A 144,179-nucleotide genomic window follows, 5' to 3' on the forward strand; every position below is an offset into this window, starting at 1 on the left:
AACAGAGAAGCTTAGTCTTACGACGCCTGGGACGAATAGCGCATCGCCAAAAAGTATAGCGCCATGCGTTCTAATCGGCAACGTCAGTTGGCTTAGCAACATTTGCGGTCTCAGTCATCCAAATTCTGGACGCCAGTAGCACCACTGTTGCGCCAGAAGCCATACGTTTGAGTGGGGTGAGTATGCAGAAGCAGCTTGATGAGAAGGTAGGAAAGCAGCCAAAGCGGCCGAAGGTCTCACTAAGTTCGAACAAGAGTAGGAGAGAGAGCCTGATGGACTCAAACGGGCACTTGGATGACACTGGCCCCGTCTGTGAGCGGTCTTAAAACATGCCGTAAGCCTTTCCTCCATCCTATGTATATTGTGTACTTACACCTGTATTCTCTCAGCGAATGTGAATGTTTCCCCCTAGTTTTCGATGTTCACGGCGTGTTGTCTAAATCTGGGGTCCTGCTGTGTGCATGCTGCTTATCGTATTCTTTGAATCGAATAACATTGCCAGTAATCTCGTGCCGTATTATTCGCGGAATGCAAGGCAAATGATGTAACTGTCGCAACTAGGTTAGGTAGAAAACATGGACCTACGAGATAAAGACACTGCACCAAATGCACATCATAAAAGAAATATAAGTTTGCAGTGTCATGTGCATTCTTGGTTTCTTCTTCTTACTCGCCAAATACGTATTTTCAAGAATCAACTGGCCAACACGAAAGCATGAATTGCACACAAAGACTGCGCGCCCCACAGGAACCGATCCCAAGTCGAAGTGTTAAAGGAGCCTAATAAAGAAGCCTAATACATCCAAGACCTAGACATTGGTCTCTATTTACTTCCATAGTGAGTCTACCCGACACACGTGCACTACTTAGGTTTTCCTTGAGAATACCCCTATCACTGTGCGGTGTCTAAAATTGAGTAGACATTATAGGCCGACTTGATTAAGTGCTCTGAAAGTGATACGCCTAAATAACCCCCAACCTATGACGTTATTGCCACGGGAAGTCGTCGTGTTAACAATCTCACCCATTTCCTGAAGCTCCGCAAACAGAAACCACTTGAACTAGTTCAGGTGGGAAACCGCGCTAATGTGTTTCCTTTCTTGTACTCTGAACGAAAAGGGGGCGCCCCTGCCTTATTACTCTCATTCGGGGGAAAAGCATTAATGGCCTACAGGAAGCGGTCCTCAGGACAAACATACATGAAGGTGAACTCGCCAATTACAATCGGGTTTAATTTACTTGTTGACATGTATCCTCAGTACCTCTTAAAGGTTCCAGGCCTATTTCCCTATGCGACCAGACCGGTGACCATCGCCGACTCCTACTTTAGGCCTAATGTAGCATCATCCATGGTGCTTCCGAGTTTTTGGACACTGAGAAGGATCTTAATTTTTCACTTTCCGAAGCGTCCATTGTGCGTTTCGCCATTTTAGTGCGATCAGGTTGCTAATGATAGCGGACAACGAGCAACACGAGAGCCTGTCACGAGGAGCTCTTAAGCAAGATGCGTAATGCTGCGCTGATGCTCACGTTGTATTGCGGAAGATTCACGACTTCGACACAACACTGCGAAGCTACCTTCTACGGCCCATTACGTTAAGAAATCCGACGGCGCCTCTCAGCCGTACAAAAACAGAGAGGAGCGGTGAAAACGAGGCTCGTTTTGTTTACGCTGGGACGTCCTTGAGCTTCGCAACCCCGCTATGTGCATCCGATGGAATGTGCCTAAGCCGTGTTGTCGTCGCAGAGCGCAAACGGTCGAATTAAGCTCCTTTCCGCTGCCGAGTTCCCATCGCAAGGCACAGAGGCTGGCGCTAAATATTCATTCACAGATCCTGCTCACCCTTACGCACTAACAGGGCTCACTTTTCTCTGTACATTAAGACATTAAGAGAGACGTATGGGAGAGAGGGATGGCGGGAGGGAAGGAGGCGGCGGGGAGAGAATTAGCTGCGGATATACTAAGCAGGGATGGTAGGTACAAGATCGGCAGCGGATGTACGACCACGGTGGCAGAGGGAGGGGATGCCAGGTATGAGGAGAGTGCAACTCCTCTTCCCCAGGGTGAGGAGGGTCGTTCGGGGGGCGAAGGAGAGCGCTCCTGTCCTGTGCCAAATCGAGGCCAGGCGGTGGGGCCTCCCCCCAATGGACTCGGAGCTAAGCGTTGCAGGCCGCAGTAACAGTAGGAGCGAAGGCAGGCAATGAAGCCAGCGATGTTGGAGGGTGAGGGCTGCGTTTGAAAAATTGGCGCCCAAGCAACGTCGTCACCGCGTGGACTTCCTTTGACGAAGACAAGTGTGCGTTCGCGTGTGGTGTGACTGCTCCTGGGGACATTGACAGTATCTTCCAAACTTGGCTGAAACGGCAATTGTGTTCCGCCCGACGGTACCGTGGAGATGCCTGCGAGCAGTGGGATGAGCTGGAAGAGTACGTGGGGAAAGTGGCATTTCTGTGTAATTGTAGGTGAGTACAGGTGCGACGCGCTGGCGAGGGCGGCTGTGCACTCAGCACTGTGAGGCTCCACGCGTTGCAAAAGCTAACGACTGGCAATACCAATTTCTGCTCGAAAGATCCTCACGGTATTAGCCGAGGCACTCTTGCAAAATTCTCTTCGCAAGACAGTTAAAGCGCCAGCTAATATATAGGAAGAATACATGCCGTAAGATCACTGGCTACAGAAGCGTACTTGCTAATCTAAACAACCCCCATTTCAACCTGTGTTCCGCTACATCTGCAGGCGATAAAGTGATGTTTAATTTTGCTTTTGCTTCATTTTATGTTGCACCACACATCTTAATTGCGCAGCACTCTATGTATGCAGAAATATGGAATGGAAAATGAAGTGGATCGTTACAAAATGCCACACGATATTTAATTATGATCTCTAATCCGTACAGTTTAAACCGAAAAGAAAGAACGTTATCACCATCCTTCTTCACATGGGCACATGGCACAAAAATGAGCGACTGCGATATGGTTGCTATTCGCAGTAAAACATAAAATACGGATAAGGTGTTCTCTCTCACTGCTTGGCCTCGTGCAATCGCCCCAGAACTGAAACGGAATACACGAGGGCAACAAACGAAAGGAGGCACATGTGCACAGCTGAAGCGCATATGGTACATCCGGAGGACCAGCCCCATTTTCGAAGTTAGCCTCGTTCATCAGCTGACCAGAAGTACCACCTCTGTTTCTACATAGATCTGTGCTGTGCTAACTCTTCTGGGTCACGTGTACGTCTATGCGCATGTGTATATTCGACGAAGTGTGTTGTGCGTAACGCTCTGCATGTCCTTGGGTGTATGCAGTGTTTGTAGTTGCAGTTTCCTGGGAGAACCTGGCGATGTCCGGAAATGTTGTTTAGTATAGACCGCGGATAAATATGCTTTGTCCTCACTCAAGCTCACAGTATACGTGTGCTGCACGCCCTACTTCGCTTGAAGTGCGGCAGAAAGCTCGGGAAGATAAGTTAGGGGAAATCTATCCCATGCTACTGGCCCAGTCAAAGTTACTGGCACATTGAAACTAGTCGTAATGACGGATTCCTGCAGTGTTTCCCCTACAGGTATAGACATGTCATTGAGGGATGCGGAAAGTAAAGGAAGCCTGCCCACACTGGTGTTGTCATGCGGACAGCTAATGAAAGCCTAGGCATTGCGTTCGTCACACTTCAGTTATCGTTTGCAGCATTGGGCGCGATTCTGGCCGCTTACGCGCGGTTCTTGCCCCAAAACACCGCTTTAAAGAAGCCGGCCTTACTCACATGCAGTCTTTTTATAAACTATAGCGTTAAAAAGTCTGCCCACTAGAAACCACGGTGTCAGCGTTGTCGGCGTTGGCGTTGCGAGCACAAAATCACTGTAGCTGGCAGCTGACATGGCCGAGCACTAACTGGACGTAGGGTTGTCTGACATTATATTTACCAGCAGCTGCCAACTTTGGTATCTCCTTTCATATGGGAGGGTGATACCTTTTTTTTTGTAGTTTTGTAGTACTTGCCCGTGGTACTATTTTTCCCTAGTATCTTTCTGTAGTCTGCAGTTCAGTAGTACTTTTCAGTTGTGACTGTAGGAAACTGCGTTGTTACTATAGAAATTTCTATGCTCACGACAACTAACTCTCAAAAACCACGCTGAATTCTGTCGGGACAACCGAAAACTTTCTGCAGATTATTTTTTTCAACTGGCTTGTGCGTGTTTTTATTTCTCAGGAAAAACGAAAGACGCTAATTTGTTGCTGAAAATTGTCCCTACCATTTTCCGCCTTTTAGTTCAAAATATTAATCACGTATACACTAGAAGAAGACTCCGTGATTCCCATCTTGAACTGAATGGAGACGTAGTCTATAGCCTCACAGATCCACTGTAAAGGTTGCAGAGGACTTCAATAGTTAACTCGCTTCTCGCTATTTCTTCTAGTGTCGCCAACAGCTGTACCTCATTTTCACCTTTTTTCCGGTTTGTAACGGCTTTGTTTTTATTTTATTTTTTTCTGTGAAAGTTATGACTCCGCCGTTAAAGTGTGGTCACCAGCCGGCACAGGAGGCCTAGTTCGATTTGTGCCCAGTGCTCCTAGCTTTCATAACGTCGGTTTCAGGGCCGCACAGCAACCGGTCTGCTCCCAGAAGCAACATGGCTTTTCCACACCAACCAGCTTACTCGACGCAAGTGTTCAACCGTGTGCTCCAATCAGTATTCCTCGCAATCTTGTGCTTGGACCACGCCTCCTCATCTTCGCGGCCAACGGTAAGTCCCGTGAACGGGCGTACTACGTGTCTCTTTCTCAGAGCGGTCACTTTGCGCGCACGAGGATGAACTTAGTTTCGAAAATACCTGTTTGTTTAACGTTGAATAATATTAATAATAATTGGTTCAGAGGAAGGAAAAGGCGCAGTATTTGTCACACTTGCTCTGTGGACACCTGAACCGCGCCGTGAGGGAAGGGAGGAAAGTGGGGGTAGAAGATAGTGTTGCAAGTTCCTACGGCGTCGGCAAAAAAAAAAAAAAAAAAAAAGCTAAAAGTGAAAATACCTAGAAGGGTGCTGTAGAAAAAGCCGTGCAGTAAGGTCTTAGTAGCTTACGCGGAAGACGATTGCGGAGAGGCGAAGGTGTTGCTTCGCCTCTGTTTCAGGAGGACGGCTCACTCAATGGGGCACAGAAGCAAACCTCTGAGCCTCTGTACTTCTGAAAAAGGCCGCTAGTCACATGACAATTTATTTTCATAAGTCACATATCTATATACACATCATTCTAACCACCTTCCATGTTTTTTTTTGTTTGTTTTTTTTTTGCTGGCAAGCGCTTTTTGTTTCGTTATTTGCAACCTTGCGCTTGGTACAATCATTGTCCATTAAGTCCCCAATCGCTTTCTTGGTAACGCAAGCCTAGATCCAGTGCTTTGTAACACCCGCCGGCAGCAGTTTCTTTGCTTTCAGTGCATATTGTGAGCCATACTCAAAGTCTAAAAGAATGAAAATTCAGCAATTGACACAGTCGTCCGCGTCTTTAGCAGTGATCGAAGCACCGTGGGTGGTCTCCGCCTGTGACGAGAAGGTGCCTCGGTCACGTGGTCTGTGACGCAGGGATAACTTTGACTTCATACGCGGAACGAGGAAAAGCTTGGAAGTTTCCTGTATCTGCTTTATTTTTTGTTTTTTGCTGTACCTGGTGCCCATAGGTCACTCCACCTTCACCATATAGGCAAACAACTTGTCTAGGGTTTAGGCAACAAGTTAGGAAAGAGCATAGCAAAGAAACTGCGATCCGCAACGATGCGACCGTTTACTGCTTTTAAAGCCTGGAATTGAATATAAATGCAGCGACTGGAAAAGTAATATAAGTGTCTAGTTACTAGCCACCCATGACAGAAGTTGTGGCATTAGTCGAGTGACTGGATTGAATAAATCCAAAGCATCATTGCGCTTCTGAGTACTTGATCTCGTTAGATGTCTTAGAAAACGCTGAATGTAAGTGACTTTCGATTAATTTCTCGATAAATTATTAGTTTGCATAGAATGTTTCATTTAGAACATAGCAGGACTTAAATGTACGCTTTTTGAATAGTAGACAGCTTCCTTCGGCACAGAGCTGTCAGCTGTAGTGTGCATTGGAATGCACCTTGAACATGTTAACTAACAAGATGATTGGTATTAAATTGTTGACTCTGAGCACGATACACTTAAATGGTCATTTATTGAGATATTTCTTGTCAAACGTAACTAGCATCCAAGTCAATTTTTAGATTTCCAGAAATGCCACTTCCGTCGAAGTCCAGCGCTCCAGCGAAATCGAAACTATAGAGTTTTAGCTACGCTTACTTGTTCACGTCATAATGTGGCACGCCTGTCGCGTTACTCGCCTGAGCGCTGCGCGAAATGCACGTGACACCACTGCCCCAGTACGAAGCGCGCTTACAAGCGTGGACATTGCTCTTTCCGGCCAGGCATTTAGGATTAGGTACATGGGTGGCCATAAAATTTCCAGCGCTGCATATGAGAAGACATTGACATTCTCGAAAATCTAGAAGTTGGTAAGGGTTTTATTGACAGCGGCCTCAAGACTTTTCACTAAATGAAAGGACTAAAAGCAAAAGCTAAAGTTTAATTATTTATCCATAATTTCACCTGAGCTGTATGGTGGGCTGCACAGCCTTGCTGGCAACACCGTCAGGAATAAAGCGCCCTAATAAGTAAAAAAAAAAAAAATTCAATCTTTAAAAATTTTAGCAGAGGTTGGTTAAACAGTCTCTTTTGTGGCTGAATGAAAGTAGCCGGAATTGAGTTCATTTGGTTTTAGTGAAATGGGCAGGGATTTTGTTGAGTTATTTTTGTCTAAATTTAAAAGCTAGCAGCACGCTAACACTAACGTATTAAAGTTTTTAATACAGTAAGGATTTGGCGAAAGTCAACACTTCAGCTTTCTCCTCGTATATTCCTCTGTTCAATATTAAAAACAACAAGGCACTATGTGCGTTCAATTAGTAATTACTGCATATGTATATACGAAAAGCACGCCCGTTTTCTAAACTGTTCTCCTCACGGTGCATAACATTGTGAATTAATTTTCTGCTTTTTATGAGAAATACAAAATAAAATGCTCTTTTAATGCACACACTGGTCGTTCCCTTCGATTTCGACAAGGGGACCAGCTGAGCGTCTTCAACGGAGAGAAAGAGTCCAGCGAACGTGTAGGTCAGTGAAGCAAGGCATGTCCCGCACGCCCTGCATCGTCCCGCATGCCTGGCTCATAAGCGTGCTTCGCAACCGTCGCAGTCCAGGCGGCCCGCATGCCGAGCGGACGAAAAGGGCAAGCCGGCAACGAGCACGGAGGGACACGACGCGGAGAGCGTTGAACCTGCGCTGCAGGCACACTATCGGCAGAGCCATCGACACGCGTGCCTCCTTCACCCGGCGGGGACCAAGGACAACATCGTCGTAGTCGCCCCGCGCTTTGCCGGGCGTCGTGTTTGCCGTGTTCGCGCGCCACCGCTCGTCATTCAGAGCCCGACCGATGACTCTTGCTCTTCTTCACTTTCGACTTCGTTACAGCCGGTCTGGTTTCTCGGGGAAGTGAAGGGGGGTGAGGAGTTTCGTGAGTGTGGACTAGTCGACGCGGTCGGAGGGTGGTGAAGGGGTTGCTCCGCAGATCGAACGAATAGGTTGCTCGACCACTGCCACTTCCGTGATGACTCTATGCATCTGCAAAAGGGCTGGCTTCATACGGGTGGCACGAACAGCAGGACGTCGTGCACGAGTACCACCCGGGACTCTTCGCAGGGTGCACTCTATCTAGCCTTTTTGTCTGTGCCCGCCGAACCGAGATGTCGACGACCCGCGGATCTTGCCGCCCGGTTGTGCGTGCGTGCTCGGGCTTTGCGGTGCCCGCTAGAGGGAGAGGCTCGGAGAGGAACGCTAATGAGATTCGTCGCCCGTCATCTTGAACGCGTCGTGCCGTCAACCGCGTCGACGGGCTTACGGTGGGTGACATGTTGCCACCGCGCGACGGGAAAGTGATAGAGCGTCGGGCAGCGGGGACACGCAGCAGCCGCCGCCACCGCTGCTGCCGTTCGCAGAGGCGAGAACAGATGCGTGACGGATGGCGTCTAGCGACGCTTTGTCCACAGAAAATTCGTACCTGTCTCCTCTGTGCCTAGAATGAAATGTGAGACCGAGTGCTTAATGTAGGAAATCAATTTTGGGGACCTCTAAGGCATGAAAGTGAAGTGGTGTGAAGCAAAGATAGCGGTTTTTTCCTTAGTGAATATAAGGTCGTATCAAAGCACCTCAGTCTGACGAGATTTAGGAACAACGTTCCATTCCAACACCTGCCTAAATGAAATATGAATGCCTCCAACCCCCTTCTGCCCCCGAAGAAAAAATAAAGAAAAGGACGTCGCGGGATCACGTGCCATGGCCGAAATGGCAAGCGCTGCCAAATCAGGCTTCGCCTTTGAGATGCATGGCCGACATCTGAATCCAGCAGTTTAGGAAAGACCCTTCGCTCATGACTTAGACACGCTGTCCCTAGGCCACGCAGACATGTTCGTGCGGCTTCGTTAAAGCGGGAATTTACATCTAGGTCGAGTGGTCTATCACGTTATGGGATTTCTTAAGACCGCATGCTAGTAAGTATGCGTGAAAAATAGAGGCGCCAATAAGAAAACCGATCAAGCGAATTGCAAAATGAATGGATCTTCAATGGGAATCAGCACACGGGAGCCATTAACGCTTTCGTGTCACAGCCTTAATGGCGGATGTTATGTGTCTTCCCATTACTCAATTCGCATCAATCGCATATCTTCTCATCAATTACGTTTTCCAAATTTGAAACCTTCGTTATTGGAATTAAGCCGGCGGTGCTATGTTTTTACACAGTTTAGCAATATATAACCTGTACTTGATACCACCGCTTAATCCATCTCGTAGTTCCAGCAAATGAATTTTGTATGCAGAATTATTTCAAACCAAGCTCGAAATTACGGCGAAAAAAGCAATGTTGTCAACTGCTTCTTATATTAGGTTGCTCAATTGGCTGTATTAGGGTGAAGAAATAGACGCTTGCAATTTATGATAAAACCTCGAAAGCGCGTGTAAGACTGCGATGGCGTGTTTGTGTCCCACTCTTGTAGAAAGCTGAGGGAAAAGAAGAAAGACGCGTCAGACTTCAGGGTCTCATTTCAAAATGACACCGCGCACTTTTTTCAGATACACAAGGAACTAAGTCCTGCGGAGCTAGTCGACCTCTTCTCCGTCCACTCCCACACAGACGGTGAGTCGCTACTGACGCAGTATTGCGGACAGCACGTCTTCAGAGTAGCTGTATGGCTTCGTACAACGGCTACGCTGGTTTCGGGCACTTTGTATTGCTTCGTTTATTTATTTAAGTTTGATTTGTGCTGTGAGAGACGCGTTACAGTGAATTAGAATTAAGATATGGTCCAGATATCTCTGTTGAATGAAACCACTTTTATTTTCCGAATTATATTGCTCCGGAGTGATTCGGTGATATCTAGATCTTCGTTGTGATATGCTGAGTTAGCTTCATCAGTTAGATTTTATCTAAAAAAGTAACTGTCAATTCATATTTCTTTTATATGCCACATGAATAAGAAGAGTTGACCTTAGGGACCCAGAACAAAAATCGAGGTTAGTCCTTATCGGAATATTACGACGTTGTAAAAAGTAAGAAAAGAAAAAAATACAGTCCAATTTGACGGTAATTAAAGTGCTTATAAGGTACAAAACTTGAAAAAATAAAATCCAAATAATGTCTTTACTTATCGAATGCTCGGCTGAAACTGCTGTGCAGCGACAAAAATTTTTTGGGTGTGGGATTTCGCAGGCAAGGTGACACAACTATCCACTTAAATATGCGAGCCACTGAGTCCTTTACCGGTGTAGACGTCATGGGCATGTGGTTATAGAATAAACCAGTCTAACACCACGGCCAAGAGTTTGAATCGAGTGGAGGGAAATTTATTTACTGAATTCAATTTTCTAAGCAGTAAATTCGCCTTTTGTTGCCGTATGAACGTAGACTTCTCCATAAAATTGTTTATAGTCAATATTTAACAAATCGATAAAGAAGTATGGAGTTGTGCTCAGTGTCCGATTTCAATCCATGCGTGGCTGATGTCCTACACGTAAGAAAGCGCATTGTATGTACCAGCGCTTTATTGTGAAAACGTTCGCGACCGCTGGCCAAATTTAAAACGCTCTAAACATGTTCTGTGCAAGTTTATATGGGTTCAGATGTGCGCCTTGTCCACGTACGGAATGAGCCACCTGTCTTCTCTCGAAGCAGTCAAAACGTTTGGCGCCGATGACTGCATTGTAATTTCCAGAGAAAATAAAACTTTCGTACCGTCATGATAAAATAAACCCACGTTTTGAGAAACGTCATCTTAACGTCGATGTGAAACGTTTGAAGGTTTACCACACGTGATAGATAGCCCATTTTTTAGTATCCTAACTTGTCGAGATGTACAAATGAAAAAACAAATTCCATGAGCACTGTGGAATCTGCACTGTAGAAATGCCAAGGCCTGGGTGTTGTTGGCGCACACGGTGCATCACGTTTGCTGTCATTATGATTAGCAACTAAATGCACCGTCAGTATCATGGCTAATGGCTTCATTGTCATCCCTAACTGCAGCATCACTGTCATCGCTACTATCATCCTCATTGTAGACGAGGAGAATTATGATGTGTACTTCATGATCCTGGGCGTGGCCCAGTTGGTTAAAACACTCAGCTGGGGATCCGAGGGATGGATGTTCGATTTCCGGCGGCGACAGGATTTACTTAACTATCATCCTCACAGTACACACGGAGAATTATGAGGTGCACTTCACGATCCCAGGTGTGGCGCAGTTGGTTAAAGTGCTCGGCTCAGGATCCAAGGGGATGGAGGTGCGATTTCTGGTGATCTGATGACGTTAGTTTCGGTTTAGGGTGATGACGTCATTTGATTCACAGCTATAGTGTGCTCGAACGAACGCTGACAGTATGAGCCATTAAATGCTTTCGCCTTAAAAGTCGGTCCTGAGAAAATCATTTCGAGCAAAAAAGGATATAATAAAGTACTTGCAAATACCTGAAGCTTGACAATATATGGGGTTAATACCACTTATTTCTTCAGTTCCAGATTACCAGGTGGTCAAGGTTCGCCTCAAAAGATACGTTGAGCCATTGAATCCGCGAGCGTCCTTGTCTCGCCCCAGGAGGCGGGAGCCCGAGAGGCTCCTCTACTACGCCCAGATTCTGGGACAGAACCTGGAGATGAACTTGAAGAAGAACAAGGCCCTTGTTGCCCGAAACCTGAATGTGAATACTTGCTATTCATCATTCTATAGTCATGTTTTGTGAGAATGGGCTTATAGTTGGTTACAAGTCAAGAACGCAGGGGAAAATACTGGCAAGAGAGTATCCCAATGGCGACATTTCTCGAGGCTAGTCTCCCTACAAAGGGAGGAACACCAACATTTGTCCACGTCTCCCTGGGCTGAGCAGTTAATTCTTTTGTGCTTGAGTCGTACATACAATGCCCTTTCTCACCCACTATCATGATAGGTGAAATATTTGTTCGTGCCTCAATTGAAAGGAGGGTCTTTTCTGCCGATGCTATTGGCTCGAAAACTTACTCTTAGGTGAATTTGCCGCGGCATCGTTGACTTTTAACTCACTATAGATGACCTCATTTCAAGGACTAGATTATCACCGCAAATCGGTTCCCTGATGGGGATATCACGTCGTTTAAAGCATTATGCGAGATTGCGAACGGGACGAGTGTTTGTATAGAACCAACAAAGCCGGATCACACTAGAGTGACCAATCAATGGATCTATTGGTTGGTTCATGCACCGAAGAAAAAGACTTCCGAACCGTCAGCTGCAAACAGCGTTTCTCTCAATTTCTGCACCAATTTATACTTTCTAGTTGAAATTAGAAAAATATCAAATGGCAGATTATTTTGCGCTGAATTAAAAATGCAAATGATTTGCATAGTATTACTAGCGCTAAGCTATGGGATATGCATACAACGGTAGCATTTCTTCCTTCTTTTTTTTTTTTTTTTTTTTTTTTTGCAACTGGAGGAAAACAACTTACAGGCCGTTCTCCCTCAAAAATGCTCTCAGAGTCAAATAAAACGTGGGCAAGACAGTTGACATTGGAACAGCAAATGCGAATACATAAACTGAAAGGGAGAGAGAATCCTCGCGCATATTAGTTTTAATTCAGTGTTGTGAATATATTGCTTGAAAGTGTTTCAATTCATTATGGCTTCATCCTCTCTCCGCCAGCTAATATTGTGTCCATGTTTTAGGTTTCATTTTATGGCAATGCTAATATGTTCCACTATATATGATAAGGACAGCTCGGCCTCCTTCTGTGCAAATAGGATTGCTTGCTTCTCGATTTCAGGTCATACGCAAACAGCGCGATGGCAGGGAAGTTCCCGTTTCGTGGAGGCGTGCCAACTGCCACTACATCGGTGTGAACGGAAGTGTTGTGGCCGCCTTCAGTGAATGCGACTTCAACGGAGGAATCGTGAGTAGCTGTCAGCGTTTTTTTCTTTGACGAGTCTTTAAATGTTCTTTACGCAACCGACACTTTTCCTAGAGCTTTCTGGGTGAACACAACTGGGCATATAACACAGTAAAACACGTTGTTGGGCTAGTTGGTGCCTTGCATGAAGAAGGACTAACCAGCAAATAAGACGCACACAGGAAAAAATAGAGACGCAGAAAGATAGTGGCTGGACACCAGCCCCTGTCTTTCTGCGTCTCTCTTTTTTTCCCCCTCTGTCGGTCTTCTTGGCTGGTTAGTCTTTATTCATGCATATAACACAGATGAAACAAACCGAACCGAGAGGGTTCGCCCCCGCAAAATTTTCGGTACCTGTTTGACTCCTCCTGGCAGCTACAAAACAAGTCTCAAGTGCAAACGCCTTAAAAACACCTTAAAAATCTCTTATGGTCACGGTGTGTCACTGAGTTTAACCAGAGCAAACGAATTTGTTTTTACGAAGAAATGAAAAAGCCGCGCATCAGCATCCCTGCGGAATAAAGTTGGACAGCTCCTCGCTGCCGGTAACGTCACAGTCACGTGATATCACATCACCCCGCGTTACCGTTGGCATTCCTGGTCGCAATCACACGGTGTACTGCGTCAACGTCGACGACCTACAAGTCGTCCATTAACAGCTGACTGTACAACATATGCACGCATTACGGGAAGCTAATTCAAGAAAATCTAACTTAAAGAGAAAGTAGAAAGCGTTACAATAAGAAGGTGCAAACAAAAAGGACAGTTGAAGCCTGAAGCCCACACACTGGACTATGAGGCAAACATGCCATTATTAAGGCAAGGATAGATTTAGCACGGTAAGCGCATACACACAATCACAGAGAGAAACAGGAAGTCACAAGAAAATATCCACAATTGCCCTGCAAGGAATTTTGAAGCCTCACGGAGTGCGCATTTTAAATAAGAAAGTGCTCGTGTGCGGATGCACGTTTGTGCATATAAGCATTTCGCTTCTCCGCCAGGATCCTAAGAGCTGCAAATATGCAGTTAGTGCGGGATTCGGCAGTTGTATCGCAACTAAGTGACAGCAGTCTAGAAGTGAGCGTGGCCTTGGCATGCGCAGGAAAACCCCTCAAAACGACTCTCCATATTAGTCATTACAAAGAATTTCCTTCTTTTTCTTGTGCGCATGATTTAGGTGCTCATAAGCCAGATCTCTATGAACATCCAGTACCAAACATAGGCATTTTGGACTAGCCTGTTTACCCACCGCATCAGTGCACTCGTCGCTATAAGCTCCACTGCTGTTCGGGGTCTCATGTGAACGTCAGCAATCACCAAGGCTGTCGCCTTTAGAGCTCTTAGCTTTGACTCCAAGTCGGCTTCTTCCCTCCCTCTGATGTTTATGAGCTCGTGTGGGTCCCCCCTCCAACTTTCGTTGCCCCGTGTTGACTCAGTGGTTAGCGTGCACGGAGTGTTCACGTTCTAACCAGGCCGCGGTGGCTGCGTTTTGATGAGGGCAGAAAGCAACAGTCAACAGTGAACAGTGGGCTGTGCGGTGTCAGATCCCCAGGCTGGCTGAAATTATTCTGTAGCCGGCATTCGATAATGTGACCCAGTGCAGAGGCAGAGCTTCTTGTTCACCGCCCCTCCTGAGCTTCAGTCTCGTAATGTTGGCATCAGAAATTAGCTTTGTGCGAAGGGTAATGTTTCGTAAATCGACCGGAGGAGTACTGAAAGAAATAGTTGTGTAGCTTTCATGGTGATAGTTTCTAAAAGAAGGAAGAGCCAGTTTATGGTGGCACAATCGGTCGCGTAATTATGTGTTTTTTTTTTTTTTTTTTTGCTCTGCCGACGTATTCGTTGTAATTGTTAAATTTGAGCACACAATACAGATTCATTCATGTTAGGGGCCTGTGCTTTTCGTATTTAGTTCGTATTTAGTAATAAACGCCGAAGCATCACTCTAGAAGCGAATTTCTCTAAGTCCATGGAAACCGATACAACTCAAATTTGAGTTGCCCTCGAAAAAAAAACCTGACTTCACGTTAAGAAATCATCTGACCTACTTCTTTATTACTTTCGTTAACCAAAAACACAGCAGCACTGAACTTTCTTTGGAATTGCTTCTTTCTAAGGAGGCGGCATTCACTGTTTTCTTCTTCTCATATTTTTCCCAGCAGCGGGCTTTTAAATCAACTTTATTCAGCATTTTTGTCCTGAGGAACAGAAAAGAAATGCTAGGGTAGGAGCAAAAAGCTACAAACGCAGTAGTTTGACGAGGCTCCCACCCCTGATTGACAAGGTCAACAGACTGTTACAGTTCATTGCAATTCACAATTCAACGCACAGAAAACAAAAGAAACATGTCTAACAGGAAAATAAAATAATCGCGCCAGCAGCTCCAAAGGGCAAGATACAAGCAGGATACTTAAAGAGGTGCTTATACGAAGTATGACGAGCCTCCTAGCTATATTTCAGAGATCGTCTCAAATTCGCCATCCTATATTCAGTAAATGACTGTCGAACTAAATGCCTCAAGCTTTTTTCGCTGTGTGCATAGGAGAAGTTTGACAACATTTTATGGTTGTTTTGACGGATTATTTAAGGGTTTCATAAAGACATATGTCATTTGTGTACCAGAAATGTTTAAAATAGAGATGTTCACGCTACCTGCAAGTGTCTCGGGATGCCAGTTTACCCACTTTCCACTGTTGTTCCCAGGTCAGCAAAACGGGAAGTTGGGCTAGTTGAAAGCTGTTCATTATGGATAAGAGGGCGCAGACGTGGATTTGTTAACTGGCTGTATCTTTTGTCGATTGGATACTTGTTCATATTTAAGAGTTCGTATTTTTTCCCAATAAACCAATTGTGAAAACGGCGCTTGTCTTGTTGTATTCTTCTCTGTGTCCATGTTCCGTCTGCGCTCTCTTATCCATCTTGTTCCCAGGTACTGGTACTCCTTTTGTGAAGCGTTTGCTTACGCTTATTGGAGAGCACCCTAACAGCTCGAGGACGGGGGCCGAAATGTGAAAAGCTAGAAATAATTCAGGCAACAATCGATTACCTTGAAGACAGAACAGTACGTTTTGCAGTGTTTGCGAGATGTAGTTACATGTCTGAAGACAAGCAAATTTACATAACGGTATAATCCATAGAAACTGGAGAAATACTCGTTTTCAACGTAATATTTAAATATGGTTTGTCTAGAGGTCGCCTTCTGTACTCAATGCCTTACTGAACGGCGAGGGTTTGCTATGAAGATTGACAATTTTAGGCATGATTGGCTCTGACGGCCGATTTTGAAATGTATGGGCAGCTTTCTCGATCACTCGTTCGAGATGCAAAATGGAACGCTATTGTGAACAGGAATATTCCAAACACTTTTCGTTTCTCGGGAAAAACTTCTGGCACCAAGTGCTGATGGCCTCAGTGAGAAAGCATCAATAAATATAGCAAAGAGAGATTTCAATTCTTGTCTCTTCTCGAGCACTTCGCCGACCTGTCATCTTTCAAAAAGTAACTCTTGAAATTTTCATCGTATAAAATTTTATCTGCTGAATTTTGCCTTGACAGCTTCTTGAGAGCGCATCGCGAAAATGGCTAGCGTTGTCAAAGATTCCCTTCATTTTCTTCCCATGCCTGTGCGAAGCGAAAACTTAGAATGTGTTTTTCAGGCTTGCGTTTTCTGAGCAGTAAGGAGCGGGCTCTAACGAATGACTAGTTCATCACAATACACATATTCATTTTTATTCAATACAAGACATCGCGTTTCCGTAATGTTCTCTATTTGGAGCATTATTCTAGCAGGATGTTCCGTATGTGTTCTCTAGGGTCATGTAATGTCACGTGTGTAATTTTTTACAGTAGACATACAACCGCGTTACAATAGAAGGGCAGATAAACATTTATTTACTTCCAGAATAGAAATTAGGCGCCGAAAAATAGTTTCAACGGAAAGTAATAAATACCTATGAATAGCGACAGAATTTGATGAAACGTATTTACCAAAACTTCAGAACCATAACTATAGCTAGCAGCGATCATGTACGAACTTCGCTGTAAGCTTTATCAATCTGCAGTGGTTTGTGGCCTTGTTTCCAGTCGGGCGTGATCCTGCTTCCCGAAGAAGCCCTCCAGGTTAAGCCTGTCCCCGGTAGGCTGCGCCACCTTGTGCCTGATGGCGGAATTGGCAGCGATGGAACCCGAAGTGCAGAGCGGCAGGCGCTGATTGAGACCGAAGAAGTGCCCCACATCCTCTACTCGGCACCGTCAGCGCAGCAACAAGAAACGCAAAAGTCGGCGAAGATTGTGGACAACCGGTTGTCTGCAGGTAAGTCATTCTATACGGGACCAGGCGCCTCGGTTCAGCCCAAAAAGGACACCACCACAAGGGGCGAGGACGAATATACATGTCCTTTTTTGTGGACAGGAGCCGCCTCTCGCCGATATAATATTCCAGCGGATCACATAACTTCTGGGCACGTGAGAAAAGAGGATAAAGGATATGCAATATCTTTAGGGTGTCGAAAATTTGTTTCAGGTATACACACGGCTAATTTTGGTCAACGCCATACCTTTCGCGGCCTATGAACTCAGACATAAAGGCAACACCGCCGTCCTCGCATGCTTCACGCTGCTCATGCTGTGAAAATTTCTTGCGCAGGTATTTCTTGGGAAAAGTAATAATGCAAATGCGTTTCGAAATACAGGGACCTGCCAATTATTCATTAGCATTCCCGCAAGCACAGCCACAAAGCTACAAAGGAAACTGAAAAAACGACTCTTTCTTCGCAACGAGTACGTAGTTTGAGCATCAAAAACAATTGGTCGATTATTGCAATGCCTGGTAACAGGAAATTGAAGGACAGCTGTTGAGGTATCTGAACTATCGACATTTGCATACGCAGCACGCAGTGCCCATTGGCGGCGGCGAGCCTTTGCTCGGTCGGAGAGTTTAGAAGACTTTGCCGCTCTTGATCTATGTTCATTCATTTTCCTTATTGCTCTTTTCTTTTTTCGCTGTCTTGCATATCGCGTGATTGCATCCTCCGTGGCCCTCAGCACTCGCTCTCCTTCATCCTCCACTGTGCTCCTCGCTCCCTCCGCCGATTACGCCACCGAGGCCGATGTCGCTCACACACGAAAGGGCTTAGAACTGCGTTCTAAAAACGTCTGCCCAACCTTCAACCTTCGGCTGATCCCCTCGACTTTGAACTAACATAACAAAAGAAGAGTCTCGGGTACAGCAGAGTATTTAAGAGGTAAAAAGAAGAGTCTCGGGTACAGCAGAGTATTTAAGAGGTAATGCGCCTGTACGTAAACAACAAAAAGAAACAGACAACATAAATGACTACATTCGAAAAAAAAAATTATGTGTCCTCACCAGATACTTTTAAGCGTTGCTGAATATTTAGTGTTTGTATGCTCGTACTCTGTCTTTTTGTTTTTATATGAACTGAATGGCGTTATCGTCTTGTTTTGTGTTCTGGTCTAACCATTTTGTAGCTATATTTGATTTCCTGTTCAGCCAGCACCTCTCGCCCTCTATGTAATGCCCTCCCGGAGTTTCAGGGTATCAAATAATATAGATACACTACCATAGAACTTGTTTGTAGTACTTATAGAGACCACTAACAGCTGGTACTGAAACGAGAATACGCGTACAAACGGTGTTTAATATGTTGTCTTCGCAATGAAAATGTTTAGACTCTCACTCCGTTAACATCGAATATCGGTGATCAGAAGTGATGCTCCTCCTGTGTCAGGTCAGGGGGGGACGCCATTGTGGGACTCTTCTGATAATTAACCACCTCGGTTTCTTTACCATGCACTGACATTGCACACTAGAAGAGCGCCTTCCGTTTCGCTACATTGGAACGAAGCCTTTGCAGCCGGGATCGAACACGGGTCCTCCGGCACAGTAGTTGAGCCCCCGAACCACTAGGCTGCATCGGCAGTAAAGTTAAAGCTTTCTTCGAGAGCCTGATGTTGTTTACTAAATGATATATGGGTGTGTCCCACCATTTGCCGCTGAAACTTCCGTCCAGAGCCGGATGTCGCTCCGTTTTCTCTCCCTTCTTCGTTGACCAAGTTCCGTGCGCGTTAGAGGACTAAGTTAAAGAACAACAGAGGGGGCTAAATGATGCCGAGGACCTCCATTACAGCGTCACTCGGATTTCATGCTCCGCTTCAGGGCGCTAAACACCGCGGCTTTATTTTTCTTTGCCGTCTTTATCCTACTTATTCTTCTCGAATTCTCTTCTGTTTCCTTCTTTCTCTTTTCAGGTTCCCTTGCGTTGTCTCCTGTGTTCTTCAAGGTTTAAAAAAAAAAAAAAAAAAAACAGCTCACAAAAGAATAGGTATCAGAAGAAAGACAGACACAGGACGACGACACACGTAAAAGACTGGTCCGATAGTCTTTTGTGCCCCCTTTTTTTTTCAACCATGAACTTATGCCATCTAGCCCTTGTCAACAATCTATTCTATCTTATTTCTTCTTTCACTTCTTCTTTCACGTCACTTCTCTTTTCATTTTCTTTACTGTCTTGGCTTTGCATGCTGATATCTGGGACAATTACATTAGGCTTCACTTGCAAGACTTAGCTTGCGGAGTTCTACAGCTATATACAACAGGCCTGAATTACACGGCCTCCTGGGCGGGGTCCCAGTAACGCTATCGCCGTAAAGGCCATGCCTATATATATTGTGGCCAAATGAATCGCCGCATATCTACTGGGGTATATCGCACAGCGGGATTATGGATGGACCGAAACATCAGCAGCGGCGTGACTACACCATTGCATGGTAGAGGCCCTTCCTATATCCTTTAATTTACCCGTTCCGCTCCCACGGCGGTGAACACTTCGCTCGATATTATGTATTCGTAGAAGAGCGTTAACGGAAACAGATAGCACGAACATAAATATTTAACCCCCAACCGCCGACATATGCCACAGGTCTTCAGCCATGTGACCCCAATGGCTAATGCCCTTCCGCAAGCCTGACATTATAACCCACCTGATGACCCCTCATGATGGTAGTCACACCGTTCTATATGCGATTGGCGAAGTGCATTTCGTGTAACGTATCGTTCGCTCTTTCCCTGTACTCCCGAATACAAATCACACGCATTTAATAGCGACATGAGTTCAGCTAAAAAAAACGCATGACATCATTGTCAGTCTCATTGCATGCTACCGTTCTCAAGCATGCAGGTCGACCTAAGGGGAATCATTTTATCGTGCTTCCCTCGGAAACCTTCCTACGGCACGAAAACTTCCTAGCGCCCTTCGGGCCTTTGGAAGTGGGTGAGCCGCACTGTATGCGCGATGCTGGGGGGAGGGGATGCGAATTACATCAGCGGCCTATTGGCCCCGACCGGGGGAGCCATGACGGCTGCTTTCTCCCTCGGGCCCAGTGACGCGTGGCTACGGGACTCACGCCCCGTTGCGCTTTGAGGTCTCCGCGGGACGTAGTGTGGTTACACGCTCGTTGCACCCCGCGTGCACTTGCCTTTTTTCTCGTTGTTTAGCGCACATAACGGCGTCCGGCTGCGTGTCGCTCACATCGTTAGCCATGTTTCCTCTGGCCGCCTATCTACGTACGCTGGTTCCTGCTTTCTCGATGCCATTTTGTTTTCTTCCGTGACGCCGCAGTATCGTCCTTCGCAACGGTGCCACCACTTCCGATGTGATGTAACGGTGTATGATCGGAGCATGACTTGGAAGTAACTTTCGATCCCAGCTTTCTGACGGGGGTTCGTTGGAGCGAGGGAAGAGGTTTGTGGTTAAACAAGAAAAACAGCATGAATGGTGCCGTTTTTAGACGTATTTAGGGGTTGTAGGTACCGTCTTTGCCAAAAGTAACCGGGCAGCATAGTTTGCTGCTTGCTTATATTCTAAAGCCAACATGGATTTCCAGAGGATCACAGCTTGCTAAGAAGTGAGGACAGGAGCTCGCCTTTGTTTTGCACTGATGTACAGCTTCAGAAGTGGCATGAACTCTCTTCTATCTGACTGAGAAGCGGAACACGCAGCCTGGTTACTTTTGGCAAAGACGGTACATTCTCCCCATTCGCCCAAGTTTCCGCTTTATTAGGTACATTCTATTTCAGTATGAGTGGCAGAACAGGACGAATGGGAACATTATGTTCATTTCGCGCCTATTACCCCATGACCACCACCAGTTGATTGTTAGTGGATTAACAGCGGGAGTGCTTGAAGAAGCAACTACGGCGGGCACTGCGGTGGTACTTCCGGTAATCCCAAGCGGCGGAAAGTGGAAGCACCTGTGCCTTGCATGAGGCATCTTCAGTACCCCGCGATAACTGTACACAAATACCCAGACTAGACCAAGCTGGATGCAATGAACCGATTTGTACTTGTTGGCTTAGGTTACACTGCCATTGATTCTAGTGAGTTCAGCAACGTATGTTGCCTGATAAAACCACAATGTCTTGAATAGAATCCTAAAGTGTCGGAAGAATGTGCGAAGTCGCACAAATCTTCGTTGCTTGCGCCTGTATCTGAAGCCGTTCGTGTGACTATGCGCTGTAGTTGTAACTTAATGACAGCATGAAATTCCTCAGAAGCCCAGAATACAGAGATCAAGTGAAGCTCAACGATCTCATTTATTGCAACAGACTTGGTGTAAGGTATTAAGAGAATAGAGGAGCTGCAGGAAGTTTTATGTATGAAGTTAACAGAGTTGTCTATGATAGCTACCGCAACGGGATTTGGAAATTTCACCTAGCTCGATCGTAACGCGTTTTTTCTTTTGTTGTTGTTGTAGTTGTCAGTCCAAAGTTGCTGTGGTCGCTGGGATATTTTTGCATTTCTATACAACGGCAGTAATTTATATACATACCGCGTGAGTATGGCACCACAGGCAAAAACGTTGTCTTCTACTCAGTTTACTGCCTTGCGCTTTTGGCGTGCTTTGTTTAAAACGTTGCCCTTACTGATTGTACCTGCGGCTGCATGAAAAAGACAGACGTAGAGTGGGCTTCGGAGCCAACTTTGCTGCTCGAAAAATAAGACACGCAAGTGCTGCCAGGACAAAGGCCTCCATGAATCAGCGCCGTGCCCGCACGAAGGGGACCAGCGACTACAGGACGACGGCGGCGGGCTCGCGTGGTCACTGAAGCGGCTGAATCAGGCTCGATGGGCCTGCGGTTGTTGCGTGCCGGCGACGCACTGCGGTGTTTGATGCCAGTCCTCGAAAAGGCCGACGCAGTGCGACGTCGATGGCCACATGCCAGCGAGGCGTGCCCGCGGCGCATTCCCCGAACTGTGGGAGCTCTGACATTGGCCTTGCTGGGTGCGTAGAGTATGCGCCTTCTGACAGCCCGTCCTTGACTACGGTTCCGTGCAGTGGGTTTGGTGTCAGATGTAGTACGATTTTTGCAGCGTGAACTGCATCCCTGGGGCTTTCAGGGGGCTCTCCTTGTCAAGCCAGTCAAAGGCGTTTTTTGCAGCTAAAGCTACACTATGCTAGTCAGCGGCGCATTTCGGGTAAGCGTGGCTAGTCGCAACTGCGCATGCGTCATAACCATTTCAACTAGTTGCTCCAAGCTAGAGAAGAAGGAAGGAAGAAGAAGGGAAGAGACAAGAGAAGGGTCAAGTGGAGAAAGAAGATTCGGAAGACGCCAATAAGACAGATGAAGGAAAGAGAGGGGAGAAGAAGCCAGTGAAATAGAGCAGTCGAAAAGTTACTTTTTTGGCTGTCCTAATCGAAATAAGTAACCATCGCTACAGCTCGCACACAGCGCGGCATGCCATCCCTACGACAAGTAATACAATGCAGCCGGAGTGCCTGTCGGGTAGGCTTCACGATGCTGCATGGTTGCTTGGCGGCGAAAGAAATGGAACGCGGAACTCTGCAAAACACTACCAGATTTAACCAAGTTCAGCCGCCATCACGTTGTTTTTTTTTTTTTTTTTTGCACACTGTGACATGGGCTGCCCTGTTGAAAGGCGCATTGCTGTCACTATAGAGACTGCTTTGTAGGCGTCGGTTCCACCAAAAGCGGCGCTAGCGGTAATTTATCACCAAGGCGGCCCACGTGACGACTGCTATAGTTTCACCGAAGTAAATTAGGCTCTCGTCTCCTTCGACCCGCATTGCTGGGCCAGTTTGATCAACTCCATTCAGACTGCAAGAAAACAGTCGGATTCTTTAGATGCATCCGTTTGAGGACCGGAGTGAGTCGGCGTAGTTTCGAAGCAAAAGCGATATGCACAAAGTCAACATCAGGTCAAACTGCCAGGTCGCAGTTAGTGGCACGTGCCGACGCATTTCGTTTTTAATTCTGTCTAGCGTAGCCTCAATATACCATTCCTTTAGACAGTTTAGTAGAGGACCACCTCTTAAACCGTGTCAGTACGCTCCTTTCCCTTTGTGGTAGTCCGGCTGGATGAGATGTTATACTTTTGCTTCCGATAGCATGTACGCATATTTGTGCATCTGTGTATCTATGAAATATGAAAGAAACAATTTCCCGTGTAACTCTAGGTTCCGATTCTAATTCGCAGGCAGAGTGCCCTGCAGTTCGAGATGGGTGAACGATATGTAGACGTCACCTCTGGAGAAAGAAAATAAATCGAACAATTTTAATGCAATCATTATACTTCCAGCATATGTAGCGTTTTGCCGTCGCATGTTGTAATGCACCGATATCTTTATTTTCGTCTATCTAAGGTTCGTTTGCTTCAGGTGTCCACGTGAAGTGATGTACGCTATTGATTACAAGCGGCAAGCGTCCTTGGGCCTCCTTAATTGAGCTTCGCAGGAATACCATTCACCGGCACCCAGTCCCTTCAGAATGTCCGAAACGCCAATTAAGCTGTCATGTCGGCAGTAGAGAGCCTGCTGACTCAAGCGAGAGTGTCCGCACCGCTTCGTTTGCAGCGTGCAGCCAAGGCGCGCCCTCAGGCTGCTAACCGGGCCGCGAAACTGGCCAAGCATATCGACCTCTTGAAAGTGCGCTTACTGTTGCTTTTCTTACTATAGAAAACAGTAGCTGTATCAGGACGGCGTTCTAGACTTCTGTGGTGCAGTCGTCGCTGTTATGTGTACGAACCAAAAATAAATTGGGAGCAGGAAGGGGAGGGGGGTGTCACTTAGACTTCACTTCTAAGGTTATAATAGGATAGCGTTAAGGACTTCCATCTGAGACCACCGCCCTCTTGAGGACCCGCGTTCGCGCACACGAACTTTGCTGCTGGCTTAATCATGGCGGCCATGTCAAGATCTCGTGGCGTCACGCAAACCGGTGACCAATGAGTGCCCGGTTATGTCATCTGCCAATCATACATCATGCCAGAGGTATATATGCTGTTGGTTACTGATTCGCGACGCTGACTGCAACACCGACGCCGATTTTCCGGATCAGTGATCGAGAGCCTTAACCTTGTCGCTCTGAAAAACTCCGCGATGTCATCACTGCCGGATCACGCGAGCGCCAAACGGGCAGTGTGAGGCATGTCTGTGGCCCGTGTGAATACGCGACTTGTGGCCGCGCGTAGAGCGATAATGACCCATCTGTGGTTAGGAGACTTCCAGCAGTGTCTCTAGCCACGTCCGAGCTGGCAAGAGGCCGAGGCTAGTTACGTATACGTAGATAGCTATCAGGGGTAATAATGCGAACCTGCTTTGGTGAAGAATATCTTGTATATCGCGGCTGTCCGGGGCCTTGTCCGGGTATCTGTACGCGCAGACTATGCCAGTTGCCACTAAACCTGCGTACTTTCAGTTGGCTAGTTTTATATATAATTATATTTGCGAGAAGACGCACACGATATCCCTTTTTATCTATGCAAGGGAGCGCGAAATGACAGCAACAAATTTAGGAAAACGAAAGAAAGGACTGTTTGTTTCTTTTGGGGTGGTTATTGTGGCGCTTCCTTTCGAAGAGGAACAACATCCAACTGACCGAGCTCTATAAATAGCTTCATGCCTTTCGCTCATAGGAATCTCTTAAAGCGAACACTCGTCCCATGCCGAGAAAGAGAATTGTCGTCAACGATCTTGCGGCTCAGCCTAGTTGCTTAGCAACAATGACGCCCATGCTTATAGCCTTAGCGGAAATTATTATGGCGTCATGCCTGACTAGTGTAATTTCACAGCACTGATCTTTGAATTTGGGTCTTTGATATCGAATTTTGTGTGTGTGTGTGGGTTATAAATCTGTCCCGTACGTCACACTGTTACCATCTATAAGGACAGATAATGACGTCAGTGGTGCATTATCTGGTAGCTATACATGAGCGGCGATAGCGCCACGTTTCGCCTCAATACAGCCAGGGTGAAGCCCGTGACGGGTCCATCGGGGTTAGCAAATGCTGGAGCCAAAGAGCGCCTTCACATCGTTAAATCCGGAACACGTTGAACCAGGGCTAACATTATTGGCTCAGAACGTTGAAGCCGAAACTTTCACTTCGCCGTCTAAAGCTATGGTCACCGTACCGGACGCAGGCCGCAACTGCGCATGCGTCTCGACTTTTTTTTTCCCCTTCTGCCGTCTTCTAAATCATCTTGCTTCCTGTCTTCTATTTCCCTGCTGTTCTCTTCTAATTCTTGTGGTCTTCCGAATCTCCTTGCTTTCCGTCTTCTTCGTTCCTTCTTCTGTATTCTTCTTGCTGACGTCTTCCGGACCTTCTTGCTCAATTTGGCCGGCTTCTTCCTCTGTAAATAAAGACCTTTACCACGTGTAGCCATTAGTAATGAAGCGTTCGCTTACACGCTGCGTTTTGCTCAAGCTAAAACATCGTTTAAATTGCACAAAATACGTCAAAATTGTGCAGAAAACGTGAAAAAACGTTGCAAAGGTATAATGCCTGACTCCGTCACTGCGTTACAGTGTCAAAAACAGCGAGTAAAGGGTAAAAGTGCAAAGAAGTAGTACAAGAGGAAAAAGAGGAAAAGAAACCAAAAGAGAAAAAAAAATATAAGTGAAGAAATAGAAAAAAAAGAGAGAAGATAGAAAAAGGAGCAAAAAAACAACAAAAAAGAAACAAATTAGGGAAAAAGCTGTAGTTGAGTAAATTGTCGCCGGTAAGGCTTTCGCCTTACCGTACTTAAGAGAGATCAAAATGCCTTCAAAGAATTTTATATCTGATTCGCTCCTGGCAACTTGAGCAGCGTATATATTGGTCCTCCTTACGAGTATGCCTCTGGTAGGGCGCATTTGACAGGTGATATGACAGGGCCCTGATTGGTATGAAGTTTCTGTGACTGCACCCGTGTTAAGGTGGGTTTGTCAGCAGGGGCATAAGTGTCACTTGAATTAACCACATAAACTCGCATGATAAGCCGGGTGAATTGAGTCTATTTTGAACTTAACAGCGAGCGGGGTCCTTCTCGGTAGTTGTCGGAAGGTAAAGTATTCCTCATTTTCCATACGTTCGCTCGCTGATCTCCCACGTTTCGGGCGTACATTGTCACACGAAGTGCTTATCAGCTGGTGCCACTAGCTTTTGACTAATGCCTGATGCCTCGAATAGAAATATATCATTCCTAAAATGTTAACAAACAGACAAGCAAGCGCACATATGTCTGATTTCTCATTTGATTTACTTTGTATCTCTTTTCGTCACAGAAAAGACGCTTGATACATGGCTGAGGGACGAGCGGACACACTCGTCATCCAGTCCCAAGGGACGCTCGCCAAGACCAGCTGCTCGCACCAGAAGTCGCAGCCTGCGGCCCACAGTGTGGCCTCAAAGATACCCACACCCGGACAGGTGCGTAGAAAGAAACGACTACTCATCGAAGGAGGGTCTTCTGTGAAGCTTCATATGACTGTAGAACATTTCGACTCGTTTGTCGCATTATATTCCTCGGATCTCCCTATCTCGATTCCGATTAAAAGTATTTTAGGATTGTCAAGCAAATAATTATAAGATATCGACAACCAGGAAGTTGATACCGAGGCGTAATTTAGACTAGAGTATGACATTACACATACAGCCACTGAATCTCTCCATCTCGCGTCGAATGGCTAAATTAGGAACAGTAATGAACAGTTTCGGTGAATAATTGTTTATCAGAGAAGGCCGATAAAATGCTCTAAATCTTCCCCTTCAACAAATTCAGAGCGGACGTCGACGGAAACGTACTTCGTCATTATACACAAGCAATACTGGACGCAGAAGTCTCCCTGACTGATGCCACTACACGAAAGATTTATTAATTTGAAATTCTTGAAACATAACAACGGCCGGATGCGAGATTTGGGAGCTTTTATTTGGATGTTTAAAGTGAAGGTTTCAGTAAAATGCGTGGAAGACGAGATTTCGAGACCTTTTAATTGTCACAGGGAGCATTTGTTTCCAAACAAAGGGGGGGGGGGGATATAAAAGTGACGGTTATTTCCTTTGAAACGATAATGGAAACACGGCTAGCTTGAAGCAAAGCATATTGGACAGATTAGTGTGTATTTCACTAGGATAATTCATGGTTGTCACCACGGCGAAAAGGAAAAGGCCAAATCTCGTTATCAGGACTCTCTCGTGAAGAGTGCGATCACGTGGGCTATTGGGTGATGTAGCCACCTGGTTCCGTTGGTAGTTATGCATTCTTGAAACAAAATTCTGCGAGAAAGGCGTTTTCAAAGAAATAATACTTGAGTTCCGTCATAAATGACTTCAGCAATTAAATTCTAGCGAAAGCTAGCCAGCTCTGCCGGCGAAACGAAGACTCCCCTCCCCCTACCCTCTCACACGCCTTAGGTTTTTAAAGGTTTTGTAAATGACGACGTAGAGGACGAAATAGCTAAAATTTTCAGTGGGTGCACGTCTGATTGAAGAGGTAGGGGTATTGAATTTCGCTTTTAATTTGCTGCATTATTGTCATTGGCTGATTGAGCGTGTGTAGATTTATTGATTCAGGCGTGAAGAAGTGTCAGCAATTAGACCATGTTAATTATATAGCCATTACCTTTTTTTAATTTTTCCTAAATTTTCTGTACGCACAAAATTTCATAACGCAGGGAACAGAAACGAGGTGGGAAAATAGGGGGTATATTAAGCGACAAGTTATACAGCTCTTTCGGTCGAAAACCCCTCGGCGTAGTAGTAGTCGGCACCACGTGTCAAAAATAATTGGAGGCTGCGTAAAAAAATGGTATCATGCGAATTAGTGGTTTCAGTGATTGATGATTGATTAATGTATGATAGGCGAAGACGAGTCAATGAAAAGAGTAATAATTTGATGAATTAGAAAAATTAAAAAATGGTAAAAATAGGTTTTGAAAGTTGTCAAAATGATCGGAATTAAACACCAATGCTTGATGATGCTAAGTAAAAAACATTGTGTCTATAATTGATCAATTAAATAAGTCAAACAATTGAAGAAAGTGCAGATGGGTAAAAGAGAGAGCCAAAGATGTCAAAATGTTCAGAATCAAAAGCCACTGCTCGATGACGCTAATTAAGAAAGTTAACTATGAATTTATTTATTTATCTAAATCAAATTGAAAATGCATTTAAAGGTGTCAAAGCACTCAGAATGTAAATTCAATATTTGCTGAAGCTGAGAATCGTTGTATAAGAAATTAAAAATTAAATGATAAGCAAGGGAAAGAATAAATTTAAGAATTAGGAAAGTAAAAAACATCGCACGTCTGTCTGTGAAACGCTATTGCATCAAAAACATTTAACCGCAGAGCTTAAGTGCCCTCCTAATTTTTATCAGACAATTAATTCACTGGGCGCTGCAGAATCTGAAAAATAATTAATGATTAAATAAAAATGATTACACCCTACATCTCTTTTCAGGCGGAAACAAAGCAATAACAGTAACCGAAGGCGAACAACAACGTCCGCTTCTCGCAAAACCAACGCTGGTTCAGGCTCCGGCCTTGGCTCAAGCTTCGGCAGGCGGCCCACAAAGCCGTACGGCGATCGCGAGCTGCCGGCCGGCGCGCACGGCACAAGGGGCGGCGAACGAAGAGCGAAGTTCCTCGAGCTGGCCGTGTTCCTTGACGAGAAGGCCTACCTCAGCTTCCTGCACTTCCTGGGAAGCGAGCAGCGACTCATGGACTTCGTCCTGGGCTACCTGAACCAGGTGCGTGTTTCTCGCGGCTTTCCACAGGAAGCCATAAGAGGTCGGTGTCGTTATGATCCTTGGGGACAGTGCTAACACTCTAACACGGAAATTTTTATAAAGCCCCCACTAAAGTAAAAGAACAGCTATACGTAACTAACGTCCGTCCAATACTCGAGTATGCTTGTGCGGCATGGGACCCTCAAAGCTCTTACCTTGTGGAAAAACTTGAACGCATTCAAAACCGCGCTGCCAGGTTTGTTTCCGGCAACTATAACTTCCGTAGTAGCATCACATTAATTAAAGAAAACCTTAGATGAAAAACATTGGCTCACCGGAGACTAACCGCAAAATTAGAACTTTTTTACCAAATATACTCTGATCTTACGGGAATAAACAAGAGCTTGTACATTCTACCTCCACATTTTATCTCTGAACGCCGCGACCATAAGCTGAAAGTTCTTGTAACGCGATGTCGAACTGATGTGTTCCGTAATTGCTTTTTTCCTCACACTTCTTCACTTTGGAATAGTCTTCCTAAGAGCATAGAACAATGTAAAACAGGTAAACATTTTCTGTCTTTCCTGGCGTCCAATTTGTCGTAGTAGCTTTCCACACTTTTAAACCTGTTTCTCGCACTCACATTTTTAGTGTTGTTCTTTTTATTGTTAAACAAATGTGCTTTACTGTATACTTTCAGTATTGTAACATGCTCATTTTAGGTATTTTTTTACCGTTATTGCCCCCCCTGCTATAATGCCCCTGGGCGCTGCAGGTACCTGTATAAAAAAAAATAAATAAAATAAAAACAAGAATGCTTAAGGGAGCGAAATTATCTTAAGAGCTGGGGATTGCTCTGGTCAAGCCCGTGAAAAAGAATTCAACAGTGAAACAATGTCCTGAAGAGACTACGTAAAGCTATAGTATATCGAAAACTAAAGAAAAATTGCAGTCTTAATGAAGTACTGTCGTAAATTGCAAATAATAATCTTCGTAACACCCCTTTTAGAGGAATGGAAACTTTAGACATCAAAGAAGTTTCGTAGGTTATTTTAATGCCGTCTCCACATTGGACACATAAACTTGGCACAATGTTTTTCTATAAATGTCATCTATTCGAAAAATGCTGATAGGAATTCACTCTGCTGAACAAATTTGAAGCGCACACAAAAATATTTTTCACCTAATTTTACAGTGAACTCATTCCTTTCCGTACAGTATTAACCTAGGTGAAAGAGGACTTGCTGATTTGTCATGTGTTAAGCGAAGTGTATACAGCTCGTTCGGTCAAAAAGCTGTCCGAGTCGTAGCAGTAGTACTAGTCGTCGGCACCGGTGTGTCGGCAATATTCGTGCGGAAAAATCCTGATTGGTCGACCACCCCGTGCGGAAATTTCAGACACCCCACATTCAAAATAGAGCTATCAAATATTTTCAATTAAATAAATTCGTCACCATTGGGGTTCGAACCAACGTCCTTTGTATGCCAGGTGGACACGCAACCTCATAGGCCACGAAGGTATTTTGTTTTTGTTGTTCTTGCCAACTTCAAAACCTCATTTTACCCAGACAAACTTTTACGCGGCAAGCAGAGCATAGGCCATGAAGGGTAGTTGGTACCAAGCATGTCAGAGGGGCACTATAGTGAACACGTTGTGTTGCGTATGACAAACTAATGTCTGCATGGGATCTGTACTGATGTCACACTAATAAAAATTCTCGATATTTAAATGAGTTAAACAAAAAAAGGTCTAAGAAAGTTCGCTCAATGAAAAGGTAGTGTTAAAGACGATTCGCGCCTATTCCTAAGGCAAAATTTAAGCGTCCCATTATTGTTTCCATTTTCATTTTCTGAACGAAGAAATTGTCCTAAACAAACTGAAAAATAAGTGGACTGTACTCCACTAAACACAAGATAATAGCCTTGTGTTTGGTGCACAGTAAAATGAGCTCCTTACATGTCATTAAATTGAACACAATGCAACACGACGCAACACCATCCTGTCACAAAAGCACACAGGTATACTTCTTATGGTCAAGATGAGGCTGGAGACCCCTTTTCTAAAAAAACTTTTTATCTCAAGTAATTCGTACAATGGACCAGCAAGATTCTTGTACCTATTGGAGTGGCTGGGCGTGCGGCTGCGGCGAAAGCGAGGAAAAAATCGCGAACTTTTCGCGCACCAGGCGAGTGGTTGCAGTGGTTGGCACGCATTTCAAAGCATGAGGGTGAAGCTTACTCACTCGCACTTGTGTTTTTCGCCATGATCTCGGAACACCGTCGGGAGACGATTTCGTAATTTGCTATTTCGCGAAAATGCAAACAATGGCGCGCTCACTACAACTGCTTCAGGTTTCGTCGAAATTTTGCCGTATTTGGTAGCCAAAACAGCATTGCGCATGAGTATAGCAATTAGCTCTTCTTCCTCTCTGCAATAGTGATACATATCAATCTCACAAAAGAGCCCGAACTGATCTGCCTCAAGTGCAGTAGGAGTCGAGACGAGCCGATAAGGTTCCAAAGTCTGCTCTTCCTTCAAACCTTGTTCAGAGCAGGAGATGTCGTGAAGCGAGTCTCCGCACGTCGGTGGGGACACTTGAATTCGCTCGGTGCGATTGACTTGAAGAACGACGTTTTGAACTAGTTGGTATCATCATCATCATCATCATCAGCCCGACTATACCCACTGCAGGGCGAAGGCCTCTCCCATATTTCTCCACTTAACCCGGTTCTGTGCTAGCTGCATCCACTTGACACCTGCGAACTGCTTAACCTCATCCGCCCACCTAACTTTCTGCCGCCCCCTGCTACGCTTTCCTTCCCTTGGAATCCAGTTTGTTACCCTCAGCGACCATCGGTTATCCTCTCTTCGCACTACATGTCCTGCCCATGTCCATTTCTTCTTCTTAATTTCCACTAGAATGTCGGGAACTTGAGTTATTTCTCTGACCCACTCTGCACGCTTTCTATCTCTTAATTTTACCCCTACCATTTTTCGTTCCATAGCCCTCTGGGTTGTCCTCAACTTAAGTAGAACTCTCTTGGTTAGCCTCCACGTTTCAGCCCCATAGGTGAGTACAGGCAAGACGCAACTGTTGTATACTTTCCTCTTGAGCGATACCGGTAAGCTGCTAGTCATAATCTGCGAGTGCTTGCCAAATGCGCTCCATCCCAATCTTATTCTTCTTGTTATTTCCTTTTCATGGTCCGGATCTGCGGTTACTACCTGTCCTAAGCAGACATATTCGCCTACTACTTCCAGTATTTCGCTACCTAAAGTAAACTGCTGTTCCTTCCCGAGGCTGTTGAACATTACCTTAGTCTTCTGCATATTGATTTTCAAGCCTACCTTTCTACTTTTTCTGTCTAGGTCATCAATCATTATTTGCAGTTCATCCCCCGAGTTGCTTAGCAAGGCAATGTCATCAGCAAATCGCAGATTACTGAGGTATTCTCCATCTACCCTTATCCCTAACTGCTCCCATTCCAAGTCTCTGAATACTTCCTCTAAACAAGCTGTGAATAGTACTGGGGAGATTGTGTCTCCTTGCCGAAAACCTTTCTTTATGGGAATTTTGTTACTTTCTTTATGCAGAACTATGGTTGCTGTGCAGCCACTATATATATCTTCCAGCACTTTCACGTACGGCTCGTCTACCCCCTGATTTCGCAATGCCTGCATCACCGCCGAGGTTTCAACTGAGTCAAATGCTTTTTCGTAATCAATGAATGCTATGTATAAGGGCTGGTTATATTCCGAGCATTTTTCTATCACCTGATTGATGGTATGGATATGATCGATAGTAGAGTACCGTTTCCGAAACCCTGCTTGATCCTTTGCTTGATTGCAGTCTAAGGTTGTCCTGATTCTATTAGCGATTACCTTAGTAAATACCTTATACGTAACAGACAGTAAGCTGATTGGTCTGTAATTTTTAAGGTCCTTAGAGTCCCCTTTTTTGTGAATGAGGATAATGTTTGCATTCTTCCATGGTTCCGGTACCATCGATGACACCAGGCACTGCGTATACAGGGTGGCCAGTTTTTCTAGCAGTTGGTATAGCACATTGGAAAAAAAATGAAGTGGACACTGTACAAAAAGAAGAAAGACTTTGTCTAGTGTTCGCTGTTTTTCCGAAAAGACTCTACATGCTTCTTCACGGTATATATAACTTTGAAAGAATACAGCGGACCCTCCTTTCCGTTACTGTTCCATCCAGCCCAAGTAGCTTATCAACCCTCCAGAAATGACGTGGACTTGCTTGGATCATTGTTCTGGGGCCCTCTCGGCCTGACCAAATAAAACCTGCTGAGCCGCAGTTCTTCTCGCCTTTCCGTTGCAGGTGCAGGCCATATACGTGCAGCCGTCACTGAGGGAGAAGGTCTACATATCGTTGGTCCATCTCGAACTGCAGGAGACGCAGCCGGTAAGTTTGAAATTGGGCAGAGAACATATATCGCAGCGCCGCTGATGTCAGCAAAGCTTTTCTGCACGCCAAGCTTGGATACGCATAAATTTGGGGGCGCATGAACCAGATAGAAAGATGCCACGGAATATACTTGGTGACTTTTTGACAGTTCGCATATTTTTATCTTGAAAACAGCAAGATAAACGTCGATATGATCTGTGCAATCGAACTTTATAGCCAAGCCAACGTTGTGTGCGGGATTTCTCTCAATAAATATATGTTGATGTAACGGAAATGGGTAATCAATTTTACCTTTTTTTTTATTTTAGAAAAAGAGCGACTGCATTTAGACATTAAAGGCCACCAACGTCGAAGGGGAGAAAAAAGATCTTTTGAAAGCTTGTTGTGTTGTTGCTTTAATGTTCTTTTCTTTCTTGCACTGCATGCATGCAAAAAGATGCCCCTGTGCGTAATATCGTCGTTCTCGATCATCAGATACAAAAACAACGTCTCATGGGCGCATGAGAAATACAGCGACATTTTATAAATATTAAACACCGTTTAACCAACTCAACGTGCTTTCAGATAAATATTGAGAAGTTCGATATTTGGGAGCACATTTCCTATCATAAAGAAACTTTACAGAGTGGACTCACTTTTGATGCTGACTTGCTTCAGTTTGCTATATAACGCATCCCCCAAAGTATAATATAGAAAGCTCAGAAAGTTGCATGTTTAATTTTAGCTAATTATTCAGTCAATTACTGAGTTCTATAGCGTAGGGCATGTCCGCCGTGTCTAGAATCCTGCGCACACCGCACCTACGTTTGTCTCACAAGTTTGAAAATAAAAAATTTTTAACGTTAAAAAAAAATTATCATGCGTTCTAAATACGTTTCTTGTAACGAAAAACTGAAACGAAAATTTCAGCGCGCAAACTGACTGTTTCTCAGTAACACTACAAGGAGGAGTGATAAGCAGAAGTGGTAGCATTCGTCACAGAGCTGAATGCACCAGAAATAGTTTGTAATAATACACGCGTATTTTTTTCTACCTGAAACTCAACCTTCCAACGCTACTCTGACGTCAGAGTACGCGTTATCATGTGTCCGTGTGTGTCTTGTCCATACGCGTACGTAAATTTAGTCATGCACTCGTGTCCTTCATGCGCCGTCTGCCCATTGCGGAACCCCTGGACTTCGCTGAAAGTTAATGTCCTCCTCTCGATTTACCCCTTGTTTTAATTCTCCATGCCCCTTATCTCTACTTTCGGATCTTCGGATCTCGTGTTCTCCTCACCAGAGGGAGCTATAGAATCGCGCTTTTCTCTTTTAGATGCAAGCAATGACGGTGAACATTTATTTGCAGGCCGACCTACCTCACTACAACGGCAACCGGGACCTCTTGCTGTCTTCCTTCTGCAAGTACCAAGCCAACAGGAACCTGGCGGATGAGTCGCGCTGGGATGCCGCTCTCTACCTGTCTGGGTAATCTACAATACCAATGTAGCAGCTGTGTGGCTCACTTTGCCCGCGAAAGTTGCCGTGGCCGTCAGCGTCGAAGTGAGTCAAGATAAAATATTGCCAAATAGTGATATAATAAACTTAAGTATTTATCAAGAACATTTAAGGCATCTGCAAAGTGGAAACAAAATTAATGGGGGTATAACTCTTCTAAACTTAGATACAGAGCAAGAACTATGCTTGGCTTGGTTTAAAGCTTCCATGTCAAAAGGCAGAGATCAAGGTCATTGGGGAATTCGTCAACGTTATGTTAAATGACTTAACTTTAAACAAAACTGAAAGTTCCTGGCTTCAAGGTCAAATTGTCCCTCCCGATGTCCTTGGCGAAACCTGGCATAGTAGAGCTTTCGCTCCAAAAAACAATTTCATACATCAAAAACAGGCAGCCGACACATTGGTTCAAATGTTTGAAATTTCTCTAGGGTTTTCATTTACAGCGTGCTCGAAATCAAAAATAACGCGACCAGACAACCAACCTTCATGCCAGAATGACTGATTCCCTTCGTATCTGCAGACATTTAGTCTCTTTTGCCAGGAAGCGTTCGTGATTTATTTATTTGCAAAAAGATATCGGCGTTCTCTCCCGGTGCTGTATCGTGTTACGAGATACCAATCTTAGCGAAAAAGTTATTCCCCAACATGTTCTTTCATTTCAGGCTGAACTTCTTCGCCATTGAGGACGGGCGACGAAATGTCGTAACGATGGGTACGTGCTTCTTACTTCGTATTGCAAACTGCTACAAGCGTCATCGAAGCCACAGGCATCATCGGAAACTAATTTAAATCATGCACGCGATATATGCAACATGCTCAAAAAAGTATGGAACATTATTTTACGATGGCGTGAATCCACTCAATCAGCCCCCGGCTTTCAGAAAGCGCCTATGTTTGTTAGATTTTTGTTTCTACTGGAGGAAACCGCGCTGCTATAGTGAGTGCCTAGGAACTGGGATTAGGGAAATGGCCTACAACGAACAGTTTGGATCAGTTTTCTTGTTTGTCTAGAGCTACATAGCGCACGTCGAAAAAATCTATTCGGATAAAATCGAACACACTGCACCAAGTCAGGCACACTAGCCACGTTTCTACCCAGGACTCTAGTTACCAACTTTTTCTGACCAGCACGCCGAGTACGGGACGTATTAGGAACGTTGGTAATGTCTGTCGATGTTTCGTTGGTTTAACACGTCGGATTTTCAAGGTGGTAACTGTTCAGGTTTTAGAGAACACGGTTTGAGGCTTGTGTACGCGGGCATCTTTGCGAGCATTAGGGATTCTTTGCGAACTCAACTCGCTATTGTGCACCACGACAGGGTTAGCCCCTGTGGGCGGAGTGTGCCACCGGGATCACAACTGCGTGATCACCGAGATCGGCACCACGAGCGAGACGGGCAAGCCGTACGCCTCGGCCGGTTGGACATCAGCCTACGTGGCGGCACACGAGATCGGACACAAGTGAGTGGCACCTACGGCCTCCTTCCTTGCTGAGAAACTTTTTGTTAGAATCAGACAGCGTCTTGCAAGATTTTCGGACGCATCCATCGTCTGCGGCAGAGGGAGGTTAAAGAAGTTGCCGTTTTTAAGGCGAATGCCTTTTTAGACTCATGGTGAATATCTCGCATATGCGAGATGTGTCCGCGAGATATGTCAGCGAGACGTCGCAATAGGGTCTGATGAACATAATTGCCCCGGTAAGGACGTTGTAATAGGTACTGACGACGAAGCCAAATAAATAAAGTAATGAAAGTATAACGAGTACATAAACACGCAAGATAAAGGAAGAGGAGAAGAGTTAAACAGAATAGGAAGAAAAGAAGAATGAGGAAATGCCTTCGCCATTAAGCTCTTAATTGAAGCTAAGCGCAATTCTGTATTTTTTCTTCGGATTTATGTATAGGTTTTTTGACTGCCTACAGTTGGCTCTACGGTTCATTAACATTCTTGGCGTTTAATGAATCGCCATGTTGGGGTGTAAAGCGTGAGAACATTTCATGATATTAATGATTAAATAGCTCTAACAAGAAATTCATTTTCATTGCCCAGTTGCAATAATTCATGCATAGTTCAACTTGAGCGAAGCTTCCCGAGAGCACGTCAGTAATGTCCTTTATAAAAGTCTGCCATGAACTGGAAGCTATCAAAAGATACCTCGCGAGATTAGCTGTGTACGCTAGATGAATTCTGCTCTGCGTGGGGAAGCCACTTCCTTTTTTTGCAGAAAATTCCACGCAGAGAGCGATCACATTATCTCGAGGATACAGATGGTCGTGACGTTAGAACATAATTTTGTTTTCTGCGTTCAGCCTGGGCATGCTGCACGACGGCTGGCCCCACAACGACTGCCCTTCCAACGGCTTCATCATGTCGCCTAGCCGAGGCACTAAGGGAGAGACCACTTGGTCCCCCTGCAGCGCCCTGGTCATCCACAAGATGGGGTTCGTATACTGCTCCTGACTTGTAATGCACCTGGAAGCCAAAATTGGTTCGCTGTTGGTATATGGAACACTCTGATTACATCACCTTCTGCAGAGCAATCTGCATGTATTAGAGGGTTTTAGTTTACCGCGATCTGCTACCGTGATCCACCACCGCGCATTTCACTGCGCACGCCCAGATCCTCTTGACGCCGATAGATGTCGGCACATAGACCTGTCGCGTCGAGAACAATCAGCTTGTGCGCCCTGACCACACGCGGTAGAGGGCCACGGTGGCGGATCGCGGATCAAGGTAAACTAAATCTCTGTATTGTCTGGTCTGTTCACAGTTGTCTTGTAGCAGGATGCTGAGTTCATTGAGTGCATCTCTGTGCAGTAAATATTTGTAGCCTGAACCCGGCTTATGCGTGAGATAAGCAGCCTTTATGTCTTCTTGTCGGCCACCATAGAATTATACTCAAGGGGCGAACTGATTGAAACGACGACTTTCGAAGCACAGCGAGAGAGGCGTTCTGGAGTATACCTAGCACGGATGATTTTGGTGGCCTGCTTCGCTAAACAGTATAAAGTATTCAGTATTTATATTTATGGATATCTACCCCAGGGCAGGAGCAGCATACCGTACCCCTATGGTAGTGAAATGAGAGCCCTTACAGAGTGTAGTTCCTGTTCAGACTATGATTTGATTTCGTAATGTTCCTTAATTGCTAACAAGCCGACAGCAGTTATTAGCTTCACGCTGACTGCGTTGCACCAAACACGCAAGTGAAAGATACCTAGAACAAAGAGTACGTCGACTGCCGCTCTTTCTATCTAATTCCGTCGTGTTTCACGCCTCTAAGACAGTTTGACAATAGACCAACGCGGCTAGAACGAGACTTAAATGTGACCTTAACTGTGGCAATGCCAAGACCTCAAGCCATCGTATTCTTTTCTTGGGAACATGTCCTGTCCTCGCTGTCATTGTTCCTGTTCAATTCGTGATTGTGCCATCGTGGTTTTAGCCCATTGCGTTAAAGACACCCGAATAGTAGTACTATTGTTCGTTGAGTTGACCTCAACGTCGCACGGGCTCAATATTCATGGCTGCTCACTTGAGCTGGCCGAAGGCTGATTTTGCAGTGCGCGTCGATTTAATGCTGAATTCAATTCCGTTTCTTGCTTGGTAGCGACCGGACCTGCCTGTCCAACAGGCCGGATGGAGTGACCGGTCTTCCGGACTTGGAAGACCCTGAGACTCTCCCGGGTCAGGAATGGGACGCCCACGACCAATGCAAGATATTTCTGCGTGACCACGATGCGGAGCTGTACAACACTAGCCTCATTACCGTAAGTTGCCGAGCGAAAGCAATGCTTCGAGTTATACCCGCGAGCATGTTCACTGGAATACACTTCACGGGAAAATTAAGGGCCGACTGATCTAAAAACACGAAAGAAATGTCTGTTGTCTTATCGCACGGACATAAATACTATTGTCATGATTACCCTTCTCTACAACACCCGAAACTATCCCATAATCAATACAGAACTGGCTCTGCCACGGCTATACACATTTCACCTTACAGCAGCCGTAAACAGCAGGATATCTTGTGACACATTCCTGAATGCTAAAAAAAAAAAAAAAAAAAAATATTGCCTACGCTGAGAACACAAACTTATGGTCACATTTTTACGTTGCGTGGGTCAGTGTCAAAATCATTAATTTTAAGGCGAAAGCCTTTAATGGGCTCATGCTGTCGTAGACAAATGTGTCCCGCTTTTGGCCTGATTGGCCGAGGCGGGATGACGTCAAAGATATCTCGACCAATCACAGAGCCCCACCACAGTATGCGCAAATGCGTGCCTTATATGTCCGTCTAAGTCCCATTGCTAATTACTGACTGATTAATTTATTTAATAATTAATAATTGATGCCTAATTAGTAATTCATTATGTCTAAATAATGACTAATTTTAATATTTTCTATCTAATAACTAGTTAACTCATGTCTGATTAGTTAACTAATTAAGTAGCGTAGCAGTACGCGGCACTTAGGCTTTCACCTTTCACTAAATTAGTTCCTAAAGTCCCTCGTAATTTTATTAATCAGTGTTTTCCCTTCCAGCATGTCTGCGAGCAAGTGATATGCAAGACACGCAACCGCCAGGGATACTACAAGGCGGGGCCGGCCCTGGACGGAACTTTCTGCGGCGACCACAACGTGTGTGAGCTTCAGCAGAAATGCTGTTCAATAGTGTGACACACTTTACACTAGACGTTCATATCTCATATACACACTCCGCAGTCGGTTGCGTGGCGTCACATCCTCTACGTCCCATTATTTCAGTTCTTGTTTACCCCTTTTAGTATTTGGTACTTTCAAATTGAGCGCCAATTCCTTCCCATGCCCTTTTTCGGCTCTACTTCCGGTTGCGTGACGTCACATTCTTGATGTCACGTCCACTACCCAGCACGCCTTTCTCTCTTTTTGCTTTGACTCCCACCTCCCTCTCTTTCCTTACGGCGCGGTTCAGGTGTCCACAAAACAAGTGTGACAGATACTACGCCTTTCCTTTCCTCTGAACCAATTATTCCAGTTATCATTTCGACGCATAAGCCTCAGCGTGTTTATCAACGCGCATATAAGGTAAATTGCTGCAAGGTGCTTCTACTGTCGGGTCAAGAGTACCGACGAGCATGCCTTACAGAGCCAGAGATACAGTTATTGATTCCTCAGTTTATTTCGTCTCATGCAGCACAGACCAATATAGCCCAATATTTGAAGCGTGTTGGACATCTACCGGCCCGTGTCGGTCCGGACATCGCCAAGCTAGTACCAATATTATGCGCATGATCCGTGTTGTCTTGGGTATGGCTTCAATTGAAGTTTGATGCGCGGTCAACGATAGCATGCTATTAAATGCCGCGCGAACGTTATACGAACGGTCGAAAACAGCCGCTGCTTGTGTTGCCCCCAGTGGTGCCTCCACGGCCAGTGCACGCAAGCCCGGCCCGGTTCCCTGAAGAAGGTGGTGGGCGGATGGGGTCCCTGGCGTCGGGACTCGTGCCATTCCGGGTGCCTGGACAACGCTCGGGGATTCAGCCGAGATCGGCGGCGCTGCGACCGGCCCAAGCCGCGCAACACAGCAGCCACATGCTCGGGAGACGCGCTCAGGACGAGGCTCTGTGACGACTCCAAGGCGAGTACCTATAAATTGCTGGGGTTCCGTTCTGTGTGGCGGATGAAAGGCACGCTGCGAATTCGACGCCTGCCTGCTTTGCTGCTTCCAGCAGGAAATTATTCACGCTATAAGGAACCTAAGGCCACACATTCGATGTACGCGTGTTAAGTGCCGAAAATCACTACCATGGCAATGAATACGCACTTGCTGGCGTGCTAGATGCCGTTTCTGGCGCACATTAAAGCTCTCTTTTATGCGATAGCGTAATGGCCCCGTGTCGCAGAGAAGCCGGTGTCGTCGCTGTTGTCCGTTATAACGCGAAAGTGCGCAATGAATGAAAGAAAAAAAGTCAAAAACGTACCCTCCATGTATGTGAAACGCTATCGCGCTTTTAACGCATGACAACTTCACAACATCTCCCAGAACGCCTACAACGAGTCGATTCTCCTTGTTCATTCAACTCCACATGCAGTCTACATTTAACAGAAAAAAAAAATAATATTGCTGTCACGCACAAATGCCCGTGCGCTGCTAGTGTGTCGTACAGATATGCAATTGTTATTATTGTTACAGTAAGGAGAAGAAAAAAAACTTACTGCAGAAATTGCATTTGGGAGCGTGCGAAAGCACACGTCACTAATTATCTTAGTGGTAATTAGCTCATCACTAATGATTTTTATCACTATATATCTCTAATTATCTTTTTCATTAATTGTTACGCTAGTAATATATAACTTTACCGTGATATTTTATTATCATTAATAACTACATTTATTGACCAATGACTCGATATGGAATCACCAGGTTATGACGTCACATCCGGAGAGACAGTTTGATGACAGGTTTTGCAGACACAATTTCGCCTAGTAATGCATTCGCCTTAACAACACGGGTTAAAGTCGGCTTGAACCGATTGAGTCGTCAGAATACACTGTTCTGCATGGTTTTTCTTGGCGGTTTAGCAACGAGAGACTGGCACAGGGTTTGGCGAAGTGGTAAACGTCTTTTGTTGGCTTGGCTTTTCAGCAAAAAGACAATAGCGGTATCTACATGCAGGCGGAGGTATACATGTTGTCGGTTCGGATCCCTCCACAGACCGGCCTCCAAACTGACTAGAAGTTGGATGTTATAAATGGGAAGCGAAATGGTATTACGTCATCTTAAACGGTCCACAAGTATTTATTGCGTCACATTTGTGATAAAAACTGGCGTTATATTTTTAGTTAGCACTTCCTGTCCTCGCCTACTCACGCCACTCGCGAGGCAATTTCGCCTTAAAAAACAGGTGAAGGGTGATTATGAAAGCAGTTCCATTCAATTGAAAGTATATGACTGTTGGCTTGTTGGCCGTTGACCTGAGTCTCGGGCTTGGTGGTATTACTGCGACCCCAATTCAATGGCGTCCAATCTCGAAAACGCCGGCGCATTCAAATTTTGAATGCGAATTTAACAATCCCAGTTGCTCTAAATAATTGCGGAGTCACCTCCGAGCCCATTAATGTTTCTCTGCACGCATCCAAATCTGTCGAATAATTATCTCCGTGAAACCGCTGTAAATGATCGTGAAACAAATGTCTTTGTCGCCCACACAGCCTCGAATGGCTTTCAAAAAGCACCTTCCTTCCAGTACCTACAGCAGCTTCATATTTGCTATCCTAACCGCTCTCCCAGTCTTGGCAAACACAAAAGGCGCTCGTTGCATTGATGTATAGCTATACCGAACAGGGACCCAGTGCCGCGAAAAGTGTCTGTGTGGGCGAATAACAGCCTCAGTTTCCGGAAAGCACACGTGTCCGCAGCTTTCCGCACCAATCAGGCACTCTCTTTGAGTCTGCCACACGCTCTGCATGAGGTGCCACTCACTGAGCGACAGCCGTTCGTTACTAAAGGTGTTCTTAATAAGATGAGGCGAGGAAACAAGACTTCGACAGATACTCGGTCCCTGCGGCCCCGCGTTGAATATAGACAAAGAGCAAAGAGACTAAGGTATTGTCCAAAGGGACAGAACAAGGAATCTGCTGCCGAGATTTCCGATGTAGGTACAGTGTACGGACAACGGAGGGGTTAAGGCCCTGGAGGACAAAATAAAATTTTTATTGATTAATCTATTAATTTATCAAAAACGTTTGCTACAGTGATTTCCCATGCACAGGGGTGCGAACTGTGAGATGATAATGTCTTCCCCAGAATCATAGGAGAGGAAATCCGCTAGCGTGATCACTAATGGATATGCGTATCGACAAAACATGCAAGGTCTAATGTCTCGTGCAAAAGAAATGTGACAGGAAACTTACGAGTGTTATTTCTAGTGTACAATTTGCGGTTTATAAAAGTTAAATCTTAAAATAAATTTTACGCCAAACCATGAATAGTATTTCCTGAGGGTAGAACAGCACTTTCCATAGCGTATCCGCGTAATACTGCTGAACCTACGCATGGCCATGTCTATGTGCTGCTGGGTATTTTGTCCCAAAGTGAAGCAGATAGTGAACCTATACTAAGCATTTTGACATTTGGCCATTTTGGTGCTGTAGCTGCACGGCACCAGAGTCAAGACTCGTTTTGAATCTGGAACGCGATGGGAATATCTTTTCGCCAACTACAAATGACGAATGATGGTGACTTGTCTTTTTATGCTTGTATTTCATCGTAAGCGACAAGCGTTTGCAGTGTTGAGAGTAAAATAGCACCTGCTGTACTTGCTGCACCTCTCGGCATTTTTGACGATCTGAAGGGCATCGTCGGCATCAGGGCCATTTTGGCTTTCCGAGTGCTCTTTTGTATCCGGTCCAGATACTGTTGCGTTCCGGCTTTCCCTTAAGCAAGTTCGGAAAAAGTCTAACACCAGTCTAAAGGCACGCCTCGGAGAACTGCTTTCGATAAGAACAAGATGCTCTTTAAGCGCAGGCAGAAGGCGTTCGCCACTCCACTCATATCGTTCGCACGTTTTGCTTTCGCCAATGGCAATTCCTAAAGTAAGTATAACTCTCTGCAGCTATCCACGGAGACGGTAATCAAAGACGCATGCCAGTATCGAGTCTGTGGAAGCCCTGCCCAATGATAGTATGCCGCGTACATCAGGCCGCCTGTTGCACAAAGTCCTAGTCAGCAGTATGCATAAAATACTCTACTCCTTTTTGAAAAGACCCGCTTCTGCCTTCCAGAGAATCCTTGCTCAACACAGTGTCGACCGCCTCTCTAAACAGGATCTCTGTATAGACAAAGGTAGATCAACAATTAAAGTAGCCGGTGACGTCTAGTGGTAAAGGGAAGAGGGGGGGGGGGGGGGGGGGGGGGAACCAGGCACGGCTGATAATGAGCACGTGTTTAGCCGCTCCGGGGCCATTCTATCAGAACACAAACGCGCTGCCGCTTTCTATGGACTGCCGGTAAGGAAATGGCTGGGCTAGAAAGGGCGCCGCCAGAATTATCCGAAAGCGTGCTCTGCCACCTTGTAGCGGGATTCTGAACTATCCCTCTTCATTACGGGGCTACAAAAACGCGAGGCCGTACTACCCATTAAAAGCTCTACGAGAGAACGCAAGGTAGGTAAGGAAGGGCTCGACGCATGCGCGGTCGTCACCTTCTCGTTTCCTTCTTTTTTTTTTTTTCCCCAGGTTTTATTTGTTCCCGCTTTTACCAGCTGCTGGCGAGAGCCGGCCGACCCTGCCGCTCGGAGGGAAGAAAGTTAGCGCGAAAGAATACGGCTTGAGGGGCGATATCCGAGTCGCGAGAAAATGGGCCTCTAATGAAGATGACGAGGCGTGGATGCAATTGGGATTTGAGTCTTTCCAACGGCCGCTATTTCATGTGGCGGAGCACGCCGATGCCGCTCCACGGCGGAAAGAGTCCTCAAGATTCCCACTGGCCGCACCGGACATGCCTGCGTCGAAATAATAAATTCGAGAAACATAATTGAGCGTAGAGACTGGTCCGTGCTACGCCTTGACCACAGTGCAAGATGCGCACATACGAGCGACTTCAGGCGTTGCGGCTCTGTGCCCCAGTTCATTAACCGCAAAGCCACCGCGACCGGAGAAGGGATGGGGGCATAGGTTCTCCGCCACGTGGCTAATAATCATAAAATAAAAGGTCGCTTCGTGTTTACAGTTGTCAAAGACGGCACGTCGGCTGTTGCTTTCCAAGTACTTCTGCAGAGAAATCTAAATGAAGAGCTACAAAACTGTTACCATAACAATCGGTCTGCAACCCGACGGCGTCGAGAACACCATGGTTCAAAGTCACAAATGGTCAGAGAAACGCCACTCCATTTCGTATACAGGGGCAAACGAGAAACAGCGCATTAGCTGCATGGTTCGCGTACAGTTCCCGCACCAAATTGCACACCCGGATGATCTAAGTGGACTGTGCTTTGCAGCGTGTACTGCAGTAAGCGAGCCAACGTTGTAAAATCGCTGTCGCGCCTGGATCTCATACTCGTCGGCCAGCAAGTGCGAGTGTCTACGGCGACGGCATGAAGAATGCTGGAAAAATAGCCCGCCGCCTTGGAAAGTCACGGGGTTTCTAAAGTGCCGAGAGATGGGGTTACTGGTAGTGGTAATAAAATTTACGCAACAGCAGGCATAGGTCGGCGCACTCACTCATGAGTGCACTCATATCGCCTCACTCACACTCACACTCACGCCGTGAGTGTGAGTGTGAGTGAGTGGACACGTATGAGAGCGGTCGTGAGTGTGAGTGTGAGTGAGTGGTCATGAATGGCAGCTGCCATGAGTGTGAGTGCGAGTGAGTGGCCGCGAATGGGAGCGGCCATGAGTGTGAGTGTGAGTGAGTGGCCACAAATTGAAGCGGCGATGAGTGTGAGTGGGAGTGAGGGGATGCTGCGGTAGTGGACGTGAGTGTGAGTGCGAGTGAGTGGCCACAAAGTGGAGCGGCGGTGAGTGTGAACGGGAATGAGTGGATGTGGGCGGTAGCGGACGTGAGTGCGAGTGCGTGGTTGCGAGTGGGAGTGGACGTGAGTGTAAGTCAGTGGATGCAAACGGGAGAGGACGTGAGTTTGAGTGGACGTGAGTGCGAGTGAGTGGTAGTGAGCGAGAGTGGACGTGAGTGCTAGTGAGTGGTTGTGAGCGAGAGTAGATGTGAGTGTGAGTGGACATCATTGGATAAGTGTCAGAATAGAAATAGCACAAGAAACGTTATGCAATATCAATATGATCGGGTCGGAATGCTTCTCTTCCCAGACATCCAGGTATAGAAAATCATCAACCCGGATTCCTTTATTTTTCCTCAGCAGGAAATAATTTCCTTTCAGGCATTTTTATGGCATTCAGGCATTTTTATCAAATTACCACGCAGATAGTAAATTCTCAGCACTGCACAGCCACAAGGATCAGCAAATTTTTATTACCGAACAGCCAAACTGATCGTGATGAAAGGAAAGCCTCAGCCCATTAACCAACAGTTCATTGAGAAAACTTGTCTTTGTCAAGCCAAGTACGTCCACCATTAGCTGATGCTATGTGCGCTCCTCACTTCAGGAGCAGGAACCAGCGTTAAAATGGAGAACACTTAGACTTGAAAGAAATATCCGAATGCACAGGCTGTGACTGCTGATCCAGAAAGCAGGGTTACTGGCCGTGATAACCTGAAAAGAGTCTTTTTTGAAAAATACAAGCAAAGCAATCACGAAGGTGAAAAGTAAATGGCACCAAGAAAAGCACAGTAAATATGAAAAGTAAGACAAATCCATTTGCGCTAGCACTGCCGACATTACAGACGTGGTCAGGGAATACGTAATAGTTTTAATGGGTAGTGTGCTCTGCGTTTCAAGCATGCGTCTGCTGAGGATGAATTGTAGCCATTTAGAGAAGCTAGATATTTTCGAAGTGCAGCGACAGCGCGCTCTATGAAGAGCCAGCTAGTGCGCAGTCAAATTAGCATTCTTTTTACTGCAAAAGTTTTCATCAAAAAAGAGCATGTTCAGAAATCCACATTTCGGCTGTTTTCTTCAAACTGGATGAGTTTCGTCTTTTGGGGCGTAAAATAAATACCACAATGTACAAAAAATGCAAATGTGACTATGTTCTCGTGCCATGTTTTGACCTTCAAACTCCCCATAACTTTAAGGAGGTCGTTAACGAAACCAAAGAAAGCAGGCCACCGGTCATATTGATGGCCTGACCGTTTTGTTAGGATCAAGATAGGGCAAAAGCTTGCAACCACACCACCGCCCCTTCGCGCTACAGAATAGATTACTGCTGTCCAAATTGCGCGTATGTTGCACAGTCATGATTCTATAGCAAAATTAGATGCCTGCGCTGATATCCGAACCAATAGTGTGACCTCTTTATTCGCTCTGCCACTTTATGCCACTGAACGCTTTCTAGGTTAAGTTAACGCTGCAACTCAGGAGCGCTCAGTCACTTGCAAATTTTAAATTTTGCAGGCCGGCTTAATCGTTAAGAGGGAACACGCGAATGTTACTAAAGAGTATAATTATCGCTAAGTAGTCAGTGAAATGGCCCCAAAAATAAAACCGACTTCCTGGCTTGGTCAAGGCGACTGCTTACAACCCTGCACTTGTTAACGCATTGTCAACCATGTATCACAGAGCCATAGAGGTCAGCCTAAATTAAATATGTAACTTTGTACCTACAAAATCAAACAAAATGTGATGAACCTGCTTACCTAAAGGTGGCATCAAATAAGTCCGCTTGAATTCTTGCATATCACTTGTCTCATCAATGCCGGCATCCGAAGAATTTGCTTCTGATGTGTCGTGCTGCCGACGAAGTCGTAATCAATTTTCAGGTCAGCCGTCAGCAGGACTTCGATGTCGCGGGCTTGAAATGGCCTTGCCAACTATACTGTGTACGCCTGTAGCAGGATCTTCCGTGAATATGGCCGAGTTGAGTTTCCCCTTCATGTGGCGATGTGAGGAACACTTGATGATGAAATCGGGGTTTCTTGATGGATTGGTGGTTCGGACTCGCAAACATTCACATCACTCGGCGGCAGAAAAAAAAAGGGTAACTATTCATTCACACATAAATAAAACAAGCAGAAACAAGCAAGGAGAAAACTATTTACATGACTGACCGGTTGATGAGACAAAATCAGCCCTAGTTTCAACCAGAGCGCTTACTTTTAAGCCTTCTGTATCCGCCCTTGGTGGGGACGGCTTCAAAAAGGCAACACTTCTCACCAATCGACGATTAGGGAAAGGAAGATAAAGTTTCCGTCAGCTAATCAAAGACTGGGGAAAGGATGTTAATCAAAAACTTGGGAAAGGAGGTCCCAAGCAAACTTACAAACAGCATTGACGTCACTGCATTCCGAACCTCTGCTTTCCCCTACGTTTTCTTTTCCACACACGTGCATAGACCAACGTATGCAGCAGGAGCAATCGCTGAAGGCTCTTGGTAAAAAAAAAAAAAAAAAAAAAAAAAGAAGAAGAAAGTTGTCTCTGAGGGTGCTCGCACCTGCAGCCCAAACGACCATTGACGCCTCATCGCACAGTGGTCAGCCACTGTACAGGTACCTGCTTGCGCACAATAGCCCTAAAAAAAAGTGCACTGGCCACAGAAATGACATTCAACCCTGTGAACACTGCCTGAAGTTGGGCACTGGAAAGACATCTCTGGTAGGAATGCAAGACGAGGGGGGAACGAGCGCTCTGCAGCACAACCGAGCCTCCGTCGTGCGTCCGCGGTCCCACCAATTTGGTAATCCCCGTGACAGGTGCACCTGATTGCTACCTCGCGCCAACCACGGGAGACCAAATACCGCATCCGAAAGTTCAGCGAACTTCACAGCTATAATAAAAAAATTCACCACGCAGTTATGTGCGGAAGAGGGAACCCAACTTAGAGGGCAGAAAGGCATAATGCCTCTCTGTTAACTTGCCGTTTTCTGTTTCCAGCCGCTTAAATTTGTCGAACAGAATATATATTTTTTGGTTATACTGACATTCACACAACCGAAAAAGACGCAATTATCAGAGTGAAAATATGTCAAAAAACAGAACATTGTTTCTCCCAACATTAGATTATAACACCTGACGGAAAAACTAATGGGTTCTATGATCACCGGTTGTAAGGTAGTCTGTTGCCGGTTGCCTCGCTATAGTTCCTCACTCCTTGATATTATTGAAATTACCATGTGTCTGGTGCATATGTTGCTGGACCAGATTGTATTTCCCAGTCATTAAGAAGCCAAGAAATTGTTAAATGAAATCGAACTTCACCGAATGCAAGAGGTCAAGCAAAAAACTAGCCTTTAGTTCTGACGTTCATCACGTCCCACATTCTGATAAGGACTGCACAGAGATCGAGAGTTATAATATTTTGTGCTCGTCACCGTCTATTTAGATTTTATCGACGCATGAACAAACCAGCCTAACGAATGCATGAATGTACAGTAAGGCGTATCGATCACCCGTTGTTTCATATGCGCCATTGGAAGTCCTATATTTTAAATCTTTTTATTTGCCGCAAAGAATACGTCGGGGAGACAGGCCACTTGTGTCTGCAAAAGACTGCAGAAGCATATTCACAACGAGAGAAAAAATATTCGGTGACTTGACCATTCACTGTCCTGAAAGTATACACTGCAGCTGCCGCCCTCCAAACTTTATAAACACAACTATAACGGCAAATAGAAAACCAGCTTATTCCCGAAATACTTGATGCAGCCATAACTTGTAATCAATAAACAAACTGAATTGTAGCACGCGATCGTATCCCTTTGGAAAGAAGAAATTTCGTCAATCTCTGGATCAATATATATTCCACCTGACTTAAGCCCAATGCTGTACATGCCATCATCAACGATCATTTTGAAATTTTCAATTTCATTTGTTCCCTCATCCTATCAGCGTTGTGCCTTGTCAATTATTGCCTCAGATATATATGACTCCTTTTTAATTTTACGTTTAGTGCACCATCCCTTTTGCAATGCAATCATCATAGCCACTTTGGTTGCTGACATTTGTTTGCTCGGCGTTGGCAGAGTTTTCTGATTAAGTTGGTGTGTTGTCTTTTCCTCTTTTGTTTGTTTTCTTGAGGATTTAGCCTTCGCGACAAGCCATTTCATGAGTGACTGTTATGGAAAGTTTCTACTGGTACCTTTGACCGTAGGTCACAGAAATGTGCGTTTGCGCGTCACTTCCTTTTGTAACAATGTAAAGTATGCATTGAATGCTTCAAAAATAAAATGAATAGTTCGGATACCATAGTGAATAGATTTACTCAGTTCAGAAATCATTCGTCTCTGAGCGCAACATGCTTTGTTCAAAAGAGTTAAACTAACTCATGTTCTTTCAGGAGCCCAGACTTCCTGGGGGTCTGTTTTGGCCTCGGTATTTGATTTTTTTTTAATCTATAATAAATGATGTGGTATCGTCTCGTGAGTACAAATTTAGGTTATATTGCACGACTCTGTCATTTATCATGCTGTGCAAAATGATCACTATACATGTTAGCAGTCAGCAACCTATGTTTCGTCAAGTTGGGCATGCCGATGAATGGTAAATGTCAACATGTGCTAATCACCCGTGCACGTCTGCCGACGTCTTGGAAGGGTTTAGCATCATACATATCTTGGGGTCGAGTTTTCAGTAAACATGACAAGGAGTAGATATATTCAACATCTTATGCGTATCCTCAAATTCTTAGCCTCATTCGACGTCACTTGCATAAAGTCACCCCCCCCCCCCCCCCAAAAAAAAAAAAAAAGAAAAAGAACAGCTTTTCATTACAAATCTGAACGCCATGCTCTATTCGCTTGTATCCCAGAGAAAAACTTGAACACATCCAAACTCGTGTTACCAGGTTTATTTCTGATCATTATACTCCCGCAGCAATGTTTCAATGATTAAAGGAAACCTTGGCTGGAAAGAGCCAGCTACGCCGCCAACTAGCCGCGAAATTAGGAAAATTTCCAAATTTATTCTGCGTTTTGTGAAAAACAAAAACAAAACAAGAATTCGCACATTTTACCCCCATACTTCATTTATAAGCGATATGCGATCACGGGTTGAAAGTTCTCGGAAAGGGCTGCCGAGTCGGCAGCACGTGGTTGATATGATCGCATTCTGCTTGTGAATACAGCCGATGGTATACCGATATATCTGGTAAATATTTTGCCTTCCCTGTAATAGTAATATAGTAGTAGTAAGTGGTTTTATTCACATAAACAAAAAGGGAAGCAAAAAGATGTTCATCAGCACCGATATCTGCTATCTAATCCCCAGAAGCACCTGTACTGAAGCGGCGGAAATAAAGGGACAGTAAAAAAGATGGATAAGAAAAGAGTTGAGTGACAGGAAGAAAGGACAAGGACGTTTGCCATTCCCCCCTACAAAATCTCCATTTTGGTCTGATTATAGTATGGTATATATAACTTTAATGAAATTCCGGCAAACGACAGTTCTATCTTTGTTAATTAACACATCAATAAAAGCCAACGTCAGTCTATGTCCCTTAAAAGCAGGGCGTTATAAACGCAGAAGACAACAATTAGCCATGGCGAGAATTAAAAAAAAAAAAAAAAAAAACTGACAACATCCGACTAATGCACTGCAACGACCGGGGCACATCGGAAAGCCTGAGCTCGGCCTGTTTCACATCTGTTGAGACCTATCGGATATTGGGCGTGAGCCGAGATCGACATCCATTTTTATAGGACCTTTCAAGCAGTTGTACTACGTTAATCCGTAGTCTGTGCTGTACTGGTTGCAAGAATGATGCATTACTTGTATATTTTGTCCCTATCATGCTATACAATTCGATTTATTGCTGCTCTAGACTGCTATCCATAGTGTTTACTTTAACTGGCAAAATAAATGGTCTCTTCTACGAGAAGTAAAAAGGCTGCAGGCCAAATATCAGGGAATTTATTACGGTGTTGCAGTGCTTGAAAGGCGAACTGGAAATAATGTACAAAGCTCCCCGTGTCCTTTCTTGCTGTCGCTCCCCTCTGCACAACCATTCGCTGTCCTCTCCCTAACCCTTTGCTTTCCCGCCGGTCGCAGCTCGCTTGCTCCAGTTTTTAGGCAGGAGTTGCCGCGGCCAGCAGCACTCTTTTCCTTCCTTTCGTTTGATTATTCCATAAATAACCACTACCACCACCAGTCGTCAAATCCAAAGACTTGCGACTGTTAGTGAAAGCCGCGTTCAAAGTAACCGCTGTTAGGGGCGCCTTTATAATACACCCAAAGGAAATAATAATACAAAGAAAGGCCAATTTTGAAAGATTAGAGAACCTTATATGAGGGACATGACTCTGAGAATTCCAGCTCTGGCTTTCGCAAATAAAATGTCTGAATGAAACCCTAATTTTCAGCACTAGTAGTTTTATAATTACGATTATTGTATGTCCTTTTAATTTTTTTCTGCATTGTTTTATGTGTTCCTTCTCGCTCGTATAAAAAGGAGGCAATCTTCAGTACATAATTTTCTTTTTATTTCAGTTTAGAATATCGCATACCTTTTTTGATTGGCGCTTTGCAGTGCCCTCACGCCCTTGCCATGCGAATGCTCAGTTCAAAGGGAATGCACAGCAACACGAGCGATCTACGAAGCCTTAAATGAAGGCGTCAGGCATATGAAGTAGTTTTCTGAACGGCATTTCTTTCTTTTGCGCCGGTGCAGCTCGGGTGCTTAAGATGTACCAATGGACATTTTTCAAGTAGCACTACTGCGCATGCGCGACGCCTCCTCGGCCGCCACTTTCGCCTGGATTTGAACGAGAACATCTTCGACGGAAATCCGCCTGGTTGGGTTCTTGAAACAGAAGTTTCGGGAACACTATCTCCAACCAAAAATATTTATTAGAACCCGACTTTTCAGGACCAACTCGATCCCTTCCTCCGGGGCGACTGAAATGCAAGGCCCGTAGCAGCAAGCAGGGGCCTTTGCTTTCCCTCTACGATCCCTTCGCGGAGTCCAATTGTGTACGTGGAGGGTAGCGTCCCCGAATTCCTATTTACTGCTGCTGCTCTCAGTCGGATGAACCAAGACTCGACGTGTCGTCTTTTGAAAAGATTGGTTTCCACGGCAAGGACGCTCACCTCCTCAAAGACGATTTTGTGGTCGGCGCGTTCGCAGTGCTCGGCGAGGAGGTTGCTTTCATGCCACGGAAAACGACGTCCCTCATTTCATCGACGCAACAAACTGTTGCACAATAATTGTGCACAGTGCTAGCAACTTCCAGGCCTTCGGAATGTAAGCATTGCATTGTACCTGTCTCCCCTAGCTCGCCTCAAGCGAAGAGACATGGCTAGGTTCGTCACTGTCCTGTTGTCAAGAGTTAAAAGTGTAGAGCGGAAGAAGGATCGGAGGGGGGAGTGAATCACGGTGGGTCCACAGATGCCTCGCATCTCTGCCTAGGTTAGGCGAAACAGCCCTGCACACAACTACTGTTGGAAAATAAGCCCACCCCACCATTGTGAAATAATTTCTGCAAGGCAGGAAAATTAGCTTTTGTCCCCGTGCAGTGTGTGTGTGTGTGTGGGGGGGGGGGGGGGGGGACAAACAATCACTAAAAGGATGAATAAGCCCGAAGCTAATGTTAACAATATGATCAGCAGCAGTAGGGCCGCGTCCTTCGCTTTTCCTGTTTAGGTAGCTGGCGTGCGGAAGGGAGTAGCGTTCCCAGTAACCTGAGTCGCCTTTGTGAGCTGGGTGTGATACAACTTGAGCCATTTTTAGTGAGTAAACCATGGGCCACTGTGTCAGAAGTTTTTTAAAAGGTCCACACTCAGCCGCCTGTCTAGTGTCTCCGCCAGGTCGTGCGCGAATTCAATCAACTGTGTAGTCGTCGAAAAGCCGTTCGAAAACCATGCTGGCGAGCAATAAACAATGAATTTGTGTCCATGTGGGCTAGAATACTTGTAAACAAAGTACGTTCTCGTCCTCAAAAGTGCAAAATGTTGTTGTAAACAGAGTAAATCTTATACCCGCGCAATCGCTTAATGGGTAATATTGTACACAGCCATTTTTAGTGAGTAAACCATGGGCCACTGTGTCAGAAGGTTTTTTAAAAGGTCCACACTCAGCCGCCTGTCTAGTGTCTCCGCCAGGTCGTGCGCGAATTCACAGCTCACTTCCTCGAAGGCGATCTTATGGCCAGGGCGCTCGCCGTGCTCGGCGACGGGTCGCGTTCGGTGTTATTTGACCGTTATTTATGTGTTGCCGAGTTATCAGATATAGGACTTTAATGCGATACATATGAGAAGTGTTGTGGCGAAAAACGAGCAAGTTGGATGGAGGAATGGGCAAGAACGAAAGAAGCCAGGACGAGAAGTATAGATATGGAGGGAAAAAAGGAAGTACATGAAGCAACGAGAGCGCGCGTCGGGGAACCGAAAAGTTGAGCGAAGTGAAATATACGAGTAGACCCGACCCGGCAATCTTCACCTTTCATCCGCTCCAGGAGTGTGATATTGTCAACAAATGTTCATTAACTGAAAAAAAAAAGGGCTATACTATGCAGAGCTCTAGAACACAATCTTCTAGAGAACCAGAGCTATACTCGATCTCTGTACTTCTTGGCAGCGCTACCAAAGCTGCGATGACTATGTTCAAACGCTGCCGGATAAAATCGCCATGCGGAAAACTGAGATACCGTACTTTAAATTTAGTGCGCTTGCGCCAAACGAAAATGTTGATGTTGATGTTGCAGTGTGATTTTTGATCAGTGCTTTCGCATGTGACGCTTATGAAGTGAGTACGATTCGACCGACACGCAAGGACAGCATGCTTGATGTTTGCATAGGGAATCCGGGATTTCTCGCGATAATGTTAATATGGAATGCATTGATATTACAATTTCAGATTCAGTGAAAGATTCAATTTAACTAGAACAAATAGAAAGAAAATAGTTTGACCTCTGCCGCGGCAACTCCTCTCACGTGACCGCACATCAGAGGACGTCCCGGTGTTCGTCAGTGTTCGGACGCAGAGCGAGCACAGTGAGACTGCTCGAACAGTTTGAGGCTAGACATACACTATGTTCTGTCGCAGGCTGATGATGATCGCAATGTCAGCGGGTGAAACAGCTCTACATAAAACGGGCGTTTAGCATGCGCGATTCTTGTTCGTGTTTATCGTTTTCCAAAATCACGGCTCACTTTGACGCCGGACCCATCGCTTAGAAAAGATCTCGTAGCTCTAATTTTAGTTTATTTGTTATACGGAGTGATGATTTTTGCCCGCAGAAATGGGAACCTAACAAGTGTTATTATTTTTTTTTAATAAAAACTACTACTGTTCTAACAACAAGATGATGCCAGTAGACTGAATTAACGGCTGAGCCGAAAGAGCTGAAGTAACAAATTGCGTAATGTCCTGCTTAATGCTTTTTTAGCGTGCGTAAACCTATCTGCTCTATTCTAATACTTTCTTGCATCGGTCGGCGCACTCCCTCATGAGTGCACTCATATCGCCTCACTCAGACTCACGTGGCTGGGAATGGGAGCGGTCATGAGTGTGAGTGAGTGGCCGGGAATGAGAGCGGTCATGAGTGTGAGTGTGAGTGGCCATGAGTGTGAGTGTGAGTGAGTGGCCGTGAACAGGACCGGGCATGAGTGCGAGTGTGAGTGGCCGTGAATAGGACCGGGCATGAGTGTGAGTGGGAGTGAGTGGCCGCGAATGGGAGCAGCCATGAGTGTGAGTGTAAGTGAGTGGCCGTGAATGGATCGGGCATGAGTGTGAGTGTGAGTGAGTGGACCTGTATGAGTTTCGCCATGAGTGCGAGTGTGAGTGAGTGGCCATGAATGAGAAATGGCATGAGTGTGAGCGTGAGTGAGTGGATGGGTACCAGAGTGACCGTGAGTGTGAGTGTGAGTGAGTGGCCGCGAACAGGAGTGGCCATGAGTGTGAGTGTGAGTGAGTGGCGGTGAACGGCAGCGGGCATAAGTGTGAGTGCGAGTGAGTGGGTTGAGAGTCACTGGTCGTGAGTGTGAGCGTGAGTGAGCCCCTCCTCATGGTGCCGACCTATGACAGCAGGACATGACAGATGCCTAGTATTGGACATCGTATATTGCATTGATACAGACTCCTTTACAGGCAAGAAAGTATACTAAAGTAAACGTTTGCATTGTGTTACGATGCCACATTGCAAACGGCTTAAAATTTCCAATTTGTGATTTCTGCGCATAGCGGCTTCACCGATGTTCGAATAGTATGCGATAGCGTGATCAATTGCAACCGACAGGTTTTTTCATCTCACAAAAAAAAGCCACCACATTTTTTTCATTCGTAGCATTACTTGGCTAATGCGTGCCGTGTACGGTATGTGTGTACGGAATATGTGTACGGGAGCACCAAAAATAAAACGAAGCGTGGGTTTGTTGAAGAAGGGCCTCTACTTCATCCAGGCTGCTGATGAAGCGAACACGAAGAGCGTGGTACTGATCATCCGGGTGTCCACAAACACTTGAGTTCTGCATACGCACATCAGCTGGCAGGGAGCACCGCGAAACCAATTTTCTTTGTTACTGTGCTCCCTATTATTTTTGGGACACCTGTACAGAAACTCTAAGGTTATGCGTCTCAGGTTATGAGAGACGCCGTATAGTGAAGGGCTCGGAAATTTAGGCAACATTAGCAATGTTCATTGGCGCAAGAGCATCTGTGGCCACAGTGCTCAAAAGACTGATATTGGATAGTTATTATGTGAAATGACAAAAAGTAATGAAATGCTGTTCATGTAAAAAAAAAAAGTCCACTGTAAATGGCTGGAAATATAATTGAAAATATAAAACTGATACCCTAAAACGACGTGATTGCCCGGTGAAGGAAGCGGTAACATGTTTAAATTGAAGGAAGTTGCAGAGTTTGCCGTGAGCAAGAGGGCGGAGAAATTCTCACCGTGTTTGGCTACGGCACCCTTTTGGCCAAGAGACCCTTTAACCTGATTTACAAGGATTCCAGCAGGCTATGACATAAGGCTCATCTGCAAAGCGCCTGCAATGTGTAAAGCTTATAAAACAGCATTGTTCAGATAGCGTAACATTACGCGCTCTCGTCAGTTCACTTAAAATAGACGGATTGTAGAACACGAATTAGCCACAAGTGTTATATCGTTGGATAGCTTATCTCGAGTACAATTGGACAGGACTAATAGTGGGTTTGAATTAATTACTGCGATTTACTTCTCATCAAATTGAACTTTACGCTGGATCAATAAACGTTATTGTTGAATAGCGCATATTGAGTGTAATTACGGCAGGTTAAATATATATTTCTTACTTTATTGCCATTAATTAGGTAATTGTGATTAAATATTGAACTTTGCGCTATAGCATCAAGTTATGTGCCCTTATATATCTTATGTCGAGGACGTTTCCACAACTCAATTTGCATATCTTCGTTAATAGTCCTTAATTAACGATCAAACTTTAGGCTACAACGTCAAGCATATATATCGCTAAAAAAGTCTCGATGAGTGGAATTCAATATCAAATGCTAGAATCACGCAAAAAACATGTCGAACCAAGCTAATTTTCACCTAACTCGGTTTAAAAAACCACGCAAGAAAAGCAAAACAGCAAAGCAGTAACATTTAATGCTTACACATTCACAGCACGCAAGGAGACGTATGTGCCTCCTGTAGCTTTTACCCTAGTAGGTACATCTCCTGCTTAAGCGGCATCGATATTGTCGTAACACATCGCGTTCGACGCGCCGCGAACATTGGCCAGAGCGGAGCGGCGGCCATATGACGTCAGGCAAAGCAACACACTGATTGACCAGAATTGGGCGAGTCACGCGCTACGTCACTACAGTGCGCCACACTGACAGGTCAGAATGAAGTGACTTCATGATCGCTGTCAGAAAAATTGGCCTTGCTATAGTGGCCAGAATATGTTATTTATTGGTCGTAACACTTTGCTCTCTGAGTGAACTGGTATGGATTGCTGTACAAGTGGCCGTAAGTAACCATACGTGTTAATTTAATCGCGTTTTGATGCCCCACTTAAGTGCTGCAGCTTAAACATACTTGCTTTACTGTGATAGCAAACGTCCGATGATTTTGTTCCCTCCATATATTCCGCCCCGCGCAGACAGCATCCTTTTCCGACATTCCATTCCATTAATCACTCTCTTCTTGTTGTGTTCTCTGTGCATCCCACAGCTGGCGAAGCAGAAAGTGCGTGCCGTTTTCGGAGCCCTTAAAGGCTACCATTTCGACCTAAAATATACATGTTCGTTGTCTTTGAAGCACGGTGTTGAGAACAAACACGAGATCCACTGACTGACCCCGCGTAAACGGCCCACTGCTCAACTCGTTGAGTCTCGTCCGGGCGTTTACAAGTACTCATAAATTTTATGAACGGCAGAGGCTCCGGCGACTAACACTCGGTACTCGTTCGTCGCCTGTTTCACTGCAAACGGGACGCGCTTCTTGGAAGTGTCCTTACTTTTCACATGCGCCTGCATTCGCTGGCTGTACAACCGATGCTCCGCTCGCAGCCGTAAATATTTGTGCGGCGACAACACCCAAACTTTCGTTTAGGAGATAAAAATGAACACGTTATTTGGAATCGGCGTTCTCCGTAACGAAGGTGAAACGAGCGACAAAGGCGGAACTAACAAGTCATCCAGTCTGGGCGGATGCCTTCCCTTTCCTTCGTTGCATCTTTACTCGGATTGCATAATGTAAAAATATGAAGAATACAAATGTAAGCATACCTTTTAGACTGTTTCCTTTGAGTGTATTGCGGGCCTTGAGAGCATGTTTCCGGTTCTCCTTTATGTTTCCTTCGCCTTTATAGACATGGATGTCTGCCTAGTTTGCAGGGAAACTAGAACAGGGCGTACACTCCAACAAAATGCGACGCGAGCAGAAGCCAGACGTTCCAGGGCCCATCTGGTACCTGTTTCGGGAAGTTCGCCATCAGAAGTGCACCGTACGCAGGCTTGGTAACTCTGCGCCTTCCTGGGCTTGGCCCATTTGCGCGGACCAGACAAAGTTTAGAAGCCCCTCTTTCATGTCTATCCAGTCACTCCTGAAGAATCAATTGACTATGCCCCAAAATGTTATTTTGGTTTCTTTACTAGGGGTCCTTTGTTCAAACGTTACTTTGATTTCTTTCCAGCTTCAACCTAGCGCAGTACCTCGCTCCTCAGTCGGCGATCACAACTGCATTTCAGTTTGGCTACCATTTCTTCATTGTTGAAATCACAGTTCTTAATATGGCTTGCGAAAAGGAGGGCGTGCATGAGAGTACAGCTCCCTCTATGAAGAGTACTTCCCATCGAAGCATTTTTCCCCTTCCGGGCCTCTTCCTCTGAACTTCGAGTGACTGTTATCATTAATGTCCTTGTCATGCATCTCAAGTAAACACGTTTCTCTACAAGCTATTTAATAGTTCATATGTTCCGCATATATTATAGACATTAAGGTTCCGTGTTAACTCTTATACCATGGTCTGCGTTGCGAGTCTTTTTTGCAGAACTCAACGAAAGGCTTGATCTCGCATTTAAACGCAGTTTCTTTTTTGTTTTCTTCCTGAACCCTGACAGATGCGGCTGTATTTCAGCTAACGTGTTTTTCTCACTTTACCGCGGCGTCGTGGCACAGTGTCATGACAGATCCGATGCTCGCAACGCTCAAATCTGGCACTCTTCATTTTCTTGATACCCATAGCGAGACAGTAAACGTTCCTTTCACTTGGTACAGTTTTAGCATGCATTTGACGTATCGTGCACATAGGAGGCATTAGTGTCTGCAGGATCGGCGTCGATGGAAAAGCAACCACTCCTGTAATCGAAGGGAATGTTGCTTTGAACTCCAAGTGGAGCCTTTGCCCCGAGCGAAAAAAAAAAGATTTTTTTTTTCTCGCAAGGGCAGCCACGCGGCTTTTTCTGGAGTAGTCAACGTCATTTCAGCAGACAGGTCGATAACGCGTTGCCTTTGTCACCATTGCATGATTGGCTAGCTGCGTTTGCTAAAAAAAAAAAAAAAAAAAACTGATTTACCAAACAGCCTATAGAAAGGGCGCGCCCTCTCGAGACGGTGCTGTCTCCGATCACGTTATCCCTAGGAACTCGGATGTGGTCGCTATCTCGGGAGCACTCACGTGACCGCCGACCTCTTTAGACAGCGATAACTGTTAAAGCTCAAAATGCATGAGGTCTCTATTGACGTCAATGTATCCAGGCCAGTCAGTGTCATTCTGAAAGCCCGAACATAAAATAGGATAAAAGACATTATAATCACCTCTGGCACACTCTATCAGTGATTAAAGAATTGCGGGCAATTTAACTCTGATATAATCAATAATTATCGTGCGCTAGCATAGTTGTGCCTTAGTTTCGTATAGTTTACCTTGGGTTCTATGCTTTTCCTTGACTTTAAGATGACTTATCTTGGTTGATATCATCATCATCATCATCATCATCATCATCATCATCATCATCATCATCATCAGGCGAACTATGCACACTGCAAGGAAATGGCCTTTTTTATATCCCTCGAACTACTCCGGTTCTTTTCTGGCTGAATATACCTGACCAGTGCAAACATCTTAGTCTCATCCACCCACCTAACTTCGTGCATGCCGCCTTCTGCTACGCTAAGCCTACATTGGAATTGAATTTGTTACCCTAAGTGACCATCGGTTACTCTATTTTCGCTTTATATGTCCTGCCCATCCGCATTTATTATTTTACATTTCGACGACGATATCCTTAACTTGGTCACACCATTGTGCTGCAACTTTCTCCTTTCACATCTCTGAAAAAGGCTGAAACACAGGACTGTAATCTTCCTTTGGCAATTCAGGTTTAACGAGTTTGCCCCTCCTGCTCCCTCTTAAACGTGGAGGCCTCATATATTAGTTGCTGACCAAACGTCTCGTCGCTTCGTGACCTTACCACATCTAAAGAGAAGGTTATAATTTCGGCTGTGATATTGCGGTATACATAGATGATCAACCCTTCCAGAGAAAACTGCTCCTAAGACTTTTCCGTCTAACCCATTCTAGAATCTCGCCTACTGTCCTAATAAACATTTGCCTCGTATATGTGGTCTATGTCTAGAATGAGATCTCTTTCATTAAAACACTTATAGAAATTCTGAAGCGCTGCTTATAATCTGGCAATGTTTTCTAGGTTACCTACGTAAGTAATTACTGTTTACACAATCAATATCTTTTCATGTTGTGATCGGGAACGTGGCCTACTAAATCCCTAATTTCAATGTTTGCTGCTGCTGCTGCTGTAATTCTTCGGCCTTTTTTATTTCTTTGAGGGGGGGGGGGGGGGGGGGGAGTTTTGCAGACTATTGCACTAAGTGACGACGGTATGATCTCAGATATCATTGCCGACGTGCGTGAAAGTCTCAATGGTAGCGGAATTAGAACAATCCTTTCAACGACAGGTCCGTCAATGCCGGAAACGATGCCTTTGTTGCAGCATCGCCGTAGAAATCGACCGTATAGTAGCTCGAGATTGCCTGCAAAATACTGGGCTTGGCATTGTGACATGACACCGCACGAATAACGACGGACGTACAATGAGTGTGAATTTCCGCAAAAAAATAGTTATCCTTCAAATAACCCATTCGCCTTTCACAGCGGAGGTTAGCTTTCTGTTGTTGCTGCGTGCTTCCCGAGGTTAGAGGTGTCTAGGTATGCCTAAAAGAGAACAAAGAGAACGCGAATCAAGTGGACGCTGAACTTCGATTGGGAGCTCATTTTCACACAAAAGGCATCACTGTAACTGTCCGACGTGCGTGATCACCTGTCCTTCTGCAAGGCGCTCGCAAAGCCTGCAACGCTGTCCTTTCTAGAAACGAAAACCTCCGTGAACGTGCCGTTGGACGCAGCTGCATCGATTGTCCCCGCCGACAGCGCTCGATCACGCCCTGGTGGCTCGTGTTTATTTTTCTTAACGCCCTTAAGGCGACTGAATGCGCGCGTAGTTTGGGTGTGCTCTACTGTTTCCTTTGTCTGTATTCACAGAAGCTATGGTGCGAGAGCCGGGGCTTTGCCGTTCATCGTCCACAAAAGGCTACCGAAGCCTCACTTCAGTGTACGAACACTATCGGCTAGTGAGAACAGGTGACGCGAAAGCGCAAAGAAGTCGGAGCACAACGCCATGATTATTCTTTCTGTTGTCCTTCGCTCGCCCGATCTTCTTTATGAAGTCGTGCCTTTTAGTTATGCTACGAAGTGCCCAATTGAAAGCTTTGTTCGAGGCTCGAGTAGGCCGCCTAGAAAGACGCTGTTGGGCCGTTTCCTTTGTTCTTAGGTTATGTCTGCACCTATTCAACTAATTTGTTGCAATACGTAGGTAATAATGAAACGGTGGGCTTGTTTCACGTACAGTCTCGGTCATAATATTACATATAATATCAGTTATATAAATGTTTCTTACGTGTTACAGAACGAAAGTTTGAAAGTGCTTTATACATACTTTGGTACTTGCCGTTGGTGTGCTCGAGCATGGACCCAAGTAGTAGTCATATCTTCCTTACAGAGCGCGTAACTAAATTTTAAACATCAAAAGTGTGCTGTATAGTATTTTGCCTGCGCCTTCTAATATAAGGAAGCCAGCAGTCATAGTAATAAGAAAAAGCATAATTTAACATTTTTAATGCTAAAGCATTTCTTGATTCATGAGGGGCGTGGACAGAATTTGCGGTCAGAACTTGTCTGGCCGAACTTGCAGTGAAGGAAAAAACCATTGCCGCCACCCGGGCTTCGAACCCGCACCAGGGTGAAAAGACTAGTTTACCTGACGGAGGCTTGATGGCGCTATATTATACGCGTTTTATTTTTCTTTAGTGCCTGCCTTGTGAAAACCAATACTATCACCGCTTTCGATCACGCCTCATGTAAAACTGCAACACGCCGTCGCGCTGTGCTGTAAACATCGTCGTTTTCATCAAGTCCCAACTGCAAAACACTGTCTCGCTGTGCACTGAACATTTCAGTCTTCATGAAGTTCCATCTGCGCCGCTCCTCCATTTAACCTACGTAAATACACCGTACACGTAAGCCATCTGGCCGAGTGTGGCTGAGTTTGGCTTGCGTATTGCTGGGCGAATCCACCAGGGGGTGTGACATAGCTCGCAATGCTTTCGCATTACTGCAGCTATGTACACTTAAGTGCACCTCCGGAGTTATTTTTAATCTGTGCCATTGCTCAATGCAAACTTATTAGCGTAATCATTTTATGCCCGAAAGATATTTTTCTAGAAAGCAGATGAAAAAATATAAGCAGTTTTTGTCCCTAATTCAGGGCACATTGTATAACAAACAACCGGCCGGAGTGGACAGCAAGTGGGCAAAACTATCAGCGCCGACTGCCGATAGTGAGATAGAGTCTGTACTGTTGAAGTCCCAAGAGGCAAAAACAAGACGTATTCTCGTCCACTGCAAGAATATACATCCCGCACAACACAAGGTCGCCCCATTGATTCGAATTGTGCTTTAAGGCTTGAGAACAGTCAGTGCGTAATAAATTTTCTGATTTAAAAAACTACAATCGATTTTACGAACTCCCACAGCTGTTATTATTGTAGGCAGAATATACGGTTTTGAAGCTGAGATACTTGCTTTAAGTGGTGTAGTGTTGACAGAGAGAGAGAAAAGGCGCTAATAAAAGAACCTAAAAGCGCTACCCTGTATATGCTTTCGCTTTAATTCACCTGTTCAATCAAACCTTGTTGTCTTCAGGTGCTAAAGCAATTTAAAAACCATTCACAAAATGCGTGAGATGTACGCTCAAACGAAAACAAGTATACGAGTGAGCGATGTGGCCTCAAGTGAGAGTGGAGCAGCCCTTCCACCGCCCAATACGCTTACAACTATATCAGTATTGAGCTAATAAAGTGGCTAAAAATTGTAATGGAGATTGCTTTATTCCCTAATGGGAAATTTTAGCGCAGCTATGTAAACGTTTTTGTGGTTTAGTGAGGCAATGAATTTGAGAAATACTTATGTATGTATGTATGTATGTATGTATGTATGTATGTATGTATGTATGTATGTATGTATGTATGTATGTATGTATGTATGTATGTATGTATGTATGTATGTACGTATGTATGTATGTATGTATGTATGTATGTATGTATGTATGTATGTATGTATGTATGTATGTATGTATGTATGTATGTATGTATGTATGTATGTATGTATGTATGTATGTATGTATGTGTGCATGTATGTATGTGTGCATGTATGTATGTATGTATGTATGTATGTATGTATGTATGTATGTATGTATGTATGTATGTATGTATGTATGTATGTATGTATGTATGTATGTATGTATGTATGTATGTATGTATGTATGTATGTATGTATGTATGTATGTATGTATGTATGTGCAGTCGCAATGCACAAGCCAAAAAGAATTTCTCAGAATAAGAGAAGAGTAACGAGTGAGCGGCGCAGAGCTCATGGCTCTTCTTTCTCTTCTGAGAAATTCTCTACAGCTTGTGGATCTCATTCGCCCGGTGACACCGGCAGTGGCACCAACGGCGAAGTGATTGAACCACCGAACGGACGAATAATATCTGCGCTCTAAAAAAAAAGAAAAGTGGCAGGGACATTTATCCTACACTTAAGGTTTTACACAAAAAAGGTTAGCCGCATGTCAGCTCCAGTTTCCCTCTCTAATTCTTTTCAGTCATAAAAACAAAGAATTGCGCGATGGATACAGTTCGAGACCATAGCGGTGACCTCTGCGGTATTTGCGCAGATTTGTCACCGTCGTGAAAACCCCATGACCTATGCGACTGGAAAGTGCTCCGAGTGGAAGACCCTTGTCCGGGACCTCTCTTCGAAAGGAGCTCAAGTTCGCCACAACCCGTGTAAGTCCAACACTACGATTGATACTCCTAAGCATGTCATCTGAAGTCACACCTTCTCGGAATAGAAAAGTACGCTATGACCAGCGATTTCGTCATGCAAGTGACTACAGGCGGAAGCTCTACAGCAAGAGCTATGTTTCTCTATTCAAGAGGTTGGGACCGACGTAAAAACGTGTAGGATAAGTACTTTTTTTTCCTTGGCATATCATGTGTATTAAAAAATGAAAATATGCAAGTGTGTTCACACGCACATTTACGCACCGAAATAAGTCCAAACTCTTGCAACAGCTTTTGTAGCTGGCCACTCATTTTCCATACGGCGCTAGATCAAAAGTAGTCGTCCCCTTCAAGCATGCTCCTACTACAAGACAGTGCTTTACTCTTCTGCTTTGCCTTCTATCGTATATAGCACCAACAGCTCTTAAGGCCACGTTTTTCTGATTCTGACAGAACTGGCTCAACACCAAACCATACTGGTTGGTCAGCATGTGTTCATTTAATCATGTCATGGCAATATTTCGCATTGAGTGTACCGAACACAGTGAGGTTACAGGTGGCAGTCTTAAGTGACGTTCCGCGCACTTACAAGACAAGGCAGATAGTAGACTTTAAATAAACAATCCCAATTGGGCTCCCATGCCCCTATCATAAAGAGTCGCTGTTAGGTGATACGCTGGAGTAACCGTCATGTTTTATCTCCTGTCCGCCTCTTGCACTGTGCAGCTCGGCCATGGCAGGCGTGCGCCATCTACTGCAAGATCACCAACGGTCCCTGGTACACACCGCGGACCGAGCTCAACGACCTGGGTGGATCTTTCTTCCCGGACGGCTCCTGGTGCCACAACGACGGCCACCAGGACTTCTACTGCCAAAACCATGTGTGCCAACCGGAGCCCTCCAAGACGGCCTCTTCGAAAGGCCGCTCACTGTGGTTACTCCAGGACGTGGACGTCGAGCCACGCTTCCAGAACGCCCGGCCCCTGTCCTCACTGCGTGCGCCCCCGTCTCCCGTATACGACGCCGCGTTCGTTTACGACGAAGACACTTCGCTGCCCGTGGGCGTTGTGCAGACGACGCGAGTGGACATGAGCTTGGACGAATCAGAAGACCAGGAGTACGCAGACAAGGACTATGTCACGCTTCCAACGGACAAGCCTAGATGACGTTACAAAAATGACGCTAGAGGCCATTCGATGGCTCGCAATCAACCTTAGTCGGATCGAAGCAGATGGCTGCGCTATGCGACGAGTGGACGGCTACCTTTCACTGAAACAGCTCGGACTACTCGTCTAATTTTTGCCAGCCACGGAGTCTCAGAACTGCCACGACCATAAAAAGCACACACACCCCTTTATCGGGAACCATCTGCAAGTCAGTACTTAGAATGCGAGCTATGTTCCAGCACTGATCGAAAGGAGCAGAAATCTCAGCCTCAAACAGTTTCTAATTGATCGTTCGTATCAATAATCGGACGAAACTACGAAACAGCGCTGATAGACGGGGCAATTACCTTGCATAACTCTGTAAGCACTGTGCCGTCGTTTCGACCAAAATGAACCAACCAGCTCCACTCAGCCCTCTTGTTGGATATCAGTCTTCGTCTGTGGGGAAGTTTTCATAGTATCAAGCGAGAGTTGCATTCGTCGCGTGCAAAAATGTGGCCATCGCAGCATAGGGCTCCCATTGCCAAGCGCATTGATTAATTACTGGAACGGTTGCAAAAAAAGATTCGTTGTACTGAGAACATTGCCCGAGTTCTACGTCTGTGACATCTCTTGAAATCCGTTTTTAGCTGTGGTTCCACTGGAAGGATTGTTTGAAGGTGCAAAATCACCACCTACTTCAGAAAATATCGAGCAAAAATACGTTTGAGAATGCACTGTTGCAGAGTTTTATGGGAATATGCCGTATGCTGGCAATCCACTGCGAATGCTTTTGAGGTGTTGTCACAGCGTCTGCTTTCCTGTGGCAGGGCGAAAGTGCGAACGACATTCCTTACTATTCAGGAGCACCTGAAATCGCTAACATTGCTCGGGGGGCTTCAACAAAAGTAGTTGCTATTAGGGCGTTTTTTACAAACAACTTCGACTGTTGAAAATTACTTGAATTACTTGAGGAATGGACGGAACGCACACAGACCCGCATTGTTATGGAGGTGGGAGAAACCGTTTGTGCCAACAAATAACGCACACGCTGACTTCTCAATCTATCCTTGAGGCGTAACAGAACTAAATAGGGCGCAATGTTACCGCCTTTGGGCTGTCCAAGGTTCTCGCTGTTCTGGCTCATCCGGAGGCTTTCAGTGAAGTATAAATGAGAATAAGAAAATCAACAAAGCGAATTATTTGACCTCGTATCTTTCGCTCCAGCGCAGCTGAATAGTCAAAGATAAAAACTTTTACCTGTTCGTCGCCATCCTTCGCGTGCCTTTCTCTCCGCCAGTCGTTTGCAACAGCTCAAATCAGCGCCAAATATATGGAATGAATAGAAGGGCCGGACAATGGAGATCCTTGTGTGCCGAGTCGTCGAGGCATCACAGTCTATAGAAGGTGTCCACAGGAGCCTTGTTTGGGAGGACAACACAGATAAGGTAACGTGTTTCTGCATTGGTACCGCGTAATGTAGCAGATGTTGGAGCCGTGTTCCACCCAAGGGAAGGTGAAGTCACCAATCAGCAGAGGCGATTCCACTTGATGTCCACTGCATTGTGCGTGATGTCGCTCAAGAATCCCGGCAATAATCTAGTCTGCTTTGTACAGGAAAGCACATGTCCATACCCTTGTTCATTATGCTCTTTTTCTATTTTTTTTTTTGTAAATAAACAAGGTCTACTCGTTTTCTTGAGAAGTCTGCTCTTGCTCGCTGTGATTCTCATTACAATTATAGCCAAGGATCATTGCTGATGTCTATTCACAGGTCGGTTGTCATTTTTATCTACGAGTTTGCCTTGATGTTTTCTTGCACATGTTTTATTTTTTTCTTTCTCTCCCCCTATCCTATTTTGGCCATCTGGGGTTCTCGCCTAGTTGATGTGTGTCATGCTTTTCACCTCCATAGAAAAGCATCCGCTGCGACGAAGATCGAGTCCCCCGCGTCCCTGGGATCAGCAGTCCCTAATAATCACTGAGCCACCGTGGTGGGGTCCTCTTTTGAGAGCTACATGACTTTCTTTTGTAACCATATATGACTACGCTTTGGTGAACCGAAGTGAGTAACTCTATTATTATTTAGATTAAAAATCTTCAGTTAGTTAAAGCATTGTTGAAGCATTGATTGGTTACTGATAGGGTTAGCTTTTGGCGGAGAGTAATCGAGGGTGCCGGTCCCCCGGGAGTTAACTCATCTGCCATTTGCCTAAAGAAACCCAGTAATTTGATGAGTCGCGAAGAAAATTTTAAACCCCTACTCTATTAACCAAAACCTGCGTCACTTGATATATTCTCCTAAATGTTCAGTACACTCGGTAAGCCTGTCATTCGAGTGCATTCGGGATTCTTGGAAGCGACGTCAAAATGTTCTCTGTGCGCCTGGCCAGTCTCTTGGCCCTCAGCCGGCGGTGTAACTGAGTATATATAGAAAAGTTAGGGTTCCTTGGGGGATGTCCGATAACCTTTCGGATCTCCGAATAATTAGAGACAATTAGATACCTGTACTCACCTATGGGGCTGAAACGTGGAGGCTAACCAAAAGAGTTCTACTTAAGTTGAGGACAACCCAGAGGGCTATGGAACGAAAAATGGTAGGTGTAACATTAAGAGATAGGAAGCGTGCAGAGTGGGTCAGAGAAATAACTCAGGTTACCGACATTCTAGTGGAAATTAAGAAGAAATGGGAATGGGCAGGACATGTAGTGCGAAGAGAGGATAACCGATGGTCGCTTAGGGTAACAAACTGGATTCCAAGGGAAGGAAAGCGTAGCAGGGGGCGGCAGAAAGTTAGGTGGGCGGATGAGGTTAAGAAGTTCGCAGGGGTCAAGTGGATGCAGCTAGCACAGAACCGGGTTAAGTGGAGAAATATGGGAGAGGCCTTCGCCCTGCGGTAGGTATGGTCAGGCTGCTGCTGATGATGATGATGATGATGAGTTTACCGCGACCGCTTACCGCAGCCGTTTTCCGGTACCGCACGCGCTAGAATAGCGTGCGCTGATTCGTCCCTGCGTGTCCAGTCTATGCCAGCAATTAACGGGAACATGGCACCATCTGTCGTTATCAGGATTATCTGCGCATGCGCACTGACGCTCGCGCGGCAGAGGTACGCAGTGGTGGCCAGTGGCCGTCAGTGGCGGCAGTGGCGGCTGTAATAACCGCCTTTGAGGATTCAATAAATAAATAAATAAATAAATAAATAAATAAATAAATAAATAAATAAATAAATAAATAAATAAATAAATAAATAAATAAATAAATAAATAAACAATATCTGCATTATCTAAAGTAATACTTTTGGGCACTGAATTTGATGTGATATACGCGTTAAACGTGTTTTAGCGCCATAATTCCCATGACATCTGCGCCCTAATTGAGCGACTACAGGGGTCAAAGGAATCAAAAGGCTAAAACAGAAAGAATACCTTTGTATGAAGCCTCCACTTGGAACTACCTTATCAGTTGCTCGAAATTTAAAAAAAAAAAATGTGCGAAATAACTCAGACTCCGCTTTATTTCTCTAAGCCTGCAGCCTGGTATCGACCGAAAAATATGCCTTGTTTTTGGCATAATTAATGCTGCATGTAGCGTGACTTTCAAAAGGTTCGAAAGGCCTTTCAAAAGCGTACTGGCACTCAAGCGCGCGTAAATTCCCAACCATCGTAATAAATGAGAAACATTTCTGGTTTATGCTGTATCGTCTGTCAGTACAGCAAATTACCACTGCCGTACAAGCGCCTTGATTGTAATGATGCTCACATCAGGGGCGCAGGCGCACTTCAACCACACGATACCATCGACTCTGCGCCGGATGGCTTTCTTCTTGGAATGCGACGCAGGAACCATATCATCAAACTGCCGACTATGAAAAACCCAAACAGCTCTGTATGAATGGCGGCGAAGTGGCAGCCAAAAATTAAAAAAACTCCTTGCGCTAAATAGGAGCCATTTCTTTCAGAATGTTAACCATTATAATGTACCTGCTGCTGCCGCTTGTCAGTTCCCTGAAGGCCCCACTCATCAGAGGTGTGCACAAAAGCAACCCGTCTGAACAGCAAACCAGGCTCGCGCCTTGTCGTAGGTCCGTTTTTGTGTGTCAATTTTTATAGAAATCTTACCTCGCGTTCATACTATAATCGAAAGACGTGACTCTGGTTTTCTTTCGTCAACAGAATTTAAGGCCCTGAGCGAGTTGCCGATGGTTTTACGTCACGCGTGTGCACAGATGTGCTTCGGCGAGCAACAGAGTCGTCTGGCGCTGTACTCAGTCTCGAAATTTAAGTTCTCAGTAAACATAAGGTAGGAAGCGAGGCTTCATCTTCTTTAGGAATCGTCATAGGGGAAGGTTGTAATATTTCCGTCTTTTATGGAGAAAATTTCCTGTCTCTCTTTGTCGCCATGTGTCTCTCTTGCGTCCTTGTCTTTTTTTGCGCTTCAGGCTTCGCCAGAATGAGAAAAGGACTGGCTTAATTTTTTTTAATTTTGAGGCACTCCATACAACCAACTTGTGTGAAGGCGGAAGTTCGCTCGCTTAGTGACGCCGAACCCATTACCTTCTCTGCGATTTGAACCCATGACCTTTTCAGGGGATTCTAACCCTAGACGTTACCCAGATTTTAAGCCTTGGACATTAACCTAGGACTACAACCCTTGACCTTTTCTTTGGGACTCAAACTTCCTACATTCTGTCTCCCCCTGTAGCATTAACACTATTACGTCGCAATGACGTCACACAACTTTCGTTACCGCCTAATTCATGCGGGCAACTTCCGTGACTGGACCTGAGGACAATTGGGAATTCATCTCATGAGCATATAAGGTTTTGGCCTTAACTAGCAGCAGAAGCCACTTTCCGGTGCATGAAAACGTAAGACACTCCGAAATTCCGGAACTTGCCGCGCTGCAAGAGGGCGCCACCTGAAGATGCACTGCTGTTGTTGATACAGGCCCAGCGCGCAGTCTCAACGCAAGGAGTGCATGGCCAGGCGATATCGAGATTGTTCGGAACATCAGGGAAGATTATTACAGTCTCTCGCTATATACTGCACATGTTTGCATATATATCCGCTATGTTACTGATTACTTAATGAGTCTTCCTTTAAACACCTTGCAATTTACGGCAGCATGGTCATCGCAACTAGCGCTTATTTACGACAAGGTGGACATAATCTCTGTAACGAAATGTAATTAGAAATGAAATCATTGGTTAATTTAAATAATTATCGTCTACCTTTTTGGAGACACAGGATTAAATTGTGAAATGTAAGGCTATTAAAATCGAAGGTGGATCCAGTTCCTAAAACGTCGGAGTCGGCATTGTGATACGAGAAATAAAACGAAAAAAAAAATTCAAGGGATGCCTAAACTTTGCACTCCTTGTCTCATCTGTTGTTACTTTGATGCTACATTGATCGCTTCATTGTTGTTTTTCTGTGTGCGCGGTTTTTTGCCTATTGTTAAACGACTTTGACGTTTCAGCTCGGCATCTTTGGCTTTACCGAGCAACTCAGTTTCAGCCTAGCGCTTACAGTACTCGCCAGCTTCCTGGCGACAATGCCGTTTCAGCTCGACATCTTTCGCTTTACGGACCAAATTACGTACGCGTTGGGAATCCTCGACAGTTTGTGGGCGTTACAGATTGGCTTCCTCCGCACAGATACGGCACTTTGCGTCCGTTTGCGATACTCGTACCTCGGCATCTCGCCTTTACTTCAACCGCTCAGCTGCCTCATACCGATCGTTCTTCTCCGCCTTCTCAGTACCCGTCTTACCAAGTCTTACTGGCAGTGAAATATGACCATAACGAGAAGACATATCAGCAAACGAAGCGTTTACATTTTTACACGCCTTGGCTACAATGTCAGTCGACGTCCAGCCACAAGTTCCCTAATACGCGTTCAAACTCATCGACACACACGCGTGATGACTCGCCTATGCTGGTTTCGAAAGTTCACTAATCACCACTTACTATTCATCATCAGTTAACCAATCACGACCAACCAACACTACGCATTCCATATACACTCCATACAAGGCGCCCATCATTTTTTTGGAATGCTTTTCAACTCGTCTTTGGAATAGACGTGGTTTTCACCAGAATGCAATGACGCCGTTTATCTCAGCAAAGACATACCAGGTTTGTAGTTCCGGTGACCGCCGCATGACGGCGCCACCCAAATGATTCCACAGGTAGATTTTTTAGTCGTTCTTGAAAGCTCCCTCTCAAAGCGTTTTAAGACGACAGCTTTTCAACCCAAGCCCAGTACGCTTCACGTAAAACGCTTCTCGTACTCTTTTACGTAAAGCTTCACGTAAAAGAGTACGTTACCTGATTCTCCCACTCTGCATGATGATCAAATGGGTGCATTCACATTTTCTGTAAGGGCAATACTTGGGCAGTGGAAGTGCCTTATTTGAGGCAGGATATATTTACGTTGTTTCCAAGGTAACAGCAACCCCACCGTTACCTTCGGATGAATAGGTAATTTGGAAAAGCCAATGTAACAAGTGTTTAAAGGCGCCCTTTGCAGCTTAGAAATCTGCACCGAAATTCTGTTTCCGAAAGGACAACGGGAAGGACTATTGGCCATGAAATCAGCAACCTCATCACCCGAAAGTTTTAAGCTGGCACACACGGCCATTTACCTTAGAGGGACAGGAAAGGACCGATCATATCAAAACTTCAGTCCTGCTGAAATCATTCCAAGTCTTTCACCATTTAAGAAGCCCAACAGCTTAGTTCGAGAATCAGAGCACTCCGAGTTCAACGCCGTTTTAAGCGGGCACTATCCGGCGGAAAAGTCGTGATTCGGCGACCGGCAACTGCCGCATCGAGTTCGCTCGCCGTAATTCACTGCTGCGCTGGAACGTTTTAAACGCGTGTCTCGTACTGGAGCGGAGAATAGCGATGGAAGGGCTCTATTTGGCTCAAGGGACTCCTGATTACCCCGTTCGAAAGTCCGCTTTTTGAGAAACCTTGACGCCTCTTTCACGCCAGCTGCCTTTGATGATGACCGACGCCGTCCGAACCGCTTTCCAAACCAGCGAGACTGCGGGCCGGACTCGCCGTTAACTTAGCACATTTCTTAGGCCGAGTGAAAGAGACAGAATCTTCCAAAATGTATGCCTTCCACGAGGGGCCAGGTGTTTGTAGCTGTTATTCCCGCCTTCACACTACCCAAAGTAGCTTGTTCTAATGCCCGCAGGCTGCACCTTCAATCATGTGACCACAGATGACACATATCGTCATAGGATATCATATCAGAATGTTCTTATTGAGCAAGAGCGGAATCGGCAGTGCTTTTATATCGGCGTTTGTATTTTGGTAGAGTTCAGGCATTGTCACGGTGATGTTGTCATTGACTTAAATTCTGTATATCTAGCATGCTACTGCTGCTGTCATTAGTGCTACTTTTAAGAGCTGATAGGGTTCATATTGACTCCATTGCTATTGCCACCACAATGTAGCAAAAACTTTCCAGTTCTTGCCACATCCTGCTCTAGCAACCAACACTCATAGTAAAGCACACCGTGATGCCTTCGTGGGACTGGAGTTCAAGTTCTGACTTAAATGGACTTTGGGTTGAACCTGATATCGGAGACCCCATTACGACAAAACTGAAGTCCTAAAACTGTGAGATGTCAGCGCGTAGCACCCACTTCAACCCATTTCTCACTTAGTGACCACTAAAGCCCGCATACCAACACTGCTACTAGTACTAATAGCACTATCACTGCCGCCCCTATAACACCTACATGGCTGGCGTTATGACGGGGAATACTATGTCCTGTGGCAGCCACTCTTGCCTGCGCCTCGTTCGTCTGTCTACCACAAGATTTGCTCAGCCCAGCGCCGCGAATGGCTGCCGGGCTCCATGGAACATGCCGCGAGTCGTGGGCGCGACACGGTCACTAATCCGCGGTCCTCGCGCGGTCCGGCTTTGTGTCGTCCGGATATCGGGTGTCGCAGGCTGTCCGGCGTAAACTGTGACCGATGCGTTTGGCGTAACGAACTGCGCTTGTTGTCCGCAAACATGACTTGCGCCGCGCCCTTGCGCCGCCGCCACAAATGTGGGTATTAGGCACGGACATTCGGCAAAAGGGAAAGCAGAGGCGGGGGAATTAGCTGCCTGACGCCGGCCGCTGTCTTGGTTTAATGCGAATCCACAGGGCTGCGCTGTGGTACCTGTGCTTGACCAGGATCTCGAATTGCCTTCACATTTGCTTGAGCGCTCGTGTGTGTGCGCGCCGATAGGCCGCCCAGTTGGAGGTTTAGAGGATGTAGCGAATGCTATTGTTAATAGGTAGCGTGGAAAGTACAAAAATAAGAAAAGGACAAAGCTTCCTTGGCACACTTTAGGGTGCTTATAGCGAAGCTGCCAGAGCGGTTAGCACCAAGCCTTGTATGGCACGCATGCGAAGGAGTGGGCTACACAAGGAACCGGTGCAAAGCTCCGCTCTCGAACAACAACTATACGTGCCGCAGCTAACAGAGTAGAGTTAATTCGCGTGTACCAATTTCGATGTGTTCGCATGACAACTAAACGAAGAGAGCGTTCGGGAGGGTCAGAGGGCGGTGTCTCTCAAATCGGTCGTGTCGGATGCCAGGAGTACTTTGTAAGAGTTATTTGTAAATTACAGTTTCCAAGCAGAGCTTTTGAATTTGACTCAGTTACGAAGACCGCATTCAAACATTACAGCAAGTATCGTTTCAGGGGCCCTTTATGTAGCGCATTTGATGGTATGACGTCACAGCGTTAATGGCTACACTCTACGACCCCCCTTGCAGAGCTTCGTTCACGTACGTGCACACTTTGTTGCTCGCTGTATCTATATTCCTTAGTTTGTGCGTCTATTATCTAAAACATGAGCATCAGTGTGAAAGACTGACCGATGCAATTATACAGCACCACTTTAACCATACCGCACGAACGTATTTGCGTGGTAGCTTGTTTGACTTGTCATTCAAGGGACCCGGAGTCGATTCCCAGCCCACCGTCTGTAAAGAGCTTCCTCCAACTAATTCCTAACCATGTGACCAGCCAGCTACCACATGTCAGATGTATGTTCTTAATTGTCCGTCTGCAACGCCGACATGAAGTTTTCTGCATAATTGGAGACCTCCCACTCTAGCAACCATCACTTGTAAAATCCGCCGCATTTCGAGGCATTCAGTACAACTTAAAATAACTGAAGCTAAACGTTACCCAGAGTATGCCCATGCCTCTTTTTCGATGAGGACGGTCAGCTTTATTTCTATTTGCTCAGGTGGAACCGTAATACATTATATTTTACTGAGCTTGATCCCTGATAAGCCCCCGCCACCGCATCGGTCCCGATACCATGCGACGGACTCTGTAGTTCTTCGTCAGACAAGCATTTGAAGCATTTCATGAAGCGTCGATAAAAGCTGCTATCAGGAGAACATCTACGCCAGTACACTTGAACGAAATCTATTTATCGCTGTCTATATTTTGTTCCTGATCAGCTGGGCGGTTCGAATTTATCCGCAGAATGAATCGATCACCTTCTGAGACTGCGGCATAGGTTTTTCAAAAGCAACGTCACAGGGCTTCCGCTTAAACTGTGAAACGGCGTCGTTCATTCACGGAATTTTTTTGCGGACATTTTTAAACCTTGCGGTTTGGTTTTGTTTGGTTTGGTTTGTGGGGTTTAACGTCCACAAGCGACTCAGGCTATGAGAGACGCCGTAGTGGAGGACTCCCGAAATTTCGACCACCTGGGATTCTTCAACGTGCACTGACACCACACAGCACACGGGCATCTTGCTTTCTGCCTCCATCGAAAAGAGGCCGCCGAGGCCGGGATTCGATCCCGCGCGCGCGCGCGCGTGTGTGTGCGTGCGTGCGTGCGTGCGCGCGCGCGCGCGCACGTTGCAGTCGCAGTTAATTATGCTTCTAACGCTTTCCTCGGGCCCCATTGAATGGCCCCGAAACGTGTTAGACCACTATCGATACACCAATCCGCACAATTTTGAGGACCGGGCTTAGAATACTAAATATATTTTCCTTTATAAAACCACGACACTTCCTCAGCTTATTAGCCTTTTCAGCGACAGCTGCTGCTGCTGCTACAAAAGGCTGCCGCTTCTGTCGACGAAATCTCGTGTTGACGTAGTATCCTTCCTTTTCATCATTTCTTTTTGTCCTTTTTTAACAGATGCGCCGACCTATTCAACACGCGAGGTTCGCCGCACACACCGCTAAATCTGGACATTGGTCCTACATGAAAAGTTTTTGCTTAAATTGTTGCCAAACTTATTCGCAGTCGACAAAAATTACAGAATGGTTTCTATTGTCGCAACTGAATTTCTGGGCAGTTTCGGATAGTGATGTTATTGCGATCACAGATATTTCTGTAGTGACATGAGAATTCTATGTAGTTACCACAGAGAAGTACTACAGAACTACAGATTACAGCGAAAGTTACAGACCTATAAAAGGTACTACACGACTACAGAAAAGTCTGCTCTTGAAGCAAAGCTACAATATATTTTGCCGTATTTTCGACATGATTGCGTAGTTTTCTTCTAGTCAGTTATATATTTTAATTGCTTGTTTAGTTATGCATTTACTGAAATAATTACACGGGAAAATCAGAGAGGCCTACCACAACAAGTAACAAAAAAAAAAATAAGCAGTACATCGTTACCAACCGGAGCCAGCTTATTGTATAAGGAACTTTCACGAGAGCACAAATATTAGGAAGAAGCTTCAGCTTCGTCTTATTACTAGAAACGATAACGCCATTAACCTCGCAACTTCATTCCGCCAATTTTCGGCCTTGAGATACTGGTACAGAGTTTGGCAAGGAAGCGTATTTAGTTCGTGTGGTTTCTGTGGAGAGTAAGGCCCAATATCTATCGCACTTCTCTGTGGGCGCCTACGTTTATAATTAACAACATACTATTCTAGGAACACATGTCGTCGGTTCGAGCCTCCAATTGGACCAGCTGATAGAGGCTAAAAGGGTATGCGAAATATTGTGACGTCACCCAGAATGCTACACAAAGAGTGGTTGCGTCATAATTTCGTGCATATTTTTTCCGAACTGTTCTTTTCTTTTCTTTTTCCTCAAAACTAGGGTACGACGACGGCGACAGCGAAGTATTTTAGACGGTATGACCTCTCTACGCTTTTCGCAAAGTAAGCAGATTTAAGTTTTCTAGCAATGAATATCTCCAAAGTAATAATTCTGCCTCTGTATCGTCGCTGTCGTACCCATTTCGGCCTTTCCTGCGCGTGATTATCATGATGATGATGATGATGATGATGATGATAGCCCATATTTTACAGTGACCCTTTTTAACCGGTAGTCGAAATTACTTGGCGTAGTAGGGCTCGCCACAATGTGTTTCGGTGCCTATGCTTTATGAGATACTTCTCCCGTGTCTATGGAGCTTTTGATCTCCACCATCTCCGCCGACACAGTAAGTGGCAAGCGCGAACTGCAGCAAGAATGTGATCCATTTGTGTGAAGCAGGTTTGAGAGTAAGACATTTGCAAGCAAATGATCGAGGAAGGCAACGCGGGATAAATGAGAGCGCTGGAATTTATTATATGCGACCCGATATATCATCCCGGTAATTATGTAGTGCATATCAGTGACCATGTCGCACTCTTATGGGTGCTGCTTTCGAACACTCTTTAATTCTAACAATTTATAGAGTGCTCTGGACGTGCTGGGAATGAAACCATTCTTATATTTTACGGTTCAATCGAACTCCTCACCACGACGCTGCGTAAGGACTTTACGACTACCAACGACGCAGCTTGGCTTGAGGCGCAAGGCATAATAATAGACACTGGTGGTCTCGTTATCAAAGGCGCCACATTTTATTTTTGACATTCAAAGTTTTTTTTTTCTTGTTTTTTTTTTTTGCGTTCTAGGCGAACCCCTAAATGTACACCAAGTCGTGTCCCGTAAGGCGACAGGCGTTATAATATAAGCTATACGCATCATGCTTCATTCGATGGGCCATGCAGTTTTCACGTCACTCACGACAAACTAAAAACTCACAAGCTCGAAAAGCTGACGCACAAATGTTGCTAATAAGCCGAGTCATTACGCTGACTGGCTGTCAGGGTGATTTCTCTAATCACCGGTTTCGACCTTTTTTTTTTTTTTCTTTTTTTGTATTCCTGCCGTACATTCGATTTGACTACTCTTAAGCAAAGGCGTTGTCGAGAATCAGGAAAAATATTAATGAAGTTGGAGCCCCTTTCGCTTTTTTTTTTTTTTTGGCGTGTTTATTTGGCTTTCACCCGCTTCCTTTTCTTTTCTTTCTTTTTCTATTTTTTTTTCCTTCCAATCCTTCTTCCTTTTCTTCTCTCTTTTCGACAGTACCTGCTTCCGAGTGCTGCTGTAAACGGCGCCACGGAGTGCGATGTCACGTGACTCCCCCCTCAAACAGCTGGAGAGGTGCTCGACGGAGCGAGCTGTCGAACGAACGCCACTCTCGGCCGGCGAGTCGGCGCAGGGCCGCATCGTCACTCAGTCGTTGTGATGTGCCTCACTAGGCGCTCTTGACGCCATGGGTCCTAAACGAAGTCGCAAAAGGTCAGCGGCCCCCCACTCGAGCTCCTGCGAGACTTGTAGCCCTGTGTGTGGCGGCAGAATTTAATTCTGTGTTTCACTGGATTTATTTGCTCCTGGGGTCAGCGAAACATCATTGTGACTTCACGTTCTACGATACGTTTCCCTACGGCTGCAGTGCTTCTGACCATCTGTCTGTCCGCTGTGGACTTTCAGTGACTTAGTGAGTCACAATCGCGGACTTGTGTCAGAACTTTCAGTTCTTAAGCAGACAATATTCACGGACTCCGATTTCTTTCCGAGCCTTTCGCTCGCTCTCTGTTTCTTAGTTTCACGTAATGCACAGGAAGCCTGTCGCACCTTCTTTTGTGTCGTGACACCGTTCAATAGAGCAAACTAGCCTCTCCCAAGAGACTTCGGAATTGTGACGTCCCTAACTAGGTGAGGTTGCCATTCGAACCTTCGGCAGGCCTTGACAACGAATCACAACGCGGATGTCAGTGACGTGATAGTGACGCGCGGCACTCCGAAACCGAAAACCGTTTCCCGCTGTCTCTCCGCGAGTGGGACGCCAGCATTGGAGCTGAGTGCTTGTGGAAAACGACACTGCGATGACGTCGACGACAAGGTGATTGTGCCTGGCTTGCAGAACGGGCCTCGGGAGGCTTGACGGGAACGCTAGCACGTGCCGGTCTTGGGTATGGAACACAACACCAGGATGGTGATAGCGCTGCTTGCGACATTGTTTGTCTCAACGACGTTGGCGGGATATACATTCCACGCTTCTGTGAGTAGACAAACAGTTTGCTTGGTTACTCTAATTAATCTTAATGTCCTCGCATGTTCACCTGGTATTCTCCGTACAAAATATACAGAATACGAGAGGTATAAATTAACTATACTATGCGTCACAGGTGAATGTACGAATGGTCCCATCGTCCGATGACCCGGGGAAGCTGATTTAGCGGTGACGACCCCTGATGCTGCTGTGCAGATAAGACAGTGTTTATTATGACGTGCGTTTGCTACTTTGCAAAGATAAAATTTTTTATTACACCGTTGGGTCCTAAACAGGGATTTTAGGCAAGCATTTGGCGAAGGCTGCTCTTTCGTATTTGTCACTTTCCAGTAGGCTGTTCTTCAGATTGCTCGTGGATGTAAACGTTTACAATAAGAGTATAATGCCGCTCGTTAATCTTGTGGATGTAGTAAGCAAACGTGCCTGTCCTGTGCCGATTGTCGTGATTACTTCCAGCGGGCTAAGTACACAAGTACACACTACGCTTTAAGAGGGGAGCATTCGTCACTCTCAGTTCAGTACAGATGGCTGAAAACACCAGTCATCATCACATTATGCAGTGCAAAGCAATCGCTCGTGCCTTTTATGTCAATGTTAAACATCAGAACGGATGCCCAAAATAAGGCTCTCCCAGCAGTTTGTTTTAAGGAGAACCGAGGAGTACACAGGTTAAGTAATCGGAAAAGATCGAGTCGCCGATAATCTCTGTATCTACAGTAAATTATTGAACTTTTTATCTAGTGGAGTTAGTGCGTATCTTGATGTAGTAAACTTAGAGGTGGGGCTTTCTATATCGTTTCATTTCGTAGAGCGTTTGTAGGTCAGCCGTTTCTCGAAATATCTGCCTGAAAAGTTTTAATGGTTGCGAAATCTTGCTGCCACAGCATTTCGATTGAAACGAAATACAGAAACGCCCCTCTACTCTACGCTGTTTACGTACGTTACACAACAAAAAGTATATGATCATTCCCAGGAATTTCGAAACAATATTAGGAATGTTTTTCTTTAATATAAATTCCTTCAAACACAACCTTGCCAGTTAAAATAGCAGTAGCTGTTTCATCTGTAGGCTCGTTAATTTCTGACAAATATTTTCAAAAACGCATACAATTCTTGCAATGGCAGTCCTAATTACTCTGTGTGAGACCGAGACAAATTTCAAGAGGAAATTTTCCGATTCATCGCAAACTGAAACCCTTTTTGTCCAAATATTAGTAAAAATACTATCGAAAAAAATTCCGGCTCGCTTCAAAATTATTTTCAAAAACGACCCACCCGTTAGTTTTCCATGCAAGCTTTAAACTAATCAGCAGAAATGCAAAAAAAAAATGTTCAAAATCGAATTTTCGCCACTCATTTGAAGCTTAGACCATTTCCAGCAACATGTGCACAACAATATCTTACAATGTCCCGTAACCGTAATTGTCTCACGATTAAGAGGGATCTCCCAAAAAGCTGAACTTGAAATTACCTCCTCAGTCATTCCTGATATGGGTTCGCTTATTACCCATGCGTAGCTGTAGAACGCTGAATTACGCATCTACCACAAAGCGTTATCCCCTTCATGGATCACTGCCTTGTCGTGGCGGAGGGGCTTGCGAAACTCGATGAAGTCGTGAGCTCTGCTGTGTAGGGCCACCCACGATAGACAGGCCACGGCAGAGAGTTCTGACAAAATGTGATTCACTGGAGAAGGTGATGGCAACCCACTCCAGTATTTCCTGCCAAGAAAACCCTATGGCCAGTCACAATACCATTAAAGATATGGCGCTGGAAGATGAGCCCCCCAGGTTGGAAGGCGTCCCACATGTTAGTGGGGATGAACAAAGGGCGATTCCTAGTAGCTCCAGGACGAATGAAGCGGCTGGGCTAAAGCCAAAAGGACGCTCAGTTGTGGATGTGTCGGGAAGCGACCGGAAAGTCCGATGTTGCAAGGAGATATATCACATAGCAACATGGAATGTAAGATCTATGACGCAAGGTAAACTGGATGTCGTCAAGCGAGAAATGGACAGATTGAACATTGATATCTTGGGTATCAGCGAGCTCAAGTGGACCGGAAAGGGAGAATTTAACTCCGGCGACCATTATGTCTTTTATTGTGGGCACGAATCCAAGAGAAGGAATGGGGTCGCCCTCATAGTAAACAGAAGAATGGGCAAAGCAGTGCTAGGGTACAACCCGAAAAAACGACCGAATGATTTCACTTCGGATCCAAGGTCACCCTTTCAACATAACAGTTATCCAAGTCTATGCACCGACCTCTACTGCTGAAGAAGCTGACGTTGAGAGATTTTATGCGAACCTAATATGCCTTTTAGACCGCACCCCATCATCAGACGTCGTTTTTCTCATAGGAGACTGGAATGCTAAGGTCGGGAGTGAAGAAATATCGCAATTTCGGTCTTGGCGAGCCAAATGAAGCTGGGCAGAGGCTAGTAGAGTTTTGTCAAGAAAACAACCTGACCATAGCGAATACTCATTTTCAGCAGCACAAGAGGCGCCTGTACACATGGACTTCACCGGACGGTCTGCACAGGAATCAGATCGATTATTTTCTTTGCCGGCAGAGATGGAGAAGTGCTATACAAGCAGTAAAAACAAGGCCTGGGGCCGATTGTGGCACCGATCATCAGCTTCTTGTTGCCAAAATTAAGCTTCGATTGAGGAAAACGCAGAAAACTAGAAGGCCTTTCAGGTATGATCTGGATCAAATTCCATTAGAATATGCTGTGGAAGTGAGGAATCGATTTCAAGAATTAGATATAGAAGACAGAGAGCCCGAAGAGATGTGGACTGATGTTCGTAATATAATACAAGAAGTTGCTACTAAGGTAGTTCCAAAGCAAAGGAAATGCAAGAAAGCAAACTGGTTATCTGAAGAGGCTCTGCAAATAGCTGAGGAAAGGAGGATGGCAAAAGTTATGGGGGAAAGAGAAAGATACAAGGTTCTCAATGCGGAGTTTCAGAAAATAGCAAGGAGAGATAAGAATGCCTTCCTGAACATACAGTGCCAAGCAGTTGAGGACAACAGCCAATTAAGGAACACAAGAGCTCTGTATAAGACAATCAAAAATATCAAAGGAAGCTTCTGTGCTAAGCTGGGCGTGATAAAGGACAAACGAGGCAAGGACCTCACTGAAGCCTCAGAGATAAAGAAGAGGTGGCAGAAATACACAGAAGAACTGTACAAGAAGGACCCGAATGTGCAAACCCAACATAAGACGGTTGTGATTACTGATCTCGAGCCGGGCATCCTGAAGAGTGAAGTTGAATGGGTCTTAGCCAGACTTGCTAAGAACAAAGCTAGCGGAATTGATGGCATTCCAGCTGAGTTGCTTCAAAACCTCAACCATGACGCTGTTAACATTCTGCATACATTATGTCAGAAGATTTGGAAAACCCTGCAGTGGCCACAGGATTGGAGGAGGTCAGTTTACATCCCCATTCCAAAGAAAGGCAGTGTCAAAGATTGTTCCAACTACCGCACGATCGCGCTTATTTCGCATGCTAGCAAGGTGATGTTGAAAATCCTCCAAGGTAGGCTGCAGCAGTATGTGGATCGGGAGCTTCCGGACGTGCAAGCTGGGTTTCGCAAGGGCAGAGGAACTAGAGACCAAATTGCCAACCTTCGCTGGATCATGGAAAAAGCAAGAGAGTTCCAGAAACCCATCTACTTCTGCTTTATTGATTATGCGAAAGCATTTGACTGCGTAGATCACAGCAGATTGTGGCAAGCTCTCCAAGAGATGGGAGTTCCAATTCACCTCATCAGTCTCCTCAGGAACCTGTATGAAGGGCAAGAGGCCACAGTCAGAACTGGGTATGGTCTTACCCATTGGTTTCCGATCGAGAAAGGAGTGAGGCAAGGCTGCATACTGTCGCCCTGCCTATTTAACCTATATGCAGAGTGCATCATGAGGAAGGCCGGTCTGGACGAGTCTTCAGCTGGAGTGAAGATTGCTGGAAAACGTATCAACAACCTTAGATATGCGGATGATACCACTTTAATGGCAGAAAGTGAAGTGGAACTCAAGAGACTTCTGATGCGCGTACAAGAAGAGAGTGAGAAGTTTGGGCTTAAACTGAACATTAAAAAGACAAAGATCATGGCGTCTTGCCCTATCAAATCCTGGAGCATCAATGGACAAGAAGTGGAAGCTGTGACAGATTTTCTCTTCTTGGGCTCCAAGATTACCTCAGAAGGAGACTGCAGCCATGAAATTAGGAGACGCCTGCTTCTGGGAAAAAGAGCAATGGTTAGCCTTGACCGCCTAGTAAAGAGCAAAGACATTAGTCTGCCAACCAAGATCCGTATAACTCATGCTATGGTCTTTCCAATTGTGATGTATGGATGCGAGAGTTGGACTGTGAAAAAGGCTGACCGCCGAAGAATGGACGCATTTGAATTGTGGTGCTGGCGAAGACTCTTGAGAGTTCCTTGGACTGCCAGAAGATCAAATCAGTCGATATTGTCGACCATAAAACCTGAATGCTCATTGGAGGGTCAAATTCTAAAGTTAAAGCTCAGCTACTTTGGTCATCTGATGAGAAGAGAGGAGTCGCTGGAGAAAGATTTGATGTTGGGAAAGGTTGAGGGTCGGCGGAAAAGGGGTAGGCAGCGAACGCGGTGGTTAGATGGCATCCTCGAGGCACTGCAGGTGAAGTTATGTGATGTTAGGAAGGTAGTGAGAGACCGGAAAGCGTGGCGTGACATGGTCCATAGGGTCACGAAGAGTCGGACACGACTGAACGATTGCACTGACAAAGCGTTATAACGATAAAATCGACACCAGGCTCCTCTTTTTAGAATGGCGCATTTTCTTTCGCGCACGGCGCTTCGTCAGCCTATGGCGTGGTCGAGAACCTAGAGATAACAGTTGCTACCTTTTCACCTTTTTCTACCCAAAATCGAAGATATTTGAGACGCAACAGCTGCATCACGCCATGGTAGAAGCTACGTGTTCAGTTTAAAATATGGCGGCAGATGTCTTGCAGCGGAAACGTTTAACGAGACTTCAACGGAGTTAAGTAGTCCAGAAATATGACAACTTCTATATCTGCAAAAGGTACATGAGCGCCGTCTACAGTCGCCAGTAGGTTATTGTTTTCATAGGTGCTTGGGAGGTTGGCGGAGACAGGTATACTGTAACCTTGTGCACGGCTGCTTCACTAATATAATGCAAAAACAGGTTCCGTACACTACCGACCGCTCGTTTTTGAGAAATCATCAACAAATAATTTTTCAGCGCCCTGGAAAAAAGGCGGTTAGCAGGATTACTGCCAGCATCCGTCCTAAATAGTCAAACCGTAACTCTTCATCAGATTTGTTCTGAAGGCTGGGTTGGAGTCTGTCTGATGACGAGATAGCCACGTTTGGCAAGACGTATATAAGAAGCCCCATCACTAGAAAGGGCCTGTGGCGGCCTATTCCACGTCGTGAACGCTAGCGGCCACTGGTGGCACACAGAAGAGACACCTGACACCTTCCAAGGTGGCCAGGGTGGCAAACTGGGAAGAGGGAAAATCGCATAACCGCTACTACGGAAGAGTAGGAAACAGTTGAAACATGGCTGCCGCGAGAAGCCTCCCAGTATTATTGGACAGTGATTAACGACTCTATATAAGACGTAATCACCCCGAAAAAAAATACCTAAGAATGACTCAGCAAAAATCACAGAAAGGTTTCGATGCAACTCACTTGAGCAAAGTTAAGCAAATAGAGCACAATTGCCGCCTGACGTTTTTGCGACCATCAATAGCGACAACATGCTTTTTTCCTCGCTTTGATTGCTTCACAAGTTTTGTTAAATTTTGTACTTTTATATATGCGCAGTGTTTTTAATTCTTTTCTAAGTTTTACACCTCCTTCCTCCTCGATGTAATGGAACAAGGCGATGCAGGTATCTAGCAATTAAGTAATAAAACTTGAAATTAGGAAATACATAGCAAATTCTGCGGGAAGACGTGCGCCAAAAATAAGTGCAAAGGGTAGCCATTAAAAGCAAGCACAAGTCGAAATTCTGACAAACTGTCAACGCATATCTCAAAGCGCTGTGGTGACTTTTCTGCAAGGTGTACCTAAAGCCCGTGACCATCACTGGTTCATGTGGCCCAGCGATGCCGACCTCATAATAGGAGCATGCCTCAGCTGTACTGCTCGAAGCTGATATGTTTAGCGAACTGACAGCGCACTGACGCATTGAATCACGGATAGTGTTTCTTCAGAAAGCTCGTTACCGAATCACAACAGCGTATTCCCTCCGTTGCGCTGAACCAGTGGCTATGCTCAGTAGAGTGGGCCGCCGGCCACTTAAGGCTCGCGGCCGGAGTCGATACGACCCCTCGGAGAATCACGACACCCACTCCGGCTTCCGGATTACAACTTCCAGCCCGTCCTGACCACGAGGCTGGCTATCGCTCATTACGACGCGCCGGGACTCGCATGGGTTCTTTCCACGAACTTACGCGGGCCGAGCTGTTCGCTTCTGCAGCGAGGTCTGTTAAAAGGCTCGTTCTCTGCAGTTTCACCTTGGTAGTAGTAGCAGAACCTCAGGGAGGTAAGAACGGGGAAGAGGGCAGGGGGAGAGAGTAAGGAAGGGGGAGGGAGGAGCAGGGTTACCGCAGAAGGAAAAGGGTATAACATGAGGAATAAAATGCGCAACCGGATTACCACGTAAGGAGCAGGAAGGGTATGGATAGTGGATAGAGGAGTGTGGCACGCTCTTTCTGCAGCGGCTAGAATTCAAAGCGCCCCGCCCGAAGTGCTCGGACACTTGCGAGCGACGCGAACTCGTTGACCTTTTGTATCTTGTAAATAATTCTCAAAGCTCCTCGTGTCCTTTCTTCCTATCGCTCCCCTCTCCATACCCCTTTTCTTCCGCGCCGGCCGCCGTTCAGGTGCTTCAGTTTTTCAGATAGCAGTTGCCGCGGCCATCCATACTCTTTTCCTTTTTTATTATTATTTAATAATAAACCACTACCACCACCCTGCCCGAGGAAAGGCTTACCAGTGGACGTATGAGTACTGTTATTCGAAGGATAAGTGTGCGTGGAAAGCTAAAAAAAAAAAAAAGTGTGCAATCTAAAATTTCTAGTACGCGGGTTGTTCCGATATTTTTACCCCGTTATATAAACAAATGAATATATACCTTCTCTGCTGCAACTGAATCCCGCGCCATACGATAATGACCGTCCTTTCAACTTTTCATTATTTTTCTAGCTTTTTCAATCGCGTGGGTCTCGCCTGCAATCTCAAATCGAGCGCCGCCATCTTTAATTGGCCGCCGCTTGGCTATCTGCGCCAAGGGGAGGAAGAGGCAGGACACAGTTATAGCTGCAATGATCGGCGGTACTGATGCAAATTTAATTCCTAGGACGATGTCAATTTCGCAAACATGCTTTCAGACGAAAGAACTGACAGTCCACGATGACAGTGTGCAAATTCTCGCGATCACCAGCGCTAGTCGTAGCACGTGATCAGGAAAAAGGACGGAATCGAAGTGGACGATAAGCCTTGAATAAACTGCGGCCCGCACTTCCCATTTTCAATAGTTTAGGCTTTAGTAGAATTCTTATATTTATCTTTCCTTTATATTTATTCGTATCTTCTGGCCCTCGTAGTCTTCATAAATTTACAGTACGGCTGTCTTGTCCAAAAGAAGATTGAATAGCCAGTCTACTCAATGACGACCACTGTATTTTATTCTGTAGTCAACTGCGCAAGAAAATGGTTAGTTGTTTTTAGGCTTCATGGTTGATGATGATGGGACTGATTTATAAAATGACTTAAAACTACAGTCGTATAAAGAAACGTTAAAATTACACCGAACGACATAAGACGCTCCTTTATCGCTTTACGTCTGATGCCCAGGACACTTTCCGTCACTGTTACTCTCACCCGACATTGCAGCATTCACCCACGAAGTTCCTTTAATGTGTGGCTCCTTTCTTACGGTAGCGTGCCATTCGACTGCATCCGCATAAGATTAGTGTATTGTTTACATTCAATGTTTTATTTCTTTTGCCGAGAAAACATTTAAGTTGAGTTCATAGACGCCTGTAATCTATACCTCTTCGCCCCGGGCCTTGTAAGGTAAGTTGTCCCTATGATAACTGCCTTCACAGATATCATAACTGCTGTATCAACTACATTCGAGTCTAAATCACCAACTTAAGTTTACTCTAAATGTCGGAAACTTTTAATGCGTGGCTAAGCTGCACGCTGGTGAGTAGCTGGACAATTCTGTTCAGTGCGTAAAAACTTTCGCGTCGTAGAAAATTGTTATTCAGTAGAGGCGATAATATTTACCATACGCTATTACTCCGGAATTTAAACTACCTGCACACCTTTAACGATTTTCTTTTCTGACTGCCGACTCTTTCAGGAACGCTTTGCTTCAGGCGGACTGGCCGATGCAGAAAACATCCCGGGTACGTCGAAGAGATATTTGCTTCATATATGTATTTTTTGCTGCCGAGGTAATTATCGTTCTTTACGCAGCACACATTATATACCGTGTCTCGATAATGAATGAGAAACTTGTGCAGAGGACTGGGCTGTGTGATACTTCTGAAGTATGCACAAAAGAAAAGTGAAATAGCTATAAGTGTCAACAATGTGCTGTTTTGAATCTTATTTTGTGCTAACTTACTTTTAAAAGTTTCTTTTTTTATTGCGAAAGCAATACTACGACAGCCAAAGCGAGACCTCAGGGGGCCGAAACTACTCCGTGAAGAGGCGTAGCTACGGTCTCCTCATAAAAAAGTCAGCCTGCCATGACATTTGAATGCACGTTATCCCTATGCCACGGGCAGGAGCTGCCAACCCGGGTCGCTCTTTTCATATGGGAGGGTGATATCACAATCAGTCTGCCAGAACCATTCGCATTCTCGTTACCCCTACGACACGCAGGCAGATCCATACGGCTTGGTTGAAGCGTGACTTTATATGTGGGCTGGTAGCTTACGTTCTCGCGTCATACCATTAAAGGATGAGCTTAAGTATCCCCAATAATGTAACACCTTACACTGAGAGGGCGTGACAGGGGAATAATGTAGGAGGCAAAAGAAGCTTCCGCCGTTGCTTTCGCAATTCGACTAGGGTTAACCATAGCTAAACCACAATACGTTTTTTGCTTCACTTGATAGCCCGTGTGTGTTACACTCTCGTTATCTCTTTCAGAATTGTTCGCTTTTAATATGGCTCCGAAACGAAGGTGTGACGTATACTACATAAATCCTCTTATAGTTCGGCACTATGCACGCGGTGAAAGCGCCAAAATTATTGCTCAAATAAAAGTTGTGTATTGCCTGACCATACGTGTTATACTTGAAATTTTATACGTTATTACTGAGGCTCACACCTTTGCAGCGGCTGTCAGAGTTTTTAGACACAAAATAAGTTTTTTTCAAGATCAATTTGCCTCCTCCTCGTAATTGCAATCCAACATTATTATCCTTGAAATCGATTACTATACGCAGCTGGCCGTATGAAGTCATGAAGTGCTGTTACCGAAACTAAGACCGAAAAAGTGGGGCTTTTCTTCTGCTATTTGTTCTAAGTTCCTGCTGTCACGATGTTTTTCTTGCCTGTTATCTATCTAAAATATTATGATGCGACTACTTGGCTTTAATAGATTTTACGACTTAAGGGATGAAAAGATAAGTAATATCTACAAAGCATAACAACAAAAAACAAGCGGACGTAATCGCAATAGTGCGTTCCTTCACAATAATGCTCGGATGTCGTGACCAAGAAGTGAGACGACGTACAAAGAATCACGTACTCCTAGAGCAGCCATCGAGCCTCTCACTTATTTGGCGCATATTAAACTAGGCAAATGTTTTCTCGGGGAGGTTCATTAGCGACCGTATTTAAGTCGTGACGCTCTACATAATTCGTAACAGTATTCAAGCACTCCACTTGACTTCATTCCCATAATCTAACTTTTCGCTCTATTGCGTATCCTGATGCAGAGGAAGCCCTGTACTACGAAACCATCCAGCCGGCGGGGAAAGCGGGCGAGGACAAGCAGCCCATGGTCCACAGTGAGTTAGCTTCATTCACTTCAATATCATTTGTTCTTCGAGATCAGAATATAACGCGATGATTCCATGGCCTCGCCCTTTCCAGAAATATCAACTCTTAAACCGTCAGATGGCGTTGAGGCGTCGCGTCAGCATCGGTATACCATTGCTTTTTGTTTTTGTTTTTTGTTTTTTACGGCAAAGTCCTTACTCGGATCATGGCTAAAATAACGCGTGGGCGAGATCTGACCTCAAGATGTGTCCGCGAGATTGTGCTGAATGTCGGCGTGGTCCTTGAAATCTTGCTTTAAAATTACTCTTGGCGCACGATGGCCTGAGTTGCCTATGTGCCATAAAACACAACGCAACAAGTAAAAAAACGTGCTCCTCCAGGTATCCAACCCCTACCCCTCCTATCACCATCAGAGTGCGTTAACTGCCTACACCACGCCGGGCACTAGAGAAGTATATCTTATTTCTCCTTGTCTATCATACCTGCCGTCTCTATGGCAACGCAGGGGCGCGAAGACGATGCCTTCACCTCAGGTATAGTTCTCTTAAATATATCTAGAGCACCATGCCCTGATCTCCAGGAGGGTGCCTGGCGCACGTCATCTGCCGCCAGCTATGAAGATCAAGCGCAGCTACGAGCGCGCGCCATCGCCACCGAGTGGAGCTGCTCACCTCGAATCTGGCACGGAAGAAGCTGATCTCCTGCACTGTGTGATCGGAGGGGTTCTGTCAGATAAACACTACGGTGGAACAGTTGAACCAACCCCAAAGGTTTTCGCCTCATCGCTATAGAAGGTTCTTAACTTTGCCCCAAGAACTTTTTTATTCACTCTGCATCGGTTTACGACTTCATGACTCAGTCATTACTAAGCAGTAAGCAGATAAATAGACTAAGATGCCCAAGAAACGGCGTAAGCTATTATAAATTGAGCTCCAGCAAAAAAAAAAAAGAAAACATCTGGAGTTTGGAGCGGCTATACATAATGATAAATGAGTTATCTAGGTATAAAACGTAAAACGAATCTCCATTCCGGGTTCTGATTTATTGATGCTAACCTAAAAACTGCAACAACGCGGCGCAAATACCATCAATGGGGCGTAATTTACATTCACTTCACGTTAGGAGTACTTTTGTGACGCTCCTCTGTGTTCATATGGCCGTATACAATTTATTGTGCCGGTCCCTGTACATAAACTTACAGCGCGTCAGCGTGTACTGATATTCTTCTCTTAATATTATGCTACATAATCTTCCTTTGTTAGGCTGGTTTACCGTGTTTCTCTACACATTTTCGTGTCCTTTTCTACGCTGGTTCTCGGCTGCGGGAGGTGGTTAGTTCGAAACCCACCGCCGGACACCCACCGGTAAAAATGGGTACAAGCGTCCCCCGGCCTGGCGCTCGGCTTTTCCAGGGGTGTGCGTTTGGGAGAAGCTCCGTAAACCCCGCTGCGCGTCCCTCCTCCGCAGTGGGCCCAAACCCAGTTTCGAACCTCGCAGCCTGCAAAGGTGGTTCTGTTTGTCTTGCAAAGGTTCTTCCTTTGACCCTCACCTGAAGTGCTCCCCTGGAGCCTCAGCTGCAGCAGTTCAGTTTTATTCCTTAAAGGCCCCCTGAAATGGGGGCCTTTAAGGAATAAAACTGAACTGAACTGAACTGAGCTGGTCGTGCTTCATTCGCACGCCAGCTCAGGGTGGTTAGTTGGGCTTCATTGAACTGACAGCCAGTTTTTCCGCCGAGGAGTGTGAAAGCTTCTGGCGAAAAAATTCCAGATGATCATAAAACATTATCCAAATACAGCGCCAGTAAGGGGAATAACCCCGGTTCTCTAAAAGAGGACGTCAAGCGGACAGTGGTCACTCGGTGTTCGTTGGACCGACAATCCTCTTTTCCTTTTTTTTTTTCTTTATTGCCTGACTTCGGCACAATACACAAAACCACTTACAGGGCCCAATGAGCAGGAGGGAGACAATCCTCTTTTCCGCTGGGAACAAGAAAAGCTCCTGATGAACAAATTCTAGATGACCATGAAAGGGCCAGTAAGGGACTTAACCAAGTTAACCCGGCTCCCTGTGACGTTATTAAGGAATAATGACGTCACACTAACAGGTAAAAAGAAATTCGCAGCATCTTTGAGAGTATGACAAAAACAGAAGCGGTAAATCCAACTGGTTGGCGCTGAGTATGATCACCAAAACCTGACCGTTGTAGTTTGCCTCTGCCTGGAGTGTGGAGAAATGAACTGCAAGTAGTGCTAGGAAACCTGTACGAGATTCCTGTAAAACGAGGTTGTGTCAAGGACTGAAGAAAATAAATTGTTCGAGTAGAGTCACAACGTCCGAGCACCGCCATATTCATTAGCTTATTGTTGTTGCTGTATTCCTCCTCCGACATGGCGCGCATATAGAAGGAGTGTTTCTCACGGTTACGAGATGAAAGCAAAAAGAAACGACTAACGTGATTCAAAAATAGGAGGAACAATAAGATTGGCATGAAAGAGAAACAGACGCTGGGAGCAAAGAATCTATCAGAAATCATTTTAATTCTAATAATCACGAGAAAAGTTATTTACGGTGAGTAATGAAAGCAAATATACCAGAGAGCATGACGAAATTTGGAAGAAATCCGGAAATGGCTAACAATTGAATTTGTTGGTTGTTAACTTGCTTCCTGTCAGATTTAACAGCTCTGTTGTCAAGGGCAACTATCTCAAAATGTTTTCGTTGCCGTCTCTTTGTGGCGGTAAAGGCTCGCAAAGGCGTGAAGCTCTTTTGTTCAATCCCAACTCCTCCGAAGAGTGATTTTATTAATAATTATACTTTAATAAAATCAGGATTATACTGTGGAGGCGGTGGCAGTCCGTTACGAGAACGTAGTTGAAATTTCGGATGACTCGCTTTCATTGCGCACCCAACGAACTTAATGCTACCGCACTTAGTCCCACATCAAACTAGCTCTTAGTATTGCCTACATTTATAATTTATGATGTACCCAATCATAGTATGTCCCAGTCTGAAGTACTATGACGACGTAGCTTTTTTTCTCAGTTATGCTAAGGACATTCTAACATTATCCGAATAGTATCACGGATTCTATCACGCTGCTCCCAACCCTAACCCGGCTATTCCCTTTGTCTTTGCATATCCCCCTCTCATTTCTTCTGTCATCTGTTGACGTGTGAGCGTGCACTTTTGACCTCAGCTTCGAGTAAGGTAGATTCACTGCGTCAACTGCTTCGGTGTCAAGTAGAAAATATTTTGACTCAGGCCGTAGCAGCCGCTTACTTTTTTAGGCCACCTGCGCGTTGCAACTATTACAGCAGCAGCCGTGACTACCGTATTTCATATATTTGAGTGAACGTCTTGTTCAGGGCGTATGCTTAACAAGAATCTGGCCACCTGCGTGTTCGCAACCGGCCTCCATTTAATGTGCGTGGATGCTGCTTCCGGTGTTGCCGCACTTGACATCGTAAAGTGCCACGGGTTATTCTGTTGCACGTTATGTCCAATCATTTTGCTAACCTCATGTAACGACAGCATACGAGCGACAGGACGAAGCCGCCCACACTGACCGCGAAAAACCTTGTGGCCTCTTTCCTTTTTACGGGAATAAGTGGTCGTGACCGTCTCTTGTAATGCGTCTCATCTTTTATTCCCTTGTCAGCCGCGATGCTCATGTTGCAGCAAAGTATGTTCATTTGTTGCAGTGAGATGCGCGCTAACGTTAAAATTGATTTATACCATTGGAAGCACGCGCCTCAGCAACGTTTTACTACATGCCATCTCCTCCTTTGCTTGAAATCCCGTGACTTAACACTAGGTCAACCCACCACAAACGGGTCAAATGAGGTAGTGCAGAGTAGGTCCTAATCCCGGGTCGACGCTTGGCCAGCGTCACGACGCTTTAACCCATCGTTTGCTGGCTCCTTAATAAAGCTATACATACATAACACTACGTCTCTAAAAACAATTGTATAAGGGTGTTTCGATGCAGCCGTAATGTATATGACGTTTAGATTAAGGGCCTCTTTGTTGCCCTTACGCATTTGCCTGTGCTTCACAACCGAGTAATATGTGAGGATGATTTAGCCCCTTTTCTTGCTTTTCTCTGTGTCAGACTAGAGTGCGTTTAATTTCTTGTAGCCCCCCCCCCCCCCCCCCCCCGTTTCTTTTTTTATTGTGAGAGTGATTTAGTCTTCTTCTTGCTTTTCCCTGTGTCAGAGAGTGCGTTTAAGCTCTTGTAGATTCCCCCCCCCCCCTTTCCCCCGTTTTTTTTGTTTTTTCATTTATTTTAGGCGAAAAAAAAACGCTCTAGGAATGGTTCCGCTGGCTCATTTTTGGCACGGTTCCTAACACGGCGTATGTTAGTTAGGCACTATTAGAGATCTCATTTTTTTTTTCTTCGCGGCTAATGTTGGTCTTATTTACCTCGCAGACACATTTTTTACATATGCACGAAACTTTCGGCCGTCTGCTCTCTGTCGAAAATGCTTGTGAAAGACATTCGCGATCACTGATGATCTGACAAACTCTTCACCAGCTTATAGTGGACTGATTCACGCTTACAATTGTGAAGACAGGCGACACACTTTTAGTGATCTTGCAAGAGTTTCGCAGATCGTTCCAGTTCAAGATGAAAAAGAGTACCAAAATTAAAATGGCTTAACTGCGAGCCAAAATATTGTCCATAAGCCTCGTGTCATGAGCTGTGCGTTTGTTGAAAAAGCAGCGCATTAAAGAGGCGTTACCAGCCCGTGCCCAACACCGCAGTGGCCACTTCAAACCATGAGCACTGAAAAGGTGTACTCACAAGTTTCAGTACGCCCCAGAGGTACGGTGTACAGGACCTACGAGTAAGCCACGCTGCCAGGTTTTCTATTTAGCAGTGTGCGCGTTACTACCAATTCATGAAATAATTTGCATCGAGCCATGAAGCAAATTCATAAGCGCAAGAGATGACGCACTGTTGCGGAAGCTTGTACACATGTTGCCCACGCCGGCAACACCGAGGTACACTATTCTTGTAGATGCTCGCGCCCACATGGACACAAAGATTTTAAACCACAGGAATCATCGCAAAATCTGAAGGTAACATAAACAAAGGAGCAGCTTTGAACATGTATGCGGGGCTCTCAGTGATGAAGGAACAGGATTCTCAGCTCTCCGTGCCCTCAGAAAATCGACAAAAACAAAGAAAAAGTATATAACGATGGAAAACCAAAGCGTCTCCTTCTTCATGTATGTGGAGAAAGCGCACACGCAGTCGCTCACTCTTTCACACACACACACACACACACACACACACACACACACACACACACACACACACACACACACACACACACACACACACACACACACACACACACACACACACACACACACACACACACACACACACACACACACACACACACACACACACACACACACACACACACACACACACACACACACACACACACACACACACACACACACACACACACACACACACACACACACACACACACACACACGCACGCACACACTCTCTCTCTCTCTCTCTCTCTGCACTCATGTTCCGTTTTTCATTCGTTAGATTTTTTCTTTTTTGGTCTTTTTTCCTTTATTTTCCTTTTTTTACGCTTTCGGTCTTTTTCTATACTTTGGTCATATTTCTCTTTTTTACTGTTTTTCTCTTTTACTAGTTATTTCCTCTGTTACTCTTGACTAACTTTTTTTATGTTGTAACGCAATGACGAGATCTGTCATTCTTTGCAAAGTTTTGGACCTTCTTGTGCGCAATTTCGACGTCCGTGGCCGTTTTGACGACACACTATATCGACATCGTTGGCTATTCTAACGTCGAATTGAATTTTTTTGCTGATTATTCCACATCAACGAAAGTTTGCACACATACAATTGTTTTTCGTCCTCTAGCTCACTCACCATTTTTTTACTCAATTAATTGATTTCTCGAAAATGACGGTGTGACACCCTCGGCGGACGCACGAATCTTGTCCACACGTTTAAGGCTTTTAAAACGTTTGAGGGACACTTAAGGTCCATCTTTAAAGGGGCGACGCGACAGTACTCTTCGTTCACGCGCATGCTACTTGCTTAATCACTGATGTTTTAACTCATGCCTTCATTATCTCCCGCACACTCACCAGCACAAAGTGGTAATCTTCCACACTATGTGCAAGTCCACATGGCACAGATATCCCGCCGTAGCCAAGCTGTGCGAACGGTCCTACGTGGCCTAGGGACAGCGTGTCCCTACTGAAAAACCAAAAGTTCTACGAGAGCAGAAAGTTTGGGCAAGTTGGTTGACATTCATGGCGGAAAAGCGCGATCTGGAAAGAAGGACGGAGAACTGGAAACAAGGACGGAGTCCTTGTTTCCAGTTCGCGCTTTTTCAGCCATGGAGGAGACAATAACCACACACAATCTCATACAAATTGCCTCAAATCTCGTACGGTGACATCATTGTCATAAAATATATTCCATAATTTATGACAATGTGCGAGATTCCATAAGATTTGATGCGATTTATCTGTGATTTTTAATGCGATATTCGTGAGATTGTGTTATTGTCTCATACAACTTTTCTCTTACTCGTGATTAGCGTCCGGCTTTGGCCCCTGCCAACTGCCAACTCCCAAAAACATCCTCGTGATTTTTCGATCACAACACTCAAGTCGACGCCAACAATGCCAGCAAGGCCGATGCCAAATACGACTTGGTATTTTCTGGTGAACATTGTAAGGAACGATTTCGCATTAGGGCCCGCCCCAAAGCCTGGCAGCAAACATAAGGCGCTCATTGAGCGACATTAAAATCATGTTCTCCTTCCCGTTGGTCAAGAACGCTCACTGCAGAGTGGAGCAGCGGCAAAGGCTCGGTATATTGGTCGTGCCATTTCTGTATTAGCCCGGGCAACTGATTTTTCTGCCTTACGAAAAGGGTGGCGGTCGCCGCGAACCTTCTCGCCGGGTCACGCGGGATGCTTTGTTCTGTCCATGTGAATATTGCTGCATGCTCCGCTGGCATCATTAGGCGCAGTACATACGTGTAAGATTGCGTAGCACGCACGCACGCACGCACGCACGCACACACACACACACACACACACACACACACACACACACACACACACACACACACACACACACACACACACACACACACACACACACACACACACACACACACACACACACACACACACACACACACACACACAAAACAGATTACAAGTATGCACAGAAGAAAAAATGTTGCCACTTCATTCTTTCAACCTGTTGATAAATCTTATGTAGCTGAGTTTGTTACTTATAACGCCAGTTGTAGAGAATCAATATACTCGCCTAGATTTCTACATGCCGCGTGTCACTTTCCTCATGCATTCTTTTTCTTCAAATTTCAATGTAATGGGCGTTGTGAAATTTGCATGTTTTGCTGATGCTCCCGCCTGCTTGTAGCGCGTGCCACGTTCACTTTATTTTCTATTGTTTCTCTGTTTGACATTCAACGGTTGGTTTCTGCAGCAGTGATAGAGGGGAGTTTACGGAGCCTGGTCTGTGTTTAATGCTTTGAAAATAAATCAGCTTTTTTTTTTTTTTTTTCATTTCGAATAACTACCACCAAATCTTCCTGGAACACTCTCTACTGCTGGGGTTCCAATATGAAACGCGGGAAGAAAGAAAATTTCTCCGCCTTACCGCGAATCGTGTGACTTGGACGACAATTGCTCCTATTCAGAGATAAAGTAAACCCACTAGTTTTTCGAGAATAAGTTTTACACGCACAAGAAATTATTCAACGCCAAAACAATCAGCGCGTGGTGCCCTACGCGGGGACTGAAGAATAGCACATACGACGAACGCCTACTAACAACGTATTTTTCACTCGACAGTACAAGTGCATAGAGAAAGCCATACTGAATTGCCTTGTTAGTATCTGCTAGCCGTATCATTGAACTATTGTGTTCTGTTGTATTCGTTTCTATTCTTATGCTAAATTCAAGTTTTATTTATTCAGTATCCGAATTTCGTACCTGCCGGGAAGTAAGTTCTCCACCACCGCTAGGCTTGACACGCCAACGCACACCAGCTTCGACGCTCAAGACATTGTACGCAGAGTTTGGCCTGTTACAGGGTGGGGAAAAGTTCGAAAAGATAAGAAAAGCTTCTACAAAATTGACATCGATAGGTTGTTCTTGTCATTTCTCTACTACGACATAATCAGCCGAGGCTTTTTGTATTTTCAGGTTAAAAATAGTTCATTTTCCTCACAAGTGATGAATGAACAGCATTGTGAATCAATTGTTATCGGTGGCTTGGCGAAGTGGTTGCGATTACAAATGAGTGCAACAGCCGTACACGTGTATGCATCAAGAAGCAATCGCAAAGAAAGATAAGCACATGTAGTGGGCTTCTGAGGATCGTCGCTACCTGCCGTCTCAGTAAATGAGACATTGAAAAGGATACATTGTTGAAATAGCTCTATTATTGACAAAGCTATATATTGGTTTGTCAGAAATGACAAGTTAACAATTAATAACATCATGTGAATGTGTAGCCACGATAACCTGCTGCTTTTACTTCTGGGCAATAATCAGATGACGCCATGACGGAGCATGTTTTCGGGCTATATAGTGTTGCATGCTCTGCAGCAGCCAGCTTGGAAACTAAAAATCAAGCTGCAAGAAGCACAGAAAAAAAACAAAGAGCCCTGAAAATGCTCTACAGTTCGCAGAAGTAATAATGAACGTCCTTGCTCCTTTTTATCCCGCTTTTAGCTTTCGCGCTGACTTTTCTCAACAGCGCTCTCTAATGTGCCGTTTCAGCTCTAAAAGTGTGTGGATGCCAGTACAGACGCCCAGAGAAAAATCTGCTCATTTTAACATGTTTCTACAGCATACGAGCATGGGGTCCCATCGGGTAAATATATAAAGTCCCTCTTAAGAACCCAGCGTGCCTACCAGTGCCACAGGTCGGAAATATTTACGAATGCAATTTTAGGAAGAATGTAATTGAAACGGCATGTCTTTTTTTTTTTATTACTTAAAAAATTGAGTTTCTAAAATTGTCAGGAGCAGTTTATAAAACTGCGTGCTTAATTTGCACGCCATTTGCATAAAATGAGGAGTTCCATTTATTTTCCATTTTTTTCTGAGGAGAAAAGCTCACATCGAAGCGTTCTATTACGAAAACTCTAGTGGCAAGTTCCACGATACAGTTTGATCAGCCAGCGTTGTTCCAACTTACCCATCATCAAGAAGAGGAAAGAGTCAGATGAAGTGTCTTGTATTATTTACTGAACACTTATTCGACTGTATAACAGGAGACCCCTGATAGGGTTGAATAATTTCAGTCAGTATTGCTTACATCAATTTATTGGCTTGGTGGTATTGGGAATATCTGTGATCGGGTTTAATAATCTCTGACCGCATCAGCATATCGGACGTTTACGTTTGGCAGCATCGTGGTTCTTCCGCCCACGTTTCAAACAGCGGCCGAACTGGGGCGCTACTGTCACGATCGACACACGTCTTCACAATGACCAACGCCAACTGGACGGAATCAAGGGAGTAGACGTTATTAAAGCTCCCAGCAAATGGGACGCCCAATAACAAATAGAAGCCTACGTCCACACATTCCGTACAAGTAAGAAACGGCTACATTTACACCGTGCTCTGTAGTCAGATCAAGTCGGAGATTGAACGTGCGCTTTGGTGACGCCTTGTACTTGACTAAACGCGCAGCTCCTGGCTCCAGCCCCCTCGATCTCCTCAATCGACAGACACTTCTTATTAGTGCAGTGCTTACATGCATGTACCGTCTTTGCCAAAAGTAACCAGGCAGCATGGTTTACTTCTCTCTTGTATTCTAAAGCTAACAATGATTCCCAGGTGATCAGAACGTTTCAACAAGTGAGGACAGGGGCTCGCCTTTATTTTGCATAAATTTACTGGTTCAGAAGTGGTACGAATTCTCTGCTACCTGACTGAGAAGCGAAGCACGCAGCCTGGTTACTTTTGGCAAAGACGGTACTTGAAAAATAAAGGCGTGGGGAGAGTATTAGAGAGGGGTTGGCCCCTGTATCAAGTCTTCGAGCATGGGACTCAGGAAAAGGGGAAATTCAGCTGGAAAAACCACACAAGGTTTTCTGTTGTTACAACTGAATTTCTGTGCTGTTTTTGATAGCGAATCTGTTGTGACAACAGCAATTTCTGTAACGTGCGAATTTTGATTAATTACAACTGAAACGTACTAAAGAACTACAGGCTACTGAAAAGTGTAACAGAAAAAAACTACAGGACTACCGGAAAGTATTACAGAAAATTCTTACCGACAGAACTACAGACAACTTTATCGTATCTTTAACGAAGTTCTGTACTTCGTTCCGACTGGAAACGGGCACAAACTTAAATATAAAAGTGATAGAGTTAACGCCAGCTGTTGAAAAAGTTCACGTTTTGCTCGATGAGCCTAGAAATGTGAATTTCTAATGCCACGACGTTGATCACGGGCTATCTATGCAGCACAGTGGATGAAGCCGTCGCCGACTGTGGCGCCGCGTGTGTGGAGACCCGCGCACTTGCAGCGGGGCTTAGTGGAGCTGCCCTACATGCCGCTCACGGGCGGCCACCACCGCAAGACTTGGAAGCACCTGGACTGGTTCACTCGAAGACACCGCAAAGGTGGCACTGCTCTGCGCGGCCTCGACGGAAGCGACTGGGGCGACGAGTATGACGCCACGCTGACGTTGCTTGGACCGCATTGGCCCGGTGCGTATGAGCGCCCAGTTTCCGAAAACGCTGATACTGCGCCGCTCGCTTTTAATTCCGCTAATAAACATGTTTCGCTCCTTGACTTCTACTCTCTTTCTCACTTTTTGAAATTACCTGCTTTGCTATGGATCGGCGTTATTTTGATCATAATGCTTTTGTTTGGTGTGTTCTAGTGGCTTCCCTTCATTCACTCCTTGTCTGTTCGCTCATTCATCTAGTCATAAATTCATATGCCTGCCGTCACAGTTTGTGTTGAAGAATGAATCAAGAAATTTTTATTCGGTGATACCAAGAAACTTTATACACAGATATTTGGACCGATAGATAATGAGGCTAGTAGGCGGTTCGATACAAAATAACATATAGGCCAGCCGTTACAAATACATTGCAGAAAAACTAAATTTGTAGCTTTGCTTCGATTCCGAGAAAATGTCTCTTGCATGGCAGTTTGAAATTCGTAGCTTGTTTTATTTAAATTGTTACATTACCACACTAGACAAAAAAAAAATGGTACCTTGCCCGAAATAATCATCGTTGGAGATCATAATTTCAACAGGCAAAGTGGCTACTACCTTTGCATTTTTGCGACTGCTGTGGCAATGGAATGATCTCCATTTGCATCATGCTCCGCACCCCGATGTCGCTACCGTTTCGTAGTCTTCCAGCTACATCGCACGCATCGGTAGAATTTTTTTTTTCTTCAGACCAGTTCACATTACTGCCCTAGTAACGCCTTTTAGGGGTCCAAGACTTCTTCCCATAATATGTATGCATCCCCCTCGTTCGCCAGTCACAGCCACGTTATCCTAGTTAGAATCTCTCATCTGACAATCTGATTCTTCGCCTCCCTATAATTCTATTTGATTTCAGTCCGTTAATCTCAATGACCGCTGATTATCGACTGCCTTCACAATACTTGTCCAGCGGGTTTCCCTTCAAATACAATGCGAGCTCGCTTCTGAATCAACGCCATTGTCTTCCTGTCTTTTACTGTAACACTTATGACTTCGCTTTCAAGTTTCTCTGGTGCGCCTGCAGGCTCCAGGATTCTGGCTGAGCACTGGGAATTGCTTTGTTGACGTACATTATGAGAAGTATTGCTCAGTCGCTTTTCGTAATCCGAGGCGCCTGTAGTACTTAAAATTAAACTTTTTCTTCTCATAGTTTCGATTTTCTGTTCTATACCTGAGATCACTCGATACTCGGCCTATGCTGTCGCAATTGTCAGCTATTTCAAATATCTCAGCATGTTACGAACACTTGCGGCCTTCTCCCACTGTCAACCATTGCTGCCCTCTTTGTTATAATAACTTTAAGTCTCTGACTGTTTTGCGAATTTAGTTTCTAAGTCACGGATAAGCTCGAGCACTAACTCTCAATCTACTAATCACTATATCCCAAGCGCGCCAAAACTGGCCCTTTTAGCAAGTAAGTGTTACATGAAGTTAAAATTACCAGAGCTGCCTGGCAACCAGAGCGCTGGAGATTGCCATATAGAGCCGTCCAGAGAGGTAGCCATCACAGAAAGAAAGGAACTGCTTTGAAAGCACTAATATTGGAGTTAATTTGTGTTATGTTTGTGACTTGAACGCTATAAAACGCGTTCGAAAGTTTATCTGCGTAATGAAAAACGCTAAAGGATTGCGCTCGACATTTGTTTCTACATGCTACATTTCCTGCTTTTGGTGCAAATATTTCACACTCATTTTTTATTATTCTTATTCGCAATTCTACGCAGGTCCCATCAAAGTGGAGCATATATCTGACAGCTTTGAGTGGCCTCCACCGTATCTCCAGACTCTGCAGTGGAAACCGGTACTGCATAGAGTGCGGGTGCCTTCATCAAAACCTGACACTAGCCATAGCCACAAGGTCACCACCACTCGCAAGCTTAAACACTGGAAAAAAAGAAAACGCAAGCATGGAACCAAAACGCCGACCAAGACTACAGTGAGACCGGCGATGAAGCCGACTCCTAAACACAAGAAGCACATAGAAAAACCTGCCGCCAAGCCTGCGTCCAAGCCAGCTGCCAACCCTCCTGCCGAGTCCTTATTGAAGCCGCAAGTCAGGACTGTCGCCACACTTGAAGAGCAGCCTGAAGCCAAATTCGTAGACAAGACCTCCAACGGCCCTACAGAGAACCCTGCAGTGAAAAACGTCGAATTGCATGTGCCATTGGAGAAGCCTATTGTGCAGCCTGCTACAGAGTCTGCTTCAATACCTGCACCGGGACTGACTGCAGCTCCACCTGTCCGTGGACCGCAAAAGAGTCGTCCAGCGAAGCGTAAGCAGCAACTTGGTACAAGTGGAGGAGCGTCACCCAATGTTGTCTCAACACCAGGGTCGGGACACCCGCAGGGCTCTCACGCACAGCCCGTTTCGCCGGGTGCGATGATCAGCACGTTCAAGTTTGCCGGTCCGCCCTCATACGGCCAAGCTCAAATCAAGGACACGAACGGTACGACTGCATCGCATCCGACAGGGACTGGAAAAGAGGCGTACGCTTCTGGAACAACCGAGATGTCGTCAGAGGTTACAAAAAACAGTAGCAACCCGTCTGATGTGACCACGCTGGGCTCACTACCGAAAAAAGTCTTGTCCGATGCAGAAGCGATCAAAGGTGGGATTTACTACTCGTAACTGGTAAAACTGAACGGAACAGAATAGTTGAAAGTCTTGACACTGTGACCGCTTATTCGCATTTTAAGAATATGCTTTTGAAAAGCTCTTTATGATTTCAAACACACATTGCGCGGTTCTCGTATTTCGCGCCTTTTGCATTCCACATCCTTCTTCCAAAAGAGGTGATTGCAGTTCCACGATGCGTAACGAATTACATCAACTGAGCCGGCTTAACTATGCCCTCCTATTTGTTACACCGTTAAAACACACTCACTAAAACACACACTCCTCGACGAATTTCTCTCTTTGGTTCGGTACTTACGGTAATTACTCTTTTCCCACCACATCGTGTTCCATCTTAAGCTTTGAACCTCAATCCTCCGGGACTGGTCCTGGAGATGGCTGTCTTCTACGACGCTGACTGCAAGCAGTCCTTCGTGGAAGCCTTTGGGTCGGCAGACAATCTCCAGGAGGCTATCAAGGCCATCGTGTCACAGGTAAGAGCACGTTTGTCCACCTTCGCGGTTTAGGTAGGTAGAAGTTTCGAGGTAGCTGCGGCTGGCATAGGCAAGATTAATTGGTGAGATGAGAAACTTTCCTGCAGTGGTGAAAAGCCTTGTGATAGTCGTGGTGATGATGACCTGTCCTCCCATTCTCCTGCCCGCAATATGGGATAGACACGCTCCCGAACTTCTGTTTTGATTCTTCATTCATGTTTTTCTGCGGGCTTAGGTACTTTTAATTTCTTGGACTGTGTTTGAAATACTGCCTCTTCGAACCATGGAAGTTAAAGTGTGTATATTCGCTGGCAGTATTTCTGTCGAACATCGATACGGCATCCAACATATCGCGCAATATATGCGCCGCTTTTATAAATGCAATTTAGTTATGGACTTGGTTACTCAACAGCATTTGTATAATATTCAATTTCCCGACTCGCACGAGCTTATTTCATCCGTTTTACTTAAAAGCAACTAACAAATACAATTTTACCTTACGTTAAAAGCGTTGGCAGGCTAAGCAGATCATTTAGTTTCAAAATAAGGATATTCCAAGGACGAAGTGCATGTTTATTCTCGTGGTACGCCTCAATCTGCGCTGACATGAAGTCAACATGCGGTCTCAGCACTAGCTATCATATTTTTCTATCTCTCTCTCTTTTCTCTATCTCAGGTCCAGGTCTTCTACAAGCCGCCTTGGCTGAAACAACCAATGCACATCGTCATAACCAACCTGGCCCTGCTGGAGACGTCACCTGTAAGGGCAGAGAAACTCCTCTCCTCTGCGACCGCATTTTTTTCCCGCGTGTGCGGAGAATAGACAACGTGCAAAATTTATTTTGCAAACTTGTGGCGATTTTTGTGGTGATTTAATTTTCCGCGAGGAGTATAACGGCTGTTCACATGTGCTATCTTTGCTAAAATAGTCAGGCGACGAGGTTTCTTTCTTATGCGTATATTGAAAATACAAGACACAGTACAAGTGGTCTATTTCTATTACACAGATTTAGTAACTAGTAATATAAGTGCCCCGAAAGGTGGCAAAGAATTAAACCCCACCGTCCGGCTACTGTTGGCAAACACGGACGTTGGGAGGCTGGCCCGCAATGGGAAGCATGGCACCTGAGTAAGTGTTTTTGAGAGTATTAGTGCGTTGGAGAGTTTACAAGTTTGAACTGTCAATCATTGGGTCGTGCATAGATAACGAAATCAGTGCAGAGTAGAGCTTTTGCTATTGGCAGGACTTGCGAGAGGCCGAAATAAGCCGCTGCTCCTGGCGAGGCTGAGTACAAAGTACATACGTGTAAAACATGCTACAGTGCAGTAGCAACGTTCACCATCCAGAGCTAGAAAGAACTGCTGTTCAGAAATAATGCTTTGATCACCACTTAATAAGGGTAGAATTTAAACATGGAAGAGACACGTGGTATGGAGAACATGTAAAGCGTGGTTCCTGACTGCAACAGAGTGCGGAGACAAGTGAAGAGCAAAGATGAATACTGACAGGGACGGACAAGGACAGGGATAATGCAGGGTTGATGTCGAAGCGCGAAGACGTGCGGGCCATCTATGAACGCGACCTCAGAAGAATTATGGGTGTGGCGACGTCATCGCTCATGGAGTCACGTGCGCCTCTGCTATTAAAACGCAGTTGTGTTGCCTGTGTGCGTACAAGCGCGAGGCATTCTCGTTCTCCTCATCCGTGCTTACAGAATCCGCTGATGGAGTCGTCCGATGCGGACAAGCTCCTCAAGGGCTTCAGCAACTTCACTGCCAAGACGAACCCGCCCGAGGGACAGCCGGGACACTGGGACGTCGCGCTTTTGCTCACCGGGTGCGTTGCTTCCTTAAGAAGGCAGCAAGGTTGCGACAGAACGAGAATTACTGCAACTTGTCTATCTTTCAATGATCCACAGGGGGTATTGATTAGTGCTTCATTTTTATCTTTCGACGGTTTTAATCGCGTGGTTCTGGCCGTTTGCCTATGCGGCAACAACAAGATCAATAGTTCACTGCCGCTGCTTGTCAGCGATGGTCAGTCTAGGGTCGCTCTACCCACAGTAGATGTATTTTTCTACCCGTCGTAGATGTACTCCGCCCTGAAAAAAAAAAAAAAAATGGAGGACGCTTAAGCTTCGCGTTTAAGAGTTCAACACGATATCGGGCCCCGCTCACTGTCCTTAAGCCCAGATGCTTTGAAGACGATAGATTGATGTATAAGGAATTGAATCGTTCGACGGCTCGCACCATCTGCTGTGGCAGCGCCATACAATAGAAGAAAATTTCCAGTGAGCGCCGCATCGCAGGTAACCAAAGCGGAAATGCTCTTGGCTACTCACTTAACTATTACTTCCCTAACAATCTCGTTTATAATAACGCACCTAAACATTAGCAGACAGTCATAAGGCAATACATGCATTTGGTCCACTTTAATTCGGAGAGAAGCGATGTGGTTGTGTGGCGGAGTGGTTGCGTACTCACCAGGCACTGCGAAGCAACCATGTTAGACTCCGCGGGTTTACGCAAAACGTTTATTGTTTCTTTACTTTCTTCTGATTTTCGAGTTACAACTACAACGCCGACACCAGCTATTTTGCGACGCGGGGTCCTTAACGCTGTAGCGTTAAAAAAACGTAACGCAAGCTAGTGTTACTACCATAGCAGTTAAGACGTAGGTTCCCATCCTTGCGACAGTGACCGCCGAGCGTCTGCGCGCTTACTTGGGGCAGCGAATTGTAAAGGGGCGCCTTACAGTGTTGCACCCCATGCGCCTGCAAATGACGTGACCAACCCTCGAACATAATGCACACCTTACACCTTCTTCTAATGCTCCCAAAACTGGAAAGTAATGTGTACTCCCTGTACACCTGTACATCCCCTGTACATGTACACTCTCATATTATAGCTCATTCAAAAAAGAAAGCTGCGCAAAAGACTTGTGGAGGAAATGGCACAACTAACATAAAAAAAAAAAACGAAACCAAAGCAGTTTCGTTACACGCCATACTGGAAGGTCCCGTTTAGCAGATGTAAATATGGTCAGCAGAGGTTACAACACCAGTTATCTATGTTACTTAATAAATTAAACGCAGAAAATATCCGTATTGACACACTAAGTTCTAGATCATGAAAGTTGCAGTGTATCCGATATGTGTCTGCCAATTTGTTACAGTCGTCCCTCCCAAGTAGCGTAAAATAACCTATGCTATTGTATTTTTCTATGCTATTGTTTGCTAATGTATGCCACTGTATTACTTCATGAATAATGCTGTTGTAGTTTGCTTTTATTTTTATTTTTTTTATTATTCTTATTACTTCTGTTCATTGCACAGCTTTCGCACTTGTGTTGTTTGCTCCTGGTGCCGGTTGTTTTGCTTCTGCTGCTGCGGGCAATATGTTACCGGGAGCGTGGTCCATGTCAAACCAACAACTTCGTCGGCTTTTGATCGCACTCCCAGCATCAGCTTGTTTGATAAAAATAAATTGATTGATTTAATTATGAATAAATAATTAATTAATTAATTGATTGATTGATTGATTGATTGATTGATTGATTGATTGATTGATTGATTGATTGATTGATTGATTGATTGATTGATTGATTGATTGATTGATTGATTGATTGATCGATCGATCGATCGATCGATTGATTGATTGATTGATACTCCCTTAAGCTTTGCAAGTACAACAACTAAAATAACAGAAAAAAGAACTAGCTTAGGCTTCCGTATTCACATGGATGTAGTGACCATGCAATAACTCTTTCACTGACATTCCATTTGCTAGCGTCATCGCTAATTGTAAAAAAATATATCTCTTTTAGGAAAGACATGCACGCGCAGAAGGATGGAAAAAACGACACCAGCGTTTTGGGTGAGAGAGACCTCTATTTATCTTATTTTTCATGTGGTTCCTTCTTGCTGTGCATCAAACGTGCCGTGATTTGGGAATTGAGTAGATCCGTTGAATAATTAGTGTCAGGAAGCAGCGACGATAGCTTAAAATATAATTAATGTGCTTAAATAAGCCAGAATCTCTCGATCCAGTGCATATTGTGCCAAGCGGATTTCAATCCGTTTGCAAGTAACGAGACGGGCTTGCCTTGGCTGCGTGTCAAAAAGGCGAGCACGATGTATTAAATTACACCAACGGTGAGACTCCAACCGCAGCCGATGAGAAGTTCGTAAAAAGCCTGACATGCACCCGCGGCGAGTAGCTTGCGCTTATAGTAGGGTGCGTAGCATGAGGCGAATGACGAGTACAATTTGTATGCAATTTGTATTATTTCCTTGAAGTTTGTCTATGCTATTTTTTGTCTCAAAATGTATATATTATGAATATCTGCGATTGTAAACTCATTATCTTCATTCGCGCTTTATTATTGTGTTATACAAACCGCTACAAGTTACTCTTAACACTAACATGTCGCCACCCTGGCCCATCGCAATGGGTTAGATGTGCTAGGCAATAATAAACCCGGATGGGACTGGCACTATTTGTAAAAACATAATAAATAAATAAATAAATAAATAAATAAATAAATAAATAAATAAATAAATAAATAAATAAATAAATAAATAAATAAATAAATAAATAAATAAATAAATAAATAAAGGAGCCTACATTTTATGCAGCGAACACTCAAAAATCCTTCACAGCATGTTCTTTGGTAATAATAATAATCATAATATTAATAATAAGTTCAGAGGAAGGGAAAAGGGCAGTGTGTGTCACACTTTGTTTCTGTGGAAACCTAAACCGCACCGTAAGGGACGGGAGGAAAACGGGTAAAATGAAAGTGCAAAGGGATAAAGAGTAGCCGTATTGGAGGTCTACATAGTAATTTCGACCACCTAGGAATCTTCAACGTGCACTGACATTGCACAGCACACGGGTGCCTCTTCCTGTCACCTCCATAGAAACGCAGTCACCGATTGTGGGGTTCGAACCCAGGTACTTTGGCACAGTACTCGGGCATCGTTACCACTTAGCCACCGTGGCGGGGCTACCTTTGTACTGTTCTAATCATTGCGTACCACGCTTTGCAATAGAGTATAGTTGTAGAAGTAGTAACAGGAGGTGTAAGGGGAAAATGTAGATGTGACTAGTAGGAGGAAAACTTTACTAACTGTGAGTGTGGAATAGAGTAGAAATTGCACCAACAGCCACAGACTTAACTGCTGAGTTATGAGATTCAGACATTTTCATATTTGCGCGCATCCTGACAAAAGTCTTTTTTGTTTTCGGTGAAAAATACGCTGGGAATTATATTTCGTTTTTTTTTTCTTTCTGCCAGTAATGAGAGCTGTCGGAGAGTTGTGGCTGTTAATGACAGATACACACCGCCTACATCGTTCACTACCGTGGAAAGAAAGGTGCAAAATTCGAGGGGGCACTTTGGGCCCCTGCGGTGCGATTAAGCGAAAGCATTTATAGCGCGTTAGTTGTTTTGTCTTTCGCGCGACCTTTAATGAGCTGTGGCTGACTGCTTACTGACTAGCGCCTCTTAAAGAGCTTGACAAAGTCTGATATTAGAGGTTTATGACACTTTATTTGTGTATGCGATACTTTCTGTGGGCGGACGCGCTCACGGACGCACACTCATGGTTTTCTCCTCGGCGTTCCTTGGCGCGCGTTCATGTCTGTGCTCATGCCACGTGCCTGGCGTGGCTTAGTTTGTTATCACATCCGGCTGGTTATCGATGGAGGATGACTTTTTTCTTTTCTTAAAGGTTAAGAACCCCGCAGTTATTTCATTGACAGGAGAAGCGTGACACTTCCTGCGGATGGACGCACGCCCGGATGCGCGCTCATGAGCCTAAAAAGATTTTCGCCTTAAAAGCTCCAGATCACAAAAGAAAGCATCCTACGTTTCCTGATTGGTGAAGAATTTCCCATCGACGAGCGTCTTCGGGTGCTTGACAGAGTTTCCAGTCGCAGCTACGGGTGGGACGAAAGGGCGGCACAAACTATTGTAACGGCACTATTTTGAGATTTTGACGCATTTGTAGAGAAGTCCAGTTGACAGAAAACTCATGAGTTCGAAAATTTGCGCTAACATCTTTATAAATAGGATTTCTTAGCCGCTTGCAATGTTTACCCAACTTATGCAGACACTCCTTTGAAGACATTCATCTCCAATACTTTGTCTTACCGTTCTTTCATCTTTCTTTTTAAATGAAGCAGAATATAGTTGTTAAAACGTTTCCGATTTTTTCCACTGCGTGCACTTCGTACGTTATCGACATGGAGAGAGTTAATTAGCTGTAATTGGTTGAAAGGAAAGGGGCAACGTAACAAAACTGAGGACACATGACATTTTATAATTTGTCGTGGGGTCACGACAAGCGGAAAAAAATTAACACCTGCACGAAAACGTGTGCACAAAAAGAAAACGCCACTATAGATCGACGCTGGAGAGCAAGTTACTAAAACTAATCCAGGGGACACACATAACTAAGTCCCCAAATCGTTCCCCTTGAAACTGTTTTGTAGAGTGGGATTGCCAGCACCGCGTCCCGTATATGCAGGAAAGGCGTACCTGGGTGGCGCATGCTCTAAGGCCTTCGCCAACGTGGTCGTCGAGTTTGGATCGACCAACCCTAAGCGGAGACCCATGACCACGTTCGGCCTCCAGTCGAGCAACGTAGCCGCTCACGAGCTGGCCCACAAGTGAGCACTCGTGTTTCTCAATGGAGACACGGAATAATTGTGCCGGTTGCTCTGGTTTTGTATTCGCTCTGCACATGTCTCTAGAATGAAGCAATGCGTTGCACCCAGCGCCTTTATGTTCTGAACACACCTTCACAAGGAAATGTTGACAGTAATTTTTATGCACTATCGGTCAACATTTATGTGAATTTCATACCAAAGACGTCAACGTGGAATGATACTAACAAAGGTGTACGGAAATGCTACAGCGACAGTTATTATTTTTGTTGATAAGATGTAAGCCAGAGCTATTGTTTTAAATGGAAGTTCACTTTCTAAAACAAAAACAAAAATATTAGTACTACTTATTTGCGAGAATGCGAAAGCATCACTCTTTTGCATTGCCACAGTATTGCTGAAAATGTTTCTAAATTCACCAAGCTCTTTCTTATAATGCGTTAGCGTGTTTGTTTGCTTTTTTTCTTTTTACACAATACCGGCGATATTCAGGTCTTGTCGCTGCGAAGCGACGGAAGTTTCCGAGTTTGCACGGCCTGATAAGAAGACGTAGCCGAAAGGTTTTAATCGTGTTTATTCGAAAAGACACTTCAATGTGTCGAGACCTGTCATCATCATTTACATTGTAGGCGTAACGATCACGCTCTCCGGTTGCATTCTACGATTATTACTACCGTAACATCAGTACACGTCCCGTACCCACTAGAGTAGGTTATGCGTACCACAACGCTAACATCTTTAAACCAAACCCCAGGGTGCATGCCCTATGCACTGATTGTCCGCCTGGCGCGCTCAAGGCCTGGTTACGAACCGCAAAGACTCACGTAGCTGTAGCGTGTACTGGGACGGCTTACTGCACGAAGTCACTGAAAACACCACTAATCCGCATTTTAATCGTATGACACCCATCCTGATTTGATGTTTGTCACCTCTTTGTAAGCATAATAAGCAATGCGATCTGATATATCACGCAGCCTAGGCGTATACCACGACGGGCCTCCTGAGAACGGTGACTGCTCTCTAGACCACTACCTGATGGGTCCATGGCGCACCTCCAACACCACCACCTGGTGGTCACCCTGCAGCCTGCAGGTGCTCACCAAGCTGGCCCAAAACGAAAAACTCGCCTGTCTCAAGGCGCCCCAGATGTCAAGGCACGTACCCTTGGAATCTTCCTATCAAGCTTGACGTGCACGTTCCGCTGTTGCTGGACGAGACAACAGCATGAGTGCATGAGCGTGCCTTTCATTTCCTCATTCATCACCAGTCCCTCCTCCTTCTCGTAAAGCTAGGCGAGTTCAATGCGTATCAGATCAGTACTCGAGTACTACGACACATGCAGCCAAGTACTGGACGTGGTAAGGGAATATGTGTACATAGGACAGGCAGTAGCCGCAGATCAGGACCACGAAAAAGAAATGCCTTTACGAATCGCTCTAGTATGGAGCGCATTTGGCAAGAGCTGTCAGATCATGAATGTAGTTTGCCAGTATCGCTCAAGTGGAAAGTATATAACAGCTGCGCCTTACCAGTACCCACCTGTTGGTCTCAAACGTGGAGGCTAACGGAAAGGGTTCTACTTAAGTTGAGGAAAACGCTAAGATCTATGCAACGGAAAATTGTAGGCGTAACATTAAGAGACAGGAATCTATTAAGGGAGTAATTACTCATTGATTAAGAGACAGGAAGCGTGCAGTGTGGCTCGAGGAACAAGCGCGACACATTTATGCTTTAGAAATAAAAACAAATTACCATGGGCACGTCGTGTAATGCAAAGGTAAGGTAACTGATGGTCCGTAAAGGTGACAGACTGGATACCGAGTAACGGAAAACATAACACGGAGCCAAAGAAAGTTAGGTGGGTGGATGATGTTATGGGAAGCTTGCGCACATCAAATAGATTCAGCTGACACAGGAGCGGTTAATTGGAAATGTCTTTGTCCTGACGTGTGTATTGTCCGACTGATGGCGATGAGGACGATGATAATGATCATACCCATCTTTTCTTTATTGGCTTCTCCACGCAACGCGGTGAATGTTCGGCCGATCAATAGCACACGTCTCCGCATATCAGGGAAAAAACCCGGCCGCTATGACCTCATTTCAATGATGGGAAAACGAGCAAAAAGTGATCGTTGTGCTATGTCAGCATACTTTAAAGATCGGCAGATGATCGAAGTTGTTCCGGGGACACTGCCATATATTTGCCTCCCTCCTGTCTTACTCTCACCTTCATTCCTTGACAACACGTAGGCGTCCCAGGGATTCCGATTATGGGCGATTAGAATATCCTCGTGAAGTCCAGAGAAGTCCGAAAGGAATCCCAAAAATATACCATATGAAGCAAGAAGGGACTTCTCTAGGACGTCCCAAACGATATCGCTGTCGGACTCGTTTGAAGTGTGTTGGGAGTTTAATGGGACATTGCTTAGGCGGCTTTCGTCGGCATATTGTTATTCTGGGGCCAGCCTTTTGCAGAAGCATGAACTTATGATGTCCTCCAAAAAAGCTTTGCTTCCTGTTCTCCCCTACAAAGATGATTTTGAGATCGTGTTGGTGTCATGAGCAGGCTCAACTGCCATCTTTGATATGGGCAGAATATTGAGGCAGAGTTAAATTTGAACGGCAAAGCGGCCATCGTCTGGAGGTGACCATTCTCAACATTATTTCTAGTTTTTTGTGGAACTCATGTTGAAATTATAGACTGATTCAACACATGTATACCATATTTGGCTGAATAAAAATAAAAATGAAAACTGGTGCACAAAAGCAATTTCCGGGATGTTGATCATGTTGCAACCTGTAATTCAGCGTCATCTGCATGCCTAGTGTTGGGGTATTCATTTTAAGGACAAATAATTTCCGTCTTGAGTGTATGTATGTCGCACCAGCATTGGGTTCGAACCCGACTACGCGGACGCGTTTCAGTGGCGGCGAAACGCAGAGGCGTCAGTGTGCTATGCGAAGTCAAAGTCAGAAATCAAAACGAATGGCTGTGATCGATAGACGATGATATAAGAATGCTGTAGGGAAAAAATATGCTGATAGTGTGATTAGGTAATTACTCGAGCCAAAAATATAGAAGTAAAATCAAACATACGTCGATATTAGCCATGGGAATAATGTCGACGTTCAATGAATGTGACGACACGTCAGTCGGAAGTGGGTGTATTTCTCACCTAATCATTGGTTGCCAGAAAAGGAAACGAACAGTATCTATCAAATTTTTGTGTGGACACCTGACCCGCGTCGTATGGGAAGGGAGAAAGGGGGGAACGAAAGCGGAAAGAGAAAAATGGGTTCCGTAGTGAGGCTGCGGAGTAATTACGGCCACCTGGTGATCGTTAACTTGTATTGACATCGCGCAGCACATGAACTTTTTGTTTCGTCTCCATCGAAACGCAGCCACGGCGTTCGGGACAAGGAAAGAAAATATCCACAGTGCGGCACCATTCCTCGTCTTGCTAGCAAAAGCTATACAAGTGGCGCGTGATGTACCGTGGGCAGGAGCAACGACCAGGCTTTCGCATTTCTACAGTGCGATTCTGCAATGCTCTCGCAGTTTTTTTAATATCATTTCTACTGCGAATAAGACCTACGAAAAAGACTGACTTGATCGCTTGCTGCCTTCATGGGAAGTATCAGTTATGGGACTGGATGCTGCAGCTATAGTGCACGCATTACGGTACGACTTTATGCTAATGAAAAGCGGTGTCATTAGAAAGGAAATTCAGGGAAGGAAAATGCGCTGTATCCACTCTTAAAGCGAAGCAGAGTAAGCCCTTTATTTGAATCGAGAGAAGGAACGTTGAGGTAGTAAAACAGGAGGGGTACTCCCGAAAAAAATGAGCTTGGTTGGTTTATAGGTTTTTTTTTTTTTTTATTCGACACGTTTGCCATCAGACATAGTGAAAAAGGGAGTGGGAAGCAGGAGAAAGTTGGAAGGGGTCTAATCTTGTCTATCATAAAAATTCGCTGAAGTTCCTGATAAACTGATTATCTAGTGCCCACTAGCGATAGTCACATTCAAGGTCCCACCACAGCGACTAAGGTTATGAAGGACGCCGTAGTGGAGAGTTGCGTAGAAATTTCGTCACCCAAGGTTCTTTAACCTGCACTGACGTCGCCAAGCACATGGACATCTCTTTTCGCCTCAATGAAGCGTTTAAGTTTCTTTCCAACGACCAATTCCAAAAGAAGTTTTAGACTGCGAAATAGAGTCCAGCTACTTAACAATAAATGGTTTTAAGGAAAGCAAATGACGCTTCAATTCTATCGTTAGTTGATGAACACCCCCTTCGCTCTGAGAAGGAATGGATGGTAGGAAAAGCGCAAGGAGGAGGAGAGGGAAAGGCGTTTTAGTGCACAACTGCGGACGCCCGGGGATATTTATCGTGCATTGACGTTGCGCGAACTCGGGTGTCCTGCGTTTAGCCGCTGAAATGGGTTTGCCGCAGTCTGGCTTGACTCCATCTCTTCACATTTCAAGGCTGGCGTCGATGAAGTGTGCGGGGCCACGTGACTGTACTGCACTGGAAATAGTATTCAGTTAGGTAGCATCCATCTTACGGTGCCTTGTTAGGTGAAAAAATTGTCCGCTCTACGGTAGTCTGGCAACTTCCGCTCTCGAAGCCTCATTACTCACATCACGGTCGGTAACACGAAGCTATGTCAACATGACTGAGAGCTGTACCATGGCCGCAGAAGAATTCTGAGGCTGGCTCAAGCTGGTCAGGTTGATTTAAGCTTCTCTCTTGTGTGCCTCTCCCTGATCTCGCGCAGGCTTCGCCAAGCGGTCGGCTGGAACTCGTGGCGCTCAGCGCCTCCCCCTGGCCAGCAGTGGGACGCGGACGCCCAGTGCACGGTCTTCCTCAAGAGCGACGCGGCCAAGTGCAGCGCCAAGCCGGAAAACATCAACGTGCGTTCTTCCTCCCGTTTTTTAATCCGTAAGCACTGTATGGCTATGTAGGCGGCTTTCACGTGAGCATGACTTTGTTGGCGCTGTAAAAGAGGAACTAGTGGGTATATCAGAAAGAGATTGGTAGAGAGCTAGGATAGAGCGTCAAGCAAAGGTGTGCAAGTGACAAAATGTTCGATGTGGGTTAATTAGTTTTAGAGCCAATTACGTCAGACAGATGTTGAAACAGTCGAGATGGGCAATGTCGCCGTCCAAAGAGGGTCACGTGCTACCCGACTTCCGGTGGCTTGAACGTGAACGGGCGGGGAAAGGGCGTGATTTTCGTGCACAAATTGGTGGGAATGGTAGAGTGTGTGCATAGAGAGATAGTCACCCAACGGCGATCTGAAAAACTCTGAGAGCACTGTAGAATCTGCAGTGCAGGAATGCAAAAGCCTGAGCGTTGCTTTCGCACACGGTACATCGCGCGCCCCTTGTCGAACACAACCAGCGTTCCATTGAACGCATCAAAAGTTCATTGGTGTACAATTGTTTTCCGGTAGTAGTGACGAGGTGATGAAGGATGGCTGATTCTGGCCCTGATGGGGCTGGGGCAGGTAGGCCACCGCCGCTTGCGGCGGGGGCTAGCCTGCCATCGAATCTTTATCTGTTGTAGGCCGTCATTGCACCCGCCACCGCTTCGGTGGTGGACGACGACTGTTACGGCGCGCATCTTTCTCTCCCTCTTCTTTTTCCTTTCTTCTCTATTTTCTGTCCGCACGAGGCAGCGGAGGTGGCTCAGCTACAGAGCCAGTAGCAGGCCCGTGCTTTTTGTTCCTTCTTCCTACAGCCACAACAATTGTTTTCCAGTAAAGGAAAGGCGCAGTATCTGTCACTCGCAGAATTCCGCAGACATATCTCGCGGACAACACTACAACGCTCAGGCTTACCCATTCCTGCAGCTCAAATTCTGCGTTGATTTTGTTAAATTTATTTCTTTTTGTTTACTGCGCTGGCAGAGTCTTTGGAAATTCAGGTAGCAGCCGATTCGTCCTTCGCCTCTCATTTAGCTAATTGCCCTGGTCGTAATCTGCGGTTTAAATGTAAAAGAGCTTGAACCAAATGGCAGTTTTTTTTAACACAGCCAGAAAAACAATGCTCTGATTTAACCTTTGAATTAGGTGTGCTTTGTTTAACACGCCACTATTAATTCCTCTACGGCGCTTTTCATAATTCTTAAATAAGTCGAATAGGTGCCTTCAAAGCCATAAATCAACCATTTGTCGGCAGGAATACGCTAGCTTCAGAAGGATATTCGCTGACCATTCTAGATCCACTAAGCTGTTATATTATAACGATATTTTTTCGCTATTTCATTCCTTGAGCATTCCGCCTGTCGCCATTGGATGAAGCGAAACCGTGCTTTAGAACCAATAACGAACATCAACAAAGAACCATTGCGTTCGTCCAACACCTCCTTGGTTCGTCTAGCTGATGATGAAAACTGAGAAAATCAAAGACGCAGTGGAATAGGCTCAATAAAAGTGATATTACTCAAGAGAGTCACCTCTGCACCACGCGGTGGTGGGTGGTGGTGGTGAAAAAGTTTGGAGGACGCTTTAGCTTCGCCTTCAAGAGTGGAACGCGATAGCGTTATTGCACCTCGTTCGCACCGCCCACTCATTCGCTCGGTATGCTCTTGAGACACACAGCGAGTGGCGCGCCACATGTCGGGGCAGCGCCGCACATTGCGAGGAGGGGTTCTTCTGTGTTTGCCGCAAGATGGCTCTGCATGTGCGCAGAGCGCAGAAGAAATGTAGCGGAAACGTACTGCGCTACTCGTGTAACTGCGACTTCTGTAAGTAGCATGCTCATAATTACCGATATACACCGCAGTATAACGTTCTACGGCACGTTTCTAAGGCAACACCGCATTCACTAGAAGCGCTTTTGTACCGCTTTCAAGCATCGTTTCATGTTTTTGAGGAATGTGAAAAATCCATTTCTTCGTACGGTCTGTCAGTTACGCCTGGGTCAAGCTCTCCCGGGAATTGTCGTTTCTTCTGACCGCAAGGTGTCCGCGGGTATCTAAGGGAAGTGGTCTTGGCGTACAGGTTCTTGATGGTGCGGTTTACTTTAGACTATTTGTGGAGTGTAAACCGGAAAAAACTGTATAAAGACTTGTGCGATGTGGTGCTTCCAGAACCGTTGTACGGAGCTGTGTACTCGTCCGCAGGGGGCAAAAATGTTCTTAAAAGAGTGAAGAGGATGATGGTGCCGGCAGGGGTGAAAACGTTCTTTTTTAAGCTGCACACTGGAACATTGGAGGTAAATAAATGGAAGGAACAGAAAGGGCTTTTTGTACCCTGGGGTGTCCACTGCATAATATGCAGGAAAGAGGAGACGATTGAACACGTGTTTCTCGAATGCTGGGATGCCGTATTTTTATGGGATGTGCTCCAGAGGACGCTTAAAAAGGAACTACCCATAAGCCCACATAGTATCCAATTCTTGCCAGTAGAAGCGAACAATGATACACCGTTGGATCTTTTGATGCTACTGGCTCTCCACAGCATATGACAAAGCAGAATGGCTGTAGAGCACGGTGACGTCGATGCACGTTCAGCGAGACAGCTCTTTAGAGAGAGCATACGGGCATATGTGGACGAACAGAAAGCTTTAAAACTAGAGCCAGAATGGTTAGTTAGTTTTGACGGGTTGTCACATATGAGGGATTTTTAATCCGACAACTTCAGCTAAGGAAGGCTGAAGCTTTAGGTCAATGCTTGATCTTTTATTTTGTCATGTTATTGATGTCACATGTGTCTTTTTTCTGTACGTCCTCGGTCAGGAAATAGAAAAAAGAAAATCGTGGCTGAGTGGTAGCGTCTCCGTCTCACACTCCGGAGACCCTGGTTCGATTCCCACCCAGCCCATCTTGGAAGTTGCTTTTTATTTATGAAGTGCATGCCGGGATTTATTGCTCACGGCCAACGCCGCCGACGCCGACGACACCGGCTTTTCTGCGACACGAGCTCCTTAACGCTACCGCGTTAAAACTTTATTTGGTGGAGCCGCGAAATACTCGTTACAAGGGCTGGGCTGGCTCCTGATCACGGGTGGTGGCCAGCAGGCAGTGCCTGACAGCGACCGCTTCAGCCCAGTCGACCAGCCTCCTTTGTGGAGCCGGTTCGGCGGGGCATCCCCGATTAGATACGACCGCCGGCGGCTGCGTGTCGATGGAGGCGAAACGAGAAGGCGTCCGTGTACTGTGCGATGTCGGCGCGCGTAATTCGCGTATTTCAAACATTACAGATTTTGTTTTTTATGATAGATAACTTTGCAAGTATTATTCAAGGTTCCCTCAGAAGTTTTAGCAAAAAAATTGTTTGACAATTCGCATAATTTGTTCGAACTGTGCTGGAAAATTGCATTCATACAGGTGTTTGAAATTACCGCATAGCCTTCCACTACTGCTCCTTTCTCTCTTTCCACTTTGGCTCCCACTTTCCTCCCTTCACTCACGGCACAGTTAACGTGTCCACAGAAACAAGTGTGACAGATACTGCGCCTTTCCCTTCCTGTGAACGAACTTTTATTTTTATTATTATTACTATTATTATTATTAGTAGTAGTAGTAGTAGTAGTAGTAGTATTAGCAGTAGTAGTAGTAGTAGTAGTAGTAGTAGTAGTAGTAGTAGTAGTAGTAGTAGCAGTAGTAGTAGTAGTAATTATTATTATTCGAGAGAGAGAGAAAGTACACAGCTCGTTCCACCGAAAAGCCGTCACCGTATTCCAGTTTTAATTACTTCAGGCCTTTTTCAGTTTTAATAGATGTTTAAGTACGTATTGGGGAAAGGAAATGCCCAGTACCTGCCACAGCTTTCGGGTGACACCTGACAGTGCCTTAAAGGATGGGAGACCGCCTCAACTACGGGCTCTACATTTTTCTTACCACGTTCCCAACTCCGGCAAAACCTGTTGGGTTGGGTTGGTTCATAGGAAGGGAAAGGCGCAGTATCTGTCACACTTGCTCTGTGGACACCTGAACCGCGCCGTAAGGGAAGGGATGAAGGTGGGAGTGAAAGTGGATAGAGAGAAAGGGGGGTCGTAGTGAAGGGCTACGGATAATTTCGACCACCTGGGGATCTTTAACGTGCGCTGACATCGCACAGCACATTAAAGATCCCCAGGTGGTCGAAATTATCCGTAGCCCTTCACTACGACCCCCCTTTCTCTCTATCCACTTTCACTCCCACCTTCATCCCTTCCCTTACGGCGCGGTTCAGGTGTCCACAGAGCAAGTGTGACAGATACTGCGCCTTTCCCTTCCTATGAACCAACCCAACCCAACAGGTTTTGCCGGAGTTGGGAACGTGGTAAGAAAAATGTAGAGCCCGTAGTTGAGGCGGTCTCCCATCCTTTAAGGCACTGTCAGGTGTCACCCGAAAGCTGTGGCAGGTACTGGGCATTTCCTTTCCCCAATACGTACTTAAACATCTATTAAAACTGAAAAAGGCCTGAAGTAATTAAAAATAGAGAACTGACGCAACCATTATTTTAAGTAACTTGGCAGGGTGGCGTTTGTCGCAACCGTAATTCAGTATTGTTTCCAACAAGATTCCGATATTAGCAGCCATCGACTAATTAGGTCTCGGCACAGCAATCCTTCCTTGACTGCCACCCACCTGTACTGCTACTCCTAACTGAGCATGCTCTGGGGAGAGAAGGATGGGCTGCCACACTGAATCCCCTCCACCCCCCCCCCCCCCCCCCCCCCGGTTATCTTTCGGTCTGTGCGATGGCAGTTGGCGTCCAGAGACCGGGACTCATTTGGCTAGAAAATATCTTACACCAGCCAAGGGACGAGACACAGGGAAGAAGAGAACAGGACAAGGCTGGACTAACAACTGAATGTTTATTGAACGAAAGAAGACAACGAAGACTCGTTCTGAAAAGCACACGCACAACCCAACCGGTGAAATGGCAGGAAATTGAGAAAAAGAAGTAGAAGAAGAAGAAAATTCAAAGTCAATGCCTAACTAACGACTTTTCTAATAGAGCGAATTCCTTACAATAAAGGAGTGTAAATCGGAGGATGACCAGTCTGTTTGTACGCCTGATTTCAGTAATACGGGTGTAGTTTACAGCAATAGTAAACAATTTTGTCGAGAGTTGGTTGAGACGTATTACACAGCTAAGGCTTAGCAAAGTCTGTGGCTACGGCATCGGTTAGCCTTCATTGTAAAGAATTCGCTCTATTAGAAAAGTCGTTAGTTAGGCCTTGACTTTGAATTTTTTTTCTTCTACTTCTTCTCCTTCTCAATTTTCTGACATTTCACCGGTTGGGTTGTGCGTGTGCTTTTCAGAACGAGGAGGAGGAGGAAAAAACTTTATTTCGCGAGCGAGTTAGGAGCCTTCAAGTGCCCAGGACCACCGCACGGCCCTCACATTACGCGCATGTGTCCAGGTCACGTAGGGCCATGGCATTGGCACCCCGGTCCACACAGCGAGTCTTCATTGTCTTCTTTCGTTCAATAAACATTCAGTTGTTAGTCCAGCCTTGTCCTGCTCTCTTCTTCCCTGTGTCTCGTCCTTTTGCTAGTTTAAAATGAGCCGTTACCAACTCGCCCAGTTGTCAATGTTGTTGAATATCTTACACCGCTCATTGAACTGTCTTCGGATCTACATGATTGTAAATTGGTTTATAAGCTAAGAAATGCGCAGTATCTGTGAAGGTCACTTGAAGGCTAAACTGTGGCTTGCACGCGATGACTGCTTTACCTAGGACAGTGCAACTTTGGCTTCAAAAGAATACCACAAAGGCACCCTCTATCCGAAGCCTCTCATTGTAGCGAACGCGTCGCAACGTTTAGAGCCGGTCTTTGCGTGTTCAAAATTGCTCTGCCCTGATGGGGCTGGTGCAGGTGGGCCACCGCTGCTTGCGGTGGGGGCTGGCCTGGCACCGAATTTTTATCTGTTGTAGGCCGTCATTGCACACGCCACCGCTGGTGGTGGACGACGGCTGTTGCGGCGCGCGTCTTTCTTTCCCTCTTGCTTTTCTTTCCTCTCTATATTCTCTTCTATCTGCACGAGGCAGCGGAGGTGGCTCAGCTACAGAGCCAGTAGCAGGCCCGTGCATTTTCTTTTCCTTCTTCCTACAGCCACAACAACAACAACAACAACATTAAATTTGACCTTCAGGTGACCTAATAAATGTGGGTGTCCACTATTTCGTGGTGTCCATGCAAAAGTATAAGGTGCCTTCCTTTCCCAGAACCTAACTTAAAGCATTTTGTGCTGCCGCGCCGCAGTGGTGCAGTGGTTAAGATGCCCGTACACTGGGCCGGAGTTCCCGGATTCGATCCCGACCGCCAGCGGCTGCATTTTCATGAGGGCGAAACGGAGAAGCGTCCTTGTGCTGTGCGAGTCTGTGTCAGTGCACGTTGATCCCCAGGTGGTCGAAATTACTCCGGGGCCCTTCACTACGGCTCCCCTTTCTCTCTTTCACTTTCTCTCCCAGCTTACTTCCTTCCTTTACGGCGCGGGTCGGGTGTCCACAGAAACACGTGTGACAGATACTGCGCCTGTCCTTTCCTGTGAACCAATTATTATTTAAGATCTTTGTGTGCTGCATGATGTCAGCGCATATTAAACATCCCCAGGTGGTCGAAATTACTCCGCATTCCTCCACTACGGTTCGTCATTCTCTTTTGAAGAGAGAACTTCACTACGCCAATTAGTTCGAGCCATCGGGTATGTACGGTTTTCACCTTCAAGTGAGCTTCACAGATACTGCTCTTTTCCTTTCTTATAAACCAATTTACAATTTACCAATTTACAACCAACCGTTTAACGCGAAGGGTTTAACCATAAACCCTGACTGCTCATTGGAAGGTCGAACTCTAAAGTTAAAGCTCAGCTACTTTGGTCATCTGATGAGAAGAGAGGAGTCGCTGGAGAAAGATTTGATGTTTGAAAAAGTTGAGGGTCACCGGAGAAGGGGTAAGCAGCGAACGCGATGGTTAGATGGCATTCTCGAGGCGCTGCAGATGAAGTTAGTGTTAGGAAGATAGTGAGAGACCGAAAAGCGTGGCGTGATATGGTTCATAGGGTCACGAAGAGTCAGACACGACTGAGCGACTGAACTGAACTGATATATAAATTGATATAAATTGATGGAATAAAAATTAAAAACAAAATCAGCCCGCAGGTTCATCAACTTGCAACCTGTGCGGTCAAAATGTCATGTGTCCATCTTGTGAGTGCTTTTGTTCAATGTACTGACTTGGAAGTCCTTGACTCACTAGGAAAACTTATGACTATAAATATGAGTAACTGGAATACATTTAGAAGCAATTATTATGAGTAGAAATTGAAATATTATGAGTAGAAATTGAAATATTAAGAAGAAAAAATTCGACAGTGAAAACATCGACAAATACTTCGGTTTTGCAAAATTCACCGGGAGTTATAAATTTGGCTTTATATCTCTGAAACGGATTTTGTTAGAAGCATATTTTTTGATAATCATTAGGAAATGACTGTATTGTAATAAAAAATAAATTGGAAAATTATTTTTTATATAGAAGTTTTCAACGTGGTCTCCTATTTTAAAGAGGCTGTAGCTGCAACACTCGCAGCTTTCGCTTTATCACTAGGGCAAGCCGTGCTTAAATCCTAACAATTTTACAACAATCTGTCCGCATGCACCTCTCAGATAAGCATCCAAATAACGTCGGCACTCATTATCGCAGGCGATATGCCGGGCGTTACAGTGCAAAAGCCCGGAGAGAATCGGCCTGTTCGCCGCTGGACACGCCCTGGAGGGGACGTACTGTGGTGAGAACAGGGTGAGTCGTTGCCTGCTGCTGAAGACTAGTATCTTGGAGAAAAATTACAAACTGTTCTTTAAAATCATTCATCGAATGTCGAAACGTGTAACGAGCTATTTCCGCGCTAGCCTGACCTCCCACATAAACAGTGTTTATTTAGAATGAGGAAGCTTTCTGTCTATTTTGGACGCAAAAAGAGAAACCACGACGGTCCAGGTATCCACAAAGAAGGTGCGACAAATACTGCGCTTTACTTTTCCTGTAAGCCAATCAATAATTCGAAAGGATTATAATCTATTCAAAGAATAAATATTTAGTGATGTTGATAATAATAAAATAAAATAATAGTTGTAAATAGGAACAAAATAAAAATTACACAGTTGAAAATAACAAATAAAAATAAAACAGCAAAATGTAAATTAAGATAACAAAATGAACATATTAAAACGTAAAACGAACATTCGCGGTAGTACTAATAATATTAATAATAAAATATTAGAGTGTCTCTTAAATGTTTCTTAAGAGGAGAATGGTGAAAGTATACCATTCCTATACTATCATTTTCCTCCCGTCATTAGCCTCTTGTCGGCATTCGTTGCAGTGCTACATATGATTATAATTGGTTTACAGGAAAGGAAAGGCGCGGTATCTATCACACTCCGGCAAGGATGAGTTGTGTGGCGTTCCTTAGCGCGCGCTGAAGTGTGGCATTGCAGATGGCAGGGACGCATCCCGCCTCGGCCAATCAGAACGCCGCAAAAGCGGGACACACTTTGTCCACGACAGCATGAGCCATTCAAGGCTTTCGCCTTAATAAATAATAAATTCGTTTCTCCCAATGCAGTTTCTACAGTAAACTAATGTTTCTAACTTGGCCCCGCAAGTGAATCTCCTTCGTCTCGTGCTGCATCCCAAACGCGCACTTCTGCACGGTGCCTTTCTACCTTGCCGGTTGATGTAGATGGTGGCACTGTCTATATAAGGAGTCCAGCCGACCACCGACCTTGCACTTGGTGGATAAAGCGATGGAAGCTGCGGAACGTCAACGTCGAACAAGTGTGAATGGCGCCTGGCGCATATGTGATGTGGCAACGGCGCAGTTGCGTCGTTCTTGTTGCTCATCTTACCCTGACCGTCCCTGCAATGGCTCACTCTACAACGAATTAGTCTATTTCGAAGTGATAGGGAGTAGCATGAACAGTATGCATCCCACTCCCTATTAGGGACAGAGTATGCTTATAAGACCTTGTTTACGCTTTGATCATTTAATATAAGAACGCTTTGCTATTGATGGGGCGGAGTTCGAAGGCGCTGTTCACGCGATGATCAGGCTTTGGCGCTATCAGTGCTGTGAGCGAAAACTCTCTAGCATACCTTAGATGGCAGCTGCAGGTCACGTGTCGGACACTAGTTGATCGGCTGGTCTTCTGTTGTCGCGAGTCCATGTGATATGGCCGAGTTGGCAGGAATTTCCAACGCGGGTAGCTCCTTTGAGGAGGGAGGTTTATATGAGGTTCGTATTTTCCGGAGTTATTCGAGCCCGAAAGATGTACTACACTGCCCTTAGGGCAGTCAGGCACGTACGTGCGGCTTGATTAAAGCAGGAGTTTATTAAGGCGAAAGCCTGCACAGTGACATGACAGGACTTGTGCGTCTGCGGAAGGTGTCACACCGTCATTGTTGAGAAATGAATTCATTGATGAGTAAAATGAGAACGGTTTGAGGTACAACGTGAAAACACGTCTGTATGCAAAATTTTCTTGATGTTGAATAAATAGTTAATTATTTATTGCCAAAAAGCAGTTAGACGTCAAAATAGACAAGGACGTCGATATAGTGTACAGACGTGGAAATTGTGCAAAATGCGTCAAAAATGTGGAAGAAAAAAAATAACGCGCCAACACTAGGCAGAAGAGCATAAGCGAGACAAAAAGGAGCAAAAAGGAAAAAGAAGGAAATGGGTGAAAAAGCACCAAATAAGCGCGAAGAGCCACATTACAGGCTTTCGCCTTGCCGCACTTAATACAGATCAAGTGCCTCCAGGGAGTTTCTTCTGTCAGGTGGACGTTGACATACCATGACAGCTAACGACTGTGTGCTAATGAGTGTTAGAGAAAAAATAGAAAGACCAATTAAGGTATATGGAACTAACCTAACAGTCTGGTACGTGTACGCAAAACTAGTATCCACGAAGAGAGCCGCTAGGCGGGAGCCATTAAGATGGTCGCGTCATGCGGTTAAAGGCACAAGTTAAGGGTCCAGCAATTCTTTCTTCGTGTCCAAGAAACACGCTTTTTTTTTTTTTTTTTACCGAAATACATCGTCCTTCGGGTATAATGTAAAAAAGTTAGCTTGCTGCACAGAAACCTGATTTTAAAAAAAGAAAGGAACATGGACGCATCAGCCTTGAGCTCTATCTGTATCCGCGAGCCGCCATCTGTGCATGCGTGTACCGTTGCCACTAATATCTGATTCGAAGCATGAAAATGTGTTACAATCTGCCGATTGCTTTCAAGTATAGAGTCCGTCAAAATTACTTTCTGTAGAAAGTGCCGCCGCGATGCTTGACGCACTTTAGGGATACAGAAACCTTGGGAAGAAGAGTTCTCGTACTTGACTCGGCATATTCTTGGCCAGAAAATGTGCATTCCAGTCGTTAACAGTGGTAATCTTCTCGAAGCAAACGTTCAAGTAATGGTGTGAGCGTTTTCGTACAAGCATATAAAGCACCAAACTTGCACTTCCTTTCAGTTTATTCAACTGAAAATATGCAGTAAGACAATTATCTGAGTGCAGAGGGAAGCATTGCATCTGCACTACAGATTCCGTGACAGAATCCATTTTTCGACCTAATATGCCAACCCAAGTATGACATCGCACCTACCCAGTGTTACAAAGGTGGATGAAGTGCTGAAACAAGCGTAGTATACATTAGCTCCCTTTGACCCTTCTATGGAAGTTTAAAGACCGCTACCGTTTTCAATCGGTGGAGTGCGGGAGAGGGTAGCGGAACAGAGACATACATGCACGGAGTGGTTGTGTAAAAAGAGGCGAACTGTGCCTTCGCAGTGGTGCCAGGGCAGCAAATGCGTGCCTTTCCCCAAGTCGACGCCTGTGGAACCGGGCAGCTGGAGCGACTGGAAAACGGTGTCAGAGTGCAGCCAGCCGTGCCTCAAGGACAGCGTGCCTCTGAAACGCATGAAGAGGACGTGCAGCAGCCCCAGGTGAGCACCCTTCTTTATTCCGTCATGACTATCCTACCTAACTAAAACGGGTGTCTTGTCACGTTTTTGTAACAGCAGCCTGACTACTACCCCAACTCCCGGGCCCAAACTACTCCCATATTACTCTAATTAATCATGTCCTCCGCCAGCTGTATCTAACTCCTTCACCTCATTCGCACACCTTTAATCTGTTCCTTTCTACACTTGCCTTCCTTGGAATGCAGTCTGTTACCCATAGTGACCATGAATAGTCTCGCCTTCCGCATTAAATGTCTTCTTGATTTCATCTAGAATTTCATTAGTTTAACAAAACTTGAAGATGGGCTGGATCTTGCATGGATGGTGCATTGCAACTTCACGAAAAAATACTAGCGCACAGGAAGACACACTCAAGTGAAGAAGACACAGGACACGCGCTATCCTGTCCTGTGTCTTCTTCACTTGAGTGTGTCTTCCTATGCGCTAGTATTTTTTGTGAAATTTCATTAGGGTTCGGGCTAGTGGATAATCGGCTGTCAGCACCGAATAAAATTATTTTAGTGGAAGTTCGCGCTCGTGTTATGTCCCTTCTCTGTTGTGCGCTATGAAACCTCACGTTCACTAAATCATGCCTATTCTCTGGCCCACTCTGTACGCTTTAGGTAACTAAGGTTGACTGATGTTTAGCTGATTTTCCATGGCAGTGGGATGCGGTTGTTTTACGACAAATGTAAGCGAGACAAAATGGACGCCTGCTCCACCAGTGTCTCACTGTATGGTGGGTACCAGAAACATGCGGTGACCAAACAACGTTAACATCCACATGCTATGAACTATGATGGATGCCGCAGTGGATGGCTCCTGGTTGACATCGACCACCTGTCTTGCCTTAACGTACGCTGCCATCGCGTAGCACATAGGTGTTCTTGCATACCACCTCCATTCAAATCGGCCGCCGCGGCCTGCGTTGGCCTTGCCACCTGTAGGCACCCGAGAGATAAATATCGTAAAAATGAACTCGAAGCGATATATTCTGCGAAGGGTTGACTACATGAACAATTTAAAGGAAGAGCACCCAGACGGGAAGCACAATAATACCAAATTACCTTCATGTGAAGAAAGCGGTCGCGAAAGAAATGTTCTGGTCGGTCTGCAAAACTTCCCGCCCCATCGATGTGACGGATGCTTTTTGATACATCCCACTGTTCCCCTCGCAGTATTGACAAAATCGAGCTGCTGCAAATGGCCAACGCAGTTACCATAATTTCGAGGATGCCCTCCTTTTTTACGTCCTAATCGGCATTTTTTGCTCCGAGATTAATGGTGGATGGATTTTATTGGTACCTACTCCGAATTTTTAAGGCAGCGAGCACAACCTTGGCTAGTGCATAAATTATTAACCAAATTTATTTTGCATATTTTGCCATAATTATATTCCTATGTTTCTTCCCAAACTAACCGCCAGTCTCCCTGCGCGTAACACTGACTGGATGCTGGCCTCTCTTGTTCACGAAACCAGCTCACCTAAGCCACCGCTGGACTAAAGGTGCGAAAGCGGTCTATATATATATATATATATATATATATATATATATATATATATATATATATATATATATATATATATATATATATATATATATATATATATATATATATATATATATATATATATATATATATATATATATATATATATATATATATATATATATATATATATATATATGTTGTTGTTTGTTGTTTGTGGGGTTTAACGTCCCAAAGCAACTGAGGCTATGAGAGACGCCGTAGTGGAGGACTCCGGAAATTTCGACCACCTGGGGTTCTTTAACGTGCACTGACATCGCACAGCACACGGGCGCCTTGCTTTTTCGCCTCCATCGAAAAGCTGCCGCCGAGGCCGGGATTCGATCCGCGTCCTTGGGAACAGTAGTCGAGCGCCGTAACCACTGCGCCACCCCGGCGGGGTATATATATATATATATATATATATATATATATATATATATATATATATATTGACCGAAGCACACAACAGCAAACGAACTATATGGAAGCGCTGTTCGGTAGTAACTGTGTATCGTCAGGTTGTTAAGCGCCGTCTGTGGCACCAGTGTGGTTCCCCTGTGAATGAAGTGTCGTGCTCGCAAGCGTTAGCATCCTGGATCTGTGCACAGCATAGCCTGTTGATAGCCTTCTCCGATATGAACCAGCATTTCTGATATCTACAGTTTTGTTTTGCTTGCAGGAGGAGAAACACCATGGAAGGTTGCGAAGGCGACAACGTTATGCTCACCCCATGCGACATAAAGGCTAATAAGAAGGTGACAAAGTTGTTTTCGATGGTGAGGGTTCGGGGCAACGTTGTATCGATATCACCTTCGAACAATTTTTAAACAGTGAAGAGTTAAAAGTGCAAGGTTACATTTTCCTTGTGAAACTATGTTGTGGTCGGCGAAGACAAACAGCTATGAAATCTCGTACAGGCGCAGACGTATACTACTCATAAATTGGCAAAATTTGTGTAAGTGCTTCCATTATCGTGCTCTCCCGAGACACGCGTAATGGCAAGAAATTCCATCTTTCTGCCTTATTAGCTTAACCTTATAAATGTCGTGGTTATTTGTATATGCATATGTGTAAGACTTTATTGCAAAGTCGTAAAGACGACACTTAAGGGAACATGAACACGACCAGTATAGTAAATACTCGTTGGAAACATGAAAGCGTAGTCTGAAACTGTGCACATATGAGGGAAAGCTAAGTTATGTTCAATTAAGTTATCCGACCCATGTTTATTTCACCTGACCTTGCACAGTTTCGCAACTGTGAGCTGTTTCGTCATTGCCAACGGCGATTGTAACGACGTCCAAAATTACTCGGCATCTTTTATTAGCGAGAAAACCACGGAGAATTACAAGCTATTGTTACGCACAATATGACAGGGGTATTCTAGGCTTCCAATGTGCGGCAAGAAAACTTATTTTAAAATAAGATTTTCTTGCGCTCGCAACTGTGGAATATTGAGAAGTACTTTAATGTTTATGAGCCTATTGACCGAAATGATTTAGGCTTTCCACACAAACCAAACTTTTGCTTCTGATGTTTCTCTTGCTTTCTAAACAAACAGGTCAAGCGTTTTTTGAAATAGCAAGAACCTAGAAGTCTGTCTAAGGAAGGTCTGCTGATATATTGTATGCTTTCATAGGTGGATATTAGACAAAAAAAAAAGCCTCAAAATATTTTATCGGAAAATGTTTAAAGTTGCTCGGTGCGTGACAGTGGGTTTAGGTGCATGGTCACAGAGTTAGCTGCCTCTTCAAGGAAATGTTATGTGCGTACTACATTTAACGTATTCGTCCAGGCAGGCGTGGTTAAAATTGATTTTTTTTTGTGTGTGTGTGTGTGTGTGCAATTTTCATGCACAATCTCTCAAGTCAGAAGGGGGGCTTCGCCTAATGGCCGATCGAGGCTCAAAGACCGGCTACCCGACCCCAAGTCTAATCATGAAGACATGTATATATACCATACTGTTACTTGAAAAGAGTCGCGATGAGTTACCACTTCGAATGGACACATTAACAGTGCCATGGGAAAACTATACAGATCAGAGAAGAAAGTTTTGAGGAGACATTATGCTACCTTGATGTACTGTTTGGCTTGACGTACCAAAGCAATAATTGATGTTGCTTTGGTGTACGATATACTGTAAGACATCATTGATTCTTTACCGCACACTAAAAAGAGCGCCGACCATATATACACGGTACAGGCTGCGTAGGCAGGTAACACATTTTGCTAGGCGAAATTTGAGACCGATTGGTGCTCGGTCAACGATGAAATTAACAGGACGAATCAAGAGGCACACAACTTAGCTAATAATGGCAGTGCTAAGCGAGTGCCTCTAAGAAGTAAATAAGATATTGCAACAGATATTTTCGCAGTCAGTAAAACAAATATCAGCGTCTTTAGTGGTTCTTTCGTCCGTTTGCTCAACAAAAATGAGCGAAAGCGCTGCTTACTCAAGATCACCTTGCACCTCGCCCTACATGAGCCGACATATTTTCCTCCTATTGCAGCCATTCATCATTCCCTTACTTCGTGTGTGTACACTGAGGTATATCCGTGGTAGAGAGGGAGCGGGAAGATTAGTTTGGTTTGGTTTGTGTGGTTTAACGTCCCAAAGCGACTCAGGCTATGAGAGACGCCGAGACGCCGTAGTGGAGGGCTCCGGCATCGCACTGGCACGTGCACTGGCATCGCAAAGCACAAGGGCGCCTTACTTTTCGCCTCCACCGAAAAGCGACCGCTGAGGCCGGGATTTGATACCGCATCCTTGGGAACAGTAATCTAGCGCCCTAACCACTGTGGCACCCCGGCGAGGCTAAACCTCTAAACTGTGCACATAGAATCTCGGCATTAAAAGAAATGTGGGAGGACACTTAAGTTCCGCTTTTAATGTTATAGGACGCAGCAGCGATAATGGCTCTTGCCTGTGGCGCCCCTTGCTTATGTTATTTCGTGTACATGCACTTTACTAATGACTTGATCACTAATCCTTCATTATTTATCTCTCTAACCTAACAAGTACTGTACTCTTGAAGTTGAAAGCTAAAGCACGTCATTTGAAAGAACATCAGACAAAGATAAAAGCCCGGCTTGAACCGAACCATTTGAACGGGTCACGTGGCCTAGGCGAACTTTGTCTATAGCTCGACATCCAATGGCGTCGGTAGGGTCGATTCGCGTCATACACTCCAGTCTCAGGCTCCTTTCCTTCGACCGCTATTGTGTTTCACTGAAATAGAGGATATACTTTTACGTGGAGTAACCTGGATGTAGGTAAATACTGCCTTTCTGGCGTAAAAGGGAAAAGAAAAGACGACAGAAAATGCTGTGTCATTACAGTCAAACTTTCTGCTGCATTTTCGGACCAAACCTTGTCCTAATAACAGGAACTAGTGTTTTACCAAAACGATTTTCTCTGTAACATCAATACTTTTCGCCGTATATGCAGCAGTCGCTATTTTTTATTTGTCACAAGAGCCTATTTTGTCACGATAAAAGGCGATGACACAAAATTGCAGTAAGATCTTTCACAAGAGGATGAGGGCAAACTTATTTCGTACTTTATGAGGGAATCTGCTTTATTAACTGACTGAATTTGCAGGAAGATGGATATATTGGGGGTCTTTAGGCGGCTCTGTTGTCTTCAGTCCGCATGCACCGAACTTTGTTTCGCAGGCTTCCCAGTGCACGCATTTCAAGTCCAACCAGGAATACATCGACGAAAAGTGCGCCGCATTCTCCCGCTTCAAGAAGGAGCTCAAGCCCACGGGCACTCTAGTGCCATACAGCGCAGGTAAGCTTGCACACGGAACAGCACTCCATGTACCGCCACACAGGAGTGCAGCTGGACCACTAACAGCATATAGCCTCCTTTTTTACCACTACAACTAGTCCTTACGGTGTATAATTTCTCGTTATGAGCACCTAGAGAAGAAAGAGGCACCACCATATATGAGAGTTTCTTAAGCACCTCAATGCCAATGCCTTCCAGGAAGCAGGTGAGGTAAATAACTGCATTGTTCGGCTGCGCATTCTTCTAAACACTGCAGCAGTGATGAAACGTCTGAAGACAAGGCGCAAACAAGGGTAAATGAAGCAGCGCCATTCTGTTGCCCTTTCTTCCTCATTATTTCCCTGCCGTCGCAGTATCGTAAAGAAAGCCGGGAATATATGGTTCGGTGTTTTTAGCTTGGCTGGTACTGGACAAAAACGCTGGGCCCTGCCGCGGCTACGGTTGTCGCTACGGTGCTCTTCATACTGTCCCGGTTAGGTTCTCTCAACAGAGCGTCTTTCATGTCAACAAATTTTACTCAAGTGAATTCTTGACATCGGGTTTACATTAAGATAGATAGAGCATTTCTTGTAGGCGTTTCTCCAAACAAGTTTCATTGTCAACGCTAGTGACATCAAATGCAAATCCGTGACTTGTCGGTATCCTCGGTATGGAGGAAACACGGCGTCGTTACTTCTTTCCCCAAGTATGTTTGAGAAACTGTGTGCCTGACGATGCATGTCTAACCAACCGTATACTTTCCAGGCAGTTTTCAGTGCTTTAGTGCCAAGCTTCCAGAAAAACACTAGAGTAAAGTAAGCACACGACAGAAGAAAAGCAGCAGTATGGGTCTAAAATAAAAGGTACAAAACAGAACAGCCATGTCAGTTTTCTAGATGAGACGGCAATGTCATATCCCCGGTTTTAAGCTGAATATTTTAAGAACTCTCAATGTGTCTCGGTTATCTTACATGAAAATGTCGGAGGGTCTTGGCGCAGCTAACAATAAAAGCGCTCCTTTTCCTATCGTCACCACAGAGTCACTATAGATGCTTCTTTGCGACCTCTGAGCGCAAACACACACACACGCACACACACAACACAAACACAGTGCAACAATGCAACGCACAGTGCAACTCATTCTGTTCGGCAGGCGCTTCAACGATGAGTTTGCGGTGCTAAGATCTAAAAGCTATACACGATAGAGTGTGTAGAAAAATAGCTCGTACCTGGAGCATGCACCTTGCAAGCTTAGACTAGAAGAGCGGTTTGAAGTAATATTTGCCTTATTTACCTTGTAAATATGTGAAAATCAAGTCCAACGGTCGCACATACGAGTACAATTTGAAATATACTGCCCTAGAACAAAGTTGTGGGCTTAGGTTGCCGTTCGCCTCTTCCAGGAACTTTCTTTCCAGATAATACGACATGAGACACCAGTATAAAACGAGAAACAGGCAGCCAAGCGATAAAAACGAGTTAGAAGCTAATTTTTGTTTTCATGCGAAGCTCATGCTCTTAATCGCCTTCTTCCTTCAGTCAATTCCTGCTTAGTGGCATCTAATGAACTTCCCTGCACGTTTCAAGTTATTTGCGTTCATTCGGCTTGTTTTTATACTACTTGGTGCATAACTGTTTACTAACAAGTTATAGCGCAAACAAGACAATAACTGAGTGGTGGCGCGATCTGTCTGTTGCAACAAGGTTGTGACGAATAAAAACAGCCATCTATTATATTGCACAATAGGGGTCATCTAAAACATAGCCGCTATTAGCAGACATCAGGAGAGACAAACGATATCAGCCAAGAGAAATTCGCCCCTCGATGACATTAAGGACTTCGTGGGTCTGTACTACTGAAGGATACGCGCAGCTGTGTTTCTTCTTGGCATATGTTCTCTATTCGTCACCGTACAGTCGCTTTCGGGTTATGTTCGTACACGTCGACGGTGAAAAGCATTGTAATCGGCGAGTCTTCTCTCTTTCCAGAGCATATGCTGTTTTGATGCGATAACTGTCGCTGCGCGCGATACCGCAACACCGTCGTACCATATTTACTCGCATCTAGGCCCGCATCCCTTCCAAGCCTACGCCCGAATGTAGAAGGTAAGGTAGAGTTTCCTCGCATGTAACCCGATCGAAATGGCATCGGCTTAATGTTCAGACACACCTGTGTACCTTAATCAACTCGGACTATTGTACACGTCGCATGGTGGCAGTCTCCGCGGCGCCTCGTGGTTTTTTACAGGGGCGAATATATTCTTCATCCACGCTGTACTCTCACTGTGTCTTAAATTGATTGGATACAAGCCAAGTCTGCAGTGAAAGCCATACACAATTCTTCCGTGAGAGAAAGTAGTCGGCTGATGAAACTTTTTCTGGGTACCTAAATAAAGAGCGAACCGCCGACCGCGATTACAAGCTCAAACATTTCGGCTCCTCTAGCTTCTTTAGTATACTCAAATTTCAAAAACTGCTTTCATTTACTGTTCAGCGGTCTAATGCACATCCTCCGCACCATGAACCATGGTTAGCAACTGGGGCTTGTTTAAGTTCTATCTCACTATAGCAGAACTTTCCAGATGAAAGCAGCGGCACATGGCACCGCTTTGTGCGTGCCATCGCGTCGTAAAGCGGCCCCGGCTGCTAGTGTGCTGAATATCCAAACTACACTGTTTCAGAGATGATATAGCCATGATATCCGCCAGTTTAATGAGCGCTGGCGCTGATCTCGCAATATCATGCATGAGGGCGATGAAAGAGTCGCGCATGCGCAATATTAGTGATGCCGATGGCGACGGCGAAGCCGTTTCTTCAGTTCTAAGGGAATATTTTTGTTTCACATCCGGGATGGGTTACAATAAAAACCATTGGTTAATATAGATCCGACTAAATGCGCTATTATACCTCATTAATTTGGATAACCATTTTATTGGAGCGCATGCAGTTTAGAACCGGCAACGCTACACACACGTAATCATATTAAAGTCATTCGATTGCTTCTGGCACTCCTTACTCATCCTTACACGAAGTGCGGCGGGTCTTGAGTCGTGCAATTCGATGAGTCGTTTCTAACGGTATGCGTCCCCTTTTTTTTTTTTTTTTTTTTTTTGTCATACCGCTCAAGGAAGGCCGCAGGAAAAAGATTGCGGTGTGACTGATTGCAAACAGAATACGGACAGGCGACTAGCCCCAAGGGACAGCTTTTGAGGCGAAAGCCTTAACAGCCTCATGAATGACGCAGAAAGCATCCATCCGCAGAGGTTGCCACACCGTCCTTGTCGAATAATGACGTGATTTATGAGTAAAAGAACGGTTGTATAAGGTAGAGGGTTAACAATTCTCTATGTGCAAATTTTTTTAGATCTGGAGTAATTAGTTATTTACAGCAAAAAAGTCAGTAGGACGTTGAAATAGCCATGAACGTCGATGTAGTGTGCAGACGAGCCAAGGACGCCGTAATTATGCAAAATATGTAAAATCGTGCAAAAATATTGCACAGCTTCAATGTCAGTAGAGTGCATATTTTGTCAGCGTAAAATTAAAGACAGGACTAAAGGAGAAAGACAAGGGACAAACGCTGAACTTCAACTGATAGTTTAATGGACGTAACCTCAATATATACAAAAATTGTACAACGCCATCACTTGAGCGAATGCTCCCAAACCTTCGCCTCTGCATTATCGTACAGATTAGAGCCTCATCACCTATGGCCACGTGTCATTCTCCTCTTTAAAAATTCCAGCTCTTTGGGTGACAGCACAACCGAGCTACTGCTAACACAATTATCACCTTGATTGTGAATCTCAAGGGCCTCAAATATCTCCCTGCTCAACTGCTGCTTGAAGCTGCGCAGCACACGTGTGTCGCTCAACGCAGGGGTGCATGATGGACTGGTAGGGCTAGGGCAACGGCTGCAGTGTAAGGCTAAATGACTACTCTTTACAAGGGAACATTGAAAACAGTCAGTCGAGTAAAAAACAGGTCGTAAAAGAGAAAAAAGATTCAGTACAGTAAAACAAAAAACAAAAGAGAAAAGCTTGAAAGAAAAAGGAAAAACAGAGCCTAATGAGTGAAAAAAAAAAACAGCAACTGAGTGCAAACAGTCGCAAGAAAGGCTTTCGCCTTACCGCACTGAAGAGATATCTAAGCGCCTCCAACGAATTTTTGAATTTTCGCAGCTCAGCCTTGGCGCGCGTGCGCCATCCACTGCGGTTACCGGGGCGACGCGTACATCGCGGCCAAGTTCTTCCTCAACGATCAGACCAACGAGACGGGCGTACTTCCGGACGGCACGCGCTGCCATTTCGACAAGGCAAAAGGCGCCGCCTACTACTGCCAGCAGGGACAGTGCGTCACGCTGCTACAGAGCCTCGCCGGAATACAGGACAGTCGGGAGGCGCAGGTGACGACCGCTGCGGGATGCTGCATGCGCGATTACGAACGCCTGAGTAGCTATTGCGCGAACAGATTAGCAGCTAAGGTGCAGCTAAGGTGCTTAGCCTGTGCTCGCAGCGGGTTGCTAAAAGTGGCATAAAAGACAATGCATCGACTGTTTTTGAAAGCAGTTGTGGGGTAACTAAAACCTGGGAGGTACTTTTTTATTAACATCCCGTGCAGCACAATCCGTCGGCCCAATATTGAACGTGTTGGCATTACACTGGTCCTATATATAAGGCTCGATATTGCCGACGCAATGCCAGTATTGGGCCCATGGTTTATGCTTCCTGGAATACTGGTACAAATTGTCCAACCTTGGTAGGCCTCCAAATAATTAACAATTACGATAGAAAAATCAGTTTGGTGCCTTAATGTAATTGTAATGGTACTGCGAGCTATAACAAGGTAATTTGTTGAACATACTGTTAGAAGTTGTAAGCATTCAACAAAAGGTTACTTCTGAAATTCGCCCGCCGCTGACACGAAAGTCAGACTGCCATTGAAAGGCGATTTAGAAAAATAAAAAGTCTCAGAGCCTGTCGCGGAAGGACCTGCAGATACATTAATCGTTTCCTTCATGTTAATATGTTAAAACATGTTCAAAATTTATTCACATAAGAAGTCCAAAGTTTCTCAAGATGTCGCAACTTAAGTATGTCGGAAACAAGAACAGGCAGGTATCAAACCTTATACGCCGGGTCGAAAGAGGGATGGGGAGAGAACTGGATTAAATTTTCGAATAAAAGAAAACAGACGATGGAGCTGCATGAGACACGGAAAAAGGAAATGAGGAAGCGATTGTTCTGATACTGTTTGAATTGAGGTCAAAACGCGAAGATGGAGAAATAAGTGTAACGATGATGATGATGATGATGATGATTATTATTATTATTATTATTATTATTATGATGATTATGATAATGGTGGTGGTGGTGGTGGTGGTGGTGGTGGTGGTGATGGTGATGGTGATAGTGATGATGATGATGGTGATGATGATATATGCAGTGCAGGTAAAATTTTAGAACCAACTGAACATGCTTTGTGAAGCTACCAGATTTCGATGTAATTATGGTTTCTATAAATGCCACCGGGCTTAGATGTAATGCAAATATGCCTGCCCTAAATATTACAAAATACATTTTAATTGGTCTTTAAACCTATGGATAACAGTGGAGTATTCAAATTAGTAAGGCATTTTCGTAATGAGAATTCATTTATGTTTGATGGATTGGTTACAGAAATAGAAAAAAAAAAAAAACAAGCATTGTGACATCTAAGTCCACAGCACTACGGAGGGCGCGCTCCTAACATCCATTGGCCACGAATACATGTCACTTGCATACAATGATTTGCGGTGTTCCTGGACAAGAGCAGCGAGGCAGTTAATCAACAGATGATAGTGTATGGAAATCCTGCACTTGGGGTTGGGGAAAACCACTGAAATAAACAGTCATGTCTTCCGCACAAAAAGAACAGCCCAGGGCGTAGCCAGAAGAGAGAGAGCGCTTTGCTTAAGCTAGCTTGCTGAATGCAACCTCTAGCCTACGCTATGATGACCGACTCCGCTTGAGGAGGAGGTACTCGTGGAAAAAAAAAATTAGTTCAGAAATAGCGAGCATGTATACATCCCGTCCTTTACCTGCATTTGTTTCCTATTAACATGTATAAAGTATTTTAATAAGATTGAAGAAGCAGACGTAGCTTAGATGTAGGACCCTTAGCATTAGGCAATATAAATACGCCACCTCCCTCATCTGAGCTTTATTGAGCCAATATTTTGAAGTGTTGTTTCATTTTTTTCTTTGTTTCGTAGTTTGCATTCTAGAGTCGAGGGGTAGCGCATTAAGATTTAGTTCAGTCTTCTGGGTAGCAGTACGCGCTGCGTTTAAAAGCGCAGCGGCGACTACGGCGCCAAATGTCTTCCCCCAATCTGATCCAGGTTCTCGAACTAGAAGACTCGGACTGGGCCCCAGACACCGAAGGTCGACGCATGGTCGAGAAGTACCTGGAGTACGTGCCCGGCAAGGATTTCCCGACGCTAGACGTGAACAAAGTGCCCAAAGCTCAAGGTCGTATCAGTGTCGACGACCTCTAGCATCCGCTGCTGTGGCAATCTGTGCGCACCTGTGGAACCTTTTCGTGCGATTTACCTCGAGAGACATACTTCATTTCGCTAGTGCTTTAATGCAAGACTTTTCTAGCAGCGTTACATCGAGAACCAGTGCCGCTCAGGTTCCCCAACTTTGTGGACGCCTGCCCATAATCTCTTTTTTTTTTTTTTTTTTTTTGCGCGGTGGGTCATGAAGGAGGCTATGTTAGTGGGCTCCGCCTTGGCTATTCCCAGTGTTGGAATGCACGCAGAGAAAGAAATGAGGAAGAATGCTGAGTATGGTAAAAGCCAGCTCAGCTACGAAGCCGATATTCGGATGGAGAAACTATAACCATCCGCATGCACAGTGAACACAAATCATTCTATGTAGGAATAGACCATCAGATAACGCCCTCCTTAACACAGGGAGTAATATGGGAGTAATTAAATCTGCTTCCGCAAGCCTTAAAGTAGATTTCATACTTTAAATCATTGAAATCTTTAGTTCGAGCATTTACCAGATACCACCTTGAATACGAAGTTTGCTCTATTTCACCATGGGGCATACCATGACTACCATGTCCATGTCCATAACCATGACCATGTCTACCCTTGGAGGCTGGACATCCCATTGGCATCTCTTTGATCCCTTACTTCAATTGCAAGTACCAGTCAGCCTACCACAATTTAATGCTGCGCTCTGTGTAGCCTGTGGCTTGGAGTGGCGTTTATAAACGCCTATTCGCGTCTCATCGCAATGGTAGACAATCCAACATGTGAGCAGTGAGCATATGATGAAAACGATTGATGAAAACGATCAGGTTCATCGGTTTGAGCGAGAGCGTGCCTTCCTGGTTGCTACATTCCGCCTCTTAGACTGTCATCGTCTTTTGGGCATTGAACAAGACCATCACAAACGAAAGTTGTGAAGGCGCTCGTGAAGTTTTTAAAAGACTGGATGTTAAGTGCTTGTTGCCTCTGTCCCTTTATCATGGTGGTCTATGGATATTTTATTTACCGCTTTTTCTTTCCTTTCTCTTCGTTGCCCTCGCCATGTGTAAGGTAGCCTACATGGGCATCGCCTAGTTAACCTCCCTGTTTTTCCATCCTTCTGTGTCTCTCTCTCGTTCTCTTTTAAGGGTGCAAATTTAGCCCACGGCCTACGATGAATATTCCCGTCACTTTGGGGCTTGTGATGGAAAAGAGTAAATTCCCTGTCATGAAATATCTGTGTTTATTGGGTGTCACTATTCTTGTGTGAGCGAAAGTAGAAAACGTCAATTGTCAGCAAGAATCACAACTTGTGTGCTGGGTTCACCATACTTGTTGCAGAGTTATCTTTCGTCATGGTACAATACTAATTGACCAGGCTTTGGTGCTCAGAATCAGCAATCGCATTCATCCTTTACGTTTGGGAAACAAAAATATTTTCATTAAAAATGAACGTTAAAAAAAAGCTACTACTGACGAGTAGAACTGCATTTGCTCTGATATTTAAGGAAATGGATAGTAATAAGTGTTCTCCACTTCTGAGCATAAGCTGATTTTCTGATTCCAAAGTCAACAGCACAGAACGAAAGCGGTGTATGTAATTATACCGCATTGGCTTTCAACTTGTATTTGGAAAATACATTGCCTATCTCATACCTCCTGCACAAAAATCGAATGTGTCGCCAGCACTCCATAGCCAAACATTTGCTGTGACGCATGAAGTCCTATAAGATCACAAAATTCAAACAATTAACGCTTAACAAGGCTTTCCTTTTTTTTTTTCATTTACAATAAGCTTGTCCTGCTAACACACTAGTCGTACAGCTAAAAGCTATTTGGTTTTCCCCGATAATAGTTAGCTCTTCGGAGTGCCCTTGCGTATGATGCGACCACACATCGGAGCAACTTCAGCAGGTGCAGATTACCTGGAAATGGGCCTTCGTGTCGTCTGCAGCTGCTCTTTGATACGAGAAACGCAGATACATACATGCGTGTTCGTTTTAAGAGGGCATCACACAGTTTTTTCAGCATGTGTAAAGCTGTAAAATGCCTCCCACACATTCTTCAATATCGTTCCCCTGATTTACTGTGCGCTCTTGTTTCTTTCTCGATTGGATTGTATTTTAACACGACAATGGAGGCTTTTCAATTTCCTGGGAATGTGAATGCTGCAGTCATCCCATCTCTGGGACCAATAATGTTTCAGTGAAATCCTAAATAACCTCGCTTCTTGCGTTACCATTCAAGGAGGTACAGGGTCGTTCACTCTTACGGGGAACATGTCGGCAGGTGGTAGATCTCTTCGGAGTGCTTCTGCGTCCGAACGAGCTGCCGCATGTCAAAACAAACTGGCAGGCCGTAAGAAGCCCCACTTCTTAACACTCTCTCCCTTCACCACTGTGCTTCGATGTGCGGCCATGTTAACCGCAGTGGCACTTCGAAGAGAGCGACCAACTCCTCTCGTGTTCCTGCTAAGTGTGACTGACTCTGTTGATGGGCAGCAAGTAACGCCTGTCGTAGTCTCACCTGGGCGGAGAACGGCGCATAGCAGGAAAGCCAGAGCTCAGAAAGACTCCCACGGTATCGCTCAGCGGCGCTGCATCTTCTGATGTACAGTGCCATCTACGAGAGAAAAGTTCGTGACGCCGTTGCGGGCCGCAGCGCAAGCGACTCGCTAGTAGTGGAAGCGGACGGAGGAAATAGGCTAGGTCTAGGGCTGAACATGGAGGAAAGGAGGACATACAGGCTTAAAGTGGCTAGCCACTGTAAGGACGCAGAAGCGAGTTGCAGGCAACGCCGGTGCGATGAAGTACCGTAGCCTACCAGTTAAGCGTTTTGCGATGGCTGCGCCGGTGTTGAAGAATCAGTTTGCCATTCATTCCCTACAGGATAGTGAAAGTGCGGCGCTACAGCGACAACTTTTAAGGAGAGTCCATGAAGAATGGAGTGAAGGGGCCGCCTTCAGAGAAGCAGAAACTGTGCAGGCGGCATCGCGCTACGATCGCGTGCTCGTGAGCGCCACAGGACGGAGTGTAGGAATCTTCTTTCACTGTGCGAATGAGCCTCCTTACACGTAGGCGGTCCTAAATGTATCTGCTACTTTCTTTCCATCGCCATTGGGGCTGATGCGTTCGCGGTTGAAGGGTCGTCTCCTTCTAGTTATAACACGGTTCAAATAAAGCGCCGTTGCTGTCGTGCCAGCCACGCAATAACAATAAATTGTTGGCCATGTCAGTCATACACTACCACACCTCTATGCTTGTGTCTGTCTCAATCAATCAAATCAAATCAGTTTATTCAAACATCCTATGATGCTTAGGGGCACGGACAAAAAGCCCTTGATGGGCTTGACGAGGTCCGTGCCCCCTACAAGGCATACAGTGGACAGTGTTTGATGCGTCAATAGCAGAAATACACTAGCAGGACGCAGCTGCTCATAAACAGAAAATCATAAAGAAGGATACAAATATGAATACGAATAACAATGACAAATGTTTAGGTTATGGAAAATGACAGACATGATGAACGAAAATTGCATAGCACTGGAAAACACAGCTGAATGAGTACATATGACATGGTCAAACAAAGAAACTAACAATATTACTATATGTATTTGTGCAAAAAAAATAATACGCAAATCCTTGAATGATTTGTCAGTGACGTCTGTGCCATCTTCTCCGGAAAGCTCGTTAAGGAGGGATGGCAAGCAAAACTTCAACATTTGTTTCCCGTAATTTGTACGGCAAACGTCAACTTTCCGGTTTTCGCGTACAATACAGAGGATCGTTCGCCGAGAGCCTGGCTAGTTCAGCTAATAAATTATTGTTTCATTTTTCCGATTTGTAATAGCGGATCAGTCTGTAGGGGTGTAGACACTGCATACAGATAATGTTAAACCTTTTGAACAATTCGGCTGTGTGTGAATAAGAAGGCACTTTACCAATTATGTGAATTGCAGTTTTCTGTACAAGCGAAAGTTTATTAATACTTCCTAGCGTAGTAGTTGCCCAGACAAGCGCGCCATAATTCATGACTGAGGAAAACAGGGAATTGTATAGCAATATATTAATAGAAATGGGAAACAGTGAACAGTGGCGGCGTAAATAGCCAGTTGTGCGCGATACTTTCCTCACAAGGTAGGTCCCATGACATATTCTCAAAGAAAATTATTCCTAAAGTTTTAAATTGCGAAACTACTTCAATGGGAGTGTTGTTGATCACAAGGGATGGAAGATGGAAAACCTCTGCTTCAATATGCCCCTGCGGGGAGCGCAATGTAGCTTTGAAAGCATTGCCGTGTTATAGCTGGAAGCGGATATAACTGTCCGGCAACTCACCCGCGGAAACTCGAAGGAGGAGGACGAAAAACTATTTTGCCGGAGGCACGCGGGCCCCTTGGGTACCCACATGACCCCGCTCATATGAGAAGTTCGGACATGTTTCGACTAGTAGCTAACAAGTTTAAAACTACCGCCATAGTCGAGCAGGCGCACTGTAGTCGCGGGCTATTTGATAGCCACGCAATTACCACTGCGGGGTGAAGGCTTTCGTCGCGGTGTTACTACGCCAAGTAGTTCTGGCATGTGGCCTCGATTATAGTTTCGGCTTCACTTCCACCTTTACCCGAAATAATAGCCTTCGAGTAGCCAACGCCGCAGAAACAGACCCCACAGTATATACGTTATCGAAACAAGTGTATTGCGATGGCGTGCCGAAACCGGTAGGTAGACGCAGCAGACGTAGCCCACGTGCGCTTTGATGGATTCCCGACATATGGCGCAGCCATTGGCATTTCTGTGGCGTACTGTACTCATCCTCATTGTTCTACAGTCAACATTAAAGCTTAGATGGCTTGTACTGCAGAGCAATTTTATTGTAATAATGATGTGAATATTTCTGTTATCGTATAATATTCCAAAGCACGACCCGCAACGTTCATGAAGAAAACTGGTGTGCTCAGCATCTGCAGCTTTGGCTACATAGCCACAAATCTGGCAATAGTAAAGGACCATGCGCCGGCAAAGCAGCTGTTTCACCCTCGCCTTGTCACGTGGTACATAGCGGCGAGGCAGCGAGCGAGCGCAGCTCGTCCCTTCTCCCCCCCCCCCTCCCCCCCGGATCACGTGACGTTACCTTCGCTGCGGCGGCTGAAGGTCGAATTGCGAAGCCAGATGACCTTAGAGTTGCACAGCTGTAAGTAGAGATCCCGCTCTGAATACTCGTAGGCCCACTAGGCAGCCGCTTCCATCCTCAGTAGACTGCAGCTCCGGTCTCTAGTTTTGTTGCGCCCTCAGATAATGACAGATCGGGCGCTGCACTTTTGAAAGCCAGAACTAGTTATCGATTAGGGCTTTTCATTTTTCTTGCCGCCGGAGGGTACAGAACTCTACAGTAACCCAGTGGAAACCTTCTGTATGACAGGAATTGACAAGATTTGTTTTAATATCTTCTGATCAATGCTGACTACATGTGTAATGAGAGACGCGGTGTCCCCAGCGGACTTCTTCCGTTCATCGCTTTTCTGGTGAAGCTACGGAGTGGTATTGTTCCAAGCTCTTTCCAGCCAGATAGCGAACTCTGATTTTGTTTTGGTTTGTAGGGCTTAACGTCCCAAACTCTGGCTATGCGGCCGACGTACTGGAGGGCTCCAGAAATATCGCCTGTGGAGGGGGGCTTTTTTTCGTGGAGAGCGCATGCCAGTGGTCGGGTAAATTAACCGGTTGCACTATATTTAACTGCATTAATATAATTTCTCCCTACTCCCTACTGTGAAATTTGATCGCAGCTGTTTAAGCGTTTTCCAAAGCTTTTCAGAGAACCTGTCATGGGATTCCAAAACAATCGCTTACAGCCGAATCCTGAATGAGCTAAAGCTTGACAGTGAAGACCAATGCTCACTGTGTGGCGCCAGAGCCCCGTCATTCGCTAAACGCAGCGATTGCATAACAATTATGCGAATTCCCAGCTCTACCTGCTCGACTCTGTCGATAGCAAGTGATATGGGTGATGAGACATAGTCATATGAGATAACGCCTGACCAGAGAATTCAAGTCGACCAGAGAGTCCATTCTTTTCTGTTAGTTCGGATAGCGACAACCTCTCCCAACCTTTCTTTCCTCCATAGAGCAAACGCAGTCTCCTCCCCTATGCTCCCTTCTCCCACCTGGTTCCGTACATGTGAGGCCCTGTTGAACTTACCATTCCTTAAGTCCAGTATTGTTGCACTCACCTTGCAGCATCAACATTCTTATGGCTGATGACTGTGTAGGATTGTGCGTGTTCTCCGACTTCCGGTTGTGGTGGTGCTGGTGACAAACCTTTTTTACTGTACAAGGAAAACTGAGTGCATGGCATTCGTCAGCCTGAAGTAGTAATAAATCATCTGTTTTGTCAGAATTGACGATACAGGATCGCAAGATGCGACGTGGCCCGTGCCAAGCTTAATAGTGCTGGTCTTAGGCGAATGCTATCGCTGGAGTAAATATAATCACCCAATCCAACCAAGCCGGGGTGCTCTCGAAAGGAATTTTATTAAAACGACCGCTGCTAGTGCTGTTCCAGTTATGTGCTCATGAGCGCGCGGACGTTGCGGCGAAGCGTAACGCTCCAGGAAGCAGATGTGCTGAACAAGGTCGCAAAGCGATATCCATGGCGTGCATTACAGAGTATGTCTTTCCAGGAAATTTATCATGGCGTTGCTGCAACGTTCTGTCAGGAGATGACATTCGAGTGTTGGCCAAGACGGCGGTACCATGAAGCGGAGTTCCAGTTACTCTATGAACTTGGCTGTCAGCCATGAGTCGGAACAGAAGACGTTATTCGCACAATGTACCATGTACGGGGCGAGCAAGAAAACGTTGCTATAACAAGTGAGATATCACTTGTTCGGAAGTTATTCCTAGCAAGCAGCTCGTCTAAGCTCAGTTGCTTAGAGAACGTAATGAATGCCTTTGGAGCGGGACACGTTATTCTCCACATGGACGACATGCTGAACCCTTGGTATACCATCATGCAGCAAGGCATACTACTTTGAGAAGCATGGCCCCTATGCGTTAGCGATAAGCGAGGAGGGAGCCAATAGGCCAGCAGTCCAAACTGATTACTGTAGCGGCAGACGTCACTGCAATGCGGACCGTGTCGGACGACAAGCGTTACCGTCAAGAAGGAAGGGGGCTGCGTTCAGCCGTGCGGCGTTACCTCCAAAAAGGAAGGCGTCCTGTGCTGGACCGAACTTGGGCAGGCAGGAAGTACATCGGCTAAGCAGGCTAAGCAGTGCTACTTGCAATCTGGAACGCATACCGTTGGATCGAGAAGCGTTAGTTTCAAGCGGAAAGAGTTGTACTGAATCGAAGGCGTTACTTAGTCAGTAGTACAACA

General features: G+C 45.2%; 2 protein-coding genes across 2 annotated transcripts; both read left to right on the plus strand.

Moving 5' to 3' along the window:
• The first annotated feature begins 4,631 nt into the window (after window positions 1-4,631).
• LOC146182482 (A disintegrin and metalloproteinase with thrombospondin motifs 10-like) lies at window positions 4,632-65,057 on the plus strand. The gene is made up of 17 exons (XM_084576005.1): window positions 4,632-4,745; window positions 9,203-9,266; window positions 11,139-11,323; window positions 12,422-12,547; window positions 16,631-16,859; window positions 26,127-26,271; window positions 28,306-28,594; window positions 32,917-33,000; window positions 34,351-34,469; window positions 35,162-35,211; window positions 35,819-35,960; window positions 36,809-36,940; window positions 38,110-38,269; window positions 39,045-39,140; window positions 39,898-40,119; window positions 63,783-63,894; window positions 64,618-65,057. Exons 1-17 carry the CDS (start codon window positions 4,632-4,634, stop codon window positions 65,055-65,057), a joined length of 2,709 nt encoding a protein of 902 aa, XP_084432131.1.
• A 33,911-nt stretch (window positions 65,058-98,968) lies between these two features.
• LOC146182483 (uncharacterized) lies at window positions 98,969-136,817 on the plus strand. Its single transcript, XM_084575957.1, has 15 exons — window positions 98,969-99,206; window positions 100,948-101,832; window positions 102,198-102,331; window positions 103,008-103,091; window positions 104,047-104,168; window positions 106,158-106,207; window positions 108,865-109,006; window positions 109,978-110,157; window positions 113,786-113,921; window positions 121,658-121,753; window positions 124,805-124,959; window positions 127,190-127,265; window positions 130,186-130,303; window positions 134,464-134,687; window positions 136,662-136,817. Exons 1-15 carry the CDS (start codon window positions 98,969-98,971, stop codon window positions 136,815-136,817), a joined length of 2,796 nt encoding a protein of 931 aa, XP_084432083.1.
• The last annotated feature ends 7,362 nt before the right edge of the window (window positions 136,818-144,179 follow it).

The sequence above is a fragment of the Amblyomma maculatum genome, chromosome 8 (assembly GCF_055883805.1).
Source record: "Amblyomma maculatum isolate TAMU_Amacu chromosome 8, ASM5588380v1, whole genome shotgun sequence".
In the NCBI taxonomy this organism is placed as follows: domain Eukaryota; kingdom Metazoa; phylum Arthropoda; class Arachnida; order Ixodida; family Ixodidae; genus Amblyomma; species Amblyomma maculatum.

Bases quoted from the DNA above. Each gene is read 5' to 3' on its own strand.
- LOC146182482 (XM_084576005.1), top strand. From the start codon at position 4,632: ATGGCTTTTCCACACCAACCAGCTTACTCGACGCAAGTGTTCAACCGT. The intron at 12,548-16,630 runs GTGAGTAGCTGT...CCTTGTTTCCAG, and splicing joins GCGACTTCAACGGAGGAATC to TCGGGCGTGATCCTGCTTCC. The intron at 35,212-35,818 runs GTACGTGCTTCT...GCACCACGACAG, and splicing joins ACGAAATGTCGTAACGATGG to GGTTAGCCCCTGTGGGCGGA.
- LOC146182483 (XM_084575957.1), top strand. From the start codon at position 98,969: ATGAAGCCGTCGCCGACTGTGGCGCCGCGTGTGTGGAGACCCGCGCAC. The intron at 104,169-106,157 runs GTGCGTTGCTTC...TATCTCTTTTAG, and splicing joins GTCGCGCTTTTGCTCACCGG to GAAAGACATGCACGCGCAGA. The intron at 127,266-130,185 runs GTGACAAAGTTG...TTTGTTTCGCAG, and splicing joins ACATAAAGGCTAATAAGAAG to GCTTCCCAGTGCACGCATTT.